The sequence below is a fragment of the Emydura macquarii genome, unplaced genomic scaffold (assembly GCF_026122565.2).
Source record: "Emydura macquarii macquarii isolate MOO-44397 ecotype Brisbane River unplaced genomic scaffold, CSIRO-AGI_Emac_v2 contig_212, whole genome shotgun sequence".
Taxonomy (NCBI): Eukaryota; Metazoa; Chordata; order Testudines; family Chelidae; genus Emydura; species Emydura macquarii.
In genome coordinates, this window is record NW_027130349.1 from 6807792 (window position 1) to 6951970 (window position 144179).

The window sequence follows — 144179 nt, forward strand, 5'->3', positions numbered from 1 at the left end:
CATTATATAGGTGCACCTGTTAACATGTCCAAATTTCATGTGTGATGTTTTGAAGGCTCTCTTAAAAAATTTTAGACTTTAAAGGAAACAATTTTATTTACATTTGTGTATTTGCAAGGATTTTCTTGAACTCCCCCATGTCTTTACACTTGTTAGGGTGCGCAAGACTTTGTAACGTGAAATCAGCTTAGCTTGACAAGAGCAAGGCCCTGAAGGCTATGCTAAGCTTTCACAGCAAGTATAACAAGATTTAGGCCTCTCGGGAGCAAGACCCAGACACTGTCCTCTGACAGGCCTTGGCCTGAAAGAGGAAGTGCCATAAGGCCTGGAAAATCCCGAGATGAAAATATAAACCTGCTGATGCTCGGTCAGCAGAATAATCACCGTTTTAGCAATAAGTTAAGCAGTATCAGCACTATGATTAAATTCTTCTGAAGTAAACAACTGTCACCTTATTCCAAGAAGTTCCTAATTAACCACCAATAGACTAATGGAACATAAGATAAGGCCCAATCCTTGTAGGGATTGAGATACATGTCACCTACCCCAGTGATAGCAAAAGGGTATAAGAAGGCCTGGTAGCCCTTTCCTCCAGAGAGACTCTCCGTGGATCCGTGGAAGCGCTAGCGGATGCCTCGGGCAGGATGGTTCCCTGGTCGCCACTCGCTTACCAGAACGAAACATGAGTCTCCTCGTTCTTGTATTGGTAAGCACCCTCCTTCCCACTTAGATAGGTCTACCTCTCCTAGATTAATGGGCCCCCAGGAGTATATTGCCGTGGTTTTCTTCTTTGCTTTATGGTTCACTTTACGGTTTACTAAGTGTTGCTGCTGCTGCTGCTCAGCCAACGATAATAACAATAATAACGAATGTGGGCACTTTCCCCTGGTATAAGATGAATATATCTTCCTGCAAATTGTTACTCCTTACTTTTTATGTGGATAGTAGCCTCTTCATACTTTTTCTGGTGTGGGCAATAGTGCTAGAGATTCTGTGGCACTGCTGCGACGTTGATGAGGCTGCCCAGGGGTAAAGATGGCCACTCCTATGTGTCATAATCTACTCTTTACCCTTATGGTTGATTGTGCTTGTATTTTACTTCTTGTATTGGTCCTTGTGCCGGAACTTCTGGTGTACTACTGAAGAAGGTTTCCGGTAACTTCTCTTCTTCATTATCTTACTTAATAAATAAGCTAATTTTGAAATCATTTTGTCCGTTTGCTCCATCCCGCCACCAAGATATAATACCGAACATTACAACACTGTATTCTGGGAGTCTTTTCTTCTTTAACTAGACTTTGGTTTATTAAATTCTTTGTTCTGAAATAATACAACACTTTAAATGCTGCTGTTTGAAACATCTAGGTATGTGGTATTTTTGTGCTCATTAAAAGGTGGTTTACATTAGTAACTGTAGTTTTTCTTTTTTAACTTGCATCCTAAGTAGAAAGCAAACCTCCCACGATGTTCATAATGGAAAGTGACTTAAGGAACAATTTGTCCAGAACTGAAAGGTAATTCATACTTCACAGCTCTGGCCAAATGAACTGTAACTAAAATAAAAATCACCTTCCTTGACTGGCGTGTTGGCAATATTAGTAGGAAAAAAATAACAAACGGGTGAAATCAAAGTCTGTGAGATTTGTTTTTGCTATAAACCAATATGCTTCCTCTGATCTAAGAATTTTTTATGGATATGTTGGGCCCAAGACTCAGTTGGATTATTTTGGAACTTTGATGAGAGTAAATACTTCAATTACCTGCCAAACCTGAGTACAGGCTTCTAGATTTCTTTATTTCCCCTGCTACAGTTGGTGCCATCACTAAGGAAAGTAGCTCCTGGTCTGCTTCAGGTTTGTATGTGCAGGAGGTCAGACTAGATGATCATGACAATTCCTTCTGACCTTAAACTCTCTGAATCTGAGTATAGCAAGAGATGCAGTAGAGAAACCTCAGGAGTCTGTAATGTGTTCTTGGCAGGGAAATGGTTTTCAGTTCACCTTTAAAATCTAGGAAATTTTTATTGTTGTTTGACTGTTACCGGTGAATTCAAATAATGGGCCTGGGAAATACCTAGGGTCCAGTTCTGTCCTGCTTTGCATCTTGGGTAGTCATATAGGCCCTGATTCATTCAAGTATTCAAGCATGTGCCCAGTTTTAGTCTTGTGAATAGTGACTTCAATGAGGCTCTTCACATGTTGAAGGTTAGGCACACACTGAAGTATATAGCTGAATTGGTGCCTTACACCTGTGCAAAAAGTGAGTGCTCAGTGGAGTAGCCAGAATGATAGTATTTTACACCCCCTTTGCCGCTGGGCTCAATTTTTTCCTCTTCACATTGTATCAGGGAAGAGGAATATTTACACTTGGACCTCTTTCAGTGTCCTAAATATTGGAGATGGAACCAAGCTGAATAGTATGCATCCAGATATGGATAAGAACTCTGAGACAAACGAGCAGTTTCAGAAAAGTTAACAGCATTGGGCTAAGGGGTTCCTAATTTGGATCCATCTCTTCTAAATAAACATTACACACCTTGCTGACTCTAAAGCATTCTCCCATTGTGCTGTTCTGGTAATGAAGAGACCTAGTGGAACCCCATCTCCAGCCCTAATTAATTTTCGTGGTGGCCATTGCACATGACAATTTTATTTCCTGTTATTTTAGTCTTTGCTGCTGGTGGAATCACTGCAGCTGCTACATCTGTTGCTGCTGGTTTGTCTACAGCCTCTGAGGTTAATCTAGGATCACAAATACAAGCTCCACTGCAGGAGGAGGGAAGAAACCGAATTTTGTGCCTCAGGAAACAGAACTGCTGGTGTGGAGTGTAACCAAGTATTACAGCCTCTTTTATGGAGTGGGGGCACTGAAAGAGCAACTTGAATGTGGAAGGAGAGCTTGACTGCTAACAATTCCCCCGGTGGCTACTATAAAAGACATGGAAGTATTAAAACACAACAACTGGGAAAAAAGTGTTAAAAAAGAAGACTGGCAGGGAGTGGGAGAGAAAGAGAGAATGGCTATCCCTGGCAACTGTCAGTAGATCACTGTTACCAATGCTAATTCCACCAGAAGAAATGATTGTAGGGACACAGGCCACTCAAGTCAGCTATGCTAAAGGAGCGGAGATGCCCTCACTGGTCAAGTGTTAGAAAGAATATTTACAAAAAGGAGGTGTCACCTCACTCAAATAGGCAGTGGGATATTGATCCTTACATCTGTATTGCTCAAACCATATGTTTTTATGGCTATAGAATATGAACAGCATTATAATAAGCTTGATATTTAAACAGAAAAATAAGGTGAACAAATATTGCATAGTGCAACATAATGAAGTTCACATTGCTAGTGGAAACTTAACTGTGCTGCTCTGGGAAGGCTACTTTCAGTTGAATCTCCACAGCAGGGGAAAAGGATGTGAAAAGATAAGACAGCTTGAGTTCTACAGATTCAATGAGGGAATGATGCATGTCCCCCTTCCAGCCCTGCCCTGCTCACTTTCCCCTCATCCACCACTTTATATAGGAATAGGGTCAAGGTGCAAAGCAGTGGAGAATCAAACTGTCTTTTCAGTTACATGGTGATAATCTGGATCTACACCTAACTACAGCAGAATTTATCCTACAGTTTTCAATATATTTGCCATTTACATACATTATTGTTCAGCATCTGTTGCCAGAGAATTTCAGTGAACAATGCATATCCTGCATGTTAGAACTGTTTAACATAAACATGACATAGGAATAAATTAAAATGTACAACAGATAGATCGGTACTCAGGGGCAGAACAACAAACTCTTCACTCAGGAATCTGATGTTTTCTTCTGTGCAAGAGAATTTTTGCAGATGAAAAGCTGACTCTCAGGCTTCATTCTATACATAAAGAGTGGGATGAGTATGTCCTCCATTATCTTAGTTCACCTACAAAGGCTGCTGAGCCTAGAGACCTACATTGCTAGAACTTTAGTTAGTGTAAGTCAGTATAGTTCCTGAGACTAAAATGGATACCCCACATTTAGCAAAATGTGTAACGAATTACGCAAAAATATGTAAGTATAGCTTAATCTGTGACTGTAATTTCTTGAAATTAAATGCCTCTTTAAAGAGGAATGAACTTGATATACTTTTCAGAAAATGAAACAAATACAGTACAGCTATTCAAAGCAAACATCTGTTCAAACATAAATTTCGTGTTTATTGAGGCTTCTATTATATTGAAGAAAAAGTTTCAAAGATGCTGAACAAGTCAATCACTGTATACCTTGTTAGTGTGACAGCCCCCTGTGTATTGTTTAACTGGCAACAAAACACTAATACACAAAACCCCTGCAGTGTCTGCTTCATGGTGCATAAATCTACCATGTGTCATGTCACTTGGAATATGAGGGCAATCTACCAAATGGCAGAAGAAAATACACTCAGGGCTAAAGTTTCAAAAAATACAGTTGAAGGTTGCACAAATGCTCAAAAATATATAAACAGAAGTATTTTTACTAAAGCTATTTCAATAGTTAGTGCAACTAGAGGTGGGGAACTGTGCAAGGACAAATGTTGTGCCCAGCTGAGCATTCTAATTACACAAGCAAATCACCAGATTTTCAAAATATTATTTTTTAACTCTGCAACTGCATGCAAAGCAGTACAGGTTCCCTTTCCCACTTCCACACCTGGGCCTGCTTTTTAAAAATCCATATTATCTTATGTATACCTGGGAATGGATTCTATTGGTTAAACAGGCCAGGGGAAGTAACGAATCCTGGGTTCTGCTAGGAAGTCTGCCTCTAACTTGCTATATGATCTTCACATAGGGAAATATTTTCTGGCTTGAGTGCCTAATGTTAGTGTTATGTTAAATCCTTGGAAAGTACTTGTATTCAGAGAGAAATCAGCGTGGAACACAAGAGAGATGCAAACCCATGAAATGTCTTTATTGAACTAACACTAAAACCAGCCAGGACTGGTTGAGCTATCCCCTAATAGTCTAACTCTATTGCTATGGCAACAAGCTAAGCTCTGTTGCTATGGAAACCTAGGCAATTAGGCAAGACACACAAAATACACAAAAGTTAGGCATTTAAATCTGTATTTAAGCACCTATATATCTGGATTGTATCTCCCAAAGCTATATAACAAAAATCGAAGCCAGCAAGAATCTTGAATGCTATTATTATTTATTAATATTGCTGTAGTGCCTAGGGGTATGTCCACACAGCAAAGAAAAAACCCGCAGCTGGTCCGTGCCAGCTGGCTTGGGCTGTGAGGCTGTTTCTTTACTGTGTAGCCTTCCAGGCTCAAGTTGGAGCCCGAGCTCTGGGACCCTCCGACCCCACAGGGTCCTAGAGCCCAGGCTCCAGACTGAGCCCAGAAGTCTCCACATCAATGAAACAGCCCTAGTTCCATGAGCCCAATCGACTGGCATGAGCCAGCTGTGTTTTTTTTTTTTGCTGTATAGACATACTGTACGAGACCCAGTCATGGATAACGACCCCCCAAAAGACCCTGTTTACAATCAACAAAAGAGTTTACAATCTAAATTGATGGTGATTTATGTACTAGTCTAGGGAAAGAGGCAAATTTAAAAAAAAATGTTTTTTGCCTGAATAGGAGATAGCAATGAGAATACATTATTAGTCTGGACCAGATCCTGACCTCATCTACATCAGAGTAAAGCTGGATTTACTCTGATTTCTACAGTTGTATCTGAGATAAGCAAATGACCTTCTCCCTTTGTAAATATAATTAATCTGATCGACAGATTAACTGTATACATTTTAACATATATGAATGCTCTGCTTTTAATAGTGGCATCCAACAATATGTTGGTGTCTAAGTCATTCTTTGTTTTCTGGAAATAAAAGAAATATAAAAGGAAAAATATGACATTAGATTAGATTATGGTGCTTACTCTAATCAAGAGGCCATTAATGATGCATTGCTTATGAACTGTAATCTAAAGCACAGATTAGACCAGACAAAGATGATGTTCTTGGTAACAGGAGTACTAATAACTTTCAGATCAAACTGTATCTTGTCAGAGCTGGTTACATTATTCCCCATTCTTCCATTGTCACATGCCTTCCAAGATTTCAGACATCTGTTCATATTATTTCATTGAGCCCATGGGGCTCACATAACTGAAAGCATGCCTAACTTTGTAAAATTGTTTTTAAAAGAGTTCTTTGTAACTTTAGTACAGAATAAAGGGAGGGAAGAAAAAAAGAACTAAATGCTGTTGTTATATTTCATCAGACCAGTGCCATTTTCATTAGCACTTCATAAAAGTAGACAAGTACTATACAATCAATTAAGACAAATACAGAAACAAAGATAATTTAAATGCTCAACATTTGTATTAAGCCACCAGGGAACAATTATGACATGCTATGGGCTCAAATGCCAACAATATGGTGATGGCACATAGACACATCATATTTGTAGGCTGTGATTTTCAAGGTGCTTGATGGAGTTAGGCACTCACATCACATTGACATTAATGGGTGATTTTCTCCCTAAGATGCCTTTGAAAATGCACAGCTATAATTTTTGCCTGAATCAGACAATACAGCTGGCCAGTTTGTCTCATTTTTGGAAAAAATAAGAATATGGATGGACAACAACTTGCTCAAACTCAACCTTAGTAAGACTAGAGATGATGCTGGTGAAAAGAGAGAAGCATTTCTGTGACTTACCAGATTCCATGACTGTGCCTCATTTGACCATTAATCACCAGGAAAGAGGCCAGGAGTCATACTCAACACAGCTCTACAACTGAATATGTAAGTCACAAGAATGATCAAAACATGTTTTTTCCCAAATGGGAAACTGTATTTGCTTCTCATGGATGAAGACTTGGTCTCAGTGGCCCATGTATTTGTGGCTTCCGAGACAGAATTCTAACAGTCTATCTACCTATCTCTGACAAAGAAAGCTACACAGAAGCTACAGCTTGCCCATAATGCAGTGTGCACCTCCTAAACGGAACAAGTAAATGTGGACACTGTATAGGTATGTTCCATACTCTACATTGGTTCCTCTTAGGTGTCGGGTCCCATTCAAAATCCTGGTCCTCATTTTCAAAGGCCTGATGGGGTTAGGACCAGACTGTCTAAAGCAATGTTTCTCAACTTTTTTTGATACCAGGGACCAGCTTTGTGCCTTCCTAACTCATGTCAGGGAGATCTCAGGGATCTATGCCAGTCCACGGACCAGTCATTGAGAAACATTGATCTAAAGGACATCTCTCCCTTCTCACTAGTGCCTCCTTCGACAGTATTGTGATCAACAGGCAGGATTCAGCTATTATCAGAACTGGTGATGAGACTTCCCTGAGGGGTATGTGGCTGTGGAACTCAAGAGATCAATCTGAGCTCATGGTTTGCTTGCTTCAAAGAAGAATGGAAGAATCATCTGGCTTACCAAGTCTTTCCTCATTAGTAACAGTACCAAGTCCTCTTTCCCTCATATAGATCTCCCCAGGAAGAAAGGTTAAAAGAAAAGCTTTTTGGCGACCACCTTAGTACATAATCTGTTGGAGCGCTGAGCAGAGAATATAGTCTGAATAAAACGATACTAATATCAGAAGTCTTGCATTTCAGCACATAGATACCACTGATACTGGCCCAATTTAAATACATACATTGGATAGGGAGTAGATAAATAAATGATGGTTTGTACATGAGTGTTCTAATCACTAACCTGTTATGGGAAAAAATAGAAACATTGCTGCTTGCTATTCAACTCATTAATATTAATCTGGGGGTAGGCAAGAACATGTTTCTTTACTGTGCTTAAATGTATGTTTACATATAGCATTAGTAAATTAATATTTGTCCTCTACTAACTCTCCCCTCTGAAATTGGAGTTCCAACAAGAAACTCTGATTCTGCTCCAGACTCAGATAATTTTGTTTTTTGGAGGTTTGATCAAATTGGGCATTAGTTCTCTTTTATTTAGTCTCCAATGGCTTTTATTTTAATATTAACATCTATATAATATTTAACTTGAAAACTGAAATTTTCTTGTCTCAGAAGTCTCTGTGCTAAATTAGGATATTTTGTGGAAGAGAAAAATGTTTCAGGGAGCAAGATGGAAAAGGACAGTTGATGTATATGAATATTATAATACCATTAGGCTTGTGTGGAATGGAACTGACACTTATAATAGTTATTCATTCCGCTTGAAAGCTAAATTAACAGGAAAAAAATCTTGAGGGAAAAAAGCTTCCTTAATACAGAAGACTCCATAGCTTTTCACACATTTCAAGGCTTTCCATTTTATATCACACTGGAGTGGTGGTGGGTTTTTTTTTTTGTAGCAGCATTAAATATAAATGGAAACAACAGAGTGTCTTGCTAAATCCTCATTCTAGTCAGATGATGAATGGTCTCTGCAGCAGTTTGTAGTTTTTCTTGGTTTAATCCATGATCGTTCTCTGAATATTTATTGTTAATAAATTTCTTCTGGTGAACATCTCTTCATGTACTATGCACTAAAACAAACCTCATACTTCTGCCAACCATGTGAAGGTATCGGAGTATATCCAAGTGCAGCGTAAACCAACATAGCTCTATTGACTTCAGTTGAGCTATGCTGATTTACGCCAGCTGAACATAATTACAATTTGTGATGGGCAAACCTCAAATGGTTAGAAGTTTGATTTGGAGAAAGCCACCAAACTATTGATGCTTGTTCAGCACTTCAGATGTTTTCTTTTTCCTTTCTCCTCTCCCTTTTTTCTCCAGCCCCACTTTCATCATGCCCAACTAGTGTCCCAAGGGCACCAATTTCTTTCTTCACTGACCTAAACAAATTCCCTCCTTTCCCATAGCCATCAACTACTACTCTCTGAGCCTTTGCTAGTAATATCCCTTCAGTGTTAATAGAGTGGGGCCCCCAGAACTGCCTGCTGTGCGCTGGCTCTGGCATCTTTTTCAGTTTTCGTCTTTTTGGAACTTATCCCAGTCAAAAGAGTCCCAGAATTCACTGCCTCCCTGCTGACCATGGAAGTATGAAGTTTAAAAACAGTTGCTTCAGTTTAAATAGCTGATTTGAATTGTCTGGGCCCATTATCAAACAAAAGTGCTTCCAGTGTGAAAGTACATGAAATATTGTTTTGCATGGGCTTTTTCAGCCAAATTATCCTCTGTTGAGAAAATCTGCAAAAAAGTGTCACCTCAGGGGGCTGAAAATGGATTAAATGAAATTGAGAACAGGGTCAAGAAAAAAGTCACCAAAAGTGTGCAGTTTCACTCAGCTATAGTAGGTCACTGTTCAGGTTTGGTTTGATGAGGGATTTTGGAGCTAAAATGCAAGCTAGTTCTTTTCTTTTCTGAACCAGTTCATCTTAAGAACAGAGAGATAAAGGAGGCATAACTTACATATCTTGGTAAAACAATACAGCAAAATCTCACCAGACAGTTCTCCTGAAGGAAGAGCCAAAACATTCATCTACTTTGGACCCTTAGGTAGCGATTACTACTAGAAAACGATTAACAGTTTTGTATTAAATAAGAATCAGCCCAAACCTTCATTCCAAAAATCTTTAATGAAGAACATACAAGTTTCTAAAAGATTTGTCTCTATTTTCCAACACCTCCACCCTTTCTTATTTCATCTGGAAGTTGAAATAGTTTGAGAAGGGCTTCTTTTGACTGGATTGCTTCAATCTGTCTTTTCAGAAGGCATTGGATTATGAGAACAACATTAGGAGTATTGGTGTTGCTGATATAGTAACCCATAGGAGAGAATTTGAGATTTCAGCTATTTATTCTTGCCTCATCCCTTTTGCATTTGTATGTGTTTTTCTCATTTTACAGTTCACAAGCAAATGAATAGGGTGAAAAGTCTATTTTTTGTTAACACATACAAAATGTATGCATTTGTTCAGGTTTTACTCTAAGAATAGATGCTACAAACAGATCTAGTGTGAACATGCATATTCTTAAAGAAAAGGTGAATTGATTGCTTGTGAAAGAGATCAGAATGACAGCTCTGGGAACTGAAGTCCTCTGTTTATTCAATCAAACAGAGCAAGTATGACATGGATGGTAGCTGTGCAAACTTCCCTCAAGTTACCCCATCAAGGTGCTCCAAACCTGTAGTGGAGAAATCCCCTCCAGAAGGAAAGTCAACATTTGTGCCAACTCAGTGGTTGGCTCTCCACTGCAAGTGACAATAGGGATGATTTTATGACATGGAAACTTGTACTGGAGGATACAGTCTGAGACCCCAAAGGCTCAGCAAACCATTTCTGGGTCAATACAAAGTGAACAATTTGAACTACTCACTGAGAGTTTGTAGGCTTTATGTTTCAATGTATGTTCTTGAGTCATCAACATCAGAGGATGTTGTGAAGGCCAAGACTAGAGCAGGGTTCAAAAAAAGAACTAGATAAGTTCATGAAGGATAGGTCCATCAATAGCTATTAGGCAGGATGGGCAGAGATGAAAAACCATCTGAAGTGTCCCTAGCCTCTGTTTGCCAGAAGGTGGGACTGGGCGACAGGGGATGGATCACTCAATGATTACCTGTTTTGTTCATTGCCTCTGAAGCACCTGGCATTGTCCACTGTTGGAAGACAGGATACTGGGCTAGATGGATCAGTATGGCCGTTCTTATGTTCTTACACTCTTATTAAACCTCTTTAGACCTCTCCCCCCGTACACCATGTGCGGGTAGTCAGGCTTGACACGTGCAGGAGGACTAAGCCTTTAAGAGAATGTCTACTCTGCAGCTTGGAGCATGCCTCTCTGCCTGCTTGATTTGCTTAGCTAGTGCACTAAAAATAACAGTGTCGACTTAGTGGCGAGGGCAGCAGCTTGGGCTAGCCAGCTGAGCGCAGACCCAGGTGACTGGGTGAGCTTCAACACTTGGGTGATTGGATGAGCTTGGAGCTAGCCTGACCTTCTGCCTGTGCCACATTATCCTCACTGCTTAGCATGCTAGCTTCAAGCAGAGCTAGTAAGAATCCATCTGCTCAGGCTGGGAAGCATGATCCCAGCTTCCATGTAGACATCCCCACAGCACCCCAAAGAATCAACATTGCAATTCCTTCTGTGTGTCATTTAAAGGATTATCAGTCCATGCAATGGGACAAAGTTTGCCCAGCTACAAATCCATTGACTTCAGTGGGGGCAGCACAGAACAGAGAAGAATTCAACTCCATGTAGTTTTGACATGTCATTTTGTAACTGTTTCCAAAAAAAAATAAAAATCTTTGAAATGTTTAAGCAGCCCAGCAGCAGTTTTGTTTTCTGTATATGAAATATATTATTGACTTGATTCCAGTCAGGCTAATGGAAGGAAGCAAACCATCAACACCTTGCTTCTCAAAGTAATCAGTGATAATTTGCAGCCAAGGAGAGTAATCAATACACAGGAGCTGCCTTTGTTTTGATTCAACTAAAATCTTTGATCTGGTAATGCTGCCATAGCTAGCTTTTTGGCCTAAACTTCATTACAGTCTGCTGCAGTAGAAGGGTTGTTTAACATCATTGCCTTTATTTAGGTAAGAATAGTAATAATTAAATGGTAAATGTTTATTGTAAAGTCCTTTACTTTTCCCCTAATCATTCATTATTTATCTACTTGAAGAATGTACATGTACAGTACCTCTATTATATTGTATTCTACCCATGATACATAATACACTCAAGATAAACAATGATACTGGAAGCTTTTATAGCATGTATTATAGGTGAAGCTGAGGACACTCCATATAGCATGGTCTCTTGACAGTTTCCATATAAAACCCTGGTTCAGTTCTGCATAACTTTGCCAAACTTCAACTGTCAAAGCTGAAATTTTTCATGTTAGGTGTGTGCTTCAGTCTTACTTTTTAAAGAAAATTTCAGTTAAAACAATTCAGCCATTTCCCAAAGCTAGAGTAGGGCAACATACATTGTTTTGCTCTTGTTAAAAAAATTCTTACAGTTGCCTAGTTGAGAACATTGGAACAAGGGCTTGAAATTTGGCACAATGCTTGTCCAGGTGTCATGGATGTGCCATTTGCTGTCCCCATGAAAATTTGCCCAAATCTGGCCAAGTTATAAACCTCTGAATAATTGCAGTTTTGCACATGCTCAGTAGAGACTTCACATGCAGTGAGCAATCTTCAGTTCCGGGATGCAGGGGCAGAGCGGGACTTTCCCTGCAATTGCTCCTTCTGACAGCCATGTTGGTGCCAGGCACTGGAACTGAGAGTAGGGAGATTGTTTATTGACAAAATAAAGTGCAAGCACCACTAAAAAGGTTTTAAAATGACAGAATGTTGGAAGACACTTCATGGAACGCAATTCTATCACACAGTCTTGTTGCAATCAATGTGAGTTTCGCCATTTACTTCAGGATTTCTGAAATAAATGAAGATTAGGGAGCCATTGCCTTTTAAAACAGAGGCTTACAGGGAGAATGAGCCCTCTCTAATGTTCTTTGCTAGCTATGTTTCATGTTTTGTTAGTTGTGTGCATATTAGCTAACTTCTCTCTCTTATAAATGTTGTTAAAGAAAAGCCAGGCACCTGTGTGTTCCAGATACGCTAATGACTCAGCAAGTGAGGATAAACCATCAGATATGAAAAAATAACAAACTAGTAGTGATATAAGATACAAAAGTGTTTAGAAACTGATCAGCAATCTCATGTTTGTCCCCAAAAATCCAGTGTTCAGTCATGCTGCAGAAATTGGTATGTAAAGACTTAGCAAAAAATTGATACTATCCTACATAAAATTGAACTACAAATATGTAAATAAAAAAGCAAAACAAAAGAAGGAAATTTTGTTCTGATGTTTGCTCTCATATTACTGAGTAGCCGGCTTGGATTTTGTCTCTTTTCTGGTGGAGAGAAGCAGATTGGGTGAGTGGATGTGCAATATATGGATAATTTCCTCTGTCTAGGAAAAGCTTAGGACCATAACATCTTCTAAGATGGGATATCTTCCAATAAACGAGTATTTAAAGCCCAGTGCTGTCTTGAGTTATACCCAAGGCAATCCCCATTGTAGCTGGAGAACATTTCATTGATTGTTTTCCTACAGTGGAACAGGAACCCCTTAAAAACCTTTGATCGGAAAACACTGTACAAATCCTGGTAAGATCTGAGGACAGAACAGGATAAAATGCTGAAGCAGGCTCTAGTATAGAGTTCTGAGAGAAACATTGTTGGACAAAATAAATCATTATTTTTCACTTATTCCACTAAACAGTTTTGCCTCACACTCCTTGCAGCCTCAGGTCTTCATGGCTGTTCAGCTACAGGCAGCTGGCTGGTGGTCCCACTTTGATCAGCAATAGCCTGGGTGGCACTGCTCTGATCGCTGTGGGACTTTCTAGAAATCAAGGGAGTGGATCCCAACAGGCATCTGAGAAGATTGTGTGTGTAGCCTGTGATCTTTAGGAAAAATCAGTGACAAGCTTTACAACCCTATTGATCAGTTCTGCGTCAATTTACATTTCTGTGGGTTCCTTTGCAATAAAAAGGGCTGAAATTTAATTTTTTTTAAAAAAGTTGAGATTTCCCCTTTACATTTCCATGTTTTCCATATTAGAGAGGCCTGCAGTACAAACTTCATAAGTTTAGGAACTTGGGGATTATGAGGAACCTGCTGAAGCACTGCACCATTTATTACTATTACTTTTTGCATTACAACACTGCCTAGAGGCTCTAATGAGGCTTCGGAGCCCATTGTTTTGGGTGCTATGCAAACATACTATAAAAGGCAGGTTCTTAGGAGGGTTTATAAGGAGCTTATAAAGAAAATAAAGAAAGATGTAACCGCTGTGTGGGTATGTGTGACAAGGGAAGTAATAAGAACACATGGTTACACCGAGTAGTACAAGTTATTGGGAATGATGCAGGAATTGCTGGATGAAATTTTATGGCCTGTGTTATTCAGGAAGTCAGATGTGATAATCTTAATGGTCCCATCTGGTCTTAATGTTGTGACAAGGTCAGATCTGACAACAATAAGAGGGTGGAGGGCAGGGATATCTGCCCTCGAATTGTGAAGGCCCTTTCTGCTATGAACTGAAAAATGGTTACCTCAGGTTAATTAGAGACACCTGAGGCCAATTAAGGGCTGCCAGTGCCCTTTAAAACCCCTCTTCTCCTAACGGATGAGAAACAAGCTGAAGCAAGGTCAGTAATAGCAGGGGAAAAAGGCTTCTTCTAAGTGGAAGGCTGCTCTGTTCCCCACCCCACCCCCCAAGACACAATGAGGTCTCCTTCTGTTTAAGGAACTGCTAGCAAATAGAAGCTAGTGTAATAAGGCAATGCCCTGTGGAGGGGGAAAGGAAATATTTCTTTTGTGTTGTGAGTTTGTTTTTTCTGTGTAAGAGAACTACTTTGGCCTACCCAGAGGCCCATCTTGTAAATATTGAAAAAAATAAACCAAAGCAAAGAATAAACAAATCTCTGGAGTAGAGCTGATTTACTCCAGCCCCCAACCCCACCAGAGGGAGAAATACTGAGGTAACAAGGCAAAGGAGGTGGCTTGCCACAATATATATAGTCTATAAGCAGACTAATCATATACTGTGAGCTAAAAACCCATTAAGGCTAACTGGCAAGGGGGTTATAGTAGTGTCTTGATTCTGGTATGTAAATTCTGGCTCACCAAAGAAGGACATTCGAAGTCCCAAATGAAAACCAGCAAAGTGGCCAATAACATTGTTGTGAACTGTGCATACAGATATTATCTAAGGAGTTATAATATATATGCTGCAAATATGTTAGTAGCATCAGTATCACAATAGAGGTGGAGAAACAAGTTTTCTGTCAAACAAGAGATGCTTATTCACCTATTTCACCATTGGGCTGGAAATTAAGCATCGTAAGCAAACACAATGGATACTCACATATATGATGGAAATTAAGCATCGCTAAAAACACGGCATACTCACATATATGATGTTAATAGAGAGATGTGAAGTCAGTAAAGAAGCAGCATACAGGAAAACTAAGCCTTGGGTGGTTATCCTGTCTTTGAGTACGGACAATGAACTTTGGGGATGTAAGCAGAAGGCAAAGATAACCTTCTTATCCTGCACATAGGGAGTAAATGGACAGTGCTTTTATATTCATGAAAGCCAGATCTCAGCCAGCCTTGGATGCAAAGCTGCAGAGGATGCTGGGTAAGAGAACCTCCTGTTTTAAGGAGTTTTAATCTGTTAAATTATAATGCTATTTTGGGATTAAATTTTGTTTTGTATGTAACCAGTTGTTCCCAATAATCTTACTTGCTCTCTCTTGAATCTTTGATGATAAACTTTTTATTGTTTTCACTGTAATGATATCTTAGTGATGTGGCATTAAGCAAAGTGCTGAGTTGAATCCTACCTGCTGGTGTGTATGCTGCCCTTTGGGGACAGCAGGCTTGGTATTTCTGTCAGTGTTGAGTGGAAAGGGAGTTGAATACTACAGGGGAATGCTTCACAGGGGTTCAGGGCCTGCGGTGCACCTATTACTTTGCCTTGCAGATTAAGAAGCGCTGGCATACCCCAGATGAGAGTGCTGGGGTGTCAGGGAGCTAACATCCAGACAAACATCAGCAAGATTCCCTCACTCTGGAGACATGGTGGGTAATAAAGTGACTCACAGTCCTGGGTATCCTGGGAACAATTACTTCTACAGTGACTGTGGATTTCAAAACAAACCCATTAATTTTCATTTATTTAAAAAATCTTTACAAGGTCACCGGCTCAGCTATGGTCACTCAGCAGTTTCCTCTAGGCATCACAAGGTTCTTGAAGAAAAAACATTTTTAAAGGAAGATAGGGTAGTGGTTTTTTTTTTAATGGACTTAGGAAGGGCGTATTGTATGGGTACACCACAGAAGAAGTGTCAAGGCAGCTATTGGAGACTCAGACAAGCAAGTAAGGGAGGTGGGCATCACTGATCGATCTGATGGGGCAGACTATGACACTGTATGATGTAAGAGTGGATAAAGACTAAAAGGTAACTGTGACCCGTCCGTGGTGGGTGACACTGAAGTCAGACTTCCCAACCAGCCACTAATAGAGCTTCTGATTCCTCACACTGGTTATCAAGAAGCCACAAAATAAATAAATAAATAAATAAAATAAAAACCAGCCCCCTTTACTGCATTTCAGTCTCTGGCTCCCAATCAGCCACTACATCCAGTAAAGAGACCAGTTATTTAAAACTCTGTGCTCTTTACCAAAAAGGTTTCTCCTGACCCCAAAGAGTCAGCCACAGTACCAGATCAATATAAGTTTAGATCTTACCCAAAATACCACTCATCAGGTATATCCCTGGCTTCTCGCCCTGAGCCCCCCTGTACCTGTGAATTTCTTAATGGGCCATTAAGCAGGCTATTGCTGCAGCCATCCTGTCTGGGGTGTTACCCAGACACAGCACAATTTGAAATACAGATATATCAACCATATCCATAACTTCCATTACACACCTAACACATTAACATAAACATTTCATCTTACTTAACACATTATAGCCTTTCTAACAGTATCTAACATGGCATATCTCACATGAATTGTTATGATTTTGACACACTGATGTTAAATAATATAATAAATGCTGTCCCCACCCCCAATCTGGCCAGCGTGAAAGTAACTTCTTAACTGGCAACTAAACTGCCCCTAGTACCATTAAGATGCCAACCCAGACAGTGAGTACAATTAGGTCCCTCGGCCAGTGTGGGAGTAATCTAGAGCATTAAACTTAAGCACATGGTCTGTTAATTTTTTTCTCTTTTCCTCAAGTTGCACTATTGTCTTAAGGGAATTTATTTCTGTCACAATGCTTAATATCTTACGCTGGTTCAATAATGGCTTTTTATTTAAGAGCATGAATCAGAAGAGTTTACACACACAGGGGCATTCCTGAATTTTGTATCCTTTCATCTACTTAATTTCCTGTTACCTTCTAGCTGGCTCTGATTCTTAATGAGACAATATTTTACTTTAGCAACCGCATTGTTACTAAAATGGTCTTTTGGTGATTCCTAGAAATTGATGTAGATCTTGAGATCTCCTGGTTTTAGCTGTGTTTCAATGCTTCTTGGATCTCTGGAGATGTTTCCTCTGGTTGTTGTACTTCAGAAGTCACAAAAACCCTGGAAAATCATCATGTGGTTTTATGTAGTTGTCTGCATCATGATAGCCAAAATCTCGTTAAATCAGAGGTCCTGACTTAACAGTTAATCGTGAGAAATATTCTTTGCACTTTCTGGTTTAATAGGGATTTTGATTTTGATTGGGCACAACATGAAGGCACAATATAAAAGCTGTGTGAGATCAGTTTGTATTCTAATGTATTTGTACCAGAAAAAGTCAGGGCTTTAGGCTAAATCAATGGCGCTGTTTGTTTAGCGTAAAGTTTGATTTTTTATAAGTCAGATCAATTTGAAGCTCCTTCCGCCTCTATTTTAGGCATGCCAAGTTTCTTTCTGTCTGACTTTTTTGTACTTCTTTTTCTACATTTGCTTTTCCTGCTGTGAGTATTCTGTACGAAGGAGAACAATTGAAAAAGGAGATTCCCTGCTTCCTGTTCTGAATCAAAACCATTCATCTGGATTGTTCTAAGAATTTTGAAAATGTTTTTATCCTCAAATTATCTACAACATCACATGCACCAAGCAGATAGTTTTGTCTATTGAAAATTTTGAATCCACAATGTGAAGTATGGAAATGCTATGGTTTCCATCTATGAAATCTACTTTTGGGTAACATTAAGCAAAATATAGCTTACATGCACTCTGAAGACAACATTACCTCATTTCAGGAGGTGCAACTATGCATGGGAAATGTTACACTCAAAGGATTTGGTCTTGAATCCAGAGAAAAGATGTCTCTGACTCTTTGTATTGTTTTCCTGGTATGTTGAAAATAATAATATTCTGGGACAATACCTGTGTAAGTCATTAGGTTTATCTGAAACCATATTGCATAGTTCTTCCTTAATTATTCACAGCAGTTTAGTAAGGGCTCCACTTCCCCTACCATGTTCTTTCATGGCCAGTCAGAACCCAGGAGCCTTGCAGATTTTTCTTGGAATTGGTCTGTCAGACTTTGCTGTAGATTTTAAAGTTATCACTGGTGCAACATCAATTGTATAACTATTGTCTATTATTAGTTAGGATCTGACTCTGTTACTATTAAAATCAATGAGAACTCCTTTTAATGGGATTAAACCCCTAATTTGGACAAATCAGGAGTGGAAACGGGGAGAGAGAACATAGAAAAATTCTTGTTTATGTCTGGAAAAGAGCCTCTCCAGGCTTTTCTATGCTTAGAGGTTTCCTTTTCTGTTTGGGCAGAGATACACTTTTACTCAAGTTTACTATAGTTAAAAAAATAAATGTGGTGTCAAAGAGATTACCTCATGTACAGTACACTGGACCAAATTCATCCCTGGTGTAAGTCAATCTCTACTGGAATGCAGTTTGCCTTTCCCACCTAATTCTTAGGTTTAAGAATATTCTAGGGTTTGTAAATTGACGTCATTACAGGTCAGTAAAGCAGCATGGTCAGTCTTTAATTCAGGGTGTGGAAGTATGAAACGGTGCTGTCTCTGCTGTCTATGTGCTCTTTTACTCTCCCAATAACTCTGCCTGTGTGCAAGCAGACAGTATTTATTTGATTCTTTGAGTTTATATGGCTGTACATAGGAAACATGTGCAGTAAGTTCTTATGAATACTTTATTTTGGTTCTCTCTTCTTGTTGTTTTCCAGAATCAAAAGTAAAAGTCAACCAGACAAAATATTTGGTTGCTCTTTCTGTGCAGAAGAACAAAAGTTTCTCAACTAAATAAGAACTTGCAGAAGTTACTGTAAGAAGACTTTTGCTATACTGAGAGTTTCCTATACCAAATCACCCACTTTCCAACTACTTATAATGGGCAGGACATATTAACTTTCACTGAAAGCCTGTTGTGATTAACTTTCTTGCTGAGGACAAGTGATGTATGCAGTGGAAAGTATACAGAAGTCTGATATGGCATCTTTATAAAAAAGAAAAGTCTGGCCCTCCTGTATGACATACCCCATGTATAGCATTAAACAACATTATTTTTTTTTAGGATTCTGTTGCATGGGAACCATTTTCCTGTAACTTTTGAAAAAAACACCCTGTCTGTCTTAGATCCTGGACATATCACCAGGAAACTACAAACCATCTAGTGCAGTATTTTTGTCAACACATGGCGGGTGGGTGGCTGGGGGTGGAGGGGTGGGGAATGGTGGTATCATCCACTGGTAGCTTTGCAGTAAAGAGTTTCCAGGATTCAGAAACTTCTATTCAGCCTGCTGTGCATTCTGTTTGCCACATGGCTCATTAATGGCAAGACACTGACACTGTTGTTTTCCTTAAAGTTCCTGTATAAATGAGCTATGAGACAAATGCAGATAAAAAGACAAATTAACTCCATGGTGATGATCACAGTCAAGAAAATGAACTATAAAGCATATAATACTTCTGCTGTTAGAAATAACTTTCTTTCTCTGCCCTGACATAGTCAAGATTTAATCAGTGTGTTCAGAAAGGATTAATTTACTACTCAAGTTGCTTAACATATCAATTTCAAGAGTGGTTTCATAACACGCCTATAATGTTGTGTTTACGATGAATACATGTCATCTGAAATCTCAACTTTGTATAAATAATAGTTTAGAATGTTTGCTCAGTGCTTGTCTATTGTATTGATCAGTTTCAGTGCAGTGGGAGTAGCGTGGGCTTTCTCAATCTGCCAGCTAGAGAGGTTCTCAACCTTGCCAAGAAAACTGCTGGGGCGAGTTTGCAGTCTTAGGTTGCAGTCTTGCAAGCTGTTCTGTGCGGGTGGATCTCAGTGCCTGCACAGAGCCCTGTTGACTTGATTGTCTGCCGCAAAGTGGAGAATGCAATGGCAAACGGCTGGAATCTGTGTCAACTTGGAGCAATACCAAATTCTGCAGCCATGGAGTCCAAGGGGCTCTGATTAAGATGAATTGAGCAGCTTACACCTCTCAAAAATATTGTTTCAGCCTGTCTACATGCGATGGCATGCATTACTGTATTCGATACGCTTGATTCACTTTTTCAAGGTTATCTCTGCAACCATAAAGACTAAAAATCTAATTAAAAAAAAAATGAGATTCAGAACCACAATTCCATGATAAAGGGCTGCATTCCATGGCAAATTCTGCAGCCCTGAAATTGTGGAATACATGGGTCCTGCTTGTGTGGGGAGAGCTTGGTTTGTAGGCAGAGTCTGGAAGAGTACAACTACTTTTCCTTATCAAGTTCCTGATTATAATACTGTATATGATTAATACTATTTATTCTCTGTGTTGCAATAATGTCTAGGAAATCCAGTCATGGATCAGGACCTCATTGTGCTTCTAGACGCTGTACAAACACTTAAATACAAATTAATAAAAGAACCCATCGCAGTTAGCTTCAGCAAACTGATGGCTAATCTTAAAAGCTTTGTTCATATCCTCATTTATATCCATGAAACACCACTGAAGGTATGAATGGCCAGATGTAATTGAAAGGATAATGTAGCCTGTATATTTAAGTATATTTATGTTTTATCTGTATCTGTATATTTAAGTTTTATCAGCAGCTCATTAATGGACTATATCCACAGGCTAGATCTTTTACAGCTATAATTATATTTCAAGGTCAAGAACTGTATGACAAACAAACAAAATAAGCTTGCAATATGCTGTGTTTCAGTTGGATTTCTTTCAGTTCTAAAATAAATTCAATAATTACGTTTTGTATTTATTTTTTTTCCTAGCATGGGAATTGCATCGGTGTATTGCATAAATAGTAGAAGAAAAGCTAATGGTCCAACTGGGTCTAAATTTATATTTTTATACAGATAAAATTTAAGAAAATTTAGGAATACAAATATTTCCATGATTTAAAAAAAATAAAATAATGGAAAGCAGTTTTTTCAAAAACAAATATTCCCCTGCAATATTTGCCACCCAAACATTACAAGTGAAAATGTAAAAGTATATTCACTAGAAACATACTATAAATAATGAAACTGACTAGTTTTTTTTCTCTGTCATAATCTGAAAAATAAGAATTAAAATATTGGCTGTCTTCTTATGATAACTCTAAAATGAACAAATCATTTCTATTTGTTTTATAGCTTGATAGTTTCCCATTTGTATTAATCACATTTAATTATTTAGAACCAGTTTTAAGTTTTATTAATATGAATCTCCTAGTCTCACACCATAAATTAAATCTTTATTTTAAATCTTTATATACTTTCTTTCCTACTTCAATGCCAAGGATTTCTCTTTTGTCTAATGGGTATAACTAAAGCTTTTATTGCTAAATTAAAATAAAAGGAGATAATGGGCACACTGTGCCTCGTTCCAGTTGAAATGAAAATATGTATCAATTTGCAATGACTATTTCGCTGGGATCTTTGTAGATGTTTTACCATAGCCAGAGTGCAATATAACACCTACAGTTAAATGTGTCCAATGCCTACTACTTTCCATCGTTAACTGTTTTTAATTGCTTATAACTTTGCCACACTAACTATTCAGGCTGAGATTTTCTCTACTAGTTGGTTGCTCCAGGTTGATTTTTTTTTTTTTTTTTTTTTTTAAACTTTTAGCAAAAAGGTTCAGATATTTTGGAGAACACAATTAGGGGGAAAATAGGTAGTTTTGAATGTTAAAAATGTTTTCCAACTGCTTGTTTGGACAGCTTCTTTCATACATTGGAACTGGAATTTTACCTTTGTAAGGAGAATAATCCTATGGTAGGAGAGTTGCCTTTTGATGTTCCCATATAAATCCATCCCAATGTGGCCAATTTATAATCTGTGGAATGTCATAATGCATACACATGAGAGGGCAGAATTAAGGCTGCATATTTCATGGTAAAATTATTTTGCAGGGGCAGTCTTAATTTCCTAACTTCACAAACTTAATGTACTTTTAATGTAGCTCTTTTAAAAAGAAATACACTTAAAAATGTACAGTAATTTGAAGTAAATAGGAGCACGTGCTTCTATCTTGCCTTTGCCTTCAGTGAAAGCTGGATTGGGTCCATCAATTCTGAGCAAATTTTGAAAGGGCAATCAAAAATGTGTCCACTGATATTACTGTAATACCATTTTGCCATGTAAAATCTTACACTTGTACAATAAAATGTGTATTATTGTAAATAAAATATGCATAAATATCTAATATGTAATGCAGAAATACCTGTTAGCATGCAGAAACATGGGTTTTGTGTGTGCACTAACGGGGTGTCCACAAATGCTTTAGGTGTCTTTCCAAAGGCCTTTGAAAATCTGGCACAGAATGCTTGATGAAGCCCTTGAGATTTGCATATTGTACTGTAAAATTGTTTTCCGATGGAATAGACATGGAAGCCCTTTTAGACTTAGCATTTAATGCAGACATATGTAATGAGCTCTTATTCAATCGGAGCTGCCCAGTGTCATGCATCTTGTGTGATTCTCACACACTTGGCAGCCTTTGGCTGCTAGAGGCTGTTTTAGCACCTCCTGAGCAGGCAGCCAGGCATTGCCTCTCTCTCTGCTGGATTGGGGCCAGGAATGAACTACTGGGAGGTAGTGGTAGCTGCAGGAGACAGATTGGGGCAGGACCTAGGACCTAAAACTGGTTCCAGGATCTCTCTCACCTTGCAGCAGGTTATGCCAGACTCCCCTACCAACACAAACCCCAAACTGCCCTAACAGTCCTCAACAGACGACCCAGTAGCCATGTATTTCCCAACAATGCCAGCACCTTCTACTCCCCCAGCAGCTCCAGCTTCCTCTACCCTCTAAGCCCAGAGTACTAACAGCACCAGCAGCCACCTGCCCAGCTACCACCTTTCCCAGCCAGAGCAGCCAAGTTTTGTGCAGCTCCATGTCCTGCCCCGTCTTTGCTTGGGACAGGATGTATTGGCCGTAAGATTTAATTTATGGTTAGATACAAATTATTTGCAAATACACAAATAATCTCATAAAGTAATTTGTACAAATGCAGGCAATTATCCTTGTATATTAGTTTGTTACGGAATAGAACTTTAGAATCTATTGAACCTTTACAATGGAAAAGCAGTGTTGATGGGTTGGGCCTAAATTTATGGAAATATATGAAAGTTTATGTAAACTTGTAATCTGTTTTTTCATCTTTAGGCAGGTGTGTTATAAATCTTATAATAAATCTCTGCTCAGCTGCACAGTTGTTTCCTAACACCACTGGCTATAGCCTAGGTAAAAAGAGACTCTGGTTCAACAGTCTAAACAAAATGATTGATTCAGTAAATAATGACTCTGAGCTGATACTGAGTTAGCAAATGCAGCTATCCTGAATTATTAATATCAAATTATTTGATCTGCCAAATTTGGCATTTTTCATTGACTAAATTATACATGAATAATTTAGCCATTATTCGACCAGCTGAGGATTGGGTTGAATAGCGAATAATTTATTAGACAGTTGTATGTCCATCAATTGACTAATAAATTATTCACAAACATTTTTGCTTTATTCAGCCTTCTCTATTAGCAAACAAGTTGAGGACTGGTGGAGTCACAGGACAAAGCAGTTTAAATGATGATAATTTGATTACTTTGCCATATCCCAAGAAAAGAGAACAGCAGGATACGGACCCTGGACTTCAGAAAAGCAGACTTTGACTCCCCTAGGGAGGCTAATATGAGGGGGAAAAGAGTCCAAGAGACCTGGCTGTATTTTAAAGAAACCTTATTGAAGGCGCAGGAGCAAACCATCCCAATGTGCAGAAAGAATAGCAAACGTGGCAGGCAACCAGCTTGGCTTAACACAGAAGTCTTCGGGGAGGTGAAAGGAAGCTTACAAGAAGTGGAAGCTTGGTGAGATGGCGTGGGAGAAGCATAAAAATACTGCTCGAGCATGCAAGAATGAAATCAGGAAGGCCAAAGCACAAACTGGAGTTGCAGCTAACAATGGACGTGAAGGGTAACAAGAAGAGTTTCTACGGGTATGTTAGTAACAAGAAGACAGTCAGGAAAAGTGTGGGCCCCTTACAGAATGGGGGAGGCAACCTAGTGACAAATGATGTGGAAAAAGCTGAAGTACTCAGTTCTTTTTTTCCCTCTGTCTTCACAGACAAGGTCAACTCCCAGTCTACTACAATGGGCAGCACAGAATGGGGAGGAGGTGAGCAGTCCTCAGTGGTGAAAGAGCAGGTTCAGGACTATTTAGAAACGCTGGACATGCACAAGTCCATAGGACCAAAAGCAGTGTATCCAAGGGTGCTGAGGGAGTTGGCTGAGGTGATTGCAGAGCCATTGGCCATTATCTTGAAAACTCGTAGTGTTTGGGGGAGGTTCCAGATGATTGGAAAAAGGCAAATATAGTGCCTATCTTCAAAAAAGGGAAGGAGGAGGATCCGGGAACTGAAGACTGGTCAGCCTCACCTCAGTCCCTGGAAAAATCATGGAGCAGGTCCTCAAGGAATCCATTTTGAGGCACTTGGAAGAAAGGAAGGTGATCAGGAGCAGTCAGCATGGATTAACCAAGGGCAAGTCATGTCTGACCAACTTGATTGCCTTCTATGATGGGATGACTGACTGTGGATGTGGGGAAAGCGGTGGATGTGATATACCTTGCCTTTAGCAAAGCTTTTGATACAGTTTCCCACAGTATTCTTATCCAAGTTGAAGTATGGGTTGGATGAATGGACTATAAGATGGTTAGAAAGCTGGCTGGATCATCGGGCTCAACAGGTAGTGATCAATGGCTTTATGTCTAGTTGGCAGCCGATAACAAGCGGAGTGCCCCAGGGGTCAGTGCTGGGGCCGGTTTTGTTCAACATCTTCATTAATGATCTGGAGGATGGAGCAAGTTTGCAGATGACAGTAAGTTGGGGGGAGTGGAAGATACACTGGAGGTCAGGGATAGGATACAGAATGACTTCAAATTAGAGGATTGGGCCAAAAATAATCTGATGAGGTTCAACAAGGACAAGTGCAGAATCCTGCACTTCTGATGGAAGAATCCCATGAACTGCTACAGACTGGGGACCAATTGGTTAGGCAGCAGTTCAGCAGAAAAGGACCTAGGGGTTACAGTGGACAAGAAGCTGGACATGAGTCAACAGTGTGCCCTTATTTCCAAGAAGACTAACAGCATATTGGGCTGCATTAGTAGAAGCATTGCCAGCAGATTGAGGGAAGTGATTATTCCCCTCTATTTGGCACTGGTGAGGCCTCATTTGGAGTACCGTGACCAATTTTGGGGCCCCTACTACAGAAAGGATGTGGACAAATTGGAAAGAGTCCAGTGGAGGGCAACACAATGCTTAGGGGGCTGAAGCACATGACTTAGGAGAGGCTGAGGGAACTAAGCTTGTTGAGTCTGTAGTAGAGAAGAATGAGGGGGAAGTTGATAGCAGTCTTTAACTTCCTGAAAGGAGGTTCCAGGGAGGATTGAACTAGTCTGTTCTCAGTGGTAGTAGATGACAGAACTAGGAGCAATGGTCTCAAGTTGCAGTGGGGGATGTCTAGGTTGGATATTAGGAAAAAAATTGTCACTAGGAGGGTGGTGAAGCGTTGGAATGGGTTACCTAGGGGAATTGGTGGAATCTCCATCCTTAGAGGTTTTTAAGGTGCAGCTTGACAAAGCCCTGGCTGGGATGGTTTAGTTGGAGTTGGTCCTGCTTTGAGCAGGGGGTTGGACTAGATGATCTCCTGAGGTATCTTCCAACCCTAACCTTTTATGATTCTATGATATCAAGGTTATTTTCATAAATTTAGGGAAGAATGTGTTCTTAGATACTTGGATTTCATTTATTTTAGTTTACTTTCCACTCTTGATTTACTCAATTTATACTTCTGCTTCTGCAGTTCATGTGAAAGCAGAAGAACTTGTCACCAGTTAAAAAGGTGGAACAATCAATGATGTTTTCAAGATGTGCTGTACATGTCCTTTTCTCAGTTGCAAGACAAGGATCCTTGGCTTTTCACACTGGAAGAAAATCAACTGTTAATTAAAACCTCAAAAGAGATGACTTTACCATCAAGCAAATTAAATTGGCTAAATGCCTAGGGATGGCCTTTTGACTTATCTGGGAGGTTGGATTTGCTGTGACTATTGTTGTGAAGTGATAGGTTAGAAGAAGAAAGTGACAGCTAATAAGTCAGCGTTAGGATAAACTTTCACTGTTCTTCTGTGACAATTTGATCTATTCAGTAACAGCTTGTTTGTTATGTACAGAAGGCAAGACTGAAACTTCACATCTTGCCTGTATAACTGGCAGTTAGCAGCTGTGCAGCTTCAGGAATGGCCTGGCAAGAGTCACAATTAGAGCTGGGTGAAATTTTTCATCTGCATTTTTCACTGGAAAAAAAAGGTCAGATTTGGTGACACTGAAGCATTTTGCAAATTTGTGTCAATTTTTGCAGAATTGTTTGTATTGTCAACAAACAAAAAATTCCCCCAAAATTGAAATGTTTTTATTTCATTTTTTAAAATGAAACATTTGGATTTTTCTATTCAGAATGACTTTTTGTTTTGAAACTTCCTTCAATTTTATTTTTTGAAAAAATTAAGAACATGAAAAAAGCTCCTTGAAATCTAAATGAATGTTTTGGGTGTCAAATGAAGTGTTTTGTTTAACCTGAAACACAGATTTTTTAACTTTTTGATTTGCTAGTCCAGGTAACCCAGGTAGGTGTGGGTGCATAGGGCAAGTTACAATCTTGCCCTATATATGTGGCAATATCACGTATCTGATGGCGAAATCCATGTGCCCTACTCCATGAGAAGAACTCTGATATGGTAGAGTATGCTTCTGTGTATCATAGAAAATATACTCATCACACTCTCACATAGAGAAATAGTTCAAGTTTATTGCTGGCCCAGCAAATACCTCAGTATTCAACATTATTTTATCTTTGATACCCTGGTTAGGCTTCTCAGGCAAGTGAACTAATTAAAATTGATGATTTTTAACAAGATTAAAGGCAAAATTGTAATTTATCCTCTCTGCCTGTACAGCAGAGTAAGGGGATGAAACGCCCCTCCACTATTGCCCTGTTCATTTTTATTGGATTATTGCTCTGTCCATTGGGTGGCGGCGAAAGAGGAAGCTAGTTCTGCAGGATCACTACTTCCCCATTTACAGCAGAGCAGAAGTAGAGGAACGGGGACTTGGGAGCTCTGGTTCACCCTTCCTTAGCATGATGTGGAGTGCAGCTGAGCCCCAGAGGTGGGGGAGAGGGTGGAGACCAATCTGTGTCTGGTAAAGGATTGGTGAAGCTTAGTTCTCCACTGGAACAAGTTGAGAAGCAGGGAAGGAATTGTGAATGAGTCAATTCATTCCAGACCATCTCTGGGGGGCAGCAAAGCTATACATTCCCCCTTATGCAGGGTCAAACATAACATCTCCATCTTTTCCTAATGCAGTACAGCATGTTGTTTTTTCATACTGTGATGGGAATGTCCAGTAGAATTTAATATAAAATACTAAATTTTCTTTAGGTTTTTTTACTGAAATATAAATTTTAATAGAAAATTCTATCTCCGATATAGAAGTCTCTATGTGTAGAAATTTGTGTAGAAGGATTACTGTCCTCTATTCATTTCTATTGGACGCTTCCATAAGACATTAAATAAATATTGACCTCGTCAACATTCAAGATGCAACTCGAAACAGAAAGTGTTTGGAGGTTTGGTAAAAGGTGGTAAACTTAAAAATAATGCACATGCCTCCAGAGTTCCTAGCTGAAGCTGGAAACATTATTGCAAGAAAACCTATTCTCAAGGTTGACAATTAGTTGGGCCTGTTTCCACAAGCTTTCCAGACCAAACTGGTTAGATAAATTTCAGATGACCATCTGATTTGAACATCTTGAGGTGTTCCATAATTACTCATCTGCTTGTAATGGAATTATGGCTTTTTTTGAGTAACTGTTAAAAAGGGTTAGCTAATGGCATTCACTCAAGTTTACAATTAACTCTAGTTGTCTCTGCCAATGTAAGAGCTCAATCCTCAGATGTAATATCTTTTCAAGCTGCTCTAAATAGGAACTCAAACTGGGTCAAGCAGCTGTGTGGGACATTACCTTCTCCAAATCTACTGCCATCTTGTGGAATTGTTTGCTATCTCACAGCTATAAGTAAGATTACACATGTTCTGCACAAAAAGTATTTGTGGGCTCTTTGCATTCCCTGTTTAACTTTTGGCTTTTTTATTGCTATTTAACCTTTTGGCCCTTTCTCAGTTAGAAATATTGACTTTAAATTTGCAAGGAAGACTGAATGGGAACAGCATATTTTTCTTTGCTCAAATGATATTGCACATGACCAAGTTGTAAATAACTTAGTCACTACTTCTGGCACAAGTTTTGGGATTTCACACAATGCATTCCAGTTGTCCAATTCATTTACAAGGATTATTAAAATCAATGTAATTTCACACTGGGCTGTAATGCTATCTAATATCCCAGGCTTAGGATGCATTGGTGCTTGGATGGCTCTCTTATTAGCCCCAGTAGGTTTGGACAAAGTGAATAATTGGCACCTGAAAGGCTTCTGTTAGCTCCATTAGGGATGGAAAAATTGAATAATAAACCTCCTCTGTACTTCAAACATTGGTGAGACACAAGAGAAAAGCAGCAGACCATAGGCAGTCAGGCACAACTGGAATGATGATCAGTTCTTCTCTATCATAGTAATGTATATAGCCCCCATTACTGTAGTACCTGAGCACCTCAAGGTTTTGTTAATGCATTTATTCTCACAACACCACTGAGGTAGGGAAATACTATTATCCCCATTTAACAGATGGGGACAGGCAGAGGAATACTTCATGGGTCTTGCATAAGGTCACACAGGAAGTCTGTGGAAGAGCGGAGAACCGATCCCAAATCCCAGGCTTTCACCCGAACCCTAGATCAATCTCTTTCCTCACTGCTGCTATTCCTGTTGGCAGTTTTGCAAGACAATCCTTCTTCCCCCTGACTCCAAACTTGTGAGGTGTGGTAGAGAGAAAACAAAGCACCCACAGTTTCCTCTCCACTGGTTTCAGTTGGGTGGAGAAATGAAGCTCCCCTGGATAGTAGGCAAGTGAGATTGAAGAAGATAGCAATCCCCATAGCCTGGTGACAGACATCCTGAGGCCAGAGGTGTGGGAGAGGGGAAAGAGGAGAGTCAGGAGAAGTATATGTAGATTCATGGAGGGGTGCTTGACCAGATCAATTAGTGGTAAAATAAGCCCAATATTTGGCCAATTAGACATACATTGGGCCTTTCACACATTCCTAACCCTCCCTTTTCCTGGGCAAACTCCCATCTGGATGTTACATTGTGTCTTCCTAAATTCCTCTTTGTGTAGGAGGAGAATCAGAATAGTCAAATGTCTTACTCACCCAGCATACCCTGAATTCTAATCCCTACTTTGCTCCTGACTCACTGCATGACTTTGGCTAACTCACCACCTCTTGTCCATCTCTACCGTAGAGATCGTAATGCTTTCTTACTGTCCAAGGGTATGATGAGAATTAGTTGATATTTGTACAGAACTCTGAAAGTGCTAAATGTTGAGAGTGATTTTTAATTGGATATTCTTCCTGTCATATTGTGTTGCCATGCACTGTTAAACGGCTGTTGCAGTCTATCCCGGGGGTGGCAGAGCGACGCACTTCACTGCTGGGTGAAGCAATTACTGTATATGAAGGAACAAATCCTGACACCTTGGTACAAAGGAGCAAGTGGCATGTTAGTCCATTACATCTATATATGCCAGCTCTGCACTGGCCTGATGGATTCTGAGGCTTGGAAGCTGTGCAAAACAGAGTGCAGCGCTTATGGAAATGTTCTGCCTGTTTCCAGCCCCCACAATCTGCCACATATTCTGGTCTTTCTCCCTCTGTGCTTGGCCTGTGGGAGTTTAGTGACGCTCTGGAGCTGCAGTACTCCACAGAAAGATGCAAAGAAGTGGTGATAATAAGGACCTTTGGGGGATAGATCTGACTGGAGGAGGGATTTTTACTCTGCCTGTCCCAGCCTGAAATGTCTGAGTTGACCAGCTCAGCACTAGGAAAGCACATTGGGGTAAGGATTAGTCTCAGAGATTTGGAATGCTGTGGGATGAATTTGATAGATAAATGTAAGGCACTCTTCTTAGAAAACAGAAGAATTTAGAGGAAGGAATACTTATTTATTAATGAAATGATTGTATATTATTTTGGATGAAGCTACAACGCACACTGTTTGTGATGGCAACTCCATGGAAAGCTCCTTTCTGATTTTATTGCTGACCTCATTAGACAGCTAGTGCTATGATTCATATAAGTAAGGTCATGCATATACCCATTTGTAAGATGCAGTTGGGCACTTAAACTAATGAAAGGGTTAATAGAGCTCAATTTTCAAATATTTTAAAAATAAAATTCACTTCATTTTCCTTAGAATGACATAATTGCTTTGTGCTCAGGCTGAATACTAATTGAGTTACTTATTTAAATGGCGAAATGGCTTCTTAATAACTTCTCTTTAATTATTTAGCTGTTCAACAGAGCTAGCTCTTCTAATCATAAAGTTACTGACAGTGCAACTGTTAGTGTGAGGAGCTTAATGTTAACTGTGAGGGGGTGTTCACTCCACACTAGCTTAGAAGGGGTTAATGAGGCTGAGAAGGTTCCAATTAACCAGCTAGGTCACAGCGGAGGGGAATTAGGTGGTCTATGTAACTCCTGAATGATGATGGAGCCCAGCTGAGAAGGAATAGGCCAGGAAGCTGGCAGCAGAAGAGGCTGGAGCCACTCTGGGCATTAGAGAGGGAAAGGAAAAAACCCAGGAGGAGAGCAGAAACTAAGGGGATCCAGGCCCTGATGGAAGGGTTTACCCAGAAGAGTGATGGAGAAGCAGGCTGAGAGGCAGAGCAGGAAAAGCACAGGGCTGGAGGAGGCAGAGAGAACCACAGGTGATTGGGGGTGGGGGAGTGGTGAGCCTGGGGCTGGCACTTGCTGCCATGTGGCCAGGGCCAAGCCTGAAGCCCCACAGCTGGATCCCAGGGTCCTACGGCTGGGACATGGAGACAGTGCCTGGTGTCAGGGGCCAGGGCAGCAGCCTGAAGCCCAGCAGCCTGATCCCACGGCCAGAGGAGGCAGCAGGTGCCAGGGGTGAGTAGGGTGGTGGTGAAAGAAAATAATTGTTTGCTTGACCACAGTTACTCCATTTTGTTGTTTTTTTAGTGTTCTGCTTTCTGTTGAAATCATCCACCCACTCCTCTCCAATATGTTTATGGTGCTTATCTCTGCCAAGGTCAGAGAGAAAGATTAACAGGAGAAATGAGGAGTCAGCTATAAGTAGTTTTTGCTTTCTCTTCAGTCTTGAGAAATAGACTAGACAATGTTGATAGATAAGTTGAAATCTTCTGCCCTTATCTTTTATGTTATGCATATGTTTATAGTTAGAGGTAGAAAGTGTAACGTTAATAGCAATAATAATAATAATCTGAGCGTACCAATAAGCATTAAGAATTTATGCATATGTAATTTCTTTGTTTGTGTTTGTATAAATATGCAAGAGAGCATGCCTTCGGGGTCGCACACTGACCACTTGCTGGGAAGTGTCCCACCTCTGCAGAAATAAAACTTGGAGACTGCCCAAATACCTGCTTAGATCTCTTTTTTTATCTGGTGCAGGGTAAACGAACCTCATTTGGAATATTTTTCCAACAGTGGTGAGCCCAGGGCCAGAGCCTCAAGCCCCAAGGCTGGGGAATGGACCCTGCCACAGTTTGGCCAGAGCCCAAAGGATGAAGCTGGAAGCCCGAGTCCCACTGCTCCCAGGAAAGTAGGGAACTCATTCTGGCTGCCTGCTCCTGTGGCTCCAGAGGTGGGCAGGGCCCAACCTTTACTGACGGCCCTGGGGGAGAGGTTGCTACTTGCCTCCCTACCCCATTCACCACTCAGGAGGCTGTGGCCACAAGAAAAGCCACTAGTGGCTGCATTTGAGAAATGCTGGTTTTAGAGGGTCCCTGAGCTGGAACCTGGAGTAGAGGGGATGGGCCTAGGTTCCTCTACCAGCCATGGGGGAAGTGGCACTGTCTGGGTGGTGAGGGAGAAGACTGCCATTTTTGGATGGGAAGACTTAGATAACCTCCAGAATGGAAAAACACACAGTGACCTGGCTGGAGGGCCAAGCCATGAGGAGAGAGGACCCTGAGTCGCAGAGAGAGAGAAGAGCACGTGAACAAGTTCATAGAAGGGGTATTGGATCTGGAAGAAGGTAATCCCCAGAGCAGCCAGGAGGCAACACCCTTACCGTGAGTGAACCCTGTGACACTGACCTTATTTCTAGTTAAGGCTCAAGGGTGGGGCATGGGCGCGATCCACAAAGGTACCTAGGTGCTGCAGTGATGAGCAGCATGATGCCTAACTTTTATGCACTTGGAAAAATCACGGGGATAACCTTGCGATCCACAAAGCCTGTGTTAGGTGCCTAGGCTCCCTATACAATGAATAAGGGGAGGGAGGCACCCAAACGTGATCCACAAAAGCCAGCATGGTAGGTGCAGAGCTGCCTAATTTAATCAATGGAAATTGCTGACCAGAGAGGTGTGTCCTAAGCACCTTCCTTCTCTATGTTAGGCATCTAAATCTGGGCTGCAGGGAGGCACCTATCTCTGCTAGGGATCCACAGATGGGAACCCAGAGCCTGCAGTCAGGTGATTTAGGTGCTTAAGGCATTTTTTGAGGGAACGATTTGCCTCGCTCCACCCAAAACAGTGGAAGGAGGAGGTGGTGCCCACATTATAACTGTTAGCTCAGTGATTAAAGCACTCACCTGGGAGACCCAGGTTCAATTCCCTCCTCTGTCTGAAGGAGAGAAAGGACTGCATCAGGGGTCTACCTACTTCTCAGTGTGCCCTAGCCACTGAGCTATGGGATAGTCTGGTTTGGGAGTTTCTCCTGTTGAAGCAGTTCCATTGTGGCTAAATAATGAAAGCATGATTGGAGCAAGGGGACTGGACCTAGAGTCTCCCACCTTCCTTAGGTGGGTGCCCTAAACACTGGACTACAGAGTCCTGCTCTCTGATCCACGGAGGATAAATATTTATATAGTTATTGGGCCAGAGAGAGAGAGTGACTCCCTCTGTAGTCGAGGGATTAGGGAACCCACCTGGGAGGTGAGAGACTCCAGGTCCAGCAGATCCCCCCTGCTCCAATCACTTGTTCACTATTTATACATAATGGAACTGCTTCAGCAGGAGAGACTGAGGAAACCCCACCTCGGACTATCCCATAGTTCAGGGGTTAGGGCACTCTCCTCAGGGGTGGGAGAGCCCTGCTTAAGTCCGTTCTCCCACACAGGCAAAGGGGAGGATTGGATATGGGAGACCTACAACCCAGGTGAGTGCTCTAACCATTGGGCTAAAAGTTTATAAGGTGGGCATCTCCTTTTCCTCCTCTGGATGGATTCTGAATGTGATTGGATCAGGATGGTGTTGGTAGAGGCCACCTACTAGATTGGGCCTGGTACATGACTAGGTGGAAAAATGCCTATCTTCCACCAGTTCAAGAATGGCTCTGGGTCTTGGGTCCCTGGGCACCAGCAGGGAGCCAGCAATGCACATGTCTAAAACTTAGGCTCCCAGGGATCTTTCACAGGGGAAAGTTGGGTACTGAGTCAGTTGTGGTACCTACAGGGCTAGGCAACAGCCAAGCAGGAGTTTCATGCATGACAGTGGTGCAGTGCATAGGGTTTTAGGTGCCTAACTCTGGAGTTTAGGGGCCTAAATTACTTTGTGGACTACACCTATAACCCAGAAAGTTCCAGCCATTTGAAGTCACACATTTCACTGTTTTCCTTCCCATTTTTTATCTCAATTCAAAACTCAGTCTCAGCACCTCTAACCACATCAGTGCTCATTTGACTTGGTCTCATTAATTCTGAACTGGGCAAATCTGGCACAAGTACTACATAGATTAATGGCTTCTGGCTAAATTGCATTTTGTTTGCCCTCAAAGAGAAGCATCCTTTTGTATGAGCCACTATAATGTTGTCACTTTTATTATAGATCATTAATGGATGAGCATGGGGTTAGTTGAGCTTTAAATGTTACCTTTGTGATTATGTATTTATTTATAAATTATCATCAGCATACAATTAGACTGTTAGATTCTAACTTAAGTTCCAGTACACACTGAAATCTGCCTGTTGAATTTACATTGGCATAACATAGATTTTTATGGGGTTAAGTGACCAGAAATGCCTTAATTTGGAAGTGTCAAAGGAGTGTGTTTAGAATTCTGAATATTTACTAGGACTTCTTTTTGATAAAGAGCAAACTTACTAGAGAAATCTGTTAAGATACCTGATCTCTTGGAAATTGCTTTGAAGTCTAAAGCCAAAGGGAAGAGATATCTGGGATTTCCAGTGAGTTAAACACTTAGATGCACTTGCTGCTGGGAAATTCAAGAATGCAAGGAAAATGCATTGTGTGAGTGCATGCTACAACCACGAAAAATGTTTATTGCCTCAAGTGAAAAGAGGGAGCAAAGGTGAAACTGTAGGAGCAAAAACCCTACACCTTCCTGAAATGGCTTCATGTCTTTTTAAGCATTTTTTAAGCCTTTTTGTTTAAGATACATTCACAAATAAATGACCCAGATGGGAATCTGTGATTAGAGTGTAGCTCTGTATTGCTACTATAGTAAAGAGTGACTCATGCTGCCCATTATAAACCCCAGTTCTTAGAAACGTATATATTTCTGTCTCTAGGCTGACTCTTGGCAAAGTTCTCAGTCCAGGAGGAAAGTTTGTAGTAAAGTATTTGTCATTTATTTAGAAAGGTAAGTTTGGTGGCGCACAGACCTCTACCACTTGACCTAAAAGAAGTGCAAGCTACTACTATACCTCATTCTCTCTGAGCTAACACCAAAGCACCACACACAAACGACACATTACTTAGCTTCAGTGGCCCTTCTGCCACCCCTTTTCCACTGGAGAGGCAGTGGGAAGGGAATTGATGGCTCTGCTAAGGTGCGAATTGTCAGTCCTCATCCAAAGCCACTCTAAGATCCTCATTGCACAAGCAGCTCTCATGGAAATGGGCTCTGATTTGTAAGGAATAAAACTCCTCTGTGTCCCCTTAGTACTAGAACTGCCTCATTTCCACTGCAAGGACACATTGCAGCTATTAAGGTGGAAGTTAAGGATTTAATTCACACAGTATATTTGAAATACTGTAAAACAAAACATTTCACACTCCCAAAATGTGTCTCAACGGTAGCCACACACTAGTAGCACCACTCATACATACCTCTTTGCAAACCACCTCAGTCCAGGTAAGTCAATATCAAAATGTCCCATTAACGTGAATTGGAGCAGGATCTGACCCTATACATCAGATTTTCAAAGGTATTTAGATGTTGCAAGATAGGCATCTGGTGACATTTTCATAAACACCTAATCAAGTGACGTGTCTAACTCTCATTAATTTAGTGTCCATATTCACAGAAAGAACTGTAGATTTTTGTCCAGTCCTCTCATCAATCCATGCTCAATGGGAGCTTCATGTATGTATGGATGGTTGGCTCATGTCAATGAGGATAATCAGGCTCAAAGATGGTTCACATGAGACATTAGTTACTTCATATGAAATACTACACCTGTGTACAGGAACATCTTGGAGGTGTACAAGAACTTGAGGTTTTTGCTTGTGTGTTGGAGAGGTAATTATTGACTTTTTTTCACTCCGGATTAGCTTTACAGAAGGCCCACTAAGCTTACAAATTACAAAGACTGTATGGTAGTGACCTTTGACTCTAATGTTTTGACCAGCTGTATTTCTATTATTTCTGAGTGATCTCAATCTTGAGATCAGATTGTAGTGTTCTTTCAAAAATTTCCATACAGCCACATGGAGTTACTTGTGATTTACAATGGAGCCAGGTCAGACTCAGGCTGTATATAGTTGATTGTAAGATAATTGTTAATTCAACTTTCTAAGGTAACTAAGGTATAGTGATTACCACTAAAAATCATTTACCAGCAGATGCCACACAGTGGTATAGTAGATACAATGGTGTTTCCTTATATTTAGGACAGGAAATACATTTTGTATCTTAGCTACCAGTATCAGAAATATGATAACTGTTAGTTATGACACTTCAGTGGCAATTTCTGCAGAAAGTACTTGAAATGCTAGACTGAATAATCTGATCTCCAAGGTTTTCTAAAGATTATACTTATATTCAGAACAGACTTGAAGGTCTGAGTGAACAAGGAATGCTCTCTGGGACTGATTCAAAACCTTCCCCAAACTTTAATGGGTTTTGGATCAGGCTGTATCTCCATATTCTCAAAGGTACTTAGGCACCTACTTTGAAGATCCCACACACCTGGACTGAGATGGTTTGCAGAGAGGTATGTATGAGTGGTGCTACTAGTGTGTGGCTATCTGGTTTTTTTTAGGTGTCTAAATACCTTTGAAAATCTCTTTTCTCCCCCCCCCCCATTCCCTTTCATTTCAGCTAAAGGAGACATGGCTGCACCTGTTGCCAGGCTCACTCAATTACTTTGTAACCTCATTTTATTTGCAGGAAACAAACCTATAAATCTAAGAAACAGATTAGTTCAAATTTGTAATTATCCTATTTGTCCATAAAGACGTCTGCAAAATAATAGCCCATAATTTATATTCACAGCTCTAATGGATAGGGTTTGGTTGCCCTAAATCAATAGTATCTCCTCTGCCTCAGATCACCAAATCACTACATAGAATAACAATCAGAATAGTTTCATCTAAATGGATACAATTAGCACTGGAGATGAAGTCATTAAATAAAGCCAATTGATTGTTTATCAGGTAGTGAGGTGAGAAAATTAAAGTATACTCACTACAAAGAGAGATAAATAAATTGCCAGTATATTAGCATGCAGCCAGTACATTTAGAGTTAATTACTAATTTATTTTATTTTTAAAACTTTAATGACAAAAGGGAAGAAATCTCTTATGATTAAGGATGTTTAATTCAAAATGAGAAAACTCAAGGAGAATGCAGCAATTTGGTTAACAGACATAGGATAAAGCTAATCTATCAAATATTCATTCTTTTGAAAGCTATGGGTTATTTATGGAAAGAGTGTACTCATTTTTAGGAATTTATAAAAAGAATGAACTCACTATATGAAAATATTTTAAATGTATGTTAATATTTTATGTCTAAAAATAGACTCCTCCTTGGCAAAGATTGTTTTATTTGAGGGTTGCTTGTTCACTAAGAACCAGCAATAAAACTTTTAAAAAACATTTAAAACTAGTGCATATTGAAATTCTTTCAAGAATAAACGCAAGAACATTTCCAATATGGACTAACTTATGAAAATATAAAGGGATAGCTTAGACTCAATATACATTATTTTTAATAGAGCTGTGAAAATCTTTTCCTCTTTTCATGATGGTAGCTATTCTTACATAAGCAGTTCCATTAACTACAATATATTTAAAGGCTAATGGCTACTCACCTGAATAAAAGTTGGTGAAAGTGAGCCGTTGGCAGCCATGTCTGTGGTAAGAATTGACTTGCAGGTCCTGAAGTTTGAAAATATTTGTGTACAAGACAGCCCAGTTTTCACTGCTATTCTCAGAGAAGGAAGCTTGGGACAATTGCTCTGTTAAGATTTAATTCTATTCCCATTCAAGTCCAGGGGAAAACTTCCATTCACTGGAATAGTACAGAATCAAGCCCATAAGGAATAGCCACTGAGCCAATAAATACTGTCTCTTGTCACAGTCACCTCTGGATTCCAGCCCTAACTCATGTAAAGGGGGCTAGGAAATAAAGTTGCAGTTTCTAACCACCACTCCTGTGTGACAGACACTGATTGAAGGAATATCTGAGATTCTTGATGAAGACAAATTTTTAATTGGGAATTATTTGCTGTAGTCACCCCCAAATCCTTAAATCCACGTCTCTAAGGGATTTATAAAGATGATCAGTGGAAGACTTCAACAATGTGACAAAAACCAAGCAATTTAAAGAGAAATACAAGTCACTTTTTTTTTTGCTCCAAACTTTTGTAGAATTATTGTAGAAATGTCTTTTTTGTAACTTCTGTATTTTTAACCAACTGTAACTCCTTTGTTTTTCTTCCCCCCCCCCCATCCATTTTTTTCATTCTTCACTGGCAATTTTGATATTTTTGCTAAGTTTTCATTGATTAAAAAAAATCTGAATTCTGACTTTTTGAAAGAAATTCAGCAAATGAAATTATGAAAAGTTTCCATGAAATATACTTAGAATTTTTGACCAGCTCTACATAACCATGAAGAAACAGTTAACCTAAAAACATTTCACACATGTTATGGTAATATACTTTCAGTGTGTCACTTTCCTTACTGGTATTTTGTTTGCTAAATAAAGAAAAAGCAAACACAAATGGAGCCACATGCTCACAGTGCATAATTTTTGGAGAAGCAGCAGCAATTTTAAAAGTAAACTTCACACTAGTGCTTTGACTTGTTAGATGCTGCTGGCTTGCTCCAGTTCATGAAAGCCCTTTATATTCTAAATTTAAAAATAACTTGGTGCTGGCACATTCCATTAATAAATTAGGAACAGAATTTTATGTTTTCAAAGGGTATGGAGAGAGAGAAATAGACATGCTAAAAAAAGATTGAAAGTGTGTTAGATCACTTTTTTCACCTGTTTTCATTTCAAGCTCTTATTCTACTATTCTCTGCCTCCTCATTTCCAGCTGAGGGCCTAACCCTGCAACCCTTACTAATATAAGTAAGCTCCCTGAAGTCAGTGTGACTGCTTGTAGGAGTAAGAATGTGCAAAAGTGGGCCTTAGAGCTGGAGCAATACTAAATTTGATGTTGTTCAGTCGTGGAAGGGTGCTGTGTAGGGTTCATGACTGCACAAGGGGATTTATTGGGATCTCATCAGACCTAACTTCTAGTTCTGCTAGTGTTCTCCCATGCTAGCAATTCAAAGGGCATGATTCTCCATTCACTTAAACCACTTTTATACCAGTATAACTACTGTGACTTCAATGAATTTCCTCCAGATTTAACTCTACATAAGTGTGAGGACAATCACATGCAAAGCCTTCACATAGGACATGTTAAGATACATTTGCACACATCCCCATGAAACTATAAAACTTACAGTAGCAGAATAAGACATAACAGGGCCAACGCATGTTTGGACCTCTTTGGCATGACTACATTACAGCCCCAAGACTGCAGACACTAGAGTTGGCAAAGAATGATGCCAGCTGAACCTTTACAAGTCTAAGAACAGGTGTGAGTCAGACACATGAAAGTTGGTCAAAAAGCATAGAGGAAGTGGTAGTGTGCTGTAATTTACAGCAATTTTGCATTGTAGCCCATAGGGCTAGCTTGCCTTCATTATAATCTGCCTTTATTATATTCAGCAGTAATGCAAAAAATTTAAGGCCTATATTCTGTAAGACATTAGCTTCAGCAGTTAGCATAAGGCTTGAGGCCCATGAACTAACGGTCACTCTTAAGTTTTGGGGAACTGGAAATAGTGTGTGAGGGGGAATTTTTCCATTATGACATCAGCTAACCACAGGAACATGAGCTAACATCTGTAGATATCTGACCACAAGAGTGCCATGGCAACAAGGTGACGTATCAACGAATTGATAAGTTGAGATCATTAATATACTAATCCAGTAGCTCTTAACCTTTCCAGACTATTGCACCCCTTTCAGGAATCTGATTTGTATAGTGTACCCCCAAGTTTCACCTCATTTAAAAGCTACTTGCTTACAAAATCAGACTAATCAGACATAAAAATACGAAAGTGTCCAGCACACTATTACTGAAAAATTGCTTACTTTCTCATTTTTACCATATAATTAAAAATTATAATTATATGCATACCCCTGGTTGAGAACTTCTGTACTAACCTATAGGAGAATGACACCCCAACATTAGTAGAGTGAGGAAATACAAATAAGGAAGAGGGGAGAAATCCCTACTGAATATGCATCAGACATAGATGCATCAGCGTAACGTGTTGTTAAAGCTGTATCACAGCCTGTGTGCAGGGGAAAGAGGGTTAGAGAGATGTAACCCTTAGGAGGTGGCCAATGATGGCCATTGGTGATGGTGATTAGGAAAATAATAGCTAACATTTCAGGTTGTTCTACAAGGGATGGTGTCAGTATATAGATGTTCAGATGGATATTTTGCATTCTCTCTATTTACCTTACTGAGTTGGAGTGTTTGTGACTTTGGTAAATATATTAATAAATTATTGTAAATATAGAAGAGTTCCTATAGTGTGAGTGTTGTAATTGTGCCTACTGAGGTTCCCAACTATATAGTAATTTTAATATTACTGGGCCTGATCTTGGGACAAGAACCTGTCACCCCTCAAAGTGATAACTAGGAATTCTTAGGTAATCAATATAATTAATTATAGAATCTATAGATCAGGCTACAGCATTCTGTGTGTTTGTGCACAATGAATGTAATTTATACTCTCAGCATGTGGGTGGTAAGAGAGTGGAGGAGAAGGGTTAGCAACTGAAGCCTTCAAAAATGGAGGAAAATCCACTTAAGCATGTTTCATGGCGAGAGTCTCAGAAAAAAAAAAAAAAAAGCCGATGAGAGAATAAGATCAGGCATCTCCTCCTCTATTTTAATTTATGCTTGCATTGTGTCAGATATCTCTAACCATTTCAGAGCTCTGTTTTACACCTTCTGGAAATCTAAGTGCAAGACTGCTGTAAACCTGGAATAATTCCACTGAGGTCAATGGAGTTACTCTGAATCTAGACCAGTGTTACAGAGAGTGCCATCTGGCCCAATGAGTGTAAGTGCACTGTGGATTACAGACTTAGCTGTTCCAAGCGGTGATCTAACCCCAGGCCTCACAGATTTAAAATCTTTGTGGGGAAAAAACTGCTAGTGGGAAATCTGGTGATCCTGGTGGATAAGTACAGCACTGGTCTGTGCTCTTGGTTTGCAATTTAAATTGTGTTATGTTGGGATTCCCAACATTATAATGCTTTTCCACCAACTCTAAGTTGTATAAATTCATATTTCAGCAAATGGTCCAAAATGGACCAGAATTTTCTTTTAAAAGTCAATTTATTTTTAAAAACTGCCCTTCCCTCTATCCCTCCACCTCACCTCTTGGGAAACCTTAGGCAGAAGCTCAATGAAAGAAAACTTCCCACCATACTGTTTAGATAGTCTTTGATATTATAGACCCTTAACTATTGCTTGTGGTTATGCCTCAAGTTGGTGTCTAGCAATATAGCATGCAGCAAGGCCAGAAATCACTTAAGTACATTCATGAATGGCAACCTGCTTTTTAGAAAATGCTTGCAGTGGTAACAATGCTTATTTTAAATAACAAAATATGAGCAAAAAACGGTATACTCTCTCTTCACCTCCTTCCCCACAAAAAACTTTAAGCTACTGATCTACAACTGCCATGATGACCAAAGAGCATAGACTTATTAGTGGGTATGCTTCTTTCATGGAAAGACTCGACAGTAATAAACCTCAGCAGCTTTTTCTGATGGAGCTCCATTATGAAACTCTATGGGGGAGTGAGGAAGAAACCTTCTGCTGAATCATGAAAGGGTCAACATTGCTTTCATGCCTTGTGGCAGATGCTAGCTCCCTCCCTCTAGCTTTCCCCAGGCACCTTCTACAGTCTGCATTTAATTAACATTAGCAAAGTTAATGCTCCTGACATTTCCATTTTTTCTACTGACATTTATATTCTGCGGCTACAGGTTCATTTCCCAGCCCACCTCCCTCCCAAGGAAGTGGGTCCCACTGACCAAGGGGCAGGCTGCATCAGTGGTGGTAGTGAATAAAATCCATTTTTCAACAGTCTTTTTCTGACAAGAAGGGAAGACTAGCTTTCTCTCTCCAACAAGAAATCCATAAACCTCTAAATATTCCTTTCACTCTAGTGCAATGGTTATATTTATGCATATTGCAACTGAAGGGTTCAGAAGCCAGCTTTTATTGATCACCATTTGGTTGTCAGTAATCGTAAAACTGCAACATTTGTAAAAAGTCAGCGTTACTTATCTGAATCGGAGTATATGTATAAAGTCTGTTACAATACAGGTGTACATTCTATTTATACCAGTGGCTTTCAACCTGTTTACCATTGTGGGCTGCATATGCAGGTCTCTATGTGTTATGAGGGCTGCATCCACACAATATATGTACTACCTGTATGTCCCTGAGGATGTCACATGGGCCACAGCTGTGTGCTGATTGGGCCGGCGGGTTGAGAACCACTGATTTATCCTGTGCAAATTTTTCCCTGTGAGGAAAATGATTTCTCCAGAGCAAGACATTAAAACTAGAACAGGCTCATATGGATACTTATACCTATCTATTTGTCTATCTAGACACTTAAATGGCCCCCATTGGAGTAGCATCTGAAAGTCTGACTAAGTGCCCATTTTCAGGGGATAGCAATGAAAAGCATCCTCTGATTTGTTTGGGCTCCAACATTCATAGACTTGGGTCAGATAGGTCACAAGTTTAAGAATCTTAACCCTCAGCCCTTCTTTTGGGTTGATAATGGATTCTAGCTGATTTGTTTGTACAGTTTAGGTTCTGCAGTTAAGATGTGTTAGCTTTTATATACCACCGGATATCTCACTGTGCAATACATGCCAAGTAGCTAATCAGTCACTCGAGCAATGTTTCTGCTTAAATTTAGCTTGGAACTCTTACGTCCTCAAATCCAGATTTTATCCCAGATGTTTGGTGTCTGGCTTTTGTTACTGCAGTTTGTGCTATAAACAGCTTTATTTTACTGTGCATGATGTCAGAAAGAGATTCAGAGAGCATGAGAGGAAAGTAATAACTGCCTCTAGTGGCTTTGGGTGCAATGTTTGTTCTATATAAAAACTAGAAAGCTGACCAGATCACATCTCCAAGGTTTTGTGCAATCAAAATTACTGTCTGATCAATGTTACCAAATAAGTAATTTTCAGTAATACTGTACTGGTATGCATGTGTATATTAAAGTGCCCTTTCAAACCATGAAAATAGACAAGAAAGGGGACTTTCTAGTTTTCTCTGTAGATATAATCATGTTCGAGGCAAAAATAACTTTCTTCCTGTAAAATGATAGTGAAAATCAGGGTATATTCAGATTGACCTGTTTTGTGTTTGTGAACATAGCCTATACATTAATATATATTTTTAAATCCACCACTATCAGGAAAAAAATTACTTCCCTTGCAGTGATCAAATGGGTCAAATGACACTTTTCTCTCATGGCCTCATCTCATTGCTGCCAGATCAACAAAAAAGAAAATAAGGGACTAAGGGGGGAAAATCCCCTAAGAACTAATGGGAATGTATAATCGCTTTTGAGGGGCATACAACCATCAAACTTTATTGAGGGGAAACGGGGGGAAAAGAGCACCTTCATTCCTGAGTATTTAGGACAAGTCATCATTATCGCCTCCAATTCCAGTACTGACTTGCAGAAATCTGAGTTCCGATGCAGCAGAGAGAAAGTTACCTGTAACTTACCTTTAATTAATAATAATTCTCAGAGACATGCAGACTATTTTTATGCACAAATTAAGTAAATAAAACGCACAGGGGGTTTGCTTTCTGTAAACAAAAGACACAGAATGTTTGCTAAATGGAAAAATATCCATTGGAAAGGGTATTTTCAAAAATTAGTTTAAAAAAGAATGAAAATAATTACTTGGATGTATCTCTTATTAGGAAATACACAATGTTGTGTCGATAGTTTGGAAACTCAATAGTATGGATGTATACACCCTTCCCCAAATTAGAGGTAATATAGTACTCACCCCCTTCTGTTGATTATCAGATCCCTCCCAGCTCTCTCTAATGCAAGACTTTCTCTTATGAGACATTTTTCCACAGCTGAAATCATTGTTAGCTAATTAACCAACCAATCAACTGCTCAGTTTAAATACAGATTAAAAAACCATGCTTCCAAATGCTTTAGAGTTAGGGGGAACCAATCTGCTTTCTGCTCCTGTGGCTTGGCTTAGCTTCTCCCAACTCACCTAGGTCACATGGCCTTTTGTAAAACAGCTGCCCTGTCTACTTGCCCTCATTGGAGTCTGAATCCAGCTACAGGGAACTCCTTGAGCATACCCAAAACTACCACACCCAATTCCAGAAACTTCTGGGTGTTAAGTGCTAGTTGTGCATCTGCCTAGCAAGAATGACCCAGACACAGCTCATTCCTATCCCCTTCCCATAGATCTGAGGGGTATTTCCTTATTAGGCATGTGGGTTACACATGCTGTTCTGGGAATTAGCACTTTAAGGCTGTACATATGTTTGCTCAGCACATTTAAAGTGGCCATTTTGAACTGGATGCATCTCTGGTCTCATGCCGGTACTCCTGCTTTGTTTTTCCTTTCTTAATCCTGAGTCAGTGGTGTATTCTCAAAAGGGACATACCTGTGAGAATTTGCATTTGTGTTCCAGATTTCTGCATCATTTTGCTTTTGTTCCTCCTCCATATCTTCTCTATACAGAGCAGGTTCCAGGAAACAGTTCATTCTCCTTTCCCATTGTCTAGTATGGCCTTTGGAGTCAGCTAATATAACAGCCTTTATAATAGTCAGTACAACCAAGGCTTGAACCAGTGAGTTCCAGAGCCAAAAGCACAAATCTTTGCAGCTTGAGCTCTTGAAGAGACTCACATCTGCTATACTTGAAGCACAGAGGGGGACTCTTAATGCACGCTGATCATTACTTTACATACTTCTGGGCAGAGGAAATTCATCCCAACCATCTGAAGCTCACAGAAATTTCAATCCTGAATAAGCCCCCAATCATGTGACAGCCATCATGTTGGCCAACACGCTGGAGCTGGAATTGATGACCTTCACGGCTAAATACGTAAGTCTCTAGAACTAAAGAGCCAAAACTGGAGCTAGCTGAAAATGTTTGGTGGAAAATGCCATTTCATCAAATTGAAACTTTGCCTGGGAAGGTGTTTGAGAATGTTTGGGGGACAAAGCATTTTGATAAAGTCTGGCCTTATTGGAACAGAGCATTTTGACTATTTGCTTTGAAATGATTTATTTCAAAAAGTATTACATTAAAAAAATTAGCTTCAATTATATGGAAATGGAATGTTTGGACTAATCCAAAGTGAACTTTTGCTTGTAAGTATTTGTTTCACAGGAAATGGTTGAAGTTCTCTGGTTTTGTTCCAATTTGGAACAAAAAATATTGAAATGTCAGAATTTCCTACAAAACAGAAATTCCTAGATTTGACCAGCTCTAGCTTAGGCTTTCTAGCTGAAAGCTATAAGAAATCATGCCCAGAGTGGGACGTAATACAACTGTAATACAACTAGTGGGTTATCCCAAGGGACAGTTTTTTGCCCTCTGTCCATTTAGAGGGAATGAATGTACTGGTTTGTCCACAATGATGTTCTTCTTGTTCATGTGAGCTTCTTCTTGGAGAAAATGCTCCATTTTTACCACAGTTCCCCAGAGCAAGGCAATTCACCAAGGGAAATAATTTGCTCCATTTTAAGTGCGTGCGCACAAGAAAAACCCATTGATACATGTATCATAAATCAAACCACTTGCTAGTTATTTGGAGGGCATACTTTCCCTTTGTACTCTAAATGTAGCATCCCAAATGGCTTTATACTGTGTAAAGTGAGTAAGCATAAGAATTCCTGCTGTAAAGAGGACACTAAATGGCGGAAAAAGGAAAGGGGGTAATTCAGCTAATACCTGTCCTTTGGAAATATGCAATTTAATTTTTCTAGAGCAGCTGCACAGTCAGTTCTACCATGATCAGCATTTCTAAAAATAAGATGGGATGATGAAAATGACATTACGAAGCACTGTCCAAAATGTGAGTAACAGTTAATTCTCTGATCTGTGCTTAAGAGAAAAGGAATCAAGGACACTTTACTAAGTTAGGACCTGATCCCACAATCCTTCCTCGGGAGAAGTTCCCTATTGAAGTCATTGATGAATTTTGTCTGAGTAAGGACTGAAAGAAAAAGGCCTATATCTTTTCAACTTCTTATTCTCTGTTTGACTTGGTCTCCTGAATCCACACCTCCTGTGTGCTGGTTTGCTTGTTGTGTCACTGCTACAATGTTTTCATGCCAGTCAACTCTCTGCTTACTGCCTTTTTGTCAGTTTTCTGACAATGTGATAAACATCAGAGAATCCACAAGAGGCATTGACTGAGCAACATGGAAAAAAATGAGAGAGAAAGAATGAAAGGACAAGAACCACAGACTGAGTTGGATAGGAAAGGTGAGATTTCCAGAAGTAAAATGACCTCTTCCATCAAAAATGGAAGGCCTTATAGTACCACTGATTTTAAAAAAAATCAGAATTATTCAATTGATGGATAGCCTAATAGGACCCTAAATATTTCACCTGCAAGTACTAGAAAATTCAACATGTGTTTCTACCAGCTGAAGTCTTAATTTCCAGACAAACAAGAAGTCTTCACTAAAGTATAAAATTTAAAATAGCAAATGAAAGCTAAACTTTAGATATTGAGACCCTAAGATCACCCTGGTGCCAAAAGGCAAGGGGCTCTCTATTATGCATCAGGGAGTCTCAGCTGGTCTGACCAGCTCATTGCACCTGGCACACTATTGTCATGATATTTATTTAAAAGGTGTCTTGTAATATATTATTGGAAAAGTAGTAACTCACTGATTAACATTCTTGTGTGATGTATGCACAATTAACATGCAAAGAACTAGACACACATGGTGGAAATGTGACTAAAATGTATTTAAATCAGGCAGGTCAGAAAAAGTTGATAAACAAGGTTTTTTGTAGAAGGTTCTGAATTCCCCCTGTCTATCTTGGAGCCATGGAGATACACCAGCAGTAAACAAAGCAACCAACTTACATGCAGGTGGGGAGATTTCATTTACATTGTAAGATTGCATCATGGGAACCCACCAAGAGGGGACACTTTGGTCAAGATGGCATTGCCCACCCCAGAGGAGAGAGGAGATGGAATCCCCCAGGTGATCTTTTGGCTCTTGACACCAGGACAGCTAAATTTGGAGGATTGTATTGGAACTGGAAAAGAACTTGGGGTTATCCTTCACTTGAGGACACAAAAAAACCAACCACTTTGGCTCTGTATTGGATCCCAGCTCAGAAGTGGCCAGCCATGCTGGAAGAATGACTGTGAGAAAAATACTCTGGGGGGAAAAAAGACTTGTTTAAGTTTAGATTTTTTTAGTCTTAGAAGTATATTTTTACTTTTGTTTGTTTATAGCCATTTCAGTCCCTATTCCTTCTACTCGGTATCACTAAAATCGAGGTTCTATTGTTAAACTTGGTTTACTTTTACAAAGCCATCTCAGTGCTGTATATTAAACTAAAGAGTAAACTCCTCAGATAATCTAGCAGGCTGGTGTGTGCTCTGTCTTCTTGGAGACAGCAAATTTTAAACTTCTTTAAGGGTCCAGTGGGAGGGACTGGAGGGGCTGTTGGTGTCACCTTGCAAGGAGTAACCTGGTGGCAGCCAGGGTGAGGCCACTGTGCTGTGAGCATGCTGCTGATGTCAGGGCTCAGTCAAAACTGCACAGCACAGAGACACCCGGGTTACTGGGTAGGTGGTGACACAATCTTTTGCTGGAGTGGGTGAGACCCCGAAGCATCAATTATGTTACCTCAGTGACTTGTGAGTACTTTGAAGATTGATGAATTTATTATAAGGTCACTTACTATTCTTGCTGGCTTATACAAGGCACCTATAAACAAACATTTTGAAGGATCCCAAGCAGTATTTTCTCACAGTCAGCAACTTCAGGGGTACATACTATTCTTACTAAGCTATCTGGTTTTGGAGGTTTTGACAGATATTATGTCAGGCCAAATTATAATAAGTCTTAACAAATGCAAAGTTTAGGATGTGATTAAAAACCACCCAGGAAATTCTCATTCAAGTTCCATCACCAACCCTGCCTGCCTGCCTGCCTGTCTCTCTCTAGCACTGTCTATGGCCTCCTGCCATATAGTGTACAGGTCAAAACACTTTCTGCACTGACCCCCACATCCACTTTTTGCCCTTGTATGTGCAAGAGACCCCTCCTCCCTCTCATCCTATATCCCATACACCATCTGCACACAAGCTACAGAATGAGGCTTTTCTGATATCCTGTAAGCCTTAGAGTGCCTCCCTGCACAAGAGGTAAAGAGAGATGTAGTGGCAGAAGTGGAACCTGAGGAGTCTTTCCAGGTCGTCTTGCTATAAGAAAGCAGTAAGATGATATTTAATCCAGGAATATGGTGGGAGGGGGCAGGGCACAGTCACCAGGTCCCCTGCTATAAAGTGGGAAGAAGCAGCAGAGGAGTTGACTGTCACATAGAGGAAGATGTAGAAAACCAATAAACTTCCCAGAAAACAAATCATAAGGACCTGTTGACTGGCTGTAACAGATTCAGTGAGGAAAAGCATCTGAGAGCCACTGCTGGTGATTCCAAGTCTCCAGAATGATCTGGCCCCACCACCTGGCACTTGTTGGCCAGGCTCCAAAGCATCGCTCCAAGTGACTCTGCTTGTAGAATAGTTCTTACAGGAAGTGCTTGAGCACTATGGGTTCTCCTGTTCAAACTCATACTGTCTGCAGATAGCTGCAGGTACCATAGCCTCCCTAATATAACAGGATATGCTTTGTGGTCATAAGACAAGAGCACTGTGTTCCTCTGGGACTCTCTCCTGGTGGCAGAGAGCAGTCAGGAAATGGTATGGGTGCCAGGTGATACAGAGGAAAGGCTAATAGGTGTTTGACCCCCTGCTCCAACAATTCCTTCAGACCAGTAGGGTCATGACAATTGTCCAGAACACCATGACTTTGAAGACAGTGCCAGGGACTCTTAGATACCTACTCCTACTGTGGTGCTGTGTGGATGTAGATCTTGAAATTAAATGTTGCTTGTGCCAGTGCAAGCACAACGGTGTTCATTCCCTCAACCAAAATGGTTATATCAATGTAATAAGACTGACTAGTTATACCAGTGAAATGTCTGTATCTAGACCAGCTAGGGAGACCAGATGGCAAGTCTGAAAAATCCGGATACCTTTTTTCAATGCAGGAGGGTATAATTTCATATATAAGAGATACACACAACCTCTTCCCCCTTTAGGAGGTAAGTGGATACAAAAGGACTTTCGTTTGAACAAACAAATATTCTGGAGATTCAGATCTTCACCTGGCTTCATAACTGAAGTTGTGTTGGACTTTTCCTGCCCGTCCCTTGGAGCCTAAGCTTTTAAACTCCCTTCCTGATGAGGGCTATCTGCTATCAGTCTGGTGCTGTGCAGTAAAAATCAAATGATTACATTATTGCTTGGATTTTTATTAACTTGACCTATTGTAAAGTTTCAGCCAAGGGAGGAAAAAGTGCTTTGAAAGTGCTAAGCTATGATAGAAGGATCTTCTGCATCCTATAGCGTTCTCCTCTCCTCCTTTTTTAATCCTGAGGAGCTGACATTTTTATAGTTGTATTTTAAGGTGTATTATTTTATATAATGTCAAACAGTGTTAGGTTCTGCACACAAGATATTAAAAGGCACAGACTGAAATTTTCAAGACAGTGTAAAGTTTCAGTGGGAGTTGTGGATGTTTATCACCTGAAAAATCAGGTAACTTAGGTTCCCAATACTGGATGCACATGTTTGGTCTTTCTTTCTCTGGAGCATTTAGCACATTGATACTATAAGGTAATAGAATCATAGGACTTGAAGGGACCTCAAGGGGTCTTCTAGTCCAGTCCCCTGAACTCAAGGAAGGACTGTTAGGTAGCCCATTCCTGACACGTGTTTGTCTAACCTGTTATTAAAAATCTCCAATGACTAAGATTCCACCAACCTCCCTAGGCAATTTGTTCCAGTGCTTCACTACCCCGACAGGGAGTTTTTCCTAATGTCCAACCTAAACTGCTCTTGCTACAATTTAAGCCCACTTCTTAAACGCATGCATGTGATTGTAAAAGTGCATCGGTCTCTGTGCAACATAGGGTATAGCTCAGAAGGCTAGATTCTGCATTACATATTTTCAAGGGTATGGCATCATCATTAGATGTGTATATCTGGTCTATGTGCAACAAAACTTAGTCAACTTTGAATTATGTTTCAGTTTCCAAGTGTTGATGTATTTATCGGAAAGACCAAAAAAATTCTGTAGCAAATACAAATGTAATTCTCCCTATCCGATAAAGAACAGATTTTAACAGGGACAACTTTGCCAGCTATTTTCCTTCACTTGAGTTGAGAGATTGCAGCTGATGCTTGTTTAATATGAAAATAAAATTTGATAGAAAACTTGTATTAGTGCGAAATGTGAGATTTTTACGTACACGAGTCAAGATATAACTCAGTTATAGCATCACAAGAACTGCAGCTCAGCCCCCTTGAGCATACGGTATTTTTATATTACAATATTTAATGTTAACTTTAGTGACATACTCACACGATGGATCTAATTCTCCTCTTAAAGCCAGTTTTATATGGTGTGACTCCATTGACTTCAGTTAATGCAAGTGTATTTATATTCCCACAATGTCAGCAAGTTATGGCTGCTGTGAGAAACATAACTGTATTTCCTGAGTATATTTCTTAAATATAATGTTGCATTAACTTACATTTTTGCATGCCATTTTCTTTGAAAGGAGAGGGAGGAAAAGTGCTGATGCATTTATTTGACTCTGCAATCCCTATTGCACATTTATAATTTCAGTGCCTGATTCTCTGCAGCCTTGGACACTGTATAGTTATTGTGAAAAGTGCATATAAACTGCAGCCCTTCTGACTCGCTAGCATTATACATCAACTGTTCACAGGATGAAAGGCTATGGAGAATGAGGACTTTAGTTTCTTCAAGTGGAAATATAATCACTCTAGGGCTTCATACAAATGTGTCTCTTAATGTAGGCTTCAGAATGTTGTGCATTAGACCCTTTGCCTCAGCTTTTTGCATTTTGCATCAGCTTGCAGATGTCATGCAGTTAGGTGCTTACTTACCCAAGTTGCTCAATGAAATGCTCACCTGCGTGTATGCAGTTGTGGATGTTTGCGTACTTCAAGTCACATCTGAAAATTTGTCCCGTTATCATTAAAAGAATGTAACTGTGTTGATTCCACTATGTAGTCATGGTGTACCTCTGGAAAGTTATGTCTCTGAAAGCATTTGGAAAAATAATCAGTGATTTTTCCCCCCACCAAACTTGGCAAAAGCTGACTGTCCTCACTGAGGACATATACTGAATATGGCAAGTGAAAAATTTTAAGTCCATGCCTGTGGGAGTTGTGAGTGCTAAATTGCAACTGAACAATTTCTTTAAAGCATGAAGCCCCTTATTCAAATCTGTATAACTTTAGAATGTCTTAAGGGGCTGTCTTCAGACTTTAAAAAAAGAAAATCACATTTGAGTTAAGAACAAATATAAGAAGTATAAGCACCTGAAAAATTAAAGTTTTTAATGGAAGGCTGCAATTATAATCATGGAAGTCCAGTGCTGGTGACATGGAACAGCTGCAGCAAGATTCAGCCTCTTTCCGGGCCGTGTTCCCTCCCTCTTCTTTTTGATGTCAAACTTTAAATGCCTAAAGACCCCAACTGAAATCAGAGCTCCTGTTGTTTTGGGCACTGTATGAACAGATTATAATACAGTCCTTGCCCTGAAGCGCTGATAGGGAGGGGTGGGAGGGACACAAAGGTGAAGTAACTTGTCCAAGGTCATAGAGAAGATCAGTGGTGAAGCCAGGAATTAGAAACCAAGTCTTCTGAGTCCCAGTCTTATCTCCTGGACCATGCTGCTTCTAAAATAATTAGAACAAAGTGTATCTGCAGGAGGAATGTTATGTTTTTTTGTGTCCTGCCCAGCTTGCCATAGCTAACAGAGCTAGAATACTATGGGATAGCTCAGCCAGTTCCGTCTGGTCTTGAGTTGAAGAATAAACTCAGTCTGTGTGTTTACATGTCTCTGTGTCCCTGTCGGCTGGTTTCTCTCTGCGTGCAAGTAACTTCCAAGTATCCAAACATAAGAAGGGACCTCCCCTGTATCTTTCCTGGGTATCAGCAACAAGCAAAACTACTGGCCTGTAATTACAATAATTTGCTATGATAAATTGCCTCTAAGTCCTCAGCCATAACTATAGTGCCAGGGTATAGATGCTGTGTGTTACAAAGTGGTTTTGAGAGCTAACCTGATGGGGAAACCATATTCTACTTATGTTTTCATAATCGGAGAGAACAGTTCTGTAATACCTTGTTATACAATATAACTCTTTGTAGTAGCAGCAGTGTGGCTGGTGCTGAACCAGTAATGGCTTTGCAGGAGTTTTGAAGAAGCTTTGTTCCTATTATAAAGAAGAAGACAACCTACCTAGGACAACTGGCTGGACAGATATAGTCCCAATAAAGAGGCTATCCCTATTTAGCCATTGTATATGTAATATGAAAAGATTAAAAATTAACTAATACTGTACTGAACAGATTAGAACAAATGTTTAATTGCATTTAATCTTTCATGAGCTGTTTTCTCCTTTTAATCTTTACTTGAACACTTTTATATTAAAAGACTAGAGTGTGGAATTTCACACCTGAAAAGCATCAGTGGTCACTGGCAAATGCATCCCTAGTAAGTAGAATTTATGCTAATTGTGCCCCGATTAGCCAGCAATTATTGTCATTAAACAATATCTATTCCCTTGTAGATATTCCAGTAAGAAGGCTATCTAGATTAAACATGACCTAATTAAGTGGAGGATAGTGTTCCATATAAGAGCTGAAGTAATTATTTTTCTAAGAAAGGGACTGCATATCATTGGTGCTGTTTGCACTTCATTATTGTTCAGTAATGATAACATAGAAACCGTACATGACCTAAGGACATTCTCTCCCCCACCAGTCTATCATGTATATTGTAAATTGACTCTTATAACACGAGGAAATTTTGGGTATTCATAGCCAAATCTTCCACACATTTACCCCATTATATTTTCCTCACACTTAAGTTCTCAGGAAAGTTGGAAATTGGTTCTGTTGAGGACTTGTGGGGTGTGCCACAACATCTATCTGGCTGGTAGTCTGTTAGTCATAACCAAGCAACTCAAAGGGATTTTTTTTCCAAATAAGTGTTTTTGCATTCTTTAACTGCAAGCCTTTCCTTAGAGTGAATCCATGGCTACAAAATCTGTTAAAAATCCAGTTATCTATTGAATGTATGTGCAATATGTAAAGTGTTGATAGTAATAAATACAAATAAAAAACAAAGAGTTGTAGAAAATTGGTAAGGGAAGCAAAGGGACACAAGAAGAAATTAGGGCTACCAGAGTAAGGGTCCATAAGGAGTTTTTAAAGTATATTAGGAAAAAAATAATCATAACAATGGTATTGATCTATTACTATATGGAAATGGTAGAATGATCAATTATAATGCAGAAAAGGCAGAAATATTCAATAAATATTTCCGTTCTATATTTGGGAAAGAAACATATCATTATCGCATTGTTTCAGTTCCACTTGTATCTCTGGAGGATGTTAAACAGCAGCTATGTAAGTTAGCCATTTTTAAAATCAGCAGGTCCAGATAGCTTGCATCTAAGAGTTTTTAAAGAGCTAGCTGAAAAGCTTGTTGAACCATTAATGTTGATTTTCAGTGAGCCTTGGACACTGGGGAACTTCTAAAAGGCTGGAAGAAAGCTCATGTGCTAATATTTAAAAAATGGGATGACCTGGGTAATTATAGGCCTGTCAATTTGATATTAATCTTGGACAGGATAATGGAATGGCTGATATAGGACTAGATTAATAAAGAATTTTAAGAGGGTAATATAAATGCCAATCAATGTTGGTTTATTGAAAATAGGTCATGTCAGACAAACTTGATATCTTTTTAGATGAGATGATTAATTTGGTATAGTAATGGCTATAATAGACATGTAATATGTAAGGTGTTTGACTTGATACTGTACAACATTTTGATTAAAAACTAGAATGATATAAAATTAACATGGCACACTGTAACGGGGGTGGCACCCGCTTCTTGCGGACGCCCCCATGGCTGATGGTTTCTTCAGCAGATTTTCAGTGGATCTGTTGGAGGGCTGAGTCTACGGTCTGCATATGGAACAAACAAAAAACTCCTTCTGGGGTATGCAGTCTTATTGCCCACAAGGGCTTCCTCATAGGGGACACAGCCATCTATAACAACCCAACAGGACCCATCATGTTACCCTTCATTGGTGTATCCTTTTATCAGACCTCCGTGGGCTCAGTCTGTAACAAGACAAACAGGGCCTGTCACTGCACTAGCTAGCTTGGTCTGGCTAGGCTCTGGGCTGAGTCCTTGCTCAGTCCTGAAGCCAGCCAAGAGCTGCTCCTTAGCTCTGCTGGTCTTTGGCAGCTCTCCCTTGGTTCAGTCCCGCCTGGACTGAGCTGTCCATGGTACTGATGATCTTCCAGCCAGCCAGGAATCCAGTTCTTTCTTTTCCAGCTCCAGGCATCAACTAACTGCTCTGCTTCCACTGCTCCTTTTCATATGACCCCGGATTGGCTACCTCAGCAGCCCTTCTGATAGGCTGCTTACCTTAGCCTCTTTAGGTCACCTGGAGGACTTCTCCTCTGCTCTATCCTGTAGTGTGGTGAGGTCTGGCTGTGAGGCCTCCAGCAGGATGCTTCTGGACCTGGTCCACTCCATCACACACATTAAATGGATTAAAATTGGCTAACTGATAGGTCTCAATGTGATTGTAAATGGGGAATCATCACTGAACAAGTGTTTCTAGGGGGATCCCACAGGAATTGGTTCTTCACGTTAGATCATTTTTGTCAATGACCAGGAAGAAAACAAAATAACTGAAAGTTTTAAGATGATACAAAAATTGGGGGAGTGGTAAATAATGGAGAGGACAGGTCACTGATTCAGAGCAATCTGGATAGCTTGGTAAGCTGGGCGCAAGCAATATTTTAGTGCAACTAAATGTAAATGTATATATCTAGGAACAAAGAATGTAGGCCATACTAACAGGATGGGTATTCTGTTCTGGGAAGCAGTGACTGAAAAAGATTTGGGGGTTATGGTAGGTAGATAGCTGAACATGAACTCCCAGTGTGACACTGTGGCCGAAAGGGCTAATGAAATCCTGGGATGTATAAACAGGGGAATCTCGAGTAGGAGTAGAGAGGTTATTTTACCTTTGTATTTGATACTGGTATAACCACTGCGGGAATAATGTGCCCAGTTCTGGTGCCCACAATTCAAGAAGGATATTGAAAATTTGGAGAGGGTTCAAAGCGGAGCCCCAAGAATGATTAAAGGATTAGAACACATGACTAATAGTGAAAAACTGAAGGACTTCAATCTATTCAGTTTACCAAAAAGAAGGTAAAGGGGTGACATAATTACAGATTATAAACGCCTACATGGGAAACAAATATTTGATAATGGGCTCTTCAATGGGAATGTTATAATATGATCCAAAGTCTAGAAGTTGAAGCTAGACAAATTCAGACTGGAAATAAGATGCAGATCTTCAACAGTGAGGATAATTAACGATTGGAACATTTTACTCAGGGTCATGGTGGATTTTTCATCACTGGCAATTTTTAAATCAAGATTGGATTTTTTTTTTTTTAAATTATTCTCTAGGACAGTGTTTCTCAATTAAACTTGGCCACGGAACCCTTTTGAACTCAATAAATAATGGCGGAACCCACCCCAAACTCTCAACAGTATTTTTACATATGGGGCCAAAAAAAAGTCGAAATAAGCAAATTATATAACAAATTTCAAACAACTGGGTCAGCATTTCTCACTTACATTTTCCTTACACTCGATGCTCTCCGCCAAAAAATCCGGGACATCATCCCTTTTTCGGTGGCACGGAGAACAGCTGCTCTCTGCGGCGGCGAACAGCTGCTCTCTGCGGCGGAGAACAGCTGCTCGCGGAACCCTAACGGTGTTCCCATGGAACCCCAGGGTTCTGCGGAACACCTATTGAGAAACACTGCTCTAGGAATTATTTTGGGGCAGTTCTATGGCCTGTGTTACACAGGAAGTCAGACTAGATGATCACTGTGGTCCTTTTTGGCTTTGGAATCTTTGAATATGAATTAATGACAAACACAGGTTTATGGAAAATACCTTGTCAAACTAACTTGATTTCCTTTTTTAACAAGAAGTTTGTTTGATAAAGGAAATGGTGTAGATATAGTGGATTTCTGTAAGGCATTTGACTTGGTATCACACAACCTTCTGATTAAGAAACTGGAATTGTTACCAGATCACCCAGGATTCTCCCAGGGGCTTAACCTTTGATGGTGGTTTGGGCTGACTACTCAGAGTCTAGGTCTTTAAGAGTTTATTTAAGAGTGAGAGCCAATCCCACAGGCATTTCCCCAACTATATGCTAGCTATGCATAGTAGTCAACAGAAATCTTACTCTACTCTGACTAGAGAGCTTGGAGAGCTAAGATGGAGTCACTGTCCAGACTTTCCTTCCTCAGGCTGATGTTTCTTCCTCCACCTCACTCAACTCCCTTCTTAACTATTTATAGCTTTCCTTTGACAATTGCCGCTAGAGATTCCCAGCCAGCACCAAGCTTTAATGCTACATTCAAACTAGCATCAATCAACTAGAGCAACTGCTCAAACATTTGTTAACTCTTACCTAACCACTGGTGGGAGGGGAGAGAGAGAGAACCTAATTAAGAACATTCAGTTACACTGTGAATGTGGTAGACTAGATAAACTGAGTTAACGCTCAATCCTGCCATCAGTGTGGCAGAGCAAGGCACAAGCACTCAGAGTTAACACTCAGCTCTGCAGGTAGCAAAGTCAGTTACACTCAAGGTGTTCTGGAGGAGGGGGGGCATAAGAATTCACTCTGCTCCTGTGACAAGAATGATACAAAATCAACGTGGTACATATTAAATGGATTGAAAACTGGCAGGTCTCAAAATGTGATTATAAACAGGGAATCCTCATTGATCGGGTGCATTTCTAATGGAGTCTCGCAGGGATCAGTTATTGGCTCTGAATATTTTCAGTGACAAAATCATTACTGATAAAGTTTGCAGATGACAGAAAGGCAATTAGAATGGTAAATAATGAAAAAGGTCCCTGGTAGCAATCTGGATCACTTGGTAAGGTAGGCTCAAGAAACCAATAAGCATTTCAATGTGGCCAAATCTAAAGTCATACATCTAGGAACAAATACTGTAGAAAAAAATATTGTAGGCCATGTTTACAGGATGGGAAACTCTATGATGGGAAGCAGTGACTCTGAAAGAGACTTGTGGGTTATGGTGGATAATCAGCTGAACATGTACTCCCAGTGTATGTATTCCCAGTGGCCAAAAGGGCTAATATGATCCTTGGATGTACAAACATGGGAATCTAAGGTAAGGGTAGGGAGGTTATTACCTGTATTTGGCACTGGTGCAACCACTATTAGACTACTATGTTCAGTTCTGGTCCTCTCAATACAAAAGGGATGTTGAAAAATTGGAGTGGGTTCAGAGAAAAGCCACAAGAATATTTAAAGGATTGGAAATATAATGAGGCTCAAAGAGTTTAGTCTATTTAGCTCAACATAGAGAAGATGAAAGGGTGGATTGATCAGAGTGTATAGGTACCCACATGGGTTACAGAATTTTTTAATAAAGGACAGTTTAGGTATCAGAAAAGCCAATGGTTGGAAGTAGAAGCTAGAGAAATTCAGACTAGAAATAAGGCACACATTTTTAACAGTGAGGGTAATTAGCCATTGGAACTATTTACTAAGAGTTGTAGTAGATTCTCATCAATGGAAATTTTAAAATTGAGATTGGATGTTTTTCTAAAAGATATGTGCTAGTTCTACCATAGCTACTGGGACTTACAACAGGCATTAATTCAGGGAAGTCCTGTGTTATACACAAGTGCAGATTAGATGATCACAATGATCCCTTCTAGCCTTAATCTATGAATCTCTGAAGTTCTTGGCCTCTGTGCTGAGAATGCCAATGAGATTGCCAATTAGTGTGGTTGGTTTTTTGATGTGGACATATGTCCACTGGGAGCTAGTCTGACACCATCAAATTATTTTCATGGCCATTAGAATGGCTCAGTCCCTGAATAATGATTGTTACAGAACACAACAGACAATGGGACAAAAATAATCTGTTTCTGGAACAACAATTGTAACAAGAATGGAAACTAGTACAAATATAATGCATTCTTCTTTATCATCTTATTCTTTCCCCTTGCCGAATGCTCTATGTAAAACACCTAATTCAGTCTTATTTCTTTGTCAGCTGTACTAGTTGGAAAATAAACATTTACTAAGACAGTGTTTAATGCATTTTTTGTTAAAATATAGCAGACTAAGTTTCTGAGCTTTGGCTGATCCCTGATTTCTTCAGAGAGGTGGGAGGGATAAGAAAGAAAAGGTGAATACTTAGCATAATGTTTATACTCAATCGCTTTAAGGGAATGTCCACACATCAAAATTTGTGCACAGGCTTGCCTATCTGAGCTAGCTTGCATCCAGCACGCGTGGGTAATGATACCAGTGTGGGCAGTGCAGCACAGGTTTCAGAGCCAGTGAGCAAGCTGAGGGTCTGTGACAGGCTGATACTACCTGTGTGGAAGCCCTTGCTGCACTGTCTTCACTGCTATTGTTACCCACACCAGCTAGATTCATGCTACCTCAGGTAGCCTAGCCCCATGCCATGGTGTTTGCTGTGTAGATTGTTGTGTACCCTTAGTCGTAGACGTTCTCTTTGTTGCAGATTTAAGGTTTGCTCCTGCTTCCACTGAAATCAGTGGGCCTCAGAATGCTTAACTTAAAAAAAAAAAGAATGAGAAAACTGCAATTTAAGTGTCAAAAATAGACACAAACACAGTTATGTACTAAGATGTAGATGAGATGGAAATGGTTTCTAAGTGATCTGAGCCACTACGTATTGCCTCATGCATCCCTTAGGAATGTGTTCTGCCTTGCTGAGGCCCAGTGGCTGCATTTAAAAAAAAAAAAAAAGTGAGGAAAGAACGAAATAGCAGTAAGCATCGGGTGACAAGTAGTGCATAGGGCTGCAAGTCAAAGGTAAGTTGGCTATTTCCCTGGCTTTGCTACTGACTCCTAGGGTAAACGTGGTCAATTGGGGATAATAATATTTGTCAGGGTTTTTGTGGTGTCATTTAATTGTTTATAAAGCACTTTGAGATACTCAGATGAAAGATGCTATGGTATATAAGAGCAAAGCATCATTATATTTGCCTCAAATTTTTGCTTTCATTTTAAGTTTTACAATAAAATCTTAAGTTTTACAACTCTCTTTGCTCATTGAAGCTATTAATATTCTTTTCACTCATGACTCCTCCTATGTATTGTAAACAACACGCTAGAGAGAGATAATTGCTTTCAGTAGGAAGACCATTATGAACAGGAATCCTAATAATTTACTTGATTTGGCTGCATTCTGTACTCCCACTCTAATATATTGTAGCATTAGCATTTTACAGTTCATTTGTCAACTGGACACCATGACTCAGTTTGTGTCTCTCAAAGCGAATCTCTTCTTTTCTGCTTCACAAAACCTCTGTAAAAGATTCAAGGAACTGCTCAAACTCTCCATGGCTCTGCCTTTTCCACTTGTGGAAATCTGGCATGTAGTCTGCATACTCATCATTCAAAGTTTGTTGCCATCCAGTGGTGTAAAATTGAAATTGTACTTACTGCAGAAGGGAAGCTTTTCTAGTATTTGGCAGTGATTTCACTTTAGTGCAACTGTTCCTGTTATTTTTGTTACAAGTCAGATCTATTTTTTAGGATTCCTAGGTATCAGAGTGCAGGTTCCTTATTGCCATCTATCTGAGATTGGAATTGGGAAGGGAAAAAAAAATTTGTGCTCTAGGTGAACCATGAGATATTGATCTCAGGGCAGGATGTACTGGGTGAAAATTCTATGGTGAGTGTTATGCAGGAGGTCAAACAAGATGATCATGACAATCCCTTCTGGTCTTAAAATCTATAAATCTCATCTATGAATAAATAGCTACAAGACTGTGGAAGCCAGTTCTTTTGCTGCATTGCAAATCAGCTTTGTGTTTGCTTTGGAGGTACAAAACTCACCTAACACCCATTAATGTGTCTACATGAGCATCCTTCCAGCCTAGGAGAATTGTCAGGCTGTGTAGAGCTGCTGTAGCGGTTCCTATGTTGTTGCCCACTTTCTACAGGGTATAGTGATGGAAAAAGAGGACAGGGCTGGGGTATATCTGTGCTCTGGCAATCCCCAGTTGCTAAGTGGTGCCTGGGGACTGCTGGAGATTGATAGCTTTTAGAGCAGCCCCAGGAGCTGTCCCTGCAGAGCTGTTTGAAATTGGGTCCTGGAGTTTTTGATGGCTCTTCATTCTTTGTGCTGCAATTTTACCTTTGGGTTAAAACCTTTCATACTCTTCCAGCTCCCCACCCAGTTTCCTCTATATCACCTTGGAACTGCAAGGTGCTGAGGGCCCTCAATTCCCACTGTATTCAGACCTCTTTATTGATTCATTAACTATATGTATTGAGTTTAATGTGCAACAACTGATAAGGCTGAATGTCTTCCTGCTAGATTTGAATGATAATCTACAGAAGTGGTTCCCAACTCTTGTTTGCTGGAGCCCCCACCTGGAACGGTTTAGCAGATTCCTGGCACAGCTACGTCCATTTCTTCATTTCCCTTTCCATTTTCTTTTCCTTTTCCTCCATATTTTTTCTTTTTGTGTTTTTTTTCCTGTATATTTCTTTGTTTCCCTTTTGCATGTTATTTGCTGATTCTTTTCCTTCTCCCCTCCACTCTCTGGTAGCTTTGATTCTTCTCATGCATCTGAGAAGGCAAACTACATCAACCATCCACAGGAAATTCTATTGAGTGCCCATTCATTTGAGGAGCCAGTTCAAAGTTGCTCTCATTTTTTAAAAACCTTTTGTCAAATGCTTAGGTATTTCTATATGTTAGGTTGGGTGAGAGATTTTTGAACAAATTGGGAGGGTTGAGATTCAGGAAAAAAAAATCAATGCCACGCTAAACTGGAGTCTACTGGAGTTCTCTCTAGAGTGGTGAAATGCCACACTGCCTCTTAGCATGGCTATATGTAACTTCTGTTGCTTGAGTTACAAGCTATGATTTGAACTTGTTAAAGAAAAGGGTCTCATTTCAATCTGCTCATTCCTGGTAAGTGGAATCACAGGAGAAAATTTTAACTATTTTTGAATGAACTGTTGGGGTCCCCTTCTCCCCATAAAACCTAAATGCTTTCAACTCCAGTGTTGTCAGAGACAGATAAACTAGCATGGTATTCAGACCCTGTATCGTTTTCTCCTCTGAGATGCATTTTATAATATGGCCAGGCAAGCCATAGTAATGTGCTCATCATTCCCTCCCATGGCTATTCCTGAAAAGCTGGTCCAAAATGAATGGCCACCCTGAATTTAGCTCCTTTTTCTAGTTATAGTTATGATATAGTTGAAATCAGTTATTTTCTTCATAACAATCACAATACGGAGGAGGAAATGGAGTTGGTGGCAAACAGCAGTGATTTACAATATGGATGAAGAAAGGATTGTTGCAATTGGCAACCATTTTATAGAGAATTTACAAAGTCCATTTACTATAAAATAAAAAAGGAAAAAAGACTGTTTGCTGTGCTGAAGCACTTTAACGTTGTCACCCAAGCCTGATTCTTTATTTTGGTATCAGAGCAGGATAAACTGGCAAGTGTGATGCTTGTCAAGCTTCCCAACTAGCAGGACTAAACTGTGCAGAATACTAATTCCCTCCTAGCTTTCTGAATGCCCTAGTTCTCCTCACCGCCAGTGAATGTCTGCAAACTCCAAAAGGCAAGTCCAGAATATTAACTAGCAGCTGTGCTGAACCAGGAATGGAAAATCTTATCCCTAAATGAGTTTAGGTCAGAATTTTAAGTTCATTTTCTTCATGCAGCTACTTATGCAGAATATATACAAAATAAAACCTTCCCTTTAATGACCACCTGAATATAGAATTACTTAAACAGCAAGTCAATTCTAGGCTAATTTGGGCAGTGGGTAATACCCTAACCTGTGTCTAGTGGGAAAACTGAGTTCCAATTATCAGGATGTATGTCAATTTAATGGTCTCAATCCAGATCCTAATTGAACTTCTTTCACCATACAGTTTAGCAAAAGCCTGATGAAGAGATGCTTGGCAGTAGACTGAAGATATGTTCCTGGTGAAGACTGAGATTCTCTCCACCATTTAGCATTGATGATGCTATTTGTTACTTACTTTCATGGGCATCAAGAAAATAAAGAGGTGAGCTACTTGGTAAGCCGCACTATTTTTGTACTCTATGCTAGATTGTTTAGGCTCATGGAATAGTGCAAAGGCTTTCTGGATTATAAGAGTTTTCTGATAGTTCAGTTACTGGTTTTTATTATCTACATAGGGTCTATTCCTGCTCCTGGTGAAGTCAATGGTGGAAATCCCACTAACTTCAATTGGAGCAGCATCAGGCCTTTTTGTTTGAAAACATCAGGCACTCTTTCAGTACAGAATGGGCACAGAAACAATGCAATGTTTGTCCATTATATGAAGACAGTACTACGGTCAAACATGTTTAGGAACATTTTCTGCCTATAACAGGGTGTGACAGTCTATACCATTATGTTTACCACTTTTACAAGAGTATGATAAATTTTGTATAAAGTATTCCTTGTGAGGTATCATTTGAAAAAGTCATGATCCGCTGAATATCATTATCCTGCTGAAATGTGTAGCAACAATATGTGTGAAGTGATAAAATTCTACTGTATGATTGTTACTGAAATATGCTGAAATTCTGTGTAATGCCCACAAACCAGTTTTTCAGAGATAAAGACACACAGGCTTCAGCCAGGTGATAAGGGGCTATCATCTACTTAAGCGGCCATTCTCAAGAACGGGGAAAGGTGTAAACAAGAAATTTACATTTAATCACTGAAGTTTAAATTCCACATGCACAAGACACTGTTTTGTCACCATGGCTCAGCAAGGATGTTTCTAGAACAAGCAATTTAATTACAAAGAGGGGAAGAAAAGGCTAGACCTTGCTTCTCCTCCTGTCTCTCTGCTCATGACATCAATGAATATCTGAAGGATACTGAGCTAGTAATGAAGGGCCCAGGCTGCAAGGAGGCCCAGTGAAATCTACTGCAGTGCATGGTGAGGAAAACTGTCTCTTTGAATTCTGTTAGTTTGTTAAATTAGCCATTATCTTGCATTTTATCTTTTATTTCTTTCGTAACCAATCCTGAATTTTATGCATCATTATTTGTAATCACTTAAAATCTGTCTTTCTGTAGTTAATAAGCTTATTTTATTGTTTTATCTTAACCAGTGTGTTTTGGATTAGTGTGTGTCAGACACTCCATTTGGGATAACAAGGCTGATGTATTATCATTTTCCTTTGATGAAATGATGGAATTTCTAGAACGATACTGAGCGATACGTTTCTGGGGAACAAGATTGGGACTAGGAATTTGTGGGTGTATGTAGTTCATAAGTGACTGGTCAGAATGCTCATGTATTTAGCTGGGAGTGAATATGCACGATGAAGACTGTGTGAACAGGCCAGGAGTGGGTATTCTGACAGCAAAGCAGTGTAAAAGGCACCCCAGGCTCAAGAGTTAAGGAGACACTGCTGTTCAACAGTCCAGAGTGTACCCTGGGTAATGTACATAGGGACTCTAGAATACTGACACAACTTACTCTTTTGGCTTATAGGCTATGAGCTCAGAAGATTGTGCAACATTAGGAAAGTGGATAGCTTTGTAAAATTTGCCACTAAAGTACCTATCAAGATCCCCCAAAAGTTTAGTACTTTGAAATATTTGTCTTATTTATTATTTCAAGCTGGGAGGAGGTCACAAGCACTTTGGAGGACAGAGTTAGAATTCAAAATGACCTTGACAAATTAGAGAATTGGTCTGAATTCAACAAGATGAAATTCAATAAAAGATAAGTGCAAAGTACTTCACTTAGGAAGGAAAAAAATCCAAAGCACAACTACAAAATGGGGAATAACTAACAAGGCAGTAATCCTGCCTAAAAGGATCTGGTGGTTATAGCGGATCACAAATTGAATGAGTCAACAATGGGAAGCAGTTAACAAAAAAGGCAAATATTATTCTGGGGTGTAAAAGGATTGGAGCCTACCTTGTAGCATCCTCTTCCAACTGGACCCAGGCTTGTGCTTGCTGAGCCAGCTCCGTCCCTCAGGAAATTTGGTCTGGAGCTTTCTCACGGAATCCAGGGAAGGTAGTTTTCCAGCCAGATTAATTGCTGTGGGTTTTATTTCAAGTCTCCTTAATGAAAAACAGGATCAAAGTTTCATAGCCTCTCCCTTCAAAGTCTGTACAGTTTGTCCCTTTCCCCAAGTCTGTCCTTCACCCCCACAAGTTCATCAACCCAAAAGTTCCTGACTCTTACCTGAGCTTTTGTGATGACAGAACTTTACCCACTCTCCCTTCTGTTCATCTGTTTCTTGGAGTTGCTGCTCCTGGCTGAGCCAGGTATTGCAGCCCCTCCACCCCTTTACTGCTCCTCCTTTTCTGAAGATCAGCCAATTAAGTTGCAGGTCTTTTTCCAGGTTCAGCAGGTGGAGATAATTAGCTAGCCAGCCAGACAGCTGCAGACCTCTGCTTCCAGAGGACTCATATCCTCTATACCAGCGGTTCTCAACCGGTGGTACTTACGAGAAGGCTCGGTGGTACGCGAGCCATACCACTCCACCGAATCCACTACCGGAAGTGCCCTCCCACCCACCCCTACGAAACTCTGCCGGCGAAAAGAGGCAAACGGCGTAAGGGTTTTGGCGGAGGGTATTGTTTCCCCCATGTAACCTGCCGCCGCCGCAAGTCCCTCCCCGCCGCCGCAAGTCCCTCCCCGCCACCGCCACAAAACCCCGCCGCATGTCCCCTCCCCCTTTTTTTCCCGAGTGGTACTCGGGTCAGGTATAGTCAGGTCAAGTGGTACCTGACCTGAGTGGTACTCAGGAAAAAAAAAGGTTGAGAACTGCTGCTCTATACCATAGTTTCTCAACCTGTGGTACGCGTACCCCAGGGGTACGCAAGACACAGGCACGGGGTACCCAGGGAAAAACAGAGTGAAGAGGAGGCAGGTGGCAGCTGTCGACTTCCCACCCGGCCCCAGCTCCCAGATGGGGAGGTGTGTTCTGGGGAAGGTGGGTGGCAGCCCTCCCGCTTCCCGCACAGTCGCAGCTCCCAGCTGGGAAATGAGTGTCATCCCCCAGCTTCTGGGGAAGGCGGCAGCAGCCCCCTGCTTTCTGCCGGGTCCCAGCTCTCAGGTGGGAACCCAGTGGCAGCCTCCTGTGTCTCGCAAGCTGGTCTCGCAGCTGGGTGGCAGCCACCCGCGCCCCAGCTCCAAGCCGAGGGACAGCCTTAAGCGCCCGGCTTGAAGACAGGCAGCAGCCGCCTGCCCACATCCATGGGTCCCAGCTGGCACAGAAGTCTCCTCTACCCCAGCTTGGATTGGGTGGCAGCCCCCCTCCCTGGCTCAAAGCCCCAGTGCCCAGAAAACTTGTCAATTTCACTGCTGTAGCTGAGCAGTGAAATTGACATTTATGACAGCCCCAGATTTCACCAGTTACCCTCTTTTCCTGTCTCTCCTTCTCTCTCTCTCACCCTCCTTCCCTGTCTCTTTCTCACCCCTTCCACCTCTCAAATCTATGGCATAAAATTTGGCACGGCGCTTTATATTCCCCAGCATTGGCGTGCCGCTCAAAGCCTCCTAGCTTTGGCCAACATCACCTCTAGCCTACCCCTGGTGCAAAGGTGGTAACCCTACCCACACTAGATCTGACATCTGTCATATCACGGCCTTATATACTCAGCCCTTCTTCCAACATATGGCTCACATTAATCTGTAAATATAAAATCCCATGGAAAATTGAGTGTTGGGGTACTTATTAAAATTTTCAGAAGTTAGGGAGTACTTGCTACTTAAAAGGTTGAGAAACACTGCTCTATACCTTCACGTGGGTGTATTAACAGGAGTGTTGTATGTAAGACACGGGAGATAATTGTTCCATTCTACTCGGCACTAGTAGATTACTGGAGTACTTTGTCCAACCCTGGGTGCCAAATTTTAGGAAAGATGTGGACAAACTGGGGAGACTCCAGAGGAAGTAACAAAAATGATAAAAGGTTTAAAAAAACTGACCTATGAGGAAAGGTTAAAAAAATGGGCATGTTTAATCTTGAGAAGAGAAGACTGACAGGAGACCTGCTAAGTCTTCAAATATGTTAAGGGCTGCTATAAGAAGGATGGTGATAAATTGTTCTCCATGTCCATTGAAGGTAGGACAAGAAGTTAAAAGCTTAACCTGCAGCAAGAGATATTAAGTTAGATATTCAGAAAAAGCTTTCTAACTATAAGGGTAGTTAAGATCTGGAATAAGCTTGCAAGGGGGTTGTGGAATGCCCATCATTGGAGGTTTTTAAGAGCAGATTGGACAAACACCTGCCAGGGATGGTCTAGGTTTACTTGGTCCTGCCTCATTGCAGAGGGCTGAATTTGAGAACTTCTTGAGGTCCCTTCCAGCCCTACATTTCTATAATTCTACGATTCTGTGGTCAGTTGGAGATGGAGAGCACCAATTTCTCTTTATACTGCAATATATCATAGTGTTCTTAGGAAGGAAGCATAATTTTTGTATAGTAAACCTATTTAATAATTTTGCTGTGCCAAGTTTTTGAAACCTTGCATTCTGCAACCCTTACTCATGGGAGTAGTCCTTCTCAGATAAATAGTCCCCTTTACTTAAGTGGGACCACTTGTCTGAGTGAGGTTGTAGTGCAGAACTGAACCCTGGGCAAATTCCTTGTCTTTTAATCCCATTCTAGACCCCACCTTTAATCAAAGATAGACCTTTAACAAGTATTTTTTCAAGATTTTATTGAGGTTGAGGTCGATCTATTGTATAGTGAAGCATATCTTGATTTGATATACAGATAACGTTTGTTTACAAATTCTGTTCTTTTATTAGGTTATTTTTTTCTGTGGCATTTGAAATTTTGATGCATTGGATGAGAAGTGGATTTTTAAATATAAGTTTATTTATTTTCCATGAAAGGGTTTCAGTCAATGTTTGGTTATGTTTGGAATTTCCAAATGGAAAATAGACTATATTAAAGATCACTCACTTCATATGGAAAATTTTGTTTAGCATTATTTCCAAAGACAATTCTGTGTGCTTATCATATGTTTTCTCTCTATCTTTTTCTCCCCCAGTGCTTTATTATAAGGGACTATTTCCATGAAAATATCTTTGTTTGAATGAGTTCATCTGCTTCTGCTACTTACTCCCCACCTGAATCCACAACACTGAGTTCGTAACATCAAATGCATTTCTATGGAAATGATTGTCATCACAGAGAATTATGACTTCATAGGGAGATTCAGCAGAAGAAGAGATGAACTCTTAAGAAGCAAAGATCTTGCTTTTATGAAAATATATCAAAGTAAGTAAAGGAGAAAAAGTGAAAATATAGGACATTTGGCAGAACTCTTTCTAAATAGAATGTTTTCCAAAGTTTCCTGGGAACAAACAGCTGCCATAGAACAGGCACATTCAGTTTATGAGTGTTTTATTGAATTTGAGTCAGAGATTTTAACAGATCTCTGACTACTGCCAGCTATTCACTAAGAGACCAACTGGGTGAGGTAATATATTTTATTGGACCAAGTTCTATGAAGATGGTTCAATAAAAGATATTATCTCACCCCCTAATATCCCAGGACCAACATGGCTGTAACAACCCTGCAAACAGTTTTCACTAACTTGCTACAGTGTTTTATTCCCTTAAACCATGATTTTGCCAGTTCCCAAGGATTTCTTAATCAATTTGCCTGTTTGCTTCCACTTGTGGAATGAATCCTTTGCAACTTCGTGTAGGAAACCTTGAATAAACTAATTTGTTATGCATAAAGGTTTGGTTTATTCCACTTTCTCTGGTATCATATAATAAGCTGGAAAATTAATTAGCAGACAAAGTTAAAATTTGTTTGACAAAAATCTATAGTATTTCCACAATGTGTGAAAATAGAAAAACAAATTATAGAAGCAACATGAGTTATTTTCTATCTGCTAATGCTACCTCTGCACCATTACCGCTGTAAACTACTGCCTCAGTTTCCCCTGTGTGGAAATTTCATATGCCTTCCCCACCTCTCACCTTTGCAGATCCCTTTTCCACGGCCTCATTAGATCTCAGGTCTCCAGACTCCAACATGGGCGGAGCGCTGCAGTCTATCTTCTCAGATGTACAAAATAGGGATTGCCCCATCATCCCATCCTCAGACAGTGTCACTGTCTCCTCATTCTTAAAAGGATTCCATTTAAAACATTATTTTAAAAAATCAGTCCAAAATGCCCTTATTTTAAAATCCCTTCATGCGTTTGCTGCAGTCCACCATACAGACTTTGCCTTTCTATATCTAGCCCTGGTCATTAGAGACTTGACGGTGAAATACTTTGGATGAGATGCCAATGACTATTTGGTCTCCTGTGTCATGATTCCCTCGGATACCTTTTCCACTTGGCTTATCCAGAGCCCCTGGTCCAGTTCTAGGAGAACACTTGATCCAGTTCTCTGGGATCCAAAACACTCAGTTGAACTCCAGATTTTGTTACTCAGGTTCCTTTATTTGGCATACAGCAAAGCTATGCTGAATTGATCAGACCCAAGGATGGGAGGTGGGGTGGGTAAAAGGCATACCACACATCTAAAGTTGCACAAAAAAACCCTTTATATACATTTGCTATACATTACATCACATATTCTTGGATTGGATTGGTTACTTTGCAGGAACCAATCCCTGTACAGCATGCTCTGTCAATGTGCTGTTCATATGGAACCTGATCATTACATTCCAGGTTTTATCTTGTCCATTGCCCCTAGCATCAGGGTGTTACTGCTTATCTTAGTTAGCAGATACCTTAGCTCTAGCATACTGCTTGTCAAGCCTCTATTTACAATTTAACATTCCATTCACCTTTCCAATCATGCCCACTAAGAAATGAAGCAAATTACTTATGTCAAGCCGTGCTTGCATGCTGAAATAAGGGTAGTGGTCTCAGGATAGTTTCCAGCGAACAGCTGTCCATTTCACAATCAACCCCACAACACTTGGTACTAACTTGCAACCTTGTTGGCAATCCTAGAAGAGAGACCAAGGAATAAATGTGTATGTCCAGACTGGTATTGAGCTACAGTGACACTTTAGGGATGACTGTACTGCTTCTGTTTACAAATAGATGTCTTCAGGACCAGATCTTTAAAGGTGTTTAGGTACCTAAATATCTTGAGGATATGGGCCTCCATGTCTAGAGTCAGTCACAAATGCAAAAAAGAATTTCTAGAGGCTGTCACAATTTTGAGATTTTTTTTGGTGTCTGAGAGTCCAGAAGGACTCTGGAAATGTGCACCATTTTGATGAACTGTGTCAAATGTTGGATTTAATTCCCACCTTCCTCTCCATGATTCAGCATAAGGAATTGTAGCTATCCAGATACCAATAGTATTTTTACCATTGTGCAGACAAAGCTGATATAACTATGGAGTGCAACTCAGCTAGGGACAGAAGCATTTCCCTTGTTCTAATTTTGTCCATATGAAATACAGAGTAAATCTGAATGAAGCTATAGTCCACCTTAAATAGAGACACAAATTCACATGAGGCATCAGTGTAATTTTTACTGGCAGGAGAAAGACTTGAGCTGCCAGCCATATGACAAAATTTAAACAGTCCCTGTCAATCAGTTGCTCTGTGTCGGTACCCCTATTTATCCTTCCAGGGCATATATCCATTCATATTACCATCATCTGAAAGAGAGCGAACAGTGTTGCTGAAAATAAAAGTCAATGGTAACAGCGATGTGAGAGAGGCACAAAAGATACATATCACTGCAGCACAAGTATAGTATGACAGGAATTTCTGATATAGTTTATAGGAGAAGCCATTTGGGGAAAAAACAGGATATGTGGTGTACAATGTAGGTAGGAAGTGGATGGTAAGTAATAAAAGAGGCATGAGATAACATAGATACAATAGCTCTTCAATCATTGGCATCCAGATATTCTAGATTATTCAGTCTATCATCCTTATTTACATGAATCTATTGAGCCAGCTGTCGTTAGAACTTCATAGTAGCCACAGTTCAGCAAAGTAATTAAACTAATGCCTAACTAATGAATTATGAATTTACTGAATCATATGTTAATAAAATTACATGCACACACACAAATCCCCTCTCCATATTTTTCATACAGTCTTCTAAAAAAATACACATTCAGCCCTCTGAGCAAAACTAGCCATAAGGTAAAGGTTTCAAAAAAGTCATTATACTATCCTGGTTTTATTTCTCTTCAGGACAGAGAAATATATTCTTTAAATATGAAGAGGAGTTGTAGTGTCATTCTACAACACATGTACCTAATGACAGTCTTTCTCACAGACACAGATCTGTTTCTTTGGCCTGAAGAGAAGGGCAACAGGGTTAGTGTAAGAACATCTCTGAAATGTTAGCATATGGCTAGTTATGTCCAGAAGGCTGAAGGCACTCTCTCTCTTTTTAGAAGATTGTGTTATAAATATGGAGATTGAGTGTTTGTGTACAATGTGAGTAAAATAGTCAAATCTTAATGTATCATTTTATTCCTTGCTCTTTGCAGACATCCTGAAGAAGTAAAGCATCAGGAAGAAAAAAAAAAAGCCACATACTGTAAATTGTATCAGTGTGCTATGGCAAGTAGTTCTATGAATAGGTGAAGGCTCAGGAGCATGCACTCAACTGTATACTGAACAAATTGTTGGAAGGATGAGTGAAATTCTTAAGTGGCTTTGCGTATCATTCCCTTGAAACCTACTGCATTGTAGAAAGCAGTCAAAGATTTCAGCAATGCACCCATGCATTCAGAAGTAATAGATGGGTAAAACTGTTTTTTGGTTGGCCGTCAAATGCATGATGTAGTAGCATTACCTTAATCATCTCTGTTGGTATAAACATATTGAAAATGTTAGATAATCCTATTTACAAAATTTACTCAGTAGCAACTAAATCAGAGGTACAAAGATATTTGTGGTGAATGAGGAAAGGTCATTTGATTCAGGCAAGCTAATCAATCCTGTTCAATACGGCCTCTATCTCAGAACTGAGTTCACATGTGGTTTGGATCACAAAATTTGGATTTTAGCAATAACCTTACTGATGTTATTTGGTCTTGAATATATTTCACACCAGACCTAAGTCTGCTCAAGCAATTGACTATATAAGTTATCAACACTAGTAAATCTTTACCTTAACAAGAAGTCTTAAGTTCTTAGTCAGGCAATGTAGTCCGGTGGTTAGGGCACTAGACTAAGACTTGAGACCTGGGTACTGTTCCTTGCTCTGTCACTGAGCAACTGTGTCATCTTGGATAGGTCAGTTTACCTCTCTATCTCTGTTTCCCCTCCTGCCCTTTCTCTCTCTTGTCTATTTAGATTATAAGCTCCTTGGGCGCTGTCTCCTACAATGTGTTTGTTCAGCACATAACACCATGGACCAGTGATTTCAGAGGGGTTCACCAAGCACTATATAATAATATAATGTATTAAGGCACTATAATAGAAATAAAAATAAAGGCTGAATTTTGCCTTTAATGAAACCTGTACAACCCTCAGTGAAGCCTGTGAGATTGCACAGATGTCAGTAAAGGCAGAATTTAGCTATTACTGGGCTTGCACTGATGAACCAAGATCCGAATTTGGTCCCTTAAAACTAAAAACACCTTAGCCCCTGCCTAGTTATTTGCTTATAATGTCACGTCTTCACTCACCCATCGATACCAACTATTTGTCCACAACCATCTCCTTGCTTTCTTCCATGCTGCCACATATACATGAAATACATTCCCCAAATTAGTCCACCCAGCTATTCCTCTCTTCATCTCAAATCCCTCCTCTAGCCTCGCTATTTCCATGATAACTAACAAGAAATTGGCCATCTGATAATCGGTGGGTTGAAAAGTTATGAGGTTAAAAAAAGTATTTTTATGTCTGTAATGTGTATAAATATTACACATATTTTGATGGGATCCCTCTTCCCCATCTCTTGTGTGTTGCCAGTGTCAGGCAAAAATAAATAAGTCAATACTGAACTAACAGGTTTTGTGCCTCCCGTGACATTCAATATTTTGCTTGTTTGTCGTATTCTGCTTCCCTTCTCTTTGCCTGTGATTTGGCTTCTTGGACTCTCAGTGCAGGGATTGTGTCTCATGATGAGTCATATAGCGAGCAACCCTTCCACGGGCACATCACAGTCTATATGTGCTTGCCCCCTTCTGTCCCTGGTGAGCATATTACCCAGAAGGCGGTGGAGCCAGGACTTTAATGCTGCCTCACTACACCATATAAAGGAATGATGGATTAGGCGGAGCAACCGGAGCTATTTTAAGATATGGAGCAGAGTACAAATTGTCACTGTGTCCCAAGCAATCCCAGGAGAGACCGTACTCTTTAGGCTTAATTTCTCCCAGTATTCCTCCTTACTACCATATGTGCAAAATGCACTATCCAGCCCTAAGTGTTTATACAATGCCTACAGCAACATAAAATGGGACATGGACTCTGGTTGGGGTCTTTGGGCACTACTGCAATATAAATAAATATCACAAGAACAGGGTAGGGATGGGAAGCCCTTTGCAGAGCTGAGCTATCCGTCTTGAATGTGCTGCTCAGAACTGCAAGGGAATTTCCCAGAAGTATAGATTTCTGTGGAGCAGGAATGGAAGAGAATTTCTAGAAGGAATGTTTCAGGGTCAGCAGGTATGTAGGCACAGGGTTATTTGACAGGGATATGCATAAAGATGAATACTGGATTCTGAACATCATGGTGTTTGGACCCCAAATGTCACAGACTTTGGAGAAAACATTATTTGTTATTGATGTAGGCAGTGACTGGACGTCAGCAAGCCAAACATCATGCTTCATAAAATAAACATGTCATGGCAGTGAATTTGGACAAAGGCAAAGTAAACAATGCTGCACGTACAGTAGTTGTGATGACAGTTTTGGGCCAATTTTATATTCATCCCAAGATGCATTACCCATAAGTTCAATGGATTTTAAGTGGCAGTTTTCAAAGTATTTAAATATATAACTTTCTTTACATTAAAGATCATTAGGAAAAGAAAGAGGTAAGTGGAGGGAAAGGTGGTGTGTGCATCAGGATAATGAGACTTATTCACCATGTGTGAAAGTGCTGAGCCATGAGGTACAGTTTAGAAATAGTTTATAACATGGTTCCAAAGTTCCATGAACTGAACTCATGAATACTAAAGCAAGAGATTGTGCTCATCCCTCATATCTCTCAGCAATGATTTCTTTTTATTTGTTCTTTACATCTCTACCTAAAAATATCCTTAGTTCCTTTCTACAGATTATTAAAAGGAAAGGCTGCCTAAAAAGTTCTTGTATGCAAAATCCTTATAGAATCTATATATTACATTTTCAAAGCTGCATGTGGGAGGTACATGCACAAATCCTTGTATATGTTAACGAGATTTGCATGTATGCCTCTTGCAGACTGCTTGGAAAATGTACTTCATGTGACTTTTCTGTTTTAAGGCTCTCAGCTCCACTGAAAGACATTAGAAAAAATATTTTTTCAGGTATATTTTACTATAATACAAAGTGTGGTTATGGTCAGAAGAATGACTGTGAATAATATCACTCTACTACAATATATACTATGAATAACATCGTTTTGATACTCCCTGTATCTTCTGAGTCATATTGGCTTAGGGGAGATTGTCTCTGGTTCTTGTGTGGGTGTGGACTGAGGGTAAAAGAAGCCCTTTCCCCCCACCTTCCATGTGCTGCGGATTGGACAGGGACAACTGCAGTCCAGGGACTGCTCCCATAATGTGCTCCTGGGGGTGCACATCACCCCAAGGAATGTGAGGTCATGACACCTCTCCCACTTGCTGATGGTAGTCTGTGGAGTTGCTAGGGTGTAGCCTGTGTACTCCCTCTAGGCAGCCATGAGTCTGGAGAGGGTTCGGAACAAATCAGTTTGTTCATAACATAACAAGAGAGAAAAAGACGATGGGCAGAAAATGCCAAGAGACAGAAGGAAGAGATCAGCTTGGATAGTTTCTGTGGAAAATAAAAGAGGAAAATGGAAGCATCAGCCCAGAGATGTTTCCACTCAACAGGGAAAAAGAATAACAGCAAATAATACTCAGGTCAGAATATTGCATCATTTTCCAGCTATATTATACTTGCAATTGTCAACATTAAAAACATTCATGGAGCCAAACCCTGCAGTCCCTAATGTGGGGTCTGGCCATTCAGTGATTTCAGGGAGAGTAAGAGCAGGCCGCCCGCCTTATTCAGGGAAAACTCCATAGCTAATATTGAGTTAGAAAAAATTAGGGTCCTGATCCTGCAAACACACACGTGGTAAAGTTACTAAGCAGGTAGTTCCATCTGTGCAGAACAGGTACTTTCATGTGGATACTCACTTCATACCCGTATGAATAAGGATTTTCAGAACTGCATCCTTAATAAGGACTTCAGAATCAGGCCTATAGATTTTAGGATTTCTTTCTCTCTGCATGAATTGCTACAGAAATTATCTAGATTACACCAAGCTCTTTAGAAACTGATCTGATTTGGAGTATTCTCTTTCAAGGTACCTATTTTCCAAGAAATACTTCTAGTTTATGTAATGTAGGTATTTGTGTATGTGTTGTATTAAATATTAAAATGCATTCTGACACAATATATAAATGCACTGTATTGTGTATAAATGGATAAATATTGTAAACCAGATTGGCAAAAACCTGTTGCAATTGCTTTCTCAAATGGTATCTACTGCTAAGCCTACTTAAACAGACATACAAAAACCAGGGAAACTACAAATATAATGTTTTTACAGAAAGATTAAAATAATTTGTGATGATAATTTATATATATCTTAAAAAAAATTATTGGCAGCAGGTTACTTCCTTCCCTTTAGCATTTGTAAATTATTACACATAGCTCAGTCAATTAAGACTTAGCTTTTCATGGTAAGCACTGTTGCTATGGAAATTATATAGCATGGGAATAACTGGTAGCTGCAAGTCAGGTTTTTGCAAAACTGTTTAAAGAATACAAAGATCTTTTTGGGAAGGCGGGGTAAATTGGATGCTTCCCTACTTTCAGGAGGCTGCAACTTGCTATAAAAAAATCATTACTGCCGGAAACCTGGCATAAAATAAATTCTAAATTTTGCAACCTAAAAACCCCAAACAGTGTCACTTCTGTTGCAAATGGGGGGGGGGGGGGGGGATTTTTATTGGTTTTAAGCAGATTTTTTTGTTATACAAATTAATAATCATTTTGATCTTAAATAAAAATGTGGAAAATTATCCAATATTATTCAATGGCTTTTTGAAAACTGGATAAAGAAAATTTAAAACGACAGCTGTTAAGGATTAAAAATTGGCTCCAGCTCCAGCATTATAAATATAGATTCTAAAAGAAAAATAATCATATTAAATAGTAAAAAAACAAAGTGCAAGGATATAAAACTAGTGCAGTCACCAAAATACAAGCTTACTCGGCTACTATAGTCTACCAAAGAAACAATAGGTCTGTATTACCTAAAACTCAATGTGTTGTATTAATATGACAGACCTCTGTATTAGCCATACTGATAAAAAATTACCATTGTAGAAATTGTTCAACTCAGTCAAAGTTCTCAGTGTCAGCCCATCCTCAATTTGGATGTGATCTGTGTTCACAAGACAGCAGTACTTCACTGGAACTTTGCTTTGGTGCATTTTGAGTTCCATTCTGGCTCATAGGGATTGATCAGAGAGGGCAAGTCACACAGTGGAAGTCATGTAGAGTAGGGTTTTCAAAAGTGAGGTATTAAAAGACTGCACCTTCCAGAGCCCATGTGAGAGTTGGGATGAACACTGGCAAACTTCTGAGCTGGTGTATAGGTTCGTTTGTTTGTTTTTAAAATATTTTCTCTGTATTGCTTTGTACCTTCAGAATAAAATAGGCTTGCTTTGAAAAAGCTGTGTAGTAATGTATAACTGTAGCAATTGCACGGTTATCCAGCTCTGAAGAGGAAGCAAGCAGGTGTCCTAAGTTTAGGAATGATACAGTGAAGTCGGGGAACTGTCCAGCCTGGAAATTCCCCAGTCAGAAGGGAGAGAGGTGCAGGTCTCCACCCAAGAGTGACAACAGCTGGGGAGCTGGAAGTTTGAGAGTGGGTCCCCTTAATGAGTCACTGAGGGGAAATATAGGTGCAGTTGCCCTGAACTGTGATGACCCCCACCTCTTTTGTCTCACCCACCTAACTGGCAGAAACCATTCCAGGGCATTAGGCCTCAGTACCTCCCCTCCCTACACACACAGAGCAAGTGGGAATTCATCCAGTGAACTCTCTCGGAGGCATCCATTAAAAGGTTTCTGTTCTGCTGGAAGATGGCCCACCCCAGCAGCAGCAAGGCAAGCAGCCTTCAGAGCCTTTAATCTCCTCACTCTCTGATGTCATCAGCTATTTACATCTGATGGGACTGCTGCCCAGTCTATTCAGCCAGGCTGCTTTCACTTGGCATTTTGTACCTCTCCTCTTTCCTTCCCCTCAGCTGGAATTCTCCTATTATCCCCCTTACCTTGGCTTTGCACATCAAAAAAGGAAGGCGTGCAAGGGGAAAAGGAAAGGAAAAGACAACTATAATAAAAAAGTTAACTAAACTAATGATTCTGGGACATCATTACCTTTATCCAGTTAGTGGAAACTGTCTCATTATTTTATATTTTCACTCACATAATTATAGCCAGAACCCTGAGTAAATGGGTGCATAATTTGTCATTTTGTCAAAATACCACCCAAATCTGTTCGCATCACAGTGTAAATCTATAAAAACGTCTATTTTCATGCCATCTTTCAGCTTCTCAACTTGTCCGCCTACTATTTTGCTTTCCTTCTCCATGTCTGTGTGTATTTGTCTGTTTCTCCCACATGAGAGAATTCAGTAGGTTTTCTACACAGGCTTAAAAAGGATGGGAACAGTGGAGATCCTTCATCATTTACAGCAGCCAAAAGGAGAGCAAAGGAACTTACTCCAGATACTCAGGCTACAGGCTGGACTGTGGATTTGCCCCAGTAGACAAACTCACAATGCATGTTCTAAAACCTGCATGTGCACATGCAAATGGGGTATGTGCAGAGCCAAACCCCTACTTTCTTATACAAGTTCCAGAGGGGTAGCCGTGTTAGTCTGTTTTTAGCAAAACAGTGAGAGTTCTGTGGCACCTTAAAGACTAACACATTTATTTGGGCATAAGCTTTTGTGGGCAGAAACCCACTTCGTTGGATGAATTTGCATCCGACAAAGTGGGTTTCTGACCACGAAAGCTTATGACCAAATAAATTTGTTAGTCTTTAAGGTGCCACAGAACTCTCGCTGTTTTTCTTATACAATTCGGTGATGTTTGCCTACCTACACATTTGAACACATGAAATACAGTTTGTCAGGCATACTGCTAGTGTGCTCACAATTTGTAAAATTCTTCATTGTAGAGAGCTTTGAAAATTTGGCCCAAAGAGTCAAAACCAGTTTTGCTTTCTTTATATTAAAGTAAATATGATATACCATAAATAATTTATTTTAACAGTAATAATACTTAACTATTATTTAGTCCTTTATATTAGTAGATCTCAATAGGGAATATAATACAATACAAAGAAATAGATAGGCATTAATTTAATTATCATGACCAAACAGAGAGGAAAAATGTATGGTACACATTGTTCCTTTATATCCTGCAACTACATTAAGTTGCTAGACTTAGACTCTAAAAACATCTTATTTTTGCATTAGAGATTCACTGCTTTGTAATGAGTGCAGTCATACTGGCTGAATAATAAAGCAGCAATCTGATGGGATAATGTTGAGATGGGATTGTTGAGTGATAAGGTAGAGCCCTTTCTGAAAGCCTGTGTCAGTTAAAGATTTGCAAATTGAATGAGGGTATTTCTTCACACAATGCACCGTCAACCTGTAGAACTCCTTACCAGAGGATGTTGTGGAGGCCAGGACTATAATGGGGATCAAAAAGGAACTGGATAAGTTCATGGAGGATAGGTCCATCACTGGCTATTAGCCAGGATAGGTGGGGATTGCTTCATGATTACCTGTTTTATTCATTCCCTCTGAAGCACTTGGCATTGGCCACTGTCAGCAGACAGGATACTAGGCTAGATGAACCATCAGTCTGACCCAGTATGGCTTTTTTTATGAGGCATTAAAACAAGCATTCTGGCCTGGATTCCATTAGAGCAAATTGTCACAGTTTCAGGGTTAAATGACACCTCTCCTCCCACTGCAACTCCTGGTCTTCCTTGAAAGCATCCACTTAAGATTTTAGGCTTCCCAGCTGTCACCTCTCTTGGAGTGGAGACCCATGTCTCTAGACCTTCAGATTGGGGGTTTAAGCTTGCACTGCCTCTACACCGGCAACTGTCCAGCAGCTCTGGCTGGAATCTAACACCTCTGGATAACTTTCTCCAGGAGGAATACCAGGGTACCCCGGTTACCAGGCAGCCATCACAAAGCAACCTGCAAAAGCATCACAGAGGAAATGTATAAAAAACCAATAAAATAATTGACACTCCTGCTATAAAAGCTTACCAGAAGTCACCCCCCACTCCAACATAGGGCTCTGGTATGTGTCAATCTTTCACACAACTGAGTTTGCCCTCTTGGTTACAAGTTCATGTTAATTTTTAGATCAGGAACCAGACACCAACTGGACAATTGGGTTATTTCTTTATACAAATTGGCCTTTGATCTCCAGTCTCTGGGAACAGGTCAATGGCCCTTTGGGGAAGCTTCAAAAGGCTGAGGTCTGCACAACTGGGGCTGTGTAATTTGTGTTAACCATTTCCCAGGGATTTCCCAAGAAACCCACTTAATACTTATTATCACAAAAGTCCATGTGTGTCTGGCATATTTCAATATAGTAGTTTGAACTCCTTTCACTTCCCAGGTCTCACGTCTGTCACAAGACTCTCTTGTCTCAACAGGTTATGGATCCCCCAGAGTCAATAATCAGTCAGTTGGATAATACAACAAAATTTTATTAAGGAATATGGGTACACACTGTAATACTTAATTCGTAGCTTAAATGATTATCATATAAAGCAGGCAGAGAAACAGGCAAAGCAGTTACTTTTTATATCTCACCACTAGGAACAGAGAAGGAGTCGTAGCATATCGTTCGGTACGGGCCGGCTTTCACGATTCGCGCTCAGAGTTCGGGAACGGGAGAAGCGGGGCGGTCCAGGTGATCAGGCTGGCGAACGCTTTCTCAATTTGGGCATGGGGCGTACCCCTTTTTATACTAGGGAATGCGTTGCAAGTTTGGTAGCTCTGGATTGGGGGAGGGATATACATTAGTACGTGCCAGACTATGATGAGGCCTGTGGCCTTGGGTGAAGCTGTTATGGCACTGGATACATAGCCCGTTATCTGTGGGCAACAAAGACACTGGGGTGCGTAGGCGGTTTTCTTATAACAGCATAACAACTAAATGCTGTAAACAACAGATGCAGCCTAATAAGGTCAGGTCACGGTTTTACTGTTGGCACCGAGCGGGCGGGGGGCGAGGGGTGGGCATATGCTGGGAATTCTGCTGCAACATCTCTATGCATTATGGGAAATACTCTCTCTCTCTTTCTTTCACATAAGAGTAAAGTACACTTAAGAGGGCATTATGCATCTGGTGCTGTTCTTGGCCGTTCCGTATGAACACCAACTAGTTGGCTAATATTACTAGCGACATTTCTTTAGAGGAAAGAAATGAGTGAAGAACAGCATGAGTGTCGTATTAGATGGAAAACTAGTGTAATGAATATGAAGCACATGCATGATAATGTTGTCTCACACTACTTCTGTTATCCTTGCCTTACCATTATTAGATACTAGAAGGTGCCTGGATAATTTGTATTTTTTTGAAGTAAGATCACAACATTTAAAATAGCTAATGCTAAACTCATATTGTTTTAGAGGTAGAAAGAAATGAATTATGAGCAATCCAAAGGAAACCATGCTCAGGATTTGTGTAATTATTCAGATCACTACATGTTTTAACTAAGGAGCTATTTGTGCCGAGTGACTGAAGATGTGATTGAAGACGTGTATATTCAGTGGAAGTGATTGACTACAGGCTCTGACAGGGCATGTTTCCCAGTTCATATAGATATCTTCAGATGCAGGTTAGTATAGGATGCTGAGTTTCAGTTCTGATTCACTATGACACAATTGTCCAGGTATTGATTGCTCAACACTTTCTGAAAATCAGCCCCCATTTAAAGTATTTTAAGTTAGGCTCCTCAAACCAGAAGTCACTTATGAAAATATTGAATAGGAAAGCAAAACAACTGGAAACTACTTACACAACAGATTCATTATTGCATGGAAGTTCTCTGAAACTGTGGCAGATGCAAGTCGGTCTGCTCTTTTTGGGCACAGCTTTTCTTAATATGCTGGTGTTATTGATTTTAAACAGTAGGGATAGTGTTCTCCATTAGGGAGATAAAGTTTTAGACTCATTCCATGTATAAATGATGTAGAAAGAAGAGTCATATCTCAACAGAGTATTTTATTATTTTCTTATATAAACTTTTTTGCATTGAGTTATTGTGATGCAACTGAAGATCACCTGAGTTGAACAACAGACAGAAATTTTTTCTTAATGACCATTTGCTAAGCAAGATACTGTACTAGAAACAAAGTGTTAGAATGCAGGATAACACGGGCGGATTGAATATACTTTATTGTGTACTCGTTCCCCTCGACAGCCGACGAGTGAAGCCCGAGGCGGCCGCCTTAGTCTATTTATTCATGACAATATGTAAATGCTTACATAACTTTCAATTTCCCCTGAGCCTTTAAAAGGTGATATTAAATGCTATGCGGTGAATATTATCATGCCCACCCCTGTTTGTTGTTTATAGTTCAGCTGCATGGCACAAGCGCCTTTACGTTGGGACATACTAACACCTGCAGTAGCAATAGCTATAAATTTCCTTTGCAAGCAGATCGGGGAAGGGGGAGGAAGGAGACAACCTGACCACATCCTGTGTGTCTGCCGCCTATAACTCCATTGCCATGGTAGTTATCATATTAGCTGTTTGCCCAGCCCCAGCTTTACTTCCTCCTACACAAAGTAGTGGACTCAAGTATAACTTTGTAATGTACAGGTAAAGAAAAAGGAGTCGAAGCATAGAATGATGCAATTTTCTTTATAAAACAAAAATACCGGAGACATGACATCGACTTTTTTTGTTAAAAGGCTGAGGATTGCAAATGAGGGAAATCTTATTATTCAGCCTTTGAAGTTTCTCATGTAGCTCAGGGTTCTTTTCAGCCCCTTTGCAAAGCTAGCAGTATTCTACTGCACCTGGCCCAAAACCTAGTGTTCCACTCCACCCTCCTTGTGGTGCAACCCGGGTACCCTTGCTGGGTAGTGAATAGAAGGGGGCTGCCTAGACTTGAAGTGGCTGTCAGTCTAGGTACTTACTAAAGCCAAAATGTCAAAAATCAAAACCAAATTCTTTATTAGAGCCGATGACGCCTAGCCTAAAAAGGCTAGAATAGAACAGATTTTGTACAACCCCTCCCCAAACAAACAGAAACCTCCTTGAATTTCTGAGATGGTACTACAAAAAACATGATAGACTTTATCTGAGTAAGGCGACACCCGGAAACAAGCATACTAGACCACAGGGTCTTCAGAAGCCTAAATACAGACTCAACTCATTGGACAGTGATCACTATAGTGAGGATTGGACTTAATACTCTAAAATTTGCACCAAAAAGCCAAACCCACACACGAGAGTCTATGATGTTGAAACTTTGAAAAATGGTGATCTTTCCGAACACCATTGGTGGCTGCTATGCCCCTCTCTTAGACTAGAGGACACAACAGAAGAATAACTCTGAGCAGAGGTGAAAGACCCTTCCTGCCATGAGCAAGGAGTTTTGGGGATGAAGTCATATCCTAAAAGGAAAGACTGGGTGACATCAGAGATAGAAAACCTATCAAAAAAAAAAAAAAAAAAGAAGCATATCAAGAACATCTGAAAGCTGTAGATTGCCCTGAGCAGAAAAACAAATACAGGCAACTCAACAAGGAACTAATAACCATTAACTAAAATGGTTAAAAAAGGCTGGTTTGAGAGAAGGCAAAGAACTTTTGAACATTTTCAAAAAACATAATGAAAGCAAACTTTTTCAGAAAGTCAGATTAGTATAAAAGAAGTTAACACCTGTAGCAAATCAGCTACTCAGTGCTCTGGGGACATATATAGTAGATAAAGTTCAAAAGCTTAAAGGATAGAATATTTTCATCAGTTACTGAACGTGAATGCTCGAGTTGACCCAGCTGTCCTTGAGGCTATAGCTGTGAAGGCAACAACGAAGAATATATATTGGAAGAAGAAATTGAAGCCATAATCAGTTCTCTGAAATACACCAAGACACTTTGTTCAGATGGTATGCCACCTTAAATGCTAAAAGGTAGTGGAAGAGACATAGTCATGCTCCTTTGCAAACTATTTAACCTTTTTTGGAAGAAGGGTGAAGTCCCTGAAAACTGGCAATACTCAATCATTGTACAACTCTTTAAGAAAGGTGACCTGACAGTTTGTGCAACTACAGAGGAATAAGTCTTATAAGCATTTCTAGCCAGGTGTTCTGTAGAAGGATTTTTGGCCAAATGAGAAGAAGAGAGGAGAAAATCCTTTGAGTCATAAGGTGTCTTTAAATCTGACATTCCACTGTAGATCAGATATTTATTTTTCATTAAATCATAGAGAGATACATAGAGTTTAACGTGTCCCTGTTTTACACATTTGTTGACAAGAAAGCATTCAACTCTGTTAACAGAGAGGCTCTGTGGAAAGTACTCGGGTGATATAGTTTTAGCAGCAAATACTGTAGAATTGAATCAGTGGTGATCTGACTGATTTGAAATGAAAACTGGAATCAGGGATGCATACTCAGTTCAACACTTTCTATCCTATACTAGCTCTATACTTAGAGAACATCTTGTCCAACTCCATTAGTAACATTGTTGTAGGTTGTAGGTTATTGGGGCATGTTATCAATCACCTTGATTTTGCAGACAATATTCTAATGATAATGCCTCTAGAAGAATACAAACAAGAAGCAGCAACCAACCTGTACACAATGGCCAGAGAGTGTGGATTAAAAATGAATGAACAAAAGACCAAACTAATTGTTTCAGAGATCAAGAAACAGGCTAGTCATTAAAGATGTAGACACTGAACAAGTAGACTGCTTCTGCTACTTGGGTTGCATCATAACATGTGACAACCACTATGAAGATGACATTGGCAGATGGATAATTGCTGCCAAAAGAATATTTGCATGCCTAAATAAAATGTTTGGAACTTTAAATCAGTGTCCAGATTATATACAATGCTCATTGTACCAACATTACTTTATGGATACTGGGTACAGGGGTATGGACAAAAATCTGGAGCAAAAGCTGCACACATTTGAAATGGGGAGCCTGCACCATATTTTAGGAATAACCACTCTATATAGACTATGAAATGATGACACACACAGAAGATTGAAAGTGTAGAGTGTAGCAACAATCATCAAAATGTGCCAACTACAATGGCTTGGCCATGTTGCTATAATGACCCCATCCTGACTGCCGAAAATATTCTCTATGCGAGAGTGATTAGAGAGAAGCCATGGACATCCAAGGAGACAGTGGTATGACATGGCATATAACACCTATTAAGGCAACACACCAATAGGCTTAACTGGAAGCTCAAAAGAGAGATGGTTGGAATTCGTTCATCACCTTGATCCTACCCAGACTTGGCAACTGGAAAAATTAGATTATTATGAGGAAGATTAGAATCATTATAGAGATTTTAGACCTGATGCTGAGTTATACTTATGCCCCTTTACATCACTCTGGCAGTATAAAGGCAACAAAGTGGCTACAAAGAACCTTTCCTGTAAATAAGAATGAGGCCCATGAACTTCAGATACAGGATTTGGTTCATGCCTATCTCTACTACATATTGTATGAGTTTATATATTATTTTATTCCAATATACTACTAGTGGGACTATACTCAAAATATCTATGCTTCATTAATCTCAAATGATGAACTGTGCTTGGCTAGCTAGTTATCTAGATTGCAGTTTATTTACCAATTCAAACAGTAAATGTGGCACCCATGTGACTGATTTAATATTTAGATTTTTCTTCTCTTGGAAAGGGAATCTACTACAGGTCCTGTTGAAAAGGAGAAAGTTTATTATTGTTACTATTAATTGTCTCTGGCTGTGCCCATAATGGATTAGGTGCTGTGTAAACATGAAAGATTTTATAAACTTTCCCAAAGAGCTCATAATCTAAAAAAACCAAAATAGACAGTTGAAGAGTGGAGGAAGACACATAAGTACAAAGTGCTGACTGGCTGTGTTTTGATAATGAACTATTTGATAACATAGCTTTAGTTATTGCTATTAAGGTGTGTAGACTACCCCAATCATCTTTCAAGTCTGGCATTTTTAGTTGGCTAGTTACTTTTTGGCATTCTGGTGAATGTGGAATAGGTAATGGCTTTGTGGACTAACCCGGGCAGGGTACTACATATGCAACAGGCCTTGTGGAAGAAAGGCACAGAAGAAGTGGGTTGACATTATGTTGCCGGAGGTGTCATTGGCGGAACCAGAGAGAGCCTATTGAAGATAGGTGTCTACAAATGGGTAATGGCAACTCTGTGTATCTACAGCCACAAGTCATTCACTCAGGATGAAAGAAGATTTTTGTGAGAGTAAATCAAAGGGCACAATCCACAGCTAGTGTAAATGGCATTCAATGGAACTATGATGAATTACATCAGTTGAGCATCTGGCCCATAACGTTTAATACTTCAGTTTTTTTGTTCTTGATTTATTTTGTTTTAACTTTAATATTAATCTAGGCATGGCAGGACAGGGGCTGGTGCACCGAACCAAGTGGCTGCACCCCATAGCTGGTCAGTGCAATGTGCAGATCAATGGCTTGACTTCATCTCTGTCTTGCTATGCCCCCAAAGTATAAGGGCAGAACAGTTCTGGTGCTTCTCTGAGCACATTGGGTTGTAATTTTACCTAGGAAGGAATGGAAGGCTCATTATGCCTTCCTCTTCTTCTTGCCCTGTTCAGTTTTTTACTTCCAGTGTAGAGTATTTTGCATTTGTTAACACTGAACTTTATTTGCCATTTTGTTACCCATTTGTTAGCTTGGTTAAATCCCTGTGAAGTTCCTCATAGTCTTCTCTAGATTTGACTTACCTAAATACCTTTGTATCACCTGCACATTTTTCTGACTTACTGCTCACCCTGCTTTCCAGAGTATAAATAAATATATTGAACACCACCGGGTCAATACAGAATCTTGAGGCATCATTCTGTTAACAATTTGCCATGATGAAAATCAGCCACTTATGTCTACTCTTTGCTTCCTACCTCTTAACCAGTTTTTAATGATACTTTTGTCTTTCTATTATGCATTTTAAAATGGTATTTATCACTTAATTGCCTTTTAAAAGTAGTTATATTAAAATAAATGCTACATAGAATGTATCTATAAAGCCCTAGTTACTGGTGTGATCTTAATAAATGTACAAAAAATATTGAGCAACAGAAACACTTAAAAAAACAGGACATCCACCTCCCCATAAAGAAAAGGCTACAGATCTTCAAACTGACTGCTCAGAATCACCCCTAAAGTGATGTCTGCCAACCATACAGGATGAAATCCACTTCTCAAATCCTCACTCAGTCTTTTGAATTTGTGCAACAATTATTAAGAGGAGAATAAGATGTTTTCTTCCTCAGCGAGTATATCTAGACATCTCCTTACTACCACTGTGGATGAACACTATGGGTAACTGAACAGCTAGAAGTGCTCAGATGATACCTAGCAGTTTATATTTTCAGAATGTTGCATAAGCACCTAGCATCCAATTAAATGCTCATTTACATCTTTGGAGGTCCACCCACTGATTTCAATGAGCATTTGATTAGCTCGGGCCTGATCCATCCTGGCAACACTTGTGAAGTAGACTATCATCTCCATTTTACAGTTGACGATAATGAGACAGAGATATTAAGCCCAAACTTTTATAACTGGAATGGCACTTAAATCCAGATGGAGCCATCTAAATTAATGGTCTAGTTTTCCAAGGTGCTGAGCATGTACTGTTGTTAATGGAAGGTCAGTCGCTGTAGTCAAACTTTGGGTGCATAATGCTTTTTGAAAAGCAGGGCACTCATTTACTGTGGGTGCCAAGGTATGGAATGTTAAAATTTTGGCCTAAGAAGTTTGCATTAAGCCATTCAATGAGTTGGTGGTAGGTTGGGATTAGAATTTAATCAGAGCATTATGTCTTCCAGTGTAAATAAAACTCTAATGCTTCAGCGCCTATTGGCTTCTATTGTTTACTTCTCTGGCAACTTGCTTAGAGGAAGTTCAGAACTTTAGAAACTTGGGACTCACTGAGGATTCTTAATGATTAGTTCACTATTTCCTTCTGTTGTTAAATCACCCTTGCAAACTTTTAGGAGTATTATCAAATTACATACAGGTTTTGGCTCAATTTAACCTAGAGGCACTTTTGAATCCTTTGTTGCCTGGCAGACTGGACTTTTATTATTAATTTTTATAATTAAATCTTTAAACAAATTTCAATAGCTCCAAAATATTGCTGGCAGAATTGTATTTTGAGCCTAAAAACAACAGGAGATAACCCTTATTTAATAAACATTGCATTTAATTCTGCTATAATTGTACATTGCTCAAATGGCACTGGTTGTTCTATAAAATTCCTCATCACCCAAGACCTTTTAGCTCTCCTTCTTGTGAGAGACATTGCACAGTCAGTGGTTCCAGTTCATGCAAACTTTGTCCTGTCAGGTGAGAGAGAAAGTTTCACTGCTCAAACTATGAACACTACTTTTACACCTGTAGAAAGTTGAAATGGACTCCCTGATCCAGTTTCATCAGGATGTTCCAGTTCTTGAGACACCTCTGTTACAGACACACTCAAATGACCCACTTGTGTACTTTTGGTTTTGTGAGTACCCCATGAGATGTCCCTCCAACCACTGTCAATTTAGTGACATAGCTTCAGATAATGCTAAAGGAAAGTACATCCTAAGTGATGGACTTTGATTTCTATATAATTCAAATGCCCTGAACTGTAGCATAGGATCTGTATGTTGGACTGGGGGTTTATAATTATAAGACGTACTCGGCTTGCTCTTACCATTTTGTTTATATCCCTGCCATTATTTATGCTTTAGAGCATCTTCCTTATCAAGATGATTTGCTTCCTTTGTGGTGCTTGAGAGTGAGAGATAAACATGTCAGAGATCAGAGCCTGTTTCTTGGAGCTGGAGCTGGAGATGGTAACGAGAACACAGAGAGTTCAGGAATGGGAATGAGTCCACATATGTGCATGAAAGGGGCCTAAATGAAAGTGAAACTCCCAGGGAGAGGGCAGGAGAAAGAACGTATAAAGGGGAAGACCAGGAGAGATGAGAAAAGCAGAAATCAGCCACTGTGACTTTTCTGCATACCTTCCATTTCAAGGCCTATGGAAAACAAGTGCTAAGGGAGCCTGCTGGCCAGTCACCCTTCGGCCTCTTTGCTGTGACTGCCAGCAAAGGTTCTACTAACACTGACCAACACTTTACACAGAGTAAGTAGAAAACAAATAGAAGCTTTTATATCTAAATGCTGATAAAAGTATCCAAATGGAGATCTGCATAGCCTACTTAGATGCCCATGTTTAAAAATTGACAATATACCCAATGCAAATACAAAATCTGATAAATAAGTGGTAGGAAGGAAGCAATGACTGTATTGAAACTATATGTTAACTGTAGGAAACTTTTATGAGTGAGGAAACCTCGATTCCCTTTAGGAGCCAGGATTGGAACATTTTAATGAAAGACAAAACACTTTTGTGTAGATTTCAAATGGTACAAATTATGATATATGAGTATCTAGTAAAAGTGAATGAAGAAGATGAACATGTTGACAGCTTCACTAAACTTTCGTGTACCTCGAATGGTAAAATAAGAAAACCTACTGTCCCCACGCCCTGCAATTTATATATAAATGAATAGATCACAACTTAGTCTTCTCTCCTATATAAAGACAAACTGCATCTCTACCCACCTCAGTGAACTGTCAGTTTTCAGTTGCTCCTGATCTTTGCTGATGTTCAGAAATGAATGTAATATGATTCCACTGTCAGACTGCTTCTATTATTGTTTTTGTCATGTGTGCGCCATCTTATGGCTTTATATCCTCCTCCTGCATGTTACACTTACCAGGGGCGAACTACTACTCTCACACATCTAAAACTGAAAGCCAGCATTCCCTTTACAAGTCATGTCTGATGCATATAACATACTCTTATTTATTTAATCCATCTGATCCAAAAATTTCTCCAGATCTGCAATTGGTGTAAATCGACATAGCTCTATGGAAGTCAATGGAGCTAGGTTTATTTACACCAGCTTATTTCCTGGCCCAGGTTGTTAGATCTTTCTGCAGCATATGGCAGTCCCAGTCTGAGCCATTTATTGACAAATTTTATTTTCTTCTCTTTATGTAAAAATGGATATTAGAATGCAAATTAAACTGCAGGTATTATTTAGTTCCACATAACTATAATGAAAAAAGGCATGATGATGAATAAGCCATTATTGCCTTAATGTATATGGTCACTATAAATTAAAACTATGGATTCTGGCATCTTATTTGCCTATTTATATACCTATTATGGGGCAAACCCAAAGAAATGAGAAACATTTGAAGGATTTCCTCCTTTTCTATCAGAATACATTGTGAATCATTTTACTCATGTGAGGCAATTTAAGGTTATGTGTATTAAATGTAGAAATGAATGCAATCTAATGAAAATGAATCAGGAAGCTATGTAATTACTACCTTAATAGCTAGAAATAGTACACAAGTTACCACAAGCTCTGTATTCAACCCTGTTAGAATGCTACATGCGGCAAAATGAAGAACAAAAAGAACTCCGTGATAATGATGTCTGAAAGCAGTTGCAGACCAGTAGCAGACAATCACTCCCGATTCATATACAATGTAAAGTGGTAGGATATAGGAAACACTATAAGAATGCCGTAAAAGAAGGAAAGTCCAAGCCTATTTTGAGGGTCATTTAGATCCACCTTTTGGCATTTTCCTTCTAGGTCAGACAGATAATATTTCAAGTCCTTTTCATTCAGTTTGTCCTAAAAGAATTGACTCCTTCAAGGAGAAGAAAACTAGCTAACAAGCAAACTATAAACTAGAACTGAAGGAGCCTCAGCAGCAACGTACATTCGATAATTCCACAAATCTTTCTTCTTCTGCCCTAAAATATTTTAGAAAATCTGTATGAGTCCTGTAGAGCCACTTAACTCATTTTCTACAATCCTCTGTCCCCATATCCAAATGTAAGACTAAATTTATAGTGCCCCTCGAGGCTATTGATTCGAGGGTCAATCATTTGAACAGGATCTCTGAAGAAATCCCACTGGTGTTCCGTGATGTATTATGATCACTCTGCCCACAGGATTGATTCATTTAAAGACAAGCAATTTAAAAACAAACATTATAGTAAAGGAAAATGCTGTCTGAGATGGAGAAAGCTTCTAATAAGAGAAGCTTCATGGGATTGTTGCAAAGCCTTTTAGATTTAGAGGTGCGCTGGGTGTCCATTAGCATCTATCTATGGGCTGTGGAGAAAAAAAAACAGCTCATAAATTTATATACCACTCGCCCAGGAGAATTTGTGTGAAGAACAGCTAACTTCAAATCTTTTAACATCCAGCAAAGCCCTTTTAAAGCATTATTTTTCTCTTGAAAATCTTTTCTTTCAGTTTCCCTGGCGATGTGCTGTATGTGCTATGAAGGTCAGATTGCATCTGTTGTATTATGTGATGGATTGCTATTTGCCAGATGCAGCTCAACATCTCTGTGAGCTGGCCAAGTAGTTCAACAGGAAAAAGACAGTCTTAATCAGCAAGGTCTCTTCCTCATGGATTATTCTTAAAGGTTAGAGTAGCATTTACAACAAGAAAAGAAAATAGTTTAATATGACCAGGATATGTCCTAGTCTTGAAATGGAGCCCTATGATCCCCAACCTGTGGGGCTGTACTGACCCATAGGCATGTTATCTCCCACGACCCACTCCTATAGCCCTTCTCCATAGCATCTGTACTAGGGGAGGGGGGAGTTTTGGGTGGAGTTAATGCATTGTTCACTCTAAACCAGAAAATACCCAGTCACAATCTATTAAAAAATAGTTGCAAGACACTTTTAAAGAATGAAATAAAATGCTGTGCAGTCTGTGAAAAATCTTGACGGTATTGGGCCAAATACCTATCTACACTGATTTCAGTGGTGTCACATAAAGCCGAATATGGCACAAATGTTTTTTACGTCCAAATCTTCTCATAGGTTTTTTGATGTATGTTATTGATTTTGATTCCATATCTTCAGTTAAATTTGTCTCCTATCACAGAATATGAAGTCTAAGATACAGCTGAGCGGCAGCATCAGCTTTAAAACTTGTAATAGCCATTGCATATGTGTTTATCTTTGAAATACAATGGTCTCTGTTATGTACTGAATGTACAAAACCCCTTATTTCCCTTGGTAAGACACAACGGTGAGCTCTGCTTCTAATAGTTCAGTAGTAATAGCTCAGTTCAGTTTAGTTTATTGAAGACATAAAAATTCTTGGGAGCCTGAGGCTGAAACGTGCAGTTGAACAAAACAAAAAAGCCAAAAGGGCCATAGAGACCTAAGCATAGGACAAGGATGATCCAAACACTTAGCATATATATGTCGTTCATTTAGGAAAAAAACAACATGCAATAAACATTGTTTAATAAATCAGTTGAGAGGGAAACTGGGTCTAAGAAGTTAGAATTAGAGGAACAAGTGGGCTTCTTTGTTTCTTCTTTGTTCTTTGCCACATTTTACCTTCTGGATAAATTTCCTTCCCGGGAAATATTTTACTGTTGAAGTGTTTTGCCAGAGATAAAGTGCTGCTGCTTTTTAAAAGGCATGTGTACATGGAGACTTAGTGTGTGACAAGTTAGGATAAATCTACAGCATACCAAGTGGCCATGTGGACTCTGCAACTGCTACTCTAAAAGTTCCATAGTGCACTTCCACGTACTATGTTCAAACAGTACATCAAAGAGCATTAGAGAACTTTTAGAACACAGTATCAGGGTCTACATGGACAATTACAATGTGGCAAGCTGGTGTGAGATAGATTTACACCCTGGTTTGCCGACTACTAATTCTACATGTAGACACAAGCCCTAAAACATGTTAAAAAAAAATTCTAGCTCCTTCAACTCACTAACCCCTGGGCTTAGGTAGATGTTTACTTTATGGAAATGAAGAAGTCCAGATGAGCAGTTAGAACTTACTGTTACTATCCTTAACTAGCATATTTGGGATGACTTTTATCTGAATGATATGCAAACAGTTATATGCTCCATTCAGAGCAAAAATGAAAGACCATGCAGCCTTTATATCAGAAGAACAGTCTAACTACTGTCAACCAATATACTTTTGACTAAATTACTAAAGGATATATGAGTGAAGACCTTTCTGCCACAATCACATAATACTTGTTTAGGGCTAAAAATTTTGGTTTTGTGATTCTCATTAATTTCACTGGACTTTGGATCAGGCCCATAGTGTATCTTTTAAAGTATGTATTACAAATGAAGGTAACTGAAATGTTTTAATTTTAAAGAAAAATAAAATAGCTATGGAGAAATGGGAAAACATGAAAAAGGGAGCTTTTGGCAGCAGCTGCCTTGAAATGGCTTTCAATATAATTGCTGTAAATAAAGATATCTTATATCTACATAAATCTTAATTTCTTCAGGAACATGATTGCTTCATTCATTGGATTTGTCTTTGGGACATGACAGCCTTTCCTTGTGAATATGAATTTACCATGAAATGCTCAAACAGTAACAATTGATGCATGACTCTAGATATTAAATTAGACAGCACAAAGTGAAAGTGGTTTCACAAAAAGCATCAAATACATGTACTAAATATAAAAAACCAGACCCAAAATGCCATGATTTAGTACAATCATAAAACAAATGGATGTCAACAATCAAGAAAAGAAATGTTGCCGGTGTTTTTCTCTCTCAATGGATTAAAGAGGGAGCAGAGCCAGTGCGCTTGTGTTTTATCAGAAAACTGCAATCTGGCCAATTTAACTGGGCTTAAAAGAGGCACCTGGGGCATAGGACTGGAGAGATCCAGTGAGTCAGTGCCTGGATCAGTCTGGAAAGAGGCATTATGTGAAAGCTGGCAGATCCAGGGGACTAATTATGGTTCCTGGGAGAAAGTTGAAGGCAGGAGATCAGCAAGAAGGCTTTTCTAGCAAGCATCCCTAAGCCAGAGAAGCAGGGCCAGAGGGCTGAAGGCCAGGTAGCAGCAAAGGGAGTTGCCCACTGGCTCTAAATTAGAGAGCTGGGATCAAGGGCTGGAGCAGATTGAAGGCAGGGGTACAGCAGAGGAGCTTACCTGCTGATGTTTCCAGGGCTGGGGAGCGGGACTCAGAGGAGCTGTGAGATGCTCAGGGAGAGTGAGGGATGCTCCTCTGGTAAAGATGATTTCCCAGCAGAGAGGCTGTGCGGGTTCCTGCTGGGAAGAACTTGGTTGCCCTCCGGTCGGAAAGGCTGGGGTGGCTGTTCAGGGCCAGAAGAGGACTGGCAGAGAGTCCAGATTTGGTATGTGGAGTGTTGTGGGAAGAGATGTTGGATGACTATCTGCCCTGAGGGTGGTGTGGATTTTATGTTGGGACTTTTTTTATGGACTATTTTGCATGAGATTTTAGTAATAAACCCCAAGGAGGGATATTACTGAGAGAGAAGAGCCTGAAGTGAAGTTACTGAGTTACCTGAGAGGGGAAAAAGAGGCAGCGTGCATGCGTTGTGCCTGTCGTGCTATCGCAGTGAGAAGGGGCGTCAGATGGGGCTGTCCTATGAAAGGCAGTTTGGTTCAAAGATTAAAATATCCACCATAAAAAAGGCTTAATTTAAGCTTCAGCAGATTGTATGATAAAATTAATTTTCATAATGCATGACATGTTTTGTTACTATTGCAAATTAAAAGCAAACCGGTTACTTCACCTGCCAATTCTTAATACTCTACTGTTCTATTAGCCCTCAAACCTGTTTGAAAACGTTATTGTGCTGAAATGTGTCCGACTGAAGACAACAAGACTACTTGTGATTACAAGCAAGGGTGGGCGTACTGTGAGTCAAAGTCTGCCCTCAGACATGTGCATTCAGTGCTTAATATTTAGGCCATAGGTTAAATGCTTCCTTGAATTTCGATGTTATTCCCATTGAAGCCAAGGGGACTTAATCATGCACATGCTTAAAGTTTCGCATATGCTTAAATATATTCCTGAATCACGACCTGATTCAGCACAGCACTGAAGCATGTGGTTAAGTGCTTTGCTGAATCAGGCCTTAAGTACGATTTGACCTAATGTATATCAATGGTTATCAATGATTTGCTATCAAACTGGGAGGACATATCCAGTGGAATCCTACAGGGGTCTGTCCTGGGGCTGGCACTTGCCAATATTTTTGTTCCTGACTTGAATAATGGAAAGGAGGGCATGCTTATAAAATTTGTGGATGACAGCAGGCTCGGAAGGGTTGCTAGCACCTTAGGGGACAGGATTTGAATTCAAAAGGACCTTGACAAATTTGAGAATTGATTTGAAATCAACACACTTCACTAAAGACAAGTGTGAAGTACAACACTCAGGAAGGAAAAATTAAATGCACAAATCCAAGATATGGAACAACTGGCTCTGTGGTAGTACTGCTGGAAAGGATCTGGGGATTATAGTGGATCATAAATTGAATATGAGACTCACAATGTGATGAAGTTGTGGAAAAGGTAACTATTTTGAGGTTTTTTTTAACTGGTTTTGTATGTAAATCATGGGACTTAACTGTCTGGCTCTATTTGGCACTGCTGAGGCCTCACCTAGAGTACTGTGCCCAGTTCTGGGCATCACACTTTAGGAAAGATTTGGACAAATTGGCGAGAGTCCAGAGGAAAGCTACAAAAAAGTTATAAAAGGTTTAGAAAATCTGACCTGAGGAAAGATTTAAAAATACTAGGCATGCTGAGATAGGAAGGCTAAGAGGAGATTTGATAATGGGTCTTCAGATATGTTAAGGACTATTATAAAGAGGATGGTGTTCAATTGTTTTCTGTGTCTCTACTGAAGGTAAGTCAAGAAGTAATCATCTTAACCTGCCACAAGGGAGATTTAGATTAGATATTAGGAAAAACTTTCTTACTATCAGAATAGGTAAGCACTGGAATAGGTTTTCAAGGGAGGTTGTGGAATCCCCTTCATTGGAGGTTTTTCAGAACAGGTTAGACATACATTTGCAGAGATAGTCTAGATATACTTAGTCTTATCTCAGTATGGGGGGGGGATGGGCTAGATGATCTTTTGTGATTCCTTCCATCCCTACATTTCTGTGATACCATATATGAAAGCAGAATGTTTTTGTATGTTTCTCTCTCATCTAAACTGTCAGCACAACCTACAGAGCCTTCCTAATTTTACAGCTAATTAAAATCTCTCTATATAGAATTGTAATGAGAAATTAAAAAATATATATGACTTGGTCAATCAGTATTTCAGTTACTTTTCTATAATCAATGACATTATACAATTTTTCCCTTTTACCTGTGAAAATGGCTATCATATACAATAAATATTCACAAATTTGTTCTCAGTCAGCCTTTTTCATTCCATGCAATATAGGACGAGTTCCCCAGGTTGAGAACCCATCTTCTAGAATGAAATTTTACATTTCTGCCAGTGACAATAGCTTTTCATGGCAAGAAAAATATTCACCTCCTTTTGACAAAAAAGTCAGTCTGTGTGGCTGCTGTCTTAACAGAAAATTACTATTTTCAAAACAGCTTTTAGCAGTGAAATGGCAGTTTTCTGCCTTCAAAAAAAAGAGCTTTTTATTGTTGTCTAAAGTGTGAGGCAAAAACAAAGATTAGCAGTATTTTTGTGACCTAACAAAGGGCCCAGTCCTGAAGTGCTTATGTAGAGAAAGTTCACCAATGATGTGAATGGTTGCTTTCCATGTACAAAGACTGTGGCCTTGGTCCAGACCTCTACTTTGATTTTCTGCTTGTTTTGCCAACTGTGAAACCTTTTCACGTGTTTGAATTATAAGCATGGAAATTCAAGTGATGCAAAGATATTGCACTTTCAAATATCCTCAAGAGAGATGAACTTGTAAGTCGTAGAAGCACAATGGTCTTGGGACTCAAAACTTGCAGAGTCCATGGATTATATGGGAATTCTGTTTCTAACCCCACTGATTCCAGAGTCTCTGCATAGAGGATCCATGTTACCAGTTGTTGCTTTTCCTTTTGCTATGCAGCAGAAACTGTGGACTAGGCTTAGAACAATGTTACTTCCCCTTTGGATACGTCATTACATCTGGAGGGGAGCATGCTGGGGAATGTGGGTGTTTCGTAGCTCAGTGCCCCTTTTACTCCTAGACTTGTAGAGTTTGAAGTGTTGGGTCTCTTTCAGAGTTGTGGATAGAGGTAGATATATCACAGAGCTCTTGGTCTCATGTTTAAATGCCACTCTACACAGACTATCCAGTTTGGTTCCCCTTCATCCATGTTAGTAGAGGCAAGCCTCAAGCCTCATAAGTAAGGAAGGGGAAAGTCATTCTATGTGCTCAGAAGATGCTTATAACAAATTTGATCATTTACAGGTAGCCATTGAAAATCCGTTTATATAGACATTCTTTGGGAAAATATTTTAGTGCCATTTAATATTTCTAAAGTTAAAAGGTTGTGATATAGCAAGGGCAGAGGGCATAGGAGAGTGCTCGAAGGGAGGTCTGGAAGGCCCAGAATGCTCAGGGCCCTGTTCCCTGCAGACTAGCTAGAAGTCATTAGGGGGCAATTCGGAGCAGCTGGGGCCAGTTAAGGCCCAGCCAGATGCTTGATAAAAACCCTCTGCTCCAATCAGACAGCGTGTGAGCTGGAGGAGTAGGAGTGCCATGCTGTGTGAAGGAGTGCAGAGTTGTGTGAAGGAGCACGAAGGAGTGCAGAGTATGTGGATGAGCAGAAAGGAGTGCTGAGGAAGGTACTGGGGCCAAGAAGCCGGAAGGACTGAGGGGGAAATTAGGTCAGGGGAAAAGACTGCAGCTGTGAGTACAGTGCCAGCAGCACATAGCTGTTACTCATCGGGCCTCTGGGCTGGGACCTGGAAGAGTGGGCAGGTGGACCCGGGTCCCTATCCCCTTCCCTGGGAAGACAGGGTAACTGATGATGCCCTGGCCCACTACGAGAGGCAAAAGCATGAGACCCGCTAGGGTGAAGCCAGCAGTTTGCCACAAGGTATAGGGTCTGGGTGTAAATTATGGTTAATACGTTCAAACTCAGAGCCTGAAGTTAGGGACCTAACTTCATATTTAAACACCAACAAAGTGGCCTGATTTTGTTTTAAGTTCCCTGGATCTAGCGTCGTAAGTAAATACCAATCCCATGAGCAAAGGATTGTGGGGCTGGGCTCTTAAAAAGACATTTTTAGGGGATGTGTTCAGCTGGATGTACAGTGATATAGCGTCTGTATTTATTAACTTGGTTTCTTGTGTACATTCAAAGTTTACATTGTGTACATTCATAATGTGCATTTAAAGTGAATTAGGCTTCTGGGTGTGGCTATAAGATTATGAAAGTCTAACACTGGAAATTGAAAATGTAATTGAAAATGTCTTTGAAAATATTTTTCCCCAAGCAACCGAGCATTGCATTTTTGGGTATGCAAAGTAATATACAGTCCCTGGGCTAACTTCCTCCGATGTGGCCAAGTACATTTATTGGGCTTAAAGTAGTGCAATAAGAATTGCAAAATGTTGTGTGGTATTGTAGTAGCATTTTGCTAACTTAGATGTACATTAAATGGTAACAAAATCATTGTTAGCATTTTAGTAAAAATAAACATTTTAAAGTTTTTAAAAAAAATTTAAACCCTACAAAAAATGTTTAAATGATTTTCAGTCTCAAATGCTGTATTTCAGTTAAGATGGCTCCTGACTCAGAACACCAGATCTGAAACAACCCAGTTTTTTTGTACTTTTAGAGTTACAATACAATTCAAAATTTGAATTCTATAGGATTTGAGCCCTATCTCTTATTTAAATAAGAACCAATGAGAAGAATCTATTTAGAGCAGTAGTATGACTGCTGTGGCTATCCAAAGAGATGTCGCTGCTTCTGCCTTGTCAATCCCTATTTACATTCATTTCTTTTCCAGTATATAAATGAGCATAATACATTACAATTAAGGCCCAGTGAATGCTCCCACTGAAGTCAATAGTAATAATTCCCATGGACATCAATGCAAGGAAGAGCAAGCTACAGAGGGAAAAGATACTTGACATATAGATTACATGCATCTTTGTAAGGTCTTCCAAAGGAGAACTCTTCCAATTCACTACGTTAAGTGAACAAAGGCTTATTTTCTTCATCACATCATAATGCCTTCAAACATGTAGAATAGAGAATTCCTGTAACTGGACTTGTCTCCCTTCCAGTTTGGTTACAGTAAAATTCTCTCCTACAAAATCCTGAGTCAAGTCCTTTCCTATGGATTTCAGTCACTTTGAACGTCTGAAGAATTTAGGTTTGATGCATTAGAGAAAGGGTAGAGAATTAGGTGATATTTTCTCTATTAGAACCTGGGGCCATACAGGTTTCTCAGGCCTCTGCATTGCGATGAGAGGCTTACGCTGGGCTCCCCTGGGAGGACCTGGTAAGGCTTGGCCTGGCAGGAAGTACTTTCCAGCAGGACCGGAACGGTGGCCTTTCATAGCCCTCTGATTGGCTGATAACCGTATATAAACTGGGAAGCCATGAAGGGGAGCTGTCTGAGCAACAACACACACTGCCTGTCTGTCTCTGCTCCAGATCTTGCTTGCAACAGACCCTCGACTCTGGCATCTGAACGTGACTTGTCCTCAACTTTGCTATTTGATTACTGTCTTAACCTGGAGCCCAATCCTGATCTCCTGCTAACCTGACCCTGCCTGACTCTTGATTCACCCTCTGACCTTCCGCTACCTGACTCAACCAGATGCCAGACTCTTGCTCTGACCACTAAGTCTGACTGCCCCTATCCTGGTTGTGACAGTACTTCTCCTTAATTCCATGAATTCTTGCAGTTGTTGCAAAGTACTTTCTTACTACTACTGTAGCTAAAAGAGAGCCTACAGGAAGTGGATCCATTTCTGGGTTAATTGTATAAGACAATACAGTCTGGCCCTGAAGTGATTTCTCCATTTTAGATGAGTCAAAAAAGAATTGTAACATTACAAAAGAATCATTATGTATGCATACGACCAACGACGTACAGTACCTCCCCCTACCATCCACTAAGTGCTATTTTTACAAATGTTTACACAGGTATCCATCTCTGCTACGTTAATTAGGAGACTGAGGCAGTGTGTGTGGTCTCCAGAATCAAAATGAGATGAGTTTCCAATCAATTGTCTAATATGCCACAAAGAAGGTCACTCTTAATAAAGTTACCTGAGGCTGCCAACAACTGGCTTCCACTTGTGGTAGTGGTGGTTATTGCTCACTGGAAACTAAAGTGAGACCACAAAGCATTTCACACCAGCAAGGTGAGTAATATTTTTATGCAACTGAAGTTTAAAAAAAGTTAAAGTTAAATTGCAGGTAGAGTATCAATAATAGGCCATAAAAGTGATCTTGTTATTCAGTCATTCCTAATTATGAGAACTTATGTGCATTTTTGCTGATATTATAGCTTCACGTTTAGTTACAGTAGGGATTGGGGTGGCGCAGGGGGAATGCAGATATGATCCTTATTGGACCTATCAAGTGAGACTTGATCAGATGAACACTAATCAGGAAATGAAAATGAACAAGAGTTCAGTATGAGCCAAATACAAACAATAAGGAGTTAAAAGGAATCCCAGAAATCAATCCACCAGACAGAACACAAAATATTGTTTGATGTGACTGTAGTTTGAAATCAAATCAACAGCAAAACAATTGGAAGCCTGCGCTACAGTTTATTTCCTTAGACTGAGATATTGATTGAATTAACTATGGAAAGCAATACATGGGGGAAAATGGTAACACACTACAGTGTATCAGTGAGTGATTGAAACGTAAATGAGTGTAAGCAGCACATGAATTTCTGAAAGATACAGTGTGAGTCTTTTCCAAGAAACTCTACTATATTGTTTAATCTGTACATCTCAGATTACTTCAGTTCATCTAATGGAAGGTCTCACTCCAGTTTATCAGTCCTCACTACACAGTAGGACAACTCTCTTTAGGCAAAAGGATGCTCTAGAAAAAGAAGCATTGGACAAGTTATTCAGTTATTAATTCAACCCTTATTATTCTTTTCTCCAATACAATGAATAAAAACTAAAGTCCTTTGTTTCCAGATCTAACATGTTCCCCCATAAAGCTCACAAATAAACTTGTGACCTGTGACCCAAGAACCCATTAATGCCAACTGGTAAGGGAGTTACAGGAATGTCCAGATTCTGATAGGTATATTCTGGGTCACCAAATAAGGTCATGTGACATCTTAAATGAAATCTGGCATCACACTATTCATCAATATCATTGTGAAATGGATGCACAGATTCTATGTACGGAGCTATGTATGTATACTGACAATATTCTATATCAAGGAATGAGTCACCAGCAGAAATAGGTTGTCTGTTAGACAAGAGATGTTTATTCACCTCTCTCTGTCGGATATAAATTAGGCATTGTCTGTAAATGGGTATCCACATGGGTGGCACATAACTCCTGCCTTTGGGAAGGCTGAGCAGGGGGTACTGGGTCTCAAATCGTGGCCCCGCCCCTGCTCTACCCCCTCCCCAAGGCCCTGCCCATGGGTATCCAATGGGGCATCCTGCCCAAGTCTACTATACCCGCTGCCCATGGGTATCCAGTGTGTTAGCTTACAAAGTCAACGAAGAGCTGTGAAGTCAACATGGGAACAAGCACCCAGGAAAAACTAGCTAAGGGTAGTTATGCTGTCTCTGTGTACAGACAATGAACATTGGAGAATATACATTGAAGGCAAAGAAGAGACCCCCTTATCTTGCACCTAAGAAATAAATGGGCAGCACATTTACATTAATGAAAATGGGAAGGTTGGAAACACTGCAAGGAGAAGACTTTGGCAGTGAGATACATTTCTTTAGACAGGAGTTAACATGATAGGTAAGTTTAGTCTCTAGAAAGCATGTTATAATTTTGTGTTTTATCTGTAACTTTTTGTTTACAATATATTTACTCACTATCAGTTGAATTTTTGGTAAGAAACTTATCCTTGTTTTCACTATATATATATATATATATATAAATATATATATATATATATATATCAGTGCCGTGGTAGTCAGCAAAATGTTGAGCCTGAGTTAAATCATACAAGCTGGTGTGTATACTGTCCCTTTGGGGACCATAGACCTGGTGTTTCTGTCAGTGTTCAGTGGATAAGGTGCTGGACACTCCAGGGGAAATGCTTGAAAAGGACTCAGGGACTAGGATGCACCTATTGCTAGCCTACAAAACAAAGTAAGGACTGGCATAGCTCAGAGGAGAGTGCATGAGTGGTTAACAGAGAGCTGATACCCAGCGAAGCACAAGCAAGACTCCCTCTTGTTGTTGGTAGGTGGTAATATAGTGACTCTCAGTCCCGGGTACCCGAGAACTGTCACACAACCTTTCTGCATTTTAGCTCATGTGGTTCATAAACTTCCTTCCCATTTTCCTGTAAGCAGGAAAGATTATAACTGAGCTTTTGTAATACTTTTAAAAAAATGCTTTAGTCATAGTTTTCTGAATAAATCCAATACTCAATTTTCCCAGTTGTCTATCAATCAAGGAATAGGCTTCAAACAAGGTATTTATTTATTCTGCAAATGACACTTTAGGCATCTGTAAATGACACTTAAAAATAAAAACATCTATTTCAGTGTACTGCTTTCTTAAATAAATGTTTCCCCATTTTCCTTGATTATGTTACAGTACCGAAAGTTAAAGGTCATTATCTGCGCTGGTCAAATTTTTGGCAATTCATCCCAGTTGGTTTATCTGTCTCTCTCTTGACTTGCAAAATTTGTTTTTTCAGGAGTGATTTTAATTTACTGGTTCAGTGATTGTTATGTATCGTGGTTGGTTTACATAAGAAATTAAGAGCCTACTACTGCTACCAACAAATTGAGTTACTTCTTTACCTCGAGTGGTAGAGGCAAATGCTTTAAGTATTGAAATTTTAAACCTCATTGATAACCCATACTGGGGATTGTTGCACAATTAATGACACTGGTACCTGTTTTAAGCTTTTAGAAATATATATTTTTGTAGCACCTAATATGTACAATTTGAATAACTGAGTTGGTAATATTCCAACATTTAATTGTTGAGCACATTGAGAATTTGAATCTCAGGTAAGTTATAAATATTTGAAATGTCTATCTTTGCATTTTAGAGATATTTATCTTACAAAAAAAAACATGCTTCAGAAATGAATTTATCTAACAACATTCAACAAAAAGAGAAACATGATCTGCGTATTTTGAGGACAGAAATCAGTCAATTCTTCAGAACTCTAGTTAAATCCAAATCAAGTTAAAAAACTAGCTAAATGGCTAACACTTAAATAAGTCACGCTAACAAATCAATAGGTTTGTGAAAGTGCCCAACGACTGTACACTCTTACATGAGTGTAACAACAAAATTAACACTTTAATGCTGAAGCATTACTCCGAGAACAGCTGTGTGATCAAGGGTTGGTGCACTCCCATTTCACAGCAACCCTTTGTTTACAAAGAGCCAATCCTCCAGGGTCAGCTCTTCCTCTCCGTCTTCCCCATGTCCTCTGATTCATTTCCTTCTCTGGTCATTCAGCGCACTGTTCCAGCCCTTTGGCAGCCAGCATTCAACTGCAGTTCTTGCACTAAGCTGCAACTCCTCTGCAGTTGATAACCATATGCTAATCAACTAGTGATTGCTGAGGCTTACCCTTCCCAAATTATCTGACTTCCCCTGCTTTCCATCCTTCCTGGCTGCCTTTATTGATTCTCCCCCTTTATTTCCATTGCAGTTCCCATTACTTTCCTACCTTCATCTGCCCTTCCAGCTACCTCAGACCTTCCTCCTCACCCCACCAACCTCTGTCTCCCCAAATATCTTGTCTGGCATCTGTATATTCCCAATACCTCTCCACTGATGTTCCATCTTTTCCCCTTGCTACTCAGAAAATCTGCCTTCAGCTATCAACTCCTCCCATACTCTTTAAAACTAAGGTGTGAATGGATTAAGAACATTCAAAAGCAGCAGCAAATAAATACATTTTCAATCAATACTTAAATACAAATGTGGACTGAACACTTGTAGTGCATAAAGGCAAGGAGAGAGATTCCAGTTTTCACTTTAAAGTGACATGGCCTAATAAAAGACCATCAAAACATGCTGTGCGTTTCCAGTTGTTACCAATAAAATCTGGAAATTTGCACCCAGATGCTAAAGCTTTTCTTCTGATTGTGCCATCGAAAACACTCCCTCTAACCACAACAGCTCACAACTCATCTCTCATAAAAGAGCAACAGCTTATAATGCCCTGGAGCTTGAAAGCAACACAAGATATGTGCTGGGGAAAACTCTGGAAGAGAGAACATGGTAAGCAGCACTTGATCTGTGAATGTTGCAGAGTCACTACACTGTTTTTTTCCAGAAAGGTAGCAGAACATGTTTTGTCCAAAATGCATATTATATTGAGAGATCTAATGCCAAAAAATAATTATGCTAGTTTTCTTTTTTTCCTGTCACTAACAGGTACTATCGTTTAATTCAAACAAAAACATGGTGACAGAGGAAAAGTAGCACACATTTGCTTCTCAATAACAAGCTTTTTCACAAGTGCACTGGCTGCTCAGATACTCCCCAAATCAAGTCAAATGTATGAGAAATGCCTATCATGAATTTATCAAATGTCGTCAAACACATTATTTAATCTCATTCAAAGTCCAGACACACTTAACAAATGCATGATGATCTTTAGGATAAAACATATGCTTGGGGGAGATGAACCATCATGACAAACATGGAGGGCATGCTGCAGAAAGTGTTAGATGAATATGAATGTACTTGCATCTGCAATAACTCAGTCAGCTGCACTGAAAAGCCTTTGCATAACATGGCCCATTCTCCAGGCTGGCTGCTAGCGCTGAAATTATCACCAGTTTTTCAAAATGTGTTTGACTTTCTCATGCTTTCCAACATGCTGTGTAAGTATACACATGAACTCAGCACAGATACTGTGGTGTGTGCGCGCCACAGGGGGCAACACGAAAGCATCCCAATTCTAACCAAAAAAAAAAAAAAAAGATGGTTTTCTGTGCTGAAAGCAGTAGACATATTGCTTGGTTTGTGGACACCATTTGCTGGGTTTCTTATTATAAAATGAGGATGCTATAGGAAAGAAAAGTGAAAGCCTATATTCCAAAGAGAGAGGCTAAAAAAGGTATATGGTATGATGGCATTTTTAACAGAAAACATGACTTCTGTGGTTGATATGAAATGGCTTAAATCAGAAGACACTTTTGAACTTCAAGAGCTAAACTCTCTGCTACTGTATTTCCTGACATCCCGTGAACATTGACTTTAATGGAGTTACATCAGCAGAGAATGTGTGCAACAATGAGAGGGTTGGTTCCAAAACCTTATCTGAAAATAAGCTTGGGCTCAATCTTGGTGGATCAGATTTTGATACCCTTACTCACAATGACTGGTACTTTACTCTATATGTAGCTCTATTGGAATTTAAGATGCTGCTAAACAAGAGTAAAGATATCAGGATCTGGCTCACTGAATACTGTTTTACTTTGCAAGTCATTCAATTGATGAAAGAGTAAGCTCAATGTGAGTCAAGGTGTCCAAATCTTGCCCACTGAGTTTTGTCTAAGGTGAGAATTTTCAAAAAAAAGATTAGTTCTTATTTAGGCACTGGAATAAGTGGCCAGTGCCAGGGAAACACTGGATGCTGATCATTTTTAAAAATCTGTCCATAAGCGTCCCAGTGAAAGCTGCTGGAGACTTGAAAATCTGGCTCTCATATAAATAGCTTAAGGGGAGATGAGCTCTTTTGGAAATCTGGCTGTAACAGTATGCCTGCAGTTTGAGAAAGCAGAGGTCTAGGAGGACAGCTTTGGCTTGTTTTTTCCCCCAGCACTGCATGACGAATGGCAGCCAATGATACATTGAAAAACACAGTCACCTACACCTCAAACAGCAGAACGTGTTTTGATGTTTATGAAGCCTTGTGATGGTACTGTTCTCAAATAATCTACCTCTTTGGGAAGGAGGAATTTTATCACCATTTGGAAAACACCAAGGGTGGTTTTTTGTTTTTGTTTTTTGAGCATTTTAGCAATTTAAAGAGCTTTTCCTCAGAGTTCTAAAAATACCTGGTGGAATCTATTCAAGAGGAAGTTGAAAGAAAAAGAATTGTTGCTGGACAAGGAAATTCAGATAGCGACCAGAATGAGTAGGCAATGTGCTGTGAATACACCACTGGCACTTTAGATTGTACATTATTTTAAAGATACTCAACTCTTTGAACTTTTAAACATGATAATTTTTTAATTTGAAGACGCTGATTGGCTATGCTATGCAGATGTCACTTACTGTGATAATAAAACCTATTTATCTCATTGGTGGTTGTTTGGGGGGTTTCTTTTTTTTTAAACACCATTTTTATAAGATTATGAATCTTGACTGCACTTCAGAATGAAAACCCGGATGTTTATTCCTATTTTTCCTGATCCAGTGCAGCCATCTCAGGATTTTAATTGGTTTAAATAATTTATGCAACAGGATGCATAGTTTCTCTGAATAACTTTTATACTTCTATCTGTGTACACATTTATGGGGTTCCAGTTTTGGCGTTGCTATTTACCATCTTTCTGAATCATTTGGATTATTTGTAGGCACAATATAAGTCTTTCATTCTACAGCAAATACAGGCAGATTTTCATACCACTTTTGACTGTGCTGACAACTATGTGGCAAATATAAAGGAATGGTTAAATACCATTTTGTTTTTGTTAAATCCAATGGAAATGTCAATACAGTAATTGGCTTTCACTTGGTTGGTTTTGTTTTTTCTCATAGTTGTCTGCTAAATCCAGGATCAGTTAAAATTTATAATATTTTCTTTGATTTACAACTGTTTTTGAGCTAAAGTTTCTCGAGATCATCTGGAAAGTACTGAAGACTTTTGATCATGTTAACACTGGCTTGATTTAAAAAAAAAAAATTCTTGCTCTTCTCTCCTGGGGATTAGATGGCAAAGTTATTAGCAGACTTTGGGTTGGTCAATGGGCCTGATTTTTATCTCACTTTAGCTGGTGTAAATCAGAGTAACTCCACTGAATTCAATGGAGTTATCAGACCTAAAATCATTACAATGCAAGCTTATGTAAGCATCCTGTGATAATGCTTATGAGTTAAAAAAAAATGTTGACGGAACACTTTTCTGTAAAAAATGCAGTTTCATCTACACAAAAATGTATCTTGAATGTATCAATTTTGACAAAATTATGGATGGGGAAATGTTCAAACAAATCATTTAAACTTTCTTGTTTTGCTAAGGTAAATGTTTTCTTTTGACTTTATCAATTGTATTCATCTTGTTTTGACTATATATTATCAATTAATTTCAATCTGACTATAAGGTAAAATATTTAATTTCAACTATCAAAACGAAATATTTCAACATTATTGAAATAAGATTTAATTTTTTGAAATGTTCATTTCACAGGAAACTGGCTTTTCATTCTGATTTGGAATGACTTTTGTGGGAGGGGGGAAGAGGAAGGGGTGGAGAATGTTGGAATTTCCAGTGGAATTACAATTGCAGTTTCTGACCTGTTCTATTTAAGAAAATCGGTTACAGTACACTGCAAAGAGGTACTGTGATACAGTGGTTGGTTACACGATCTCTCTGCTGTTGAATAATGTCAGGTTTAGGAAAATGTGCTTGTATTTGATGCAGTTAGAGACAAGAACAAGCATGTTTCTCCAAGGAAGAAGGTCATGTTACAGCAGCATTTTCAGTAGCACTTTACAGTATATTGTAATGAATCATTATCAAAGGGCATCCTTGGTCTTCCATCTGAAATTTACATTGTTGTAGATGTGCTAATGTAGTGCAAGCGACTAATAGACATTGTGAAAAGTATCTTTGAGGCAAGTTCAGTAGTTACGTATTTTTAAAATAGAACAGATCCAAGGTCATCTTGCTGTTGCTATACCTGCCTTCTACTACCTGTTCCTTTGGTATTGAACCCTGCCTTATATCTACTTTTAAAATGAAACAGATACAAATTTGCAGGTCGTTGTAGGTCTCAAGGCTTCTGAACTTAAATAGATCTCCTGCTTCATCATGCCTTATTGGTAAGGGGATTGGAAGAAACTTTTTAAAAAAGTTTTGTACCATAGGCAACCTTGTCAGTGCAAACTGGAAGATAAATTAATGAGATTTATCCAATAAATCTACATATAATTTTGTACCATTTATTGTATTTATTTGCCTTACTGATGGAAAAGCACAGCAGGTGAAAAATGTTTGATTTTTTTAATAACTCTTACTCTTTTTGAAATCCCCCTCAGAAGAGGAAATTGTATGGAATCCGTTCTTTCAGATTTGGCACTTGGAAAAAGGAAAACAGTTACAAAATGGAAACAATTTTGAATATGCTATTATTACCTAGTGCTATGTAGCTTTCCTTCTATTTCCACAGTATTTCTTCTCTTCTACTTGTGTCCTGGCAGAAACCAAATACATTTTAATGATCAGATGAGAGAGAAATTCACGCAAACCTTGTGGAGCTCAGTTCAGTAAATTTCTTACACCAATCTGGGGTTTAAAACTAGTTAGAGATCACAGATTTCCTCTCATACCCCAGAATTTAAATCCCTGATATTTTTCAAGGGAGATATAATTAGGGAGAGAGGATGTTCTAACTAAAGACAAGCCAGTGCTATGTGTGTGAGAGAGAGAAGAACTCTTCCTATACAAATAAAAAGCCTAATCATGTGCAATCCCTGGAGCCATGTGAAGCTGTATTGGAACCCAGAGGTGTTCATCCATACAGAACTCATTGTACGATCAGGGCCTCAACTGGCACAATGGGCACAGTCTCTATGGATGCATATTTGTAATCCTATTTATTCTGTAGAATTTGTTTTTCCTGGTCTCCCCTGTCCAAATCCCATAACATTTTTTTCTGCTTGCTCACTGTCTGCTGTCCTCTGCTCCATATTAATTGTTCTTTCCACGGGATTTTATTATTATGTTAATTTTATTTTGTATTTGTATTTATTTTTTTATTTTGCTTTTTACCCACTGGCTTCTCCTCAGTGGGAGTCAGATTTTTCAAACCCCCTAGTTTTGAAAGGGATTAGAAGTTAAACAAAACAAATTCACCCACTTCTAAATTCAAATTTCACAATCATAAGACATTTCTGCAGTTCAGGCTGCCTATATCTGACAGAGGCAGACTCGATAACATATACTGATAAGCAATGCTCTACACAAATCTCCATTTTAAAGATCTCCATGGATGTTTACTACCAAATAACTAAAAATGAGTTGAAAATAATCCCTTTTCTCTCTCAGCTCCCTCCCTCCATGCAATAATTCAATGGCCCGAAAATTACTCTTTTCCCAGCCTATTGGCTTTTCCTCAGTTCTTTGCGGCAGAGCTCAATGGATAGCAGGCTGGTTAACTCTTCCAATTCTACACTAGATTGCTCAGCTCAAGCTAATTCATTTCCAATTGTTTAATTACATTCCTGCAGCTCCACTTGGGTCCTGGCAAACTAATTAACCCAGCTATATTCACATATGGCTGGGGTTTCTCTGCAGTTGAAGCCATGTAGAAAATGTGGACATAGTTGTCTTCATGAATGCTGGTTAAGGTTCTACAAACTGCATTACATGCTCTACCTCGGTGGGTCCAACGCTTCCTTCTAGTGGTAGGTCAGAGAACGGCTTCACCCTTTAATGTTCTTCCACCCTCTAGTGATGGGGGAGTGTAATACAGCCTCTCTAAGATGGCCGCTCACTGCTGGCTCCTGGTCCCGTCTCTGGTTCTCTTCGCTGGGGCTCTTGCCCCTCCAGTGAATGGCCAGTAGTAGGTGTGTGAGGGCCCGGTCCCACCCTTGACTCCGGACCCAACCCAGGGACCCCACAAGTAGCAGCCTTGTGTTGTGGCTTCAGGAAAGTTGCTAGCTTTCCTGGGTTACTTCCTTGTGCCCCTTGACTTAATGTCTGTACCCTGCTCGGACAGGGGTCCTTCCTGGCCTCCTTGCCAGAGAAGGCTTTTGACTCCTGATAGCCCCACTGGGCGTGGTAGTGCCCAAACTAAATGTCCAGTTCAATCTTTCCCTTCTGGCAGAGTCTTTTCCTTAGGCCTCCAGGCCTGGGAAAGGTTCTTTGACCTCTTCAGGCAGGGCTTTTCCCTCCCCCAGTCTTTGTACCTGCAGGGTTCTCTTCAGCCAGCATTCTGCTTCTTTTCCTAAACCCTCCTGGCTCTTGACAGCAACTTGCCTGCTCAAACACTCTGGTAGCTCACCTCATTCTCACAAGGTGGGAGAGGAATTATTTAAGTTCAGCACCAATGTGGACACAAGAACTAATGGATATAAAATGGCCATCAGGAAGTTTAGACTTGAAATTAGATGCATAACCATCAGAGGAGTGAAGTTCTGGAATAGCCTTCCAAGGGGTGCAGTGGGGGCAAAAAACCTAGCTGGCTTCAAAACTGAGTTTTATAAATTTATGGAGAGGATGGTGTGATGGGACAGCCTACTTTGACAATTGACTGATCTTTGACTACTGGTGGTAGATATGCCAATGGCCTGTGAAGGGATGTCAGATAGGATGGGTTCTGAGTTATTACAGAGAATTATTTCTTGTGTGTCTGACTGGTGAGTCTTGTCCACATGCTCAGGGTTGAACTGATTGCCATATTTGGGGTCGGGAAGGAATTTTCCCCCAGGGCAGATTGGCAAAGGCTCTGGGGTTTTTTCGCCTTCCTCTGTAGCATGAGGGCTCACTTGCTGATGTATTCGCTGTACCTTAAAGTCTTTAAACCATGATTTGAGGACTTTCATAAGTCAGTCATAGGTCAGGGGTCTATTACGGGAGTGGATGAGTGAGGTTCTATGGCCTGCATTGTGCCTGAGGTCAGACTAGATGGTCACATTGGTTCCTTCTGACCTTAGAGTCTATGGGTATATCTACACTGCACAGTGAAGTTGACTTACTTAAAATCAACTTTCACCCGCCAATTTTTAAATGTTGCTGGAGCATGTACACACCACGCTTTTTGCGCCAGGCTCGTGCATCCACACTCGCCATGCTTGTGTTGACATTCAAAGCAGTGCACTGTGGGTTGCTATCCCACAGTGCAACTAGCCACGGTGGCTATTGGGATGAGTTTCATCATCCCATGATGCAATGCTCCTCCCCCCCCCTCGTCCCCCAAACAAACAGGAAACTTATTTTCGCACTGTTTGTTTATGCTGCACGCTTGCCATTGCTGCAGAGACATGAAGCCAGCTCAACTCTGCACTATTATTGTGAGTGTCACAAATACATCGTGGCTTATCATTGAGTATTTTCCAAGTAGAGCAAGAAGCCAGAGCATAGGCAACTGCGATGCCACTGAGGCTGCCCTGCTACAAGCCATCGAGTGGAACAATTCCCGATTTCTGCAGGCCGTAACGCATCATCTACAGTCTGTGGAGCGCCGGTTCTAGTCCCAGGAAACTGGTGGGACTGCATTATTATGCAGCTGTGGGATGATGACCAGTGGCTGCAAAACTTTCGTATGCAAAAGACCACTTTCATTGAACTTTGCACAAAGCTGGCCCTGTCCCTGAAGCGCGTGAATACTCACTTGAGACAAGCTCTGACGGTGGAGAAGAGAGTCGCTATCACTCTGTGGAAGCTGGCAACCCCCGACTGTTACCACTCGGTTGGGAATCAATTCGGAGTCGGTAAATCTATAGTGGGTGCTGCCGTGATTCAAGTGTGCAGGGCCATCAATAGACTTCTGCTACGAAGGCTAGTGACTTTGGGAAATGTGCAGGACATACTGGACAGGTTTACCGTGATAGGGTTCCCAAACTGCAGAGGGAGGCCATTTAAGGGGCGCACATCCCTATCTTAGTTCCTGCCCATCTAGCAACCAAGTACATAAACTGCAAGAGATACTTTTCCATGGTTCTGCAGGGCCTTGTGGATCACAGGAGTTGTTTCACTGATATGTATTTGGGGTGGTCTGGGAAGGTACATGACGGGCGCATATTTCGGAATTTGGGGCTGTTCTCTAACATGCAGCAGGGCACTTTCTTCCCTGACCAAAAAATTCACATTGGGGGTGTGGAAATGCCAATAGTGATCCTGGGGGATCCTATTTACCCCTTGCTTCCTTGGCTAATGAAGCCGTACACTGGACACCTTGACAGTGACAAGGAGTGTTTTAATAACAGGTTAAGCACTTGCAGAATGTTGTTGAATGTGTTTGGGTGTTTAAAGGCCAGATGGAGGAGTCTGCTCACTAGGCTGGACATGAATAAAAAGAACCTCCCGTCAGTGATATCTGTGTGCTGTGTTCTTCATAATGTGAGTGAAGGGAAGGGTGAGAGGTTCCCCCAGGGTGGGGCTGTGGAGGCAGAAAGACTGGCCGCCAATTATGAGCAACTAGATGCCAGCAATACGCTGAGAGCTAACTGTGGAGTGCTTTGCATTAGGGAAGCATTGAAAACCAGGTTCTGCAATGAGATGCAGGACTGATTTCTGTTCTTGTATGTTATTTGTCTTTGCTTAACATCCCCCCCCCATCAATATCAGTATCTTCCAAATCCCTCCAAAACAAGATATGATTTAATAAAGAAACGTGTTCAAATGATGCAAACTTTTATTTATGAACATTCAAGTCAGGGGAGGGGAAAGTGTTCATTCACAGTCTCAAGGGGTAGCGTGGTTTTTTGCAGACACCCCGCTCTCCTGCACCCTGCTCTCCTCAGTCTTCTCCTCCTCCTTGTCCACAGAGTCCTCATCATTGTCCATGGACTGTGTTCTAGTGGAGGTATCGATGCTGTGGGGCGGCACCATGGTGGGGTTGCCACCGAGAATTGCATGCAGCTCCTCGTAGAAGCGGCATGTTTTTGGCAAGGAGCCAGAACAGCTGTTAGTTTCCCTGCTGCACGTCCCTATTGTGTCCCTTCTCCAGAATGTCCTGGGATATCTTCTCATAAATGTACAAATTCCTTTTGTTGGCTCTGAGCTGAGCCACAACGGACTCCTTGCCCCAAACACCGATGAGATCTAAGACCTCTGGTCGACTCCATGCTGGAGTGTGTTTGGGCCTTGCAGTAGCCATGAGGAGTCCAGCGACAAAGCTCTCTCCACGCTAGCTGCACAGGAAATGAAAATTCAAATTTTCCCAGGGCATGATGGGAGGGGCCATTTCCGGGTAGCGTGACCACGTAACAGCAGAGCACGAATGTCCAGAGAGGTCACAACGGGGCATTGTGGGATACCTCCCGGAGGCCATTAACATCAAATTACGTCACGCTCTGTCTACATTGACGCAAAATCGGCCCAATAAAATTGAATTAGGCACTATGCCACTTGCGGAGGTGGTTTTATTACATCGAGTTTTGCCACGGTTTAAGTCGACGGAACTGCCGTACCAGTGTAGACGCAGGCTTTCGGAGATCGATGTAAGTGATGTTACGTCAACCTCCATCACCAGTGTAGACCAGGCCTGAGTCTAACTCCAGCCACATCCTTTCTCTGGAGGGGAGGCTTTTAACAAGTTCTAGGCGGGGCCTTGATTGGCTCCACACGTGTTAATTAACCTGGAGTAACCCCTGCTCAGCTATCAGGGGAAAAGGGACTTGTTGAGCCTGAGGCTGATATATTGGCCTTCTAGCACTCTCCGGTAGCCATGTAGTCTGACCCTGTCACACATGATACCTATGTCTTAGACTGTCTTATGACAGGACAAATAGAATTAGTAACATTTTTAACCATTTAAAACGCAATGCAGCTTTTTAAGGATACTTTAATCTATATGATAAGAGAATAAATGTGCAGTGTACTAAAGGTAAAATCCCATAAAAACTTAACCTGATAAAAATAAATCTCCTATACTGTCTTAACATATTTCTCATTCTCCAAACCACAACTGGTTTCATTTTAGAGCAAGCCTATGTTATTACAAAAATTAGGTGTGCTGGTATAACCCTCAAACCCTTTTTAGTAAAATCTGTTTAACAGTTGTATTGCATTTAATAAACACTTTGGAAGCAATTTCATTTAAAATTAGTATACACTTCACACATTTACGAATCAAGCTGTTTTTCCTAGAGATCTTAAATAACAGACATTCACATGACTATTTCTATAACTAAGCAAGTGGAATTAAATGACACTGCAAACCAAATTAATTGGTTGCTGCCTTTTCACTTCTAAGTGGACTCACTTAAGAAAACTTTTATAGCAAAGTTACTGTAGTTATGTGGCTTTTTACTCTAATGCAATACCCTAATATCTTTGGGTGATCAGAACCTCTCGCTCTGTTGGCAGAATGAAGAATAGATTATCTTTGCCTTTCATTCTCAATTTGTACAAAAAATCAGCAAAAAAGAAAACAGATAAAATATGCAGAGAATCAAATAAATGTTTCTGGTTTTACTGACGAAAAAACAAAACTTTTTTTGAGTCAGAAACTTCTGCCTCTCTTCACAGTCACACTGTCAGAACTGGGAATGTGAATTGTGACTAATGAGAACAGTCATAACATCTGATCGCAAACTGAGAGCCAGAATATTAGGTTGAACCTCCATCCTCTCTGAACATTGATCTCCTCTGTGCCTGTGGCATGTTGTCATTGTTCTCCACTTGCCTCCTTGGCTAAAGATTCCCTCTCTCAACATTTATATGTCTTGTCCTGTTCAAAGATGCAGTGGTATCTCAGGGAAATACATCCAAAGTGACTGAATGGGATTCCTGTTTGCTCTTGCAGCCATGGATAAACCTGTTAGCCCTGTTCATTGTTTCCTAGCATAAGCTGACCAACTAATTCACATTGCCATGTGAGGAAGGTTAGCAGATCAATTCTCCTCTTCCTTATTAGTATTGGGTAAGCAGACAGTTTTCCTATTATAAGGCTACAGATGAGTGCCTGATGAATCCTCCCCTCCATAGACAATTTTTTTCTAACTTATAACATTTTTATATTTAATATAAATATATAACTATATTTTATATATAAAAATCAAACTATCCATAAAACTTGTCATAGTACATAAACTTCTCATAATATATTAACCATTTGCTACTTAATCTTAGCTACACTTGAAACACACACACACCTCTCTCTCTCTCTCAATGGTTAAAATATAAATCAATTATTTGTATTAGAAATTTAAAAACACAATTTGTTTATAAAAATCCAACTAGTCAGATAAAAATTAAGATAAAGAATACATGAAAAATTCAGAAGTTGGGGAGGTGAAAGGGTGCATGCATTTTTAATAGGAGCATTCAGATACTTCCAAGGAAACCTAGCTCTTAGAATTTTTCTTGAATATTTCTTTTATGATATACAATTCTTTTCTATGGTGGCCAAGTTTATGATGTCTATGCTCTCGTCTTCAATTGTTGGACGCTTTTTGGATTTCCATTTTTGTAATACTATCTTTTAGCAACTATTAGTGCTCTGTTTAGCCAACATTTTCCAGATTAATTCAGCTTCCAATTAACATACATTAGGTTTAAAGTTACATATCTAGCTTGTAACACAATTTTATTTAATAGGAAAAAACCTATGGGTATAGGAACATTCCCAGAGCATATGGGTTGTTATCATCTCCTGGATCACAGCACCAGCATTTATTTGACTTAGTTGAACCTGTTTTGAACAATCAGAGAGGGGATCAATGCATCCTTCGTATGATTTTCTACTGGATTAATCTTAAATCGAGGTTCAAGGAACAGCTTGGAGCCCTGGCTAAAATACGTTTCCTTTGGTTAGCAGAGAATAATTGGCCTAGTTCCTCTTCCAGTTTCTTTTTTAGGGAATATGTGTTCAATTCAAATTGCTGGCCAGCCGTGCATACAGAGTTGTGCTAGGCTTCGGCAATCTGAGTAATATTTGGTGAAATGAAAGCGGTGTAGGTCAGTCAGGAGTAGTGTGGGCATCGGGGCCAAACAGATGAGAGAGAGGATGCTTAATAGGATGTTTCAGATGGATATATTGCAAGTCTCTTTTATGATAGGCAGAGGCCATTTCAGCTTAAATTTAGGAGGAAACGGTCTGGGAGTCAGGGGCATATAAGCAGAGGGCCTTCCTTTCTTCCCAGTGCCATATGCTTAGATTTTTAGAGCTAGAAGTTTTGCTTATGGTGGATATTGACTGATATATAACTCACTTTGCTTTGGTGCCTGGTATTTTCTGTAATTGATAGCATGCGTATATTTTGTTTTGTAATGATACATCATATTTTCCAATGCTGAGATGAAAATTTATACAAGATCTGTTTGGACCTGTTGATGGATCTCTCTGGTATTATCACATTTATAGCATTATCACAGTGTTGCTGTATTGACTAACATACATGTATTAAATGCCTAACAATGACCGGGTGAGCTGCCAGTGTGGAAGAGTCCATTGTTTTGGGATACATTCGAATAATTGTGTCGCGACAGGTTATGGATCCCCCAGAGTCAATAATCAGTCAGTTGGATAATACAACAAAATTTTATTAAGGAATATGGGGTACACGCTGTAATACTTAATACGTAGCTTAAATGGTTATCATATAAAGCAGGCAGAGAAACAGGCAAAGCAGTTACTTTTTATATCTCACCACTAGGAACAGAGAAGGAGTCGTAGCATATTATTCGGTACGGGCCGGCTTTCACGATTCGCGTTCAGAGTACGGGAACGGGAGAAGCGGGGCGGTCCAGGTGATCAGGCTGGCGAACGCTTTTCTCAATTTGGGCATGGGGCGTACCCCTTTTTTATACTAGGGAATGCGTTGCAAGTTTGGTAGCTTTGGATTGGGAGAGGGATATACATTAGTACGTGCCAGACTATGACGAGGCCTGTGGCCTTGGGTAGGCACGGGATACATAGCCCGTTATCGGTGGGCAACAAAGCTATCTGAGAACAACATAGGCACTGGGGTGCGTAGGCGATTTTCTTATGGGTGGGGGGAGGTAGCAGCATAACAACTAAATGCTGTAAACAACAGATGCAGCCTAATAAGGTCAGGTCACGGTTTTACTGTTGGCACCAAGTGGGTGGGGGTGCGAGGGGTGGGCATATGCTGGGAATTCTGCTGCAACAAATTGCAGCAGCGTTTCAGGCCAGATAGCTATTTGTGAATAAGCATCTCTCTGCATCTGGCCTCTCCATGTGATTAATTTATTCACTTTGCTCCCTGTAGTACCAGCAGGACAAGGATTGTAGGGACCAATTTTCTCAGACCTTCAGGATGAGATGCTAAATTGCAATATCCAAAGTTCAGTTAAATATGAACCTCTCTTGCTTTGAACACAGGGCCACATTCTTCCCAGTTTATACTCCATGAAACTTCGTTGACTTTAGTGGCATTGCACATATTATCAAAGTGGGCAGAATATGGCCCTGTGTCCAAACAAGCAGATATATTTTCTAAGAGGTGGCACTAGTAGATATAGTTTTGATCCATGTAATTTCTTCTAACTGCAGCAGAAATGGGAAATTTGGAATGTGTATAGAAGAAGCACTTGGCTTTCTGTAGTAAGCTACGTTATTTGGTTTAGGTCCTTCCAGCACTCCTATCTTTTATTGCAAAATCTGGGCTTTATCAAACTAATTAGTAATGCAGAGTATATGCTGGGCAAGAACAATCCCTTCCAAGACTGTACCTGTTGTTGAATATGAGAAGCACAATCCTGGAGCCTTAACATCCTTCCTATCCTGAGGGGACTCCATGCCTTGCAGGGTGAATTTCATTGACTAACATTAAGTACTTGTTAAAAACATGCTCCCTTCCTGCAGGACAAGTAAAATGTTAAGACTTTGGGACTGGAGGTGAAATGGGGGCAAGAGGAGGCATTTTGTTTTTGAGAAAAGGCAACAAAGAAAATATTTAATAATTTTTAAAGTAATTTAATTGCATAAACTTCTGCAGTGGATTTTAGTGCTTATAGTGTAAGATAACACACTGGTTATGCCTGTGCAACTCTAATTCAGCCCCTTGATGTATATGCAAGACTTCATACTCTTTCATTACATGATCATATACTATTTTCTACAGGATTCCTGCCTCCTTCAGTGCACGGCATGGACAGTGTTTAATGAATAAATCATGCTTGTAGACAGACTAAAACAAACTAAAAGGACTCCTGCCTTGGGCTCCCTAAAATTTGGAAGATTTGTAGAGAATTAGGCAGGAGTCTTCCGGCAGAGAAAGAATGGCCATTTTGTACTTTCTTCCTCAAAATAAACCCTTATTTTCTTTGATTTAACAACTAGATAATAACTAGATCTGCATTATCACTTACTTAGCTGTTTAAAATGTAATTAAAATATCTCTAATTTAACAGTTGTTCCTAAGCGTGTATGGTAACATTTTTTCAAACATTATGGATTAATTTTCCTTTCTGTTTTACAAAACCAGTGAAAAGCCAAATGTTTCAGTTACAATCTGTATGTGAAATCTCTCACATAGCACTACTTACAAGACACCACATTTTAATAATGCAGCTATGAAACAGTCTTACAATAGCAGAATTCTTAAAAAATATGGGTCTTGACAAGAGTTAGAGAATGTGTGAGCTCTTTTTAAGAGAGGCTCTGAAATTCATTCTGTGTGATGGATAATTTATAACATGCATATATGGAAAGGAAATGTCTATTTCCAAATGTCAGTTGTCTTAACAAAATAAAGTGCATCTACCATATATCATTAGCAAAATACTCATCAGTGAGGGAAGTGCGAGTTCACAATGCACATAAAGTTTGACAACTACAGTACTGAGTATTAAAATTTCCCCTGTCCTGCAGGTATTTTCCACTCTGCAGGGTGAATTGCATGGAATATGCTGAGTTCCTGTTAAGAACACATCCTCTTCCTGCAGACCAAGTGGACTTTTAAAGCTTCCAGGGTTGTAGCATTAGTCAACAAAAGAGCAAAAATGCTGACATTTCATTTTCCCAAAGCAAAAAACAAACCAATCAACCCAAATGTAGGCCCCAGTTTGCTACCCTTATTACTGCTGTTGAAGCAGCAATTTACTACACAAAGAGCTCCATGGATTTCAATGGGACTGCTCACAGATGGGCAGATTGTGAACTCGGTACTCACACTGGTGAGCAGTTATTCACAGCAGTGGTCCCATTGAACTCAGTAGGACTCCTCATGCAATTAACTGCTCACCCATGTGAGTAAGGAATTCACAATCTGGCCCAGACTAAGGTACTATTCAACGTGTGTAAGGGTAGCAAAATTGTGCCTCTTGGAGAAGGAATGACAACTGTACTTCACCATTCATGGCATATTGGGCTGCATTGCCAGCAGATCAAGGGAAGTGATTATTTCCCTCCGTGTAGCACAGTGAGGTCTCATTTGGAGTATTGTGTCCCATTTTGGACCCTCCACTACAGAAAGGATGTGGACAAATTGGAGAGAGTCCAGAGGAGGGCAACAAAAATGATTAGGGGGCTGCAGTACATGACTTATGAGGAGAGGCTGAGGGAACTAGGCTTGTTTAGTCTGCAGAAGAGAAGAATGATGGGAGATTTGATAGCAACCTTTAACTACCTGAAAGGGGGTTCCAGGGAGGATGGAGCTAGGCTGATCTCAGAGGTAGTAGATGACAGAACTAGGAGCAATGGTCTCAAGTTGCAATGGGGGAGGTCGAAGTTGGATATTAGGAAAAACCTTTTCACTAGAAGGGGGTGAAGAACTGGAATGGGATACCTAGGAGGTGGTGGAATCTCCATCCTTAGAGGCTTGACAAAGCCCTGGCTGGGATGTTTTAATTGGGGTTGGTCCTGTATTGAACAAGAGGTTGGACTAGATGACTAGAGGTTCCTTGGACTTGGTTGGACTAGAGGTCCCTTGCAACCCTAATCTTCTATGATTCTATGTTTAAAACTCCTTTTCTGTCTGATATCAAAGCATAAGAAGTTTCACCTTAAAAGTAATGTATATTAGAAAGTTATCAGGTTCTTCAGGTATTTTGAGTCTAAGTGCCATCTCAGCCTTATCTAGATTGTCACTATGTGATGCTATAAAACATTTGCGAATGTGTTAGCTAAATTTAGGCATCGAATTAGAGAGTAACTGCTGGATGGTAGATGGCCAGGACACCAGGACACCTACTCAGTTGTTCCTGTGATTTCATTTATGCACAATAGTTTCCCTGCAAAAAATTGCTCTCTGTTGAAAATATTGAAGTCCTTGCAAGTGCTACAGACTAGATGCCCTTCATTGGCCTATCAGCCTTAGGAAAGGTATCTTCTTAAGTAACTGAATCAAAAACCTCTAGTCCATATTGTTCTCTAGCCCATATTGTCAAATCTAACATTTGAAAATTTAACATTTAAATTCTCTAGCCCATATTGTCCTCTAAACCATATTGTCAAATCTAACAGATAACAAGTTTAAACACTTATACTGCTACAATTTTCCATGTGGTATATATTAGAAATTGGGACCAAGTTGGAAAATTCAGATCTGGAATTAGGTACAAATCCAGACTTCCTCAAGGCTTGAGGGTGTTTGGAGTCAAGGCCAGTTTTGAAATTTGGCTGTATTTTGGTAGGTATCATTTTGTGTTCACAATTAGTTCCAGGCATAAATGGTCTTGCTTTGCTTTCTACCAACTGAGTCCATAAATCAGTGTGATATGGTGAAGGCAGAAGGCAGTAGAAGAGTGCTGGATGGGAGATATGTGAGCCCCAGAATGCTCCGGGCTTTGTTCCCTGCTGACTCACTCAGAACCACTGGGGGCAATTAGGAGCAGCTGAGGCTGATTAGTGATCAGCCAGGTGCTCCATAAAAGGGCTCCGCCCCCAAACACACAGTGCACGAGCTGGAGGAAGTAGGAGTGCCGTGCCCGTGCCGTGCCGAGGAACGAGCTGGTGAGCAGAGCGCTGTGGTGGAGCAGTGAGGAGGAAGGTACCAGCTCCAGAAGCCAGAAAGACTGAAGGAGGGGGAAAATTAGCCCAGGGGAAGAGTGTGCCGTCTGGAAAGCAGTACCAGCAGCACATAGCTGCTTCTTATAGGGCCCCTGGGCTGGGACCCGGAGGAGCGGGTGGGCCCGGGTCCCTACCCCCTCCCTGTGGGAAGACGGGGTGACGGGCAACTTCCTGGCCCACTACAAGCAGGAAGGTGCGAGACCCACTGAGAAAAGCCGGCCATCAGCCACATCAGGTAAACATCTAAATGCTACCATCTAAGTACTGCCCATTAACTCTCGGTGCTGAACCATACCAACAAGTGAAAGTTGAGTTAAGGCCCTTTCCAAATCAAGCTCTGCTGAATTCTACTGTATTCCACTATATACGTAGGCCCAAATCAATACAAACTTTTTCAAAAGTTCTGGGAGCAGGTCTTTTAATTCCTAATATTTACACTCTATCTCTACTAGACCTATACTCTTTCCTCCTGACTTTCTAAAACTTATAATGCAGGCAAGTACAATATTCTGTTTAGTTAGGTGCATGATTTGGGGATTTTTTTGGACTACAGAAACAACTTTTTTGAATATTTAGAACAAAATGGGGTAGTGATATTCCTTTTAAAATGATTTGCTAAATAAAATATTAAGAGAACAATTGGGCAGATTAGTAAAATTCTGATATTATAATTTTAGAAATCTATTGGCCATTTATCAGTATGTGCTCCTTGAATCAAGGAGAGTAAGATCATCAGCTTAAAATTAAGCAGTAGCTGGGTGAAAATTGGAGCAAGTAGTTTGGAGTAAATAGATTGCTTCAATCTGCCTCCTGGTTTTTCCTTCTTAAAAAAGGAGTTTTTCCTTTTTAGTTCTCTTAGCCATAGGAACAGAAAATTATTTTGGACAAAGAGATAGACACAAGCTCTCTAGCAGGAACTCTAGAGCATTTCTTCCTACTAAAATTAGATAGGAAAATCTTTCCAGGGTAATGGAACAAAGTACTTTCACCTCCAGAGTTAATAGTGCCACCTCAGTAAGACTGAGCTCCTTTGATAGGAGGGTGTGACACCTGCCAGACATGCAATAGGCAATAGAAAGAGACTCTGTTACCCTATGAGCTGCCCAGTCAGCCATGGGAAAAGATGGGAGAGGACTTATTTACTTCTTTCTTCTGAAAAGAACTCCTTACCATTAACCCATTTGGTAAACAAACTGTTCTTTCTAAAACAATTTCATTTTGCCTCAGACTAAGCCTATGTCTACATTGATGGTGGCACAGTTGGCACTGACAGACTGATTCTGCAGGATTGACTGAGCGGCTGTGGAAAACTGCTCAATCGATCTGGAAGTCGATGCCACTAATCCACCCCCACCAAAAAGAGTAACACTGTATTGACAGGGCGGCATTTCCTGTCAGTGCAGTGAAGCAGAGATGCCGCGATAAATAGAAGTTAGGAAGTCGATGGGAAATACACAAACTACTCTACGTAGCTTACGTATCTCCCATTGACTGCCGCCGAATATCGCTGGCAATGTAGATATAGCCTAAGTCAACTTTCACCACCAATGTCAATGCTTCCAATCACCTCCATAGCATCTTAGAAATGCAATAATGCTAGGGATCAATGTTAATCCAAAAGTGTTTGCATCAAGCTTCCCTGGATAAGGATATATTCATGTAGGAAATGCATCTTACGGAGCTGTTCCATTCGGTGTGAAGCTGAATGCAGGTTAAACTGAACAAGTGGAACTTTATTAAATTCTATGGATTGCTCTGTCCATGTGGCTGAGCTGCTTACGGCCTTACTCCCGGTGTTGCCTGTTCCACTTGCATTCCATCAATAACAGCACCTCCAGGGAACATAGGTGCTCTGACTCCAGTTCTGCTGATCACAATATATCTTCCCTGTTTTACAAACATTTTAATATAAATATTAAAAAACAAATAATTGATGCCCAGACCCCCCTCCACCCTGTGTGTCTCTGGCTCACACATAGCTGAGTTGGAGTTTCATCTTTACCACAGACTCAGCTGGTTACACAGTTTTTTAGATAGTTTAGTCTCCTCCTCCTGGAATGCCATATCTTGCAAAGTGGGCCTTCAGTTTGCCAATCAGGCTAGGCATGAATAGTAGTGCACTGTAATCAAATACTGCTTTTCTTTGAAGATAAATAAGTCCTCTCCCATCTTTTCCCATGGTCAAGTGGGTAGCTCATATGGTAACAGAGTCTCTTTCTGCTGGTCTGTGGCATGATTGGCAGGTGTCACACCCTTCTATCAAGGAACACAGTTGTGTATTCATTTCTGGCCAGTAAACACACACTCAGTCATAGGTGTGCGCAGCACATTTAATTAGGGTGTGCACCCAGGGAATTTTTGTTAGGATGTGCACATTTTCATTAGGGTGTGCACTCAGGTATCTTTTTCAGGGGTGTCAAACTGAGCTCCGCCAGCAGGCAACATTTAAATTACCCACTGGTGGAATTCTCGCACATCCTAGTCGCCGCCGACAAATGCTGTGAGACAGTATTTCGGTGGCAGATCGCAGTGTGCTCTCTTCCACCGCAAGATCGTGTAGCTCCGTCTGCAGAGAAACCGCGCACTCTACACACTTTCGGCGGCAGCTTTAAACAGAGCAAGATGGCGCCGCGGGCAACATAAGAAAGGTTCGCAGGCACACCCCTTGTGCACGCCTATGCTCTCAGTCCTGTTTAAGGCAGCTGCCAATGCCCAGGTGTGAGGCCCTTAGTTTTTCCATGACATCCTTATGCAATGAGGCAGGGACAAGAGCTCTCTGTTCTGAAAATATAATTCCATCCTGCACAGTCAGCTCATCTTTAAATTTGAAAATATGGTTGTTCTCCTCTCGGAACTTGGCTTCTGTTTTCTGGCCATCCTGCTAGTATCAACTTTCTTGACTACCTGTAGTTGGATGTCCTTTACATAGCCTCTTTGATTTCCATGAGCTTTGCTGTTGAAACTGGGGGAAAGTGCAGCACGTTAATGGACTCAATGTCCTAATCCTCTTCCCCAATTCGCTGATGCTGGGTATCTATGCCTTGCTCAGGATGTAAACATCTTGGACAATATCTGATCTCTACTTGGTCATGCTGGAGGCCCACCAATCTCTTTGGAGCACTAAGAATAGGCTTTTCCATGATTGTCTTTGGGGTCTAATCGCACTGTTACTGGGTGGCCATAGGTGGACTGATGGAATCGCTCCACTCCAAATACCAGAGCCAGAAACTCTTTTTCTACTAAGTCATACTCATGTTCACTCTAACAGGGCTCTGTTGGCTTACAGAACCAGCTGCTCCAGCAAAAGAGCAACATCTAATCCTTTCTCCGATACATCACATTGGAGTGTCGGTGACACTTCTGGCTGGTAGTACTCCGGACAGGTGCATCCATGATCTTTTGTCATTGGTGACTGCCCCATCCCACTCAACATCCTGCTTTGTGCGCTGACATGGGTTCTGCTACTGCAGCCAGGTGGGGGCAGAAAATTGATAATTCCTATGAAGCGCTGTACCTCTTTCACCTGTACTGGACCTGGCATGTCTCTGGCTGCCTTAATCTTGTCATCTCACACTGAGTTATATTTTTTTCTGGTCTGAGTTTTATGTTCCTCCTGTCCCTCCCTCATTGTAGAAGTGCATGTAGTTTTCTGTTATGCTCTCATTCAGCTTCTGTATGATTGTTCCTTTCACCTACAATGAGAATATCATCTGCAATTATTTTCAGCCCAGGCAGTATTTCCAGTGCTTGGGTGAATATTCTCTGAAACACCTGTCAGCATGTGGAGCCATCTGTGGTGACGAATGGTGTTGCAAAGTTGAAGAGGAGGGGATAGGCCCCTATGTTACAGTCTTATGCACACTGGCTGTTACATGCAGAGGTTGTTAACAATCCGGACTCTTTATCCAGGCTTACATGCCAAAACCTATTCCTCACATTACAGACCATAAAGATTCTGGCTTTGGAGAGTTCTGCCAAGATGTCATCAGTTGTGGTCAGTGGATAGTGGCACCTTTTCAATGTATGGTTCGCTGGCTTCGGTCTATGCAGATACATAGTTCACCTGATAGATTCTTACCACCACCATTCTGCTAACCCAAGCTGTACCGTTCTCTACAAGTGCTCTGATATCCCTGCTCTGCAGACTTTCGTGCTCCTTGAATACTGGATGATACCGTGCCACTGTCATTTTCCTTTGTGGTAAGCATAAAGTTTCAACAGTGGGGTCTACTTCCAGTTGCAGCTTTCCTTTCAGGCATCTATAACCTTTGAAAAAAATCCCCATATGCTTTTAAAATGGTCATTATTAGCCATAGGATGCCTCCTTTGTTTCTTGTACTGCAGCTGTAAAATTTCAACAGTGCATCCTGATGAGATCCCTGGTTTGTATGGCTGTATTCCCCAAGAAGGGTCTGTGGTGCTTACCAACCACCACCACAAACTTCAGTTGGTACTTGTCTGTTGTTCTGGGGTTAGTTCTTATGTGGTCACATTTTCCTATAGACTGCATTATGCTCTCATTGTACATTATTAATCTGCTCTTTGTAATGGGTGTTTGTATTTCCAGTTCATCCCAAAGAATCACATTGTAGGAGTCCCAGCTACCCAGCTGAAATTGCACAAGGAGTTTCCCAATTAACTAGTTGCATACACAGAAGTTGGTATTGTCCATGGCTGATTTCCCATCCTGACAGCCTGAACCTTATATGCTCTCAGTCTCAAGGAGAAAGTCATGATGTCATCACCACTATCTGACATGCCAACACCCTCTTTTGTACAAGTCTGACCGACTCTTCTGAGGCCTTCCTCTGCTCTTACACATGCTGCTAAAATGGTTCAACTTGCCACATTCCTTGCAATAGTGTTCTAGTGCAGGGCACTTCTTTATGTGCTCATGCTGTCTCCCCCAGCAAATGCATCTTGCTGTAGGTATGGGACCCTGGCAACCTCCTCTTCTTTGCTGTTGTCTCACAGCATGTACTGTGTGGATGTTGTGCCTTTAAGGGCTTTCATCCTTTCCCTTGAGCCTTCTGCCGTTTTTCCCATGCACCTGGTTAATGTGAGATACCTGTGGGCATAGCTGATCCAGGAAGACAAATGATCCCAAATGCTTTTGACTATTCTATCCTGAATCAGGGAGTCTGCCAAGCCCCCAAATTGCATGTAGCAGCCAATGTGCGTAAGATTGTAACATAGGGGTCTATCCCCTTCTCTTCAACTTGGTCTCTAATGAACTGTCACTGCACAGTTTCATTCTGCTTTGGGGAGCTGTAGTTCTGTTGTAATAACTGGAGCTTATCAGGCCCACTCTAATTGTTAGTCTAACTGGTGAAAAGTGAGTCAAGGTTCATGAATTGTCACAATGACCTATTATAGAAAATTGTTTAAGAAAAGATGTAAAAAGGACACACAGACTGAATTAATTCAAACAGAAAGATTTTTACTAATACCACTCAAGGACTGTGTTAAGATTATGATTGGTAAAGAGGAGGGGTAGAGGACTGGAAATTAATGGTCCAAAATTGGTGCTTTGGAAATTAGGCCTAATTTCATGACAGTTCCATGGCTCCTGCTGCCAGCTGCTGCACTTCAAAGAACTCACCACCAAGATGCTGCCACCCCGTTTCATTAGCAAAGAGTGACGCTAAGTGCAGGTTAAACTGAACCAAGAGTAACTTTAATAAACCCAGGGCATTGCTATGTCCCTGTGGCTGAGCTGCTGCCAGACTAACTCCTCTGTGTTCTCTGTTCCATGAATGTCTCATCAAGTAACAGACTCTTCAGAGAACCTGGTTCCTTTGACTCCAGTTTTATTGATCAAGATACAAAGACCTCTAACTACTTTTGGTATCCAAATAGAATAAGATTCTTCTGATCCTGGAATACCAAACACTTATATTTCCCAATACTTTTTGCTTTAAAAAATCCATCAGTCTTAAACATGAACAGAGGATGGAGCTAATAGTTGCACTTCTTGCACAGCTCTACAGATATCAGCTTTGATCCCTGGTAAGTAATTTCTAGACCAGAAATTTAATTAAGTTTCCTTACCACAAAGAAGTTTCAAATGGAAACTCTTCTTTCCTTAGGAGTTCTAGGCACAATACACCCTTGGACACCTGAACTAGTTCTCTCAGCTGGTTAGAGAACAGAGAACCTGGAGACTTCTGGAAGCTGTAGTTTTTATTTGTATGCAGCATAAAACAGTTTGCTGAATAGGTACCTTAGACTATAATTCCCAGAAGCCTCCATTTACCACGCATAATGAAATCCAAAAGGAAAAAAAACTCATTGATTTGAATAGGGCCATAATTTCAGCCCTTATTCTTTTGAGGCAGCTGCATGGACAGGGAAAGATTTCACACCTTGATACCTGAATTATTTATTTACATATGTGGCTGCATATACAGGTCCTTTAAAGCACACCGAAAATTGAAGTATCTTCCTGAAAATTTAGTGCAATTACATGAGAGAGCAATGAAAAGTTAATTAAAGTATTCCATTCACCAATACGGAAATATAGAATAATAGAATCCAATTTCAAGCATGTGTATTTGAGTATACAAGGAAAACAAATTTTACATTCACACATATGAGTGTTAGTTTCAGAAATACATAGGGAACTGGGGAGCAGAAATGATACCTAACCGTTCAATCATAACCAACCAATACAGTTTCAATTACACACTTGTCTTTACTGAGAAGTAAACATGCAACACCACTGTAGCCTTGTATGCTGTGCCTTGGATTACCTTACTGGTAATTGTAAGAATATAAAATTAATGACTTTGTACTGCCCTCAATGACCTAACTCCTAAGGCTCCATGGACAATACCTATCATATTATGACTATGTGAGAAATGTACGTGTGAAAGGGGGTCAATTTTTATGAATTTGCCAGTGTGCCAGTTAGATTTTAAAGCTGAAATCTAACAATTGGGTTTGCCAGTTGGATAAGTGTTAATGGAATAATCCCTTTTTATTGAGTTCAGGGAAGGTTAGCTTAATAACTTTAATGCTGGGTTCTTTTCAGATCAACTTCTAACTTCAACAGCATTTCTCAGATCAGGACACTTGCTTATTCTTAACCAACCAACATGTTTTTAATTCACCCAGAACCACGTTAATATAGAATCAACAATTAATCTCACAAATGTAAACACAACCAATGTTCTAAGTATGTACCACACACCCACACTTACATACACATACTCTCACACAAATTTCAGTCTTGCAAGCAATTATCATAGACTAGAGTGAAGGCACAGCAGTTATATCAAGGAACAATGCAATTTTCCAAGATTTCTTATTACATTTATTTCTGACCATCAGTTCTCAATTTTTTAGTACGTAACATTTATCACACTTCCAAGAATGCACTTGTCTTTAAGACACTTTGAAGAGTGGTTAATACAGTTTGAATGGGATTGGTCCAAATGGTTTGGAACATTAAAAGCAATTGCCTAAAGTTATTGTTTTCAATCTTTCTTGGAGTTTGCTTGGATTTATAAAGGAGTTAAAATCTAAAATATGTTTACTTGAGGTCTCACTAGAGAGTGTAGACTTCACAAGATAACTTTCAGTTATTTATATTAAAGAAATAGAAGGGAAAATCCAATCTCTGAAATGAAATCTCACCACTTCTTATCCACTTAACCCTGGAATGTGGGACTGTCCTTTTCACATAGCTGATCCAGGAGTTGGTCACGCTTAGGATTCTTGAGCTTGTTAGATTCAGTCAACTCTCTAAGCACAATGTAACCTCAGTTTTATACACCCTAGTTTCAGGGCTTGTTGGAGGGGGCCACCCTCTGATTCCTATTGACATGTGCCAAGTGGATGCTCAGGGCTGGGTTACGTTGAAAAATTACATCAGCATAGCTATGTCACTCAGGGGTGTGTAATTGGGAAGCCCCCTTTTAAACAATTTTTCTTAACATGCTAAAGTTATACCGTGGCTTATATCTTTCAACATTCCTTCTTCCTTGTACCAGACACTTCCTATTACTTCTAGAATGCAACAATTATTTACAATGAAAACCAAAAATCTTCTAAATTTGGAGGTCATACTCCATACATTCTTTGACTGTACATAAGCATTTCAAATTGTTTAGGATTTACAGTAGAACAAGAGAGATTTTCCAAATATAGAAGGATGTAGATCTGAGTCACAAGTCATACAAATGTGCATCTTCTAATTTGGGGTGATGAAAGACAGATTATCCCTGCCATATTTGGCTTACAAGAAAAACCATGTATCGTGTATAATTTGGGGGGGAAATCATGTGGCATGGATTTCTTGGGATAACACGTAGTTTACCCAATTTGATTTTCAGTCTCATAGCCACATGTCTAATTTGCTTAACTTGCATCTTCCCCTGCTGTCTCTTGATCCACTCAATGTGCAATGGGCCACTTTGCATAAGAAAGCAGTGTGTGACCTTGGCTTGATGACATGAAGTTCTTTCTATCTAGGTTGGGAGGGAGAAAAAGGTTTATCCATAAGCAAATTATGAGAGATTCTTGCCATTTTCGTTTCTGTTCCTGAGCAGAGAAACTCCCAACTTTGGCTGATCTGTGGGTCCTGAGACAAAGTATCTCACATGATGTGACCCATTTTCTTATTGCCTTTACTTCTTAGGTGGATCCTATTTTGAGATAAATAGAGGTGAATAACTTTTCTAATTTTTGAGGGCCAGAACGAATCAGTAGTTGTTAATCATTCAAGGCACATCTGTGCTATACATCCCTTAGAGAGAAAATATGGAATATAGTGATTTATGTAATATTAAATATCCTTGACTTTTCTAAATGGAAACCACCTCTCCCCAAACTGGTGATGAAATAATTTTAGAGCTTTGTAAAGAGCAGCAACTCTGAGAGAGTCTCAGAAAACTAAAATGTTTTGGCTGAAATGCAAAAACAAAAGTTATCTGGTGTTTTACTATAATCTCCTGATACTGATGATTGTTTTTAAGAATTTTTACTATTTACTGTAATTGGCCATAAAGAGGTTTTTAGTTTCCAGATAATTGAAGTATCTTAATTCACGAAAACGTAAGTGTTTTTTCACAGTTGAATAATTGAATGAAAATGGATGGACACTTATCATTGTTAATAATGTATTATAGCAAATGTAGAAACAACTAGCACCATTACTGTGGAAAATGTAGAAAAGATTATGATTCTTGTCAATTAGAATAAATTTATCCAGTAGCAAATAAGGCTAAGTTGGAAGAAAATAATGGATAGTTATTACAACATAGAAAACTTCATTTAAATAAGACGTATGTATGGTTGAAAGAATATGTCAATGGATTCCAGCTAACAATGCAAAAATTTTACTTTACAAAAGTGCTACAACTTCCAAAAAACCTTATTACCTGATCTAAGGCCTAATGAAATCAATCAACTTTGGATCAGGCACAATAGTTTTAGAAATGAACATTTAAGGCATCCAAGCAGAACCCCACTGCCATATAATCACTCACTCACTGTCACTTCACCCAATTGACATCATTAATTAAATGTTAACCTTACCTCCCAATTCTGCAAAAATAGATGGTCAAAATAACAAATTATTAGATTATAAAATTCTTTTTCTTATTTAGAGATCCATTTTCAGTACACTATAAAGCTAGCATATACTAATAAGGAACTAATAACTATTAGGAAACAAAAAACAAAGCAAAAGAGCCCTACACCTTAGTTGCTACACAGTATAGTTAAAATATGAATTTATAATATACTCTCACATAACAACCCCACCATATTACCTGCACATTTCATAATGCTTCTGTTGATGGTCTAGGCCACCAACTCAGCACACTAATTCCAGTGTCACATATCAGTAGCAGAGCTCTCCTAGCACTTTGCTCTAGACATCCATCAGCATTACCTCCAGAATGTTAACCTCCAGTTTTATAGTCAACCTTTAATTTAGCATAGTGATTAGCAACTACCTTTCTTTTAATGAAACCATGTAGGAAAAGACCCACGAAACAGATGACTGATGCTTTCCTGGTATTGAAATGCAATCTAAAACCACATTTTGTCTCTTCCTCTCATTACGCAGTGTCTTTTGATCCAAGTTGTTACTAGCTGGTAAGGAATAGCTGGTGAAGTCAGTCAGTTCAGTTTGTTTTCATTAAAGTGATGTTAAAAACAACACCTTTTTATCACTCTGAATACTGTGTGTATCAGGCTTGATTTTTAAAACACAGTCTAGCTGTCTATTCAAAGTATTCCTTTAGTGAGGTAATAATTTTGCCAAACGTTTCAGAGATTTACTGGTGATGTAAGTATAATGTTAGTTTGACTTGGTGCCCAGAAGACCTTGAAACATTTTAACTGTTATATTAATTTAATTGAGCTGAACTGAAATACTGTGTCATTTCAGATTGTGAATCTTTACATTAGCTTAATATGTAAATTCCTTCATTAGCTACTTCTTTAAAATGTTTACCTCAGACATGTCAGGTGTTAACTATAAATGATTTTTATGTTAGTGTTCTTTTTCTGGGGGGATGGGAGGATAATCAGGAATAAGGGTTTAGGAGTTGTTCAACAGGAAAATCAATACGTTATAATGTAACATGCAGGTGCATATTTGTCCCTATGCCTGGGGGAAGGACTGAGCACAAATGAGAACACAGAACTTGTCTCTTTGAACAAAGTTCACTAAAGCATAGTGAAGCAAGCACCAGCCTGAGGGAATGCACTACATGATGGTGGTGGGTTTTTATTTTATTCCATATACACTTTAAGTGAAGAGAGAATTGATTTTACCCTTATATTATGGGAAAAATTATGAGCAGAGCGCTATGATGATTGTATTAAAGGGGGAAGATTAATGTTGGTTTCTACTTTTCATCACTCCTGAGAAACAGTGTGCACTTACATGGCAGCATAGTTAGAAATATTGAAAATCCTCCAATTATAACACCTTTTTGTTGAGAATGGATGTATACATGGAACAGTAAATTGGGTGACTCACATACAGAGGGAAATGGTTATTTTTCACCCCCTGACATGAATTCTTACTTATTCCAAGCGAGGAACATGGCAGGTAGTAACCACCATTCATTTCATGTCTCTGTCTGCTCTCCGTGTCATCTGCCGAAGCCCCTCTGAAAGAAAGCATGATATAATGTTAAAGTGGAAAACAGAGTCATCTTCTCAAAAAGAGGAATAACTATTTAAAAATGATGAACTAAAAAGTGTTTGGCTAAAGAAACAATGGAGAGTGAGAATGATCCTCTGTATAAGACACTGAGATAGGACTCAGTGAACGTAGGTTCAATACCCAGGCTGTGCTACAGAATCCCCATGTATTGCCTACCAAATCTTACAGTGTCTATAGCTCTGGGGTTCTCAAACTGGGGGTTGGGATCCCTCAAGGGGTCATGAGGTTATTATGGGGGGGTGCGTTTGTGAGCTATCAGCCGCCAGGCATGCCGTGGCTGTGGCTGTCAGCCCCGGGCATGGCTGACAGCCAGAGCCCTTCAGAGCTGGGTGACCGGAGAGCGCTGGGTGCTCTGAAGGCAATGCCACGCACAGCAGCAGGGAAGAAGTAAGGGTGGCATAGCAGGGGGCGGGGAGTGGCCTGGCATGGGAGGGGTTGTCACTTTTTTTGGAGGGGGTTGTCACAGCCTGAAATATTTTCAAAGGGGGTCCCAAAAAAAAGTTTGAGACCCCCTACATCAGTAAAATGAGGACAATACAACTTCCTTTTGCCCATTCTTTGTCTGCCTTCCCTATTTATACTGCAGACTCTTCAGTGACTGAATCTTATTGTTTGGACATATCGTGCCAATCTTAGTTGGAGACCTCAGGAGGTTATTGCAATAAAAATCAGGTTAAAAGTCACTGCTGATCCATTAGGATAGACGAATCAATGATGCAGTAAATAACAGTTTATCTTTACAGCAAGTTTTGATTTGGAAATACATCCAGGTCACAGAGGTTAAATAATATTGACAGGTAGTTTAAAGTATGACATTGAATGGATTTCAAACCACGCTGTGTAAGAAAATCAGAGGGAAGTTTTTAAAAATAAAGTTGTTTGCAAGTATTGGGTACAAATGTGATCACAGCTAAGAAAAACTGCTCTTACTGATTGCTAGAGTGAAGTGAGCAACTAAGAGCGGGGGCTTTGGTGGCAGCAGTAGTGATCCTTTTTTATCTGTTTCTGGTTTGGAGAAGTTGCTACGTATGGTTCCCTGGTATATGTTTTTAGTGATGTGACAGGCCTCTGCATCCAAAATAAATAGATGCACATCACTGCAAGATATTTGAAAAGAGGAATCTTTATAAGCTATATCTAGTCCTTGATATGTGAAATGGCTTCCACTGAAATCAGTGAAAGGACTGTAGGTGATAGATAGGTAGCCTATATTTAAGAGGAAAGTAATCTGTATTTCTGCTGAATGTCTACAGAGCATATTTTTACCTCAGTGTACCAAGTTTTGTGTACACATCATTTTTTATCCTTGTAAATCCTCCCCCAGCCAACATGCTGTAGGTATTGTTCTTCAGGCGTATAGTCTTTGAGACAGGGACAAAGTCTACTTCTCTTTTTACAGCACGTAGCACAATAGAACTTGATTTGGGCACTACTGAAAGGAAAACAAATTACATAGTAATAAAGGTAATTATCAGTCTAGCAGAAAATTCCTGTGCTAGAGAATATTTTCTAAAATCCCTTTTCTTTTCAGTGCACCTTAATAAGCTTGGTGTAATGAGCAATCAGTTGGCAGCCAGGGTTACTTTAATGGACATCACCAAACTATAGTATGCCTTCACCATCTGCTACATCCTCTAATTACAAATAAGAACTTTATTCCCTACTGCATCATACAAAGAAATGTGATTTAAAAGTGCATGTTAGTTACTCAATGCAACATGCGTCTGTTGTGTTCTCTCAGTTTGGGAGGAGTGAATACTCTTGCCTGAGAATGGCTGTAAAGGGAAAAGGTGTACAATCAGATAGTTAGAACACTGTGTATATATATATATATATATAATTTTTTGCAGCATTCACCCTATTTAAAAGGACAACTCTGCTTGCAACCCAGAGGGAAATGCTATTTTTCAGATTTGTGATTATTTTAGAAACAACAACTCAGCACTGCAAAGGCTTAGGCACTATTTCAGGAAGCACTGCCCTATCCCACAGAAAAAAAAAATCCATGGGCCCAGAAAGTACCTAGGCCTTGGACAGGTGTGTGGCAGAGTGTGCATACAAGGAGATTTCTTCCCACTTGCACACCCCGCACTGGGGCTAGGACCATCAAGACTCAGTGCTCCTGGCAGCACAAGAGATTCCTTCCCCACATGCACTACTGGGGACTTAGAACATTCCAAAGACACCAGGAAGGAGGGTTGACCATTTGGTGCCCCATCATTCTCAGCAGGGCAAAGCTGTTGTGCCAAACTGAGCAGGCAGTGAGCTAAGGAGTTCCAGACCCTCTCCTCAGAGTTATTTGCAGAACTTTAAAAATGAAGTACAGTACAACAGGGATTTTTTCTGACTCTAATTCTGGAAGAGGTTATGGTACAAGTACAACATTAGAGTTCAGGGCTTTCTGGAATTCAATCTGAGGTCTGACACCAATTCCTTCTGTGGCTTGGGTAGGTCACTTAACTTTTCTGATAGTAACACATAATCCACAGGGATGTTGTAAGGAGTAGTTAGTCCAAGCTTGTAAATGTCTTTGAAGATGGAACACACTGTATAGCTATGAGAGGTCTTGAATATTAATTTCCAACTGACTTCATATACATTCTCTCACACAAGAATATATGACTTCAGTGGGAGCTGAGGGTGCTCAGCACCAATAAAAACTAGGGCCTGGCCTACACTGTTGCCGGCGGTCGACGGGAGATACACAAGCTGTACCGTGGCATCTCCACAGCACTGTGTCAATGGGAGATGCCCTCTGGTTTACACAGCATACCCTTTTTGGGGCGTGGGGATGGATTTATGGCATCAACCGGACAGCACTTCCGGGATCCATTGAGCAGGTCTCCACAGCCCACTCAGTCGATCCCGCTGCATTGATCCTTGCAGCCCCAGCAGTGTACCATAGCATAAGACCACAATGCCCATGTGGTTGACCAGGAGGAGGCTGCCTTTTGGCTCAGTGGGAAGAGCTGTGTACTGCCTGTAGATCATATAGCTCCCAATCACGTGTGGGACTCCTTCATAGTAAGGCTACACAGTAGATGGTGGAGTCTTTGCATTTGTGATATGCCGGCTGTTGGCTAACATTTTCAAAGACACTAAGGGATTTGGGTGCCCAATTCCCATTAAAATAAATGGGAATAGATCCCGTATGCAGCTCATCCATATTCTCTGACCACTTTCTGATAGACAGGATGAAGATGAGACAGGCTTCCATAAACACCTCCTGCAAAGGGAGAAATATAATAGAAACATAAGTCTGAAGCATCTGTTTCTTACTTTGTCTCCCACCCCTCCACCCCACCCCCTCTGACTAACCTCTGTCTTACCTTCATTTAATAATCTATCATTCCCCTGTTTGGCTTGTAAAACCATTTTATACAGAAGCACAAGTAGTGAAAAACCTTCTGGCGTCTTTCAAGATTTACTGTTTTTCCAATCAGAGAGGTAAGGCTGAAACCTCTCTTGTGGTCTCATGCTGGGAAGAAATGAGGGAGATTCAGCATGACAGGTAAAATGTGTGAGAACTGCATGCAGCATGTATTGAACAGAAAACATGTGCACCACTGAAAGACGGCATGTGTAGCAGTTTGTCCTATAAATCATGTTTTATTCTGTATAGAAAAGAAACTGCTCTGTGTGTACTGCCAAGGACTCAGGGTATTTCCTCAGGCATATTCCCATATCAAAATCCTAGTTCATTTTAATTTATGAACCTTTTACATGTACAGAAAGAACTTAACCAAACCTTGGAAGCCAGGAGGGTCTCAGATTTATTGATTTTAATTTCAGGTGGGACCATTGTGATCATCTACTTTGACCTCCTGCTATAGCATTTCACCCAGTAATTTCTGTATCAAGCCTAAGAACTTGTGGTTGACCTAGAGCAGATCTTTTAGAAAGGCATCTGATCCTGATTTAAAGAGTTCAAGTCTCCTGGAGAGCAACTGCAATTTCAAGAAACTTCAAAAGGTCCACAATATTGTAGACAGAATACTCTCTAACTCCTATGAAATTATCAACTTATCAACCCAACAAGTTGCACAAGCCTCCCTTAGCCACTCACTCTGCCCCTCCATCATCTCTTCACAAAGCCCTCTTTTTTATATGCAAAACTATCTTCCTCCAAGTTGCTCAGTTATTAGTTTTTATATCTTGTCTTAAAATTTTAATTACATCTTTAGTTTATGATTGTTCCTCTGCGTCATTGTGATACCTTGTGTGAACATGACCTTGCATCATAGTAATTTTAATACATCTACTGGACGTATTTATATTCCTGTAGCACCTTGGAGCCCCAGTCATGGGCTAGGATCACATTGTGCTAGGTGCTGCACAAACAAAACAAAAAGATAGTTCATGCCCCACATCTAAGCAGATTACTAAAGTAAATAGACTATTTCCCAGCAGTTTCCTATAGTGGCCATATTGTTCAGGTCATTAGCGGTGGAATGCACATTTTATTTTGCTAAAGTTACCATAGGAGCAAAGAGCAACTTTATTTCTGAAGAGGTTTTGAAGGGACACTAACAGCCTCTAAGTCTTAGATCTGAATCTAGATTTGTGTCACTGTTGACAATGGCCATTACCATCAGACTAATATTGGGTATCCCACCCTGTGTGAAACAAATGTATGGTTGCAGTCTAGTCATTAACAGGCTTTTGTCCCACATAACAATAGGACTAGTCTTAGCAGACAGCTCAAGTATTGAATGAACATGAAAACTGAAACTCATCTTTCCCCTTTGAAGACTAAGAGGCATTGCTCTATGCCATCTGTTGTAAGACCACCATTTCCAGAGCAGACATTAGGGGACCTTCCACCAGCGATGATGGCATTAAAAATAATGAATGAATGACAGTGACTGCATTAACACATGAAATAGTCACTATGCTGAGTAAAATAACACTCATTCACCATAACACAGATATTTTCTATATGGTAAGTGGAGTGTCTTATAATTTTAAGAGCTTTTAGATTATTATTTTGTAATAATGGTAAGTAACTGGAAAAATTGCTGTGGTGCCACGCATGCATGGAAGGTTCATTAGACATGAGAAACAGTGGTCCTTCCTGAATGTAAACAAATATGTTTGCATTCCATTGGGGAAAAAACACCTGCACTAACTGAACTCCAGCATTAATAAACACAGTACTGTTTTCTTTTTGTGAGCAGTTCAGTTAAAATAATGTAGTGCAATCAAAGTTGACAAGTGAAAATATTCAGTATCAGAGGGAAGCAGTATTTCACAGCTTTTACCTTTCTTCTTTTTGTAACATGCTGCTTGTTTGCTCTAGTTCAGTGGCTTTGCAAACTGATTTCAAAGTTCTTACAGCTGATGCCTAATCCCTTCTATAGTAGTTTACTGGAATTTATATCATTTGATTTTACTCTAGCAAAAAGAGAATCTGATCTTTTGATTCCTCATTGTCTTTTAACAACACAATACTGAAGCTTTTCTTAGGGGAATCAAATTGTGTTCAGACTTCTGCTGTTTTGCTAATCATAAAATTGAACTGTAAAGCTAAAAAGGCATTTCTTTCTTGTGAGGGATTATTTTTCTTTTTGTTTTTGTTCTTTTTGAGGTCAAATCCTGCTTGCCTTACTTACACAAGACTTCAGTTACATGAATAAAGTTAGCAGGATTTGACTCTTGATGTTCCTAAACTGAAATGTTGCCTTTAAATATTCTGCAACAGATACACGATATGTGAGTCAAGAATATATCTAGTTTAGGTTCAACAGCTAGCTAATATATTCTTCTTAGCATTGCACAGTAAAGAATGTAACATAAATGAACTAGTTGTAGAGAAATACATACAGAAGTGTTCCACCTAACTTAGCTTGCTGCACGGTGCCTGCTCTTACAGAACCCTGTAATGTCCTAATTTGCCAGCTTGAACAGAGTTCATGTTAGTTTTTCCATTCACGTTATGATTGTACTTTGCCCTCCTTAAGAAAATCAGACCTAGAAAATATTTCCAGGAACTAACAAAATTATCTTAAGAAATAGGTTTTAAAACTCTTTAATAAAAGGGCACCACTTTCTTAATCATTCCACCTATTAAGGGAATTCAGGTACAAATTATATTTAAATTAAATTAAACTTGCTTAAAACATTGTTTGAAGATCTAGGTTGAGCTGATTATTAGATGATATTTACATGTTCTATTTTCTAAGGACATCAAGTTAGTATTTGTCTGCAAAACTGGCTGCAGCAAGATTCAGAAAGGTAGATTTAGAGTTGTCAGTTTTAGACAAACCAGCTATTACAGAAGTGAGTGGCTAAGATTCTGTGGCCTGCAATTTGCAGGAGATCAGATTAGATGATCACTTTAAAGTCTATGAGACTCACTTTGTTCATGTGTCACAGAAGTGGCCTTTGTAGTTCTCATGAATATGTTTAAGATTAATTATCTCTTTTTACATTCTGCATTAAACATTTGTAAAGATTTTCAGAAGTTCAGAAAAGTAAATATGCAATAGAGTGATTGCTGGGGTAGCAATCACTATAGCTAAGGTTGCAAACAAGTCTGTCTCCCAGAATAGCTTACAGTTGTTGCACTGAATTTTCCTGCAGGATTTTGGCAACTGAACACTGGGTGACTCAACAGAAAAGCTGTCTCAGTCTGCTACCTTGTTACAAAGCTGAGGTATGAGATGCAGAGAGAGGCAGCAGAGTTGTGCAGAGAATTGAAAGTAGAGGATGAAAAACTTGAATTTGATACAACAGGTGAGAAGAGGCCAGTGGACAGATTTGAAAAGGGACCTAGCTGACATGGGCCAAATGGCAGGTAAAGATGATCAGGTCAGCAACACTTTCTGAATGTCCTGACGTGGGGGTTGAAGATGGGAATTGGGTAGGTAAGAGAGGAAGTTGAATTAGACAAGACATTACCACATAATGGACCAATGTATTTGCAATGCAGACAGAGAGGAAGGGCTGTGGTTTTAAATGAGGTTGAAAAAATGTCTGCATTATAAAAATATTATTTCTCTATATCATTGTATAGCTATGGAGAAATCTGCAAAATTCAGGATAGTTACAGATCGTAGGTTCTGTTCATGTGATTTGGTCTTACTCTATTGACAATCTGTCTTTTTGGTGAGTTTCCCAGCAAACGTCACACATCTTTGAGCAATGGTGTTTTCAGCCTCTTATCCCATTTATTGTTTTTTGCTTAAACTGTTTTCAGGCAGTACATGATAATGAAATACATAAATATATTCTAGCAATTGTGTTTACAAACAGATGCAAGAGTCTGGCAGGATGGATCATTATTTTGTGGTTCAGACATTACTAATTAACACCAGGAGTTCTGTGAAATCAACTTGAAATCAAGTTGAAATCAATTGTGTACAATCAAATACTCTGCATATCTAATGGTAATAACAGAACTAACTCTCTCTCTCTCTCTCTCACTACTGTGGCGAGGTGGGCCTGTTTGGCCCTGTGGGTCTGCACTCCCTTCAGCTATGCCAGTGTGTGGCTGGGGGGGCCCGGTCCCGCCCTCTACCCCGACCGAGGGACCCTGCGAGGAGTAGCCTCAAACAGCTTAGTCCACGGGCTACTACCTTCCCTAGGTCGCCTGTCCACGGCCCCCCTGCTTGTGGTCCTCCTTCAGGCTTTTGAGGCCGGCGTCCCCTGGCTTTGCCTGGATGGGCTTCTCCTTCACTCCCGTGGCTGGGTGCTGTCGCAACACCCACCCTAGCTCCACGCCTTGTAGCAGCTTTACTCCACTCTGCTCTGCTCCTCCACTCAACTCCCTTTCAGCTGCCCCTGCCTGCCTGAAACAGAAGCTTTTACCTGCTGTGGCAAGCTCCTTAATTGGTTTCAGGTGACCCAATTAACCTGGAGTAACCCTGGCTGTGTTACCCAGGGAACATGGATTTGGTAAGCCTGGGACTGATATATATGCCTTCTAGCACCCTCCTATAGCCGTCAGGGCTGGCCCCATCACACATCCTCCCCCCATGCTCAACCCACCGGGTTGGGCAACTTAGGACATCATACAGTGAACCCGGGAAAGGCCATCGGCATTCCCGTGGTGACTGCCCGCTCAGTGTTGTATGGTGAACTGGAAAGGTTGGAGGGACGAGAACCACCTGGACACCTGTGCATTTTTCTCCCTGTTCCAGTGCATCCAGTGGAGGGGAGCATGATCAGTCACGAGGGTAAAGTGGCGCCCCAGTAGGTAGTAGCGGAGCGCTTCCATAGCCCACTTGACAGCGAGGCACTCCCTTTCCACAGCTGCATACCTCTGTTCCCTCGGGAGGAGTTTCCTGCTGAGGTACATTACTGGGTGTTCCTTGTCTCCCGCCATCTGTGATAGGACCATACCCAATCCCACCTCAGAGGCATCGGTTTGCAGAATGAATTATTTTGTAAAGTTGGGGGCGAGGAGTATGGGGTCACTGCAGAGGGCCATCCGTAAGTCTGTAAAGGCTTCTTCTGCTGCAGTGGTCCATCGTACCATATCTGGGCCCCGGGCCTTTATCAGGCCCATCAGGGGGCTGGCTCTGGAGGCAAAATGCGGGATGAATCGCTGGTAGTACCCCACAACACCTAAAAACGCTTGGACCTGCTTCTTCTGGTTTGGCCGGGGACAATTCTGGATAGCCTCCAACTTGTTTAGTTGGGGGTCTCACCACGCCCCTCCCTACAATGTATCTGAGATATCTAGCCTCAGCTAGACCTATGACACACTTGGTGGGATTGGCGGTGAGGCGGGCCTGCCTCAGGGTGTTCAATACCCCTTCTACCTTCCTCAGGTGGGTTTCCTAGTCTGGGGTGTGAATGACTATGTCGTCCAGATATGCGGCTGCATAGTCAGCATGGGGGCGCAGCAGCTTATCCATTATACACTGGAAGGTAGCTGGGGTCCCATATAGTCCAAAGGGGAGGACAGTATACTGGAACAACCCGTTTGGGGTAGAGAACGTGGTCTTTTCCTTTGCCTCTTTGGCTAGAGGGACCTGCCAATATCCCTTGGTCAAATCAAGGGTAGTTAAGAACTGAGCCTTGCCCAGTCGATCCACGAGCTCATCTATACAGGGCATGGGGTATGTGTCGAACTGAGAAACCTTGTTTAGCTGGCAAAAGTTGTTGCAGAACCTTGTAGTGCCGTCAGGCTTAGGCACTAGCACGATTGGGCTAGACCACTGACTAGGGGATTCTTCTATGATCCCCAGCTCCAACATTTTCCTGACCTCATCTCTAATTTCCTCTCTCTTGGCCTCAGGTATTCGGTAGGGCCTCATCGTAATCCTGGCTCCAGGGTTTGTGATAATGTGGTGAACAAACTCCGTTGTTCATCCTGGCCTAGTTGTGAAGACATCCCGGTTTTGGGCTACCATTTCGGATGCATCAGCCTTCTGGTTTGGTGTTAGTTCCGGGGATATCTTCACTTGTTCAAGGAGTTCTACATCCTGGGTTAAGGCCACACATACTTCCCGGGCCTTCCAGGGCTTTAATAAGTTGATGCGATACATCTGTTCTTGCTTGCGACATCCTGGTTGCCGTACCTTATAGTTGGTCTCCCCCACGGGCTCGACCACTTCGTAGGGCCCCTGCCACTGGGCCAACAGCTTGTTTTCGGTGGTGGGGACTAGTATCATTACCTGGTCCCCTGGATGAAATTGTCGCACTGTGGCTTGACGGTTATAGTGGACCTGCTGGGCCCACTGGGCTTTTTCCAAATGTTCCCCTACAATGGGGGTAACTCGGGCTATCCGGTCCCTCAACTGGAGCACATGGTCAATTGTTCTTCCCTGGTGTGGGATCCTCCTCCCAAATTTCCCTGGCTATGTCCAAGATGCCCTGGGGGTGTCGTCCGTATAGTAGTTCAAAGGGGGAGAACCCAGTGGAGGCCTGGGGGACCTCCCGGATGGCGAACATAAGATGTGGCAACAAGACATCCCAGTCCTTTCCATCTCGGCTTACCACCTTCTTTATCATGGCCTTGAAGGTCCTATTGAACCTTTCTACAAGGCCGTCTGTCTGAGGGTGGTAGACAGAAGTCCGTAGGGCTCACACATGTAGGAGAGTGCACAAGTCCTTCATCAGTTTTGACATGAATGGGGTCCCTTGTTCCGTTAATATTTTCCTTGGATAGCCCAACCCGGGTGAAAATCTTCACTAGTTCGGTCACGATTACCTAGAGGTGGTATTCCGCAAGGGGACAGCTTCCGGGTACCTGGTGGCGTAGTCGAGGGCAACGAGTATGTGTTGGTGGCCTTGGGTCGTTTTCTCCAAGGGACCCACTAGATCCATGGCAATCCATTCAAACGGGATTTCAATGATGAGGAGGGGCATTTGGGGCAGGTGGCACAGTAGCGCCGAACCTCCTCATGTATGCCCGGCCAAAAGAACCTCCTTAAGATTCAAGCCAGGGTTTTTTCTACCCCCAAGTGCCCTCCAAAGAGATGGCTGTGGGCCAAGTTCAGTACAGCTCTTTGGTGCTTCTGGGGCATCAGGAGCTGGAGCACCTTCTCTCCGTTCATCTCTGTAGCCCAATACAGCAGATCACCCTTTCTCATAAAATATGGCCCTGGACCCTGAGTTTTCCCCTCCACAGGCACTCCATCTATCTCTGCCACATCCCTTCTGGCATTGACGTGGCTTGGGTCTTCGGCTTGGTCTCGGCCAAAGCTCTTGTGCCAATCCAGGCTGTCCAAGCTCCAAGGGACCCACTTCCACCTCTGCTTCTGGGGCGGTGCGATTTGGTTTGGGGTCCGCTTTGGGCCCTTCCTCTCTCAGGGCAGCTTCTCTAGCTGTGGCCTGGGTCTGCCTGCCTACCATGGCTGGCTTCGAACCCTGGACCAAGATCCTTGTACCCAACACCTTAGCTGCCCTCCTTTCGGCCCTGGTCTTTTGGCCCTTCCCTGGGCTGGGAATAGATCCTGGGCAATCTTGGAGAACATCGGGGCGTGGCTATCTGGGGAGGCTAGTCCATTAGCTTCAAGGTCCTCCCCTTCCTCCGACCCCTCCAGGGGAAGTAGGGTTCCAAACTCTGGGAAGTCTCTTCCTATGAGTACCGGATACGGAAGCCTAGGAACCACTCCTGCTGTCACCCTGGTGACACCTCCCGGAACTTCGATGTCCACTGGGACAGTTGGATAGTAACTAATGGCCCCATGGACACAAGTTACCCCTGTGCGCTTAGCCTGTGTCAATTGGCTGCACTTTACAAATTTCCCAGAAATGAGCGTAATGGCGCTCCCGGAGTCCACCAGTGCCAGGGTCTTGATTCCGTTTAGCTTCACAGGCCTCGTGTACCTATGTGGGGTTAGAGTGACCCCCACGAGGTGGATTAGGCTGCAGGAGTCTGCCCAGGTCCCCAGGTTACATTGCATGGGTTCCTCCACGTTGGGACATTGGGCAGCTATGTGTCCCCACTCCCCACATGCATAACATCGGTACAAGGCCCTAAGCACCCCTTTATCCTTTGGGCTAAGGGGTCTGACTCTGTATTCCCTGCCCATGTCACCCTGTCCTTTGGTGGCCTCCAGTGGGCCCTCCGTTTCCCTCATCTTCCGCCCAGTCTTCTCGGGGTTCTCGGGTATACGGATCCCAGGAACTGGAGTAGGCCTTTTGACCCGGGGCAAGTCCTCTCTGGTGGGTTGGGTAAGACCCCTGGCCATTTCCCCTCTCTCTACTAGGGCAATTAGTTCGTCATAGGAGGACGGGTCATTGTGGCCTACCCAAGCGCGGAGGTCTGGCAGTAGCCCCCTCATGTATCGGTCAATAACGAGAATCTCAAGGACCTTCTCTGGCTGGTGGATCTCTGTCTGCAGCCACTTCTGTGCAAGATGAGCAAGATTGAATAGCTGCGACTGTGGAGCCTTGCCCTCCTGGTACCTCCAGTCATGGTATCTCTGGGCCCGCACAGCTGTCGTTACTCCTGCCCGATCCAGGATCTCTGTTTTTAACTGGTGGTAGTCTGCTGCAGCTACTGCAGGCAGGTCATAATAGGCCTTTTGGGCTTCTCCATACAAAAAGGGGACGAGAATACCAGCCCACTGGGCCTGGGGCCAAGCCTCACATGTGGCAACCCTCTCAAAGGTGAGGAGGTACGCCTTCACATCATCCTCCGCAATCATCTTCTGCAGCTAGCTAGTGGCCCGTAGTGTTTGCATCCCATCCGGCCCAGGAGTGTGGTAGGTCAGGGTCTTCAGGTGGGCCACCACTTCTCGCAAGAAGGTCCTGTCCTGGTTGGCCTGGCTGATCAGCAACTGGTTGGTCTCTTGCTGGAGTCGCATTGATTCCTGCTGGGTGACTATCTGAGCCCTGGTGGCCTCTTGCTGGGCCGCTGTGGCTTGTATGAGTGCCTTGACTACATCCTCCATTATGGCGGGGTTTGGTTTTTTTTTTTCTCTCTCTAGCCGCTGCGCACAAATCCCACTCTGACACCAGTTGTGGCGAGGTGGGCCTGTTTGGCTCTGTGGGTCTGCGCTCCCTTCAGCTATGCCGGTGTGTGGCTGGGTGGGAGCCAGGGAGGGAGCCTGGGCCCACCCTCTACCCTGGGCCCTGACCCAGGGACCCTGCAAGGAGTAGCCTCAAACAGCTTAGTCCATGGGCTACTACCTTCCCTAGGTCGCCTGTCCATGGCCCCCCTGCTTGTGGTCCTCCTTCAGGCTTTTGAGCTGGCGTCCCCCGGCTTTGCCTGGATGGGCTTCTCCTTCGCTCCTGTGGCTGGGTGCTGTTGCAACACTCACTCTAACTCCAAGCCTTGTAGCCACTCCACTCCTCCACTAGCTCCACGCCTTGTAGCAGCTCTACTTCACTCTGCTCCACTCAACTCCCTTTCAGCTGCCCCTACCTGCCTGAAACAGAGGCTTTTACCTTCTGTGGCAAGCTCCTTAATTAGTTTCAGGTGACCCAATTAACCTGGAGTAACCCTGACTGTGTTACCCAGGGAACATGGATTTGGTAAGCCTGGGACTGATATATATGCCTTCTAGCACCCTCCTATAGCCATCAGGGCTGGCCCCGTCACACAACATATAGTGTGAAACTGTACGAATAGTAAGTTAATCATGAATGGAAGAGTGTTTTTGACATTAAAAAAGCCATATAGTAGAGCTGTGCGTAGAAAACTCTAAAGAATGTTATTGCCTTTCCCCTCATTGACTCTGATTTTGTTTAGCAAAAGGTCTCAAGGACCAAAATTCAGTGCACTACATTTGTATCTATATCCTCTCCAAAGGTTACAATTTCACATAATACATTTGTGTTTGAGAGTTGTGGTTCTGTTGATTTGTGTTTTCAATTAGGGTTATGTCTCTGTAACCCCTTGGTGACCCCTTGGTGTCGGGGGCAATACTACAAGGGTTTCTCATCTCTGGCACATCCTGTTGTCAGTCTGCCTCTTGTCATGTCTTCCATTGCTCAGCCCTCTGGCCAAGTCACATAAAGTACAGTCTTCTTCGAGGG

The 144179-nt window shown here is 40.5% G+C and overlaps 1 long non-coding RNA gene across 1 annotated transcript; it reads left to right on the forward strand.

Moving 5' to 3' along the window:
* The first annotated feature begins 15052 nt into the window (after window positions 1-15052).
* On the forward strand, window positions 15053-67406 carry LOC137151598 (uncharacterized). The gene is made up of 3 exons (XR_010919318.1): window positions 15053-15129; window positions 62160-62297; window positions 67275-67406. It is a non-coding gene; the product is annotated as an uncharacterized lncRNA (long non-coding RNA).
* Window positions 67407-144179: the final 76773 nt, after the last annotated feature.